General features: G+C 34.0%; 1 long non-coding RNA gene and 1 pseudogene across 2 annotated transcripts; one reads left to right on the top strand and one right to left on the bottom strand.

Moving 5' to 3' along the window:
* The first annotated feature begins 223 nt into the window (after nt 1-223).
* On the top strand, nt 224-571 carry LOC107520567 (annotated as a pseudogene).
* A 4540-nt stretch (nt 572-5111) lies between these two features.
* LOC107520568 lies at nt 5112-94971 on the bottom strand. 2 transcript variants are annotated; one of them, XR_001599349.2, is made up of 5 exons: nt 93133-94971; nt 91890-91943; nt 89555-89737; nt 84054-84148; nt 5112-5622 (listed from the first exon to the last, which is right to left on the bottom strand). It is a non-coding gene; the product is annotated as an uncharacterized LOC107520568 (long non-coding RNA). The 2 variants fall into 2 exon arrangements; XR_001599348.2 differs by lacking the exon at nt 91890-91943.
* Between the last annotated feature and the right edge of the window lie 9014 nt (nt 94972-103985).

Raw genomic sequence — 103985 nt, 5'->3', positions numbered from 1 at the left:
TCTATTACAATGTGAATAAAACAATATTGCTCCCTTTCACGATTTCTATTTAACATTATAGTGGAGTTCCAAATCAGCCAAAGAAGGCAAGAAAAAATATTGTTTTTTTTTAATTATAAGGGGCAAATTTTTTACATGCTATGTGAATGTAAAATGTATTTTTGCTTTTTGTCTGACACATTAGCAAGGCTGCAGTGGTAGCAGCTGCTCTTGGAGCTTCCCTATGCCACCCAAGGACAAAAAGAAAGATGCCGGAAAGTCGACCAAGAAAGACAAAGACTCAATGAACACACCTGGGGTAAGGCCAATAAGAATAAATGCTCCAAAGGCAAAGGAGAAGCTTAATAATCTAGTATTGGTTGACAAAGCAACATATGAAAAACTCTGTAAGAAAGTTCCCAACAATAAGCTTATAACCTCAGCAATTGTTTCTGAGAGACTGAAGATCTGAAGTTCTTTAGTCTGGGTAGCCCTTCAGGTGCTCCTTAGTAAAGGACTTATAAAAACTCAAGTAATTTACACCAGCAACACTAAGGGTGGGGATACTGCAGCTGCTGATGAAGATAAATGAATGACAGGTCCCACCAACTGTACATTTTGAAAAATAAAACTTTATTAAATCAAATAAATGTATTTTTGTGGATATTGTAATCAAGGGCATCTTAGAATGAAGGAAGGATGCTAAAATATGTTCCCCTTAGAAAGGAAGAAATAAATAAATTATAAATATTCATAAATATTTGAAAAAGTTTCTATTTAGAAAATGAAATGATTAATAGTAAGTTTTTAGTATTAATAGTTTAACAAGGTACTAGATACAAAGTCAATATTAAAAAGACAATTATATGTCTATATACCAGCATTAACTGCTCAGAAAAATCAAAATAAGCTTACATATTAATAGTATAAAATACAAGATACTTAGGAATAAACTTAAAAAGTTATGTGATACCTCTGTAGAGAAAATTTAAAAACTTTATTGAAAGATTTTTAAGAGTCCCAATAAATAAAAATTTATATCATATTCATGGAGTGAAAGCTCTTGTCAATATCAATTAGATGCTAATTCTCCCCCAAATTTAGCTATAGATTCAATGCAATTATTATTAAAGTTGTAACATTTGGGTATGTGTGTGGTGTGTGTGCAGTATGTGTTGAACTGTTCCATTGCTGTAGCTATGTGACAATCTACTCGAAAACTCAGTGGCTTAAAATGAAAGCAATATTTACTCTTAATTCTACAACTCAGAAGAAATTTCTAGTTTCTACTTAACTAAACATTCAAGAAGCTGGGACTGTTTGAAGCAGAGATTAGAATTATCTAAAGATTTGCTTTCTCATATGTTTGGCTCTTCTTGTTTCTTCAATTGGTAATCATAGGTAGGGATAAGTAAATGTTTTGTTTATATTTTGTTTGTTCACAAAGATTCTAAATTTGTAAGAACTTACTTTTATTTGGCAAGTATTATTGTCAAACAGCTCTAAATATCCAAGCTTTTCAAAGGTTGCATTAACTGAGTTTTTTGAAGAAAAGTTGCAGATATATATGTCAGTGTTTATTTACTCTTGGCATTGCTTGTCTTTTTATTCATTCTTTTACTCATTCATTCTCAATTCACTTTATATATGTCTAGCTCTAGTTCTATCTCTTACTTCTAAGTTGTTACCTAATATGTGGCATACCTCTTACTGACTGTGTTTTCATTAGTAAACAAAATGTCTGAAATGTCAAACATTTTAAAAGGATAAGCATGATGATGTATGCTTATCCCCTTGGTCCTAAAAAATGAATTGTGTTGTAGTAAAAAAGTAAATAATGCAGTTAGAAAGACTTAAATTCTTCTGTCTTACTTTCAAAATTTACTAGTCCCATATTCCTAGGCAAGCTTCTCGACTCTTCACTTTAATTTCCCCACGTGTAAAAAATTAGTGTGATAATCCATCTTCATAAAATTGGGATTATGATCAGTTTTTTATATTAAGTAGATGTATAATGTGTATGTTTTTTTATTTCTTTACTGTTCCTGAAAATATTTTCAAGATTAAAAAATGGGAAACAACAATAAATAAAGTTACAAGTGGAAAAAGTAAATAAAGTTATGTCACAGCCTTCCTAACTGTGATACAAGATAAAAAATAATGTTTTACCCAATTTTATAATGCATTCATTTAAATTACTGAATGCCTCCTGTCTGTCAGATACTGTTAGAGATTCTAGAAATTCAAAGAATAATTAAAATTTCTCCTTTCTTACATCATTTAAAATTTAGGAAAGTAAACTATGTCATTTGTAATATAATGTAATACCACAGAATAATACTATATCTAAAATATAAGTGGAGTGACCTACCTGAATTTGTCTGAGAGAGCTTGGGGAATATTTCAAAAAGGAGATAATAATTTGAGCTGTGATTTGAAGTATAACCATGAGTTCAGCAGACAGGCACACGGAAAAATACATTTCATAGGGAATAGCTAGAGCGATGGAACCAAAGCATAAGAAAGCATAACTTTTTTGATAGATCTCTAAGTAATTTTCTATAACAAGAGCAAATAGCAGAAAGTAAGTTCAAGAAATATGGAGAAGACTGCTAGGATCACACCCTAGGTACTAACTTTACTTTATGTGTAATGTAAGGAAATGACAAATTGAGTTTTGCAATGAAGTTCTACCACTCTGGTGACAATTTAGAAAAAATGATGAGCCTAAAAGGAAAGAGACAAGTTAGGAGGCTACTGTTAATTAGTACAAGTGAGAACTTACAAAGGACTGAACTAATATAGAGAAATAGTATTAACTGTAATCAAGGGATTAAAATAAGAGGTAGAATCAATGAGTCAAGACTAACTCTCTGGTTTCCGTATAAATTTTAGTTGATATTCATTTAGTTAAGACATACAAAGACATTCATTTAGATAAGATAGGACAAAGGACCAAGGATATAATCATGAGGGATACAAGTTAGTTAAGAGAGACAGAAGGAGACAAAGCGCCTGGGAAAGAGTCTGGGGGAAACTAGTATGAATCTTAAAAGAAATACCAATAAATAATGGTAGTATTAAGGCCAAAGTAAAATAAATATTTAAGAAAAAAAGAAAGTCAAAGTTAAATGCAAAGAGAGGCCACTAAAATACCAAAAGGTATCCACTGAATTTGCTAGTTAAAATGAGTATTAATGAGGTTTTAAGTGACAAATCCGTATCAGATAGGCTTAAGCAAAGCCAGTCTAATTCACCTGGCTGATACATCCAGAAGTAGTGCTGGAAACCTAAACAATTTAATTGGTATGGTGACTCTCACCATCTCTTGGCCCTGCTTTTTCTCTATGTTGATTTCATGCCTTTGCTTACTGAGGGAAAAAAAAAAAAAAAAGGTCTCTTTTCTCTTTCATCCCAGCATCTTCAAGCTTATATTCTCTCAATTCCAACTTCTGCAGAAATAAAATTTCTTTTTATTTCAGTGTCTCCAGACATCCTCTAATTGAGGCCTATCAGGTCTAATTGGCTTGACTTTTTTCATAAAGCCTATCACTGGAGCAACCACTTATCACTGAGAGACTACTGATTAACTGGGTTTTAGTGATATGCCCTCATTGTGCTGACTGTCCCACTTGAACATAAGCTCTATTAGGGGACAGAATCTAGAATAGAGATTCTAGAATGGTACCTGACAGATAATAGGTACTCAGTAAAATAATTATTGAGGTTCCAGCTTTGGCTATGGCAGATTATCTTGTATCAAAACAATTCTACTAATAATTAAACCTAGGAAAAAACGAGAAATTGAAAATAGCTTCTCTGTTGCGCGCGCGCGCGCGCTCTCTCTCTCTCTCTCTCTCTCTCTCTCTCTCTCTCTCTCTCTCTCACACACACACACACACACACACACACACACACACACACACACACCCCTAGAGAGTTTCCAAGATACTTCAATGGCAAAGATCCCACAGAGGAGAGAAGGGCAAAGATAGATGTAACATTTGGTAACATTTTTCTAGTTACTTGTCAATTCACAAATAGAAGCTAAGAGGTTGAGAAACTCAGGCAGCCTTTCAGAATGTTACAAAACTGAGAGACAAACATTAGACTTTAGAATATACAAAGGTAAAGAAATCCAGTAAACATGCCAGGCTTTCAGCTGATACCCCTGAATAGCTATACCTTAAAATAAGTGAAAAAATAGAAAAATTACCAGGAATTTAAAAGACTAGTCAATTTCATCTTGGAGAATGGGGTAAAGGGTTAAAGAAGTACAAATTAGTGGTTAATAGTTGGTCATGGGGATGAGGAGCACAGCAGAGGGAATGCAGTCAGCATTAATACGTTGGCTAGGTGGAGGGTCAGCAGCAGGAGGGAGCAATTGAGGGGGAATCGTTTTATGAACTATATAGATGTCTAACCAATGTGCTGTATACTTGAAACTAATTTAAATAAATAAAATTTAAAAAAATAAATAGATGAAAAAAAAAGCTTAGAAGTTGTCACTCCTGTCACTCGAGCTAATTGATATTTATAAAATACACTATTCAACAACAGCAGATTCATCTTAAACACCCAGAAAATGTGTACCATGATAGGCTATGTTCTAGATCATAAAACGAACCTCAATAAATTTAAAAGACTTGAAATTATACACAGTGTTTTCTCTAGCCACAAAGGAATTATATGAGAAATCAATGACAAAGATATAAAAAATCTCCAAACACCTAGTAACTCTAAATAATCCACGAGTTAAAATGATTAAAAGTGAAATACATTGTAACAACTTGTGAGACACAAGTAAAGCACTAAAGCCAGTTAATTATAATGCAATGGAGTGGGTAATTTATAGCCCTGAATGCTTATATTAGAAAAGAAAAAATGTATTAAATCAATAATCTAATGCTTCAATGGAGTGGATAATTTATAGCCCTAAATGCTTATATTAGAAAAAAGTATTGAATCAATAACGTAAGTTCCCATTTCAAGAACCTACAAAAAGAAGAGCAAAATAAACCTAAAGCAAGCAAAAAGAAAAAAATAATAAAATTAATAAAATCAATTAAACAAAAAGCTGGTTCTTTAAAAAGGTCAAAAAATTGAAAACCTTTTTGCATGACTGACTAAGTAAGGAAGAAAGATGTAAGTTAAACAAGGAAGATCAGTACTGATGCCATGGATATCAAAAGGAAATGGGGGAATACTATAAACAATTATAAATTTGATAACTTAGATAAAATAATTGGATCACTTCCTCAAAAAACACAAACCATTAAAATCCCATATGAAATAGATCATTCGAACAGTCTTATAACTATTAAGAAAAAACGAATTCATAATTTTAAAATTGAAAAAAAAGAAATCACCAGGCCCTAATGGTTTTATGAGAATTCCACCAAACATTTTTTAAAAATTAACCCTATTCTCTGCAATATACTTAACATGTAACGACAATACTAACCAGCAATTGTGCTTAGGCATGTATCCAAGAAAAAAAAAATGAAAATTTATCTCCACGAAAATACCTGTGCACAAAGGTTTGTAACAGTCTTACCTGTAAAAGCCCCAAACTAGAAACTGCCAGTTGTCTTCTGTAGGTGACTGGTTAAACAAACTTGGGTACATCCATGTCATGGAATGCTACACATAAATAAAAAGGAACAAGTATTGATTCACATAACAATCTGGATGATCTCCAGAGAACAACAGTAGAAAAAAAAAATTTTAAAGGTTTTATACTCTGTATTATCCTACTTATATAGCTATCTTGAAATGACAAAATTATAGATGTAGAGAACAAATTAGTTTTTGTCAGGAGTTAAGGAGGGAATGCGGCAGAAGAAAAGTAGATGTGACTATAAAGGGCAACCTGAGTGATCTTTGTGGTGATCGAAATATTTCGTATCTTAACTTTATCAGTGTCAAGATCCACATTGTGACACTGTACCATGGTTTTGCAATATGTTATCATTGGGAAAAACTGGGTAAAGTATTTATAGGATCTCTTTGTATTATTTCTTATTACTGCATGTAAATCTATAATTATCTCAAAATTTTTAAAATTATTTAAAATAAATAAAGTATAGCTGATGTAGTGGGTGTGGTAGAGCCCCTAAATCACATGGACTAAGAGTAAAGGAAAAATGATTTGCTGAAGAAATTAAAGTAGTATTACCAGAAGGATAGAAAATAAATGTTGTGTGCAAACACAACTATCAAACAGAGGGGAAAATCTTATTTACCCCTGTTATTAGAGGTTGTTGTTTAACATTTATAGTTTATCATCAAAGATTTGAAAAAATAAATATGATTTGTGTTTCCTCTATCAATGGCAATCCTGGAACTGCTCAAGTTCTGAAATGTATAGTCCTTAATTATACTTTAGAAAAATAGACAAATTCTACACTGAAGAATATAATATTTCTTAGAGATATTTCTTGGAGAATAGTTGCGATCAAGGGGAAGACATAATTTGTAAATCTTCCCTTTGTTCTCAATATTTTATAAATTAGAGAGATGAACAAAATATAAATCCAAATCTTTGTTATAAGTAACTAGCTTAATGAGCTCTTAGTAGTTATCTGTACAGTATTTAAGATTCTTTTTTAAAGATGCTCTACTTCCATATTCCCTATACTCAAACTGCAGAAGTCTGTCTTAGCTAAGCATGGGATGGAAACACAAGGAATGGGAAGGTGGCCAAGTTATCATTTACATCAACTGACATTCTCAATACCCTCACAGAGAGCCTGGCACTGGCCTATTGAGGAAGCAGAGCCTAAAGAATCAGATCTTCCTTGGGTTCTCTAAAGGCCTTTTAACTGTCTCTAAAAGTTAAAAATTCACTTACACAGACCATTGAGGAGAGTGTCCTTATTCTGAATGGTTCGCATTTTCAATTGGATATGCCACTTCACACTACAATGGCACCATGTTCAAGTAACCATTGCAAGGAGTATTACTACTCAACAACGTAGAATACGAATCTTGCTAGTGAGGCAAATATAGTGGTAGGTAACTGGCCAAGTGGCCTTTAATGTGCCTTCCTAATTTAAGATTCCACAGTTTCATCAATGGTACTAAATGTTGATCGTGAGAGCTCACATGGTTGAAAAAGCACTTTCACTTAAATGATTGTATTTTATTTGTACAATCAGCCCTATGAGGTAATTATTCTTTAATGATTCATTCAAAACTGAGATTTGAAGAGGTGAAGTGACTCTAAAAGGTTACACAGCCAGTGAGTGGTGGCAAATGGATTTGAAACCAAGTTCTCACTATATGCAAATCTCTGGCTCTCTGATGAGACCATATCCTAGTAACAATATGTCTGGTACCAGAGTCGCAATAAAGATCAAATAATTCTTTCAAAGAAAGAAAATTGGCTCTAAGTTTCCTTACCTACAATTCAATTACATTAAGAAAGTATTTTGATTATAAATCTAAGAAAGGAATGTGGTAATCAGAAGACCCCATTCAATCTCCAGGAATGGCATTACTTCTCTTTATTTTTTATTGATAATGCAGCATACTCTTTTACAGAACTCAAACATTAACACAGCACATTAATAAAAGACAGTGCCTGAACCAAGGATTACAGATTTGGCATGTAAAACAAAAGTAAACCGAGTAGATATGTACTCACAGAGATACGAACACACACACACACACACACACACACACACACACACACACACACACACACAATGCTGGCATCTGAATGAAAAGAAGCTAACTCCTGATGCTCAAAGCCAAATGTAATTGTTAGTAGATAAGATGCCTAGGAAGCATCTTCTAAAATGTACAAAATGGACTGCTTTTCCAAGGACATCAGGAGACCATTTTTCAAGGTTTACAACTTCTCCATATAAGGTTTTTTTAAAAAAACAAACAAACAAACAAACAAAAACAAAAAAAACCAAGAGTTATTATTAATAGCTTTAATTTTTTTTCTATAACAATTTTGTGTCTAGCACTGAAGTAGGGAAATTTACATATACTCATTACAAAAATACAACAAGATAGGTATTTTTACCCATATTTAACAGAAGTATAAACTAAGTTTCGAAAAGGTTGAAATTACATGCACTACCTGGTAACTGGGACTCCAGTCTACATATACTGGACTATGAAGTTAACTTCCTTTCTATTACATAATGTACCCAGATTCGATTTTATAGATGTGATAGCCCATCTTTTCCTATCTTGTCTACAGATATTTGCCAGGCATTAAATTAGGAATGGTGGAGACACCTTGCTATGTCCTTTTTCTGTCATTTGGTAGTAAGAAGAAGGGAAAGACCCTTGCTTTGGGGAGGTACTCATGCACAGAAAGTAAACAAAGCATCATCTGTACAATATAGTACCGGCACAGGAATAGACTTACAGGCCAATGGAATACAATGGAGAGTCTAGAAGTAAACCCACTTATGTATAGCCAATTGATTTTAACAGAGGTCCTAAGACCTTTGGGAAAATGACCGTCTCTTTGACAAATTATGCAGGGATAGCTGAATTACCACAAGCAAAATAATTTGGACACCAACTTCATACTACATTCAAAAATTAACTCAAAATGGATCGAAGAGTTAAATATAAAAGCTAAAACTATAAAACTATTATAAGAAAACAGAGATAAATCCTCATAACTTTGGATTCATCGATGGATTCTGAGATTTGACATCAAAGGTACAGACGACAAAAGAAAAAATAAATTGGACTTTTTAAAAATTAAATACTTAGGTGCATGAAAATACATTATCAAGAAAGTAAAAAGACAACCTATATATGGGAGAAAATACATATAAATTATATATCTATAATAGTCTAGTATCCAGAATACATGACAAACACTTGAACTGAACAACAAAAAGGCAAACAACCCAATTAAACAAACAATAGGCAAACTACTTGAGTAGATATTTCTCTGAAGAGATACACAAATGGCTAACAAGCATATGAAAGATGTTCAATATAATTGACCATTAAAGAAATTCAAATCAAAACCACAATAATAAACTACTTCATACCCATTATGATGGTTATAATAACAAAAAGAAAAAAAACAGAAAATAAGTTAATGAGAGTGTGGAGCAATCGGACCTTTCATATATTCCTAATGAAATGTAAAATGGAGTAGTTACTGTGGAAAAGTTTTGTTTCCTCAAGAGGTTAAACGGAATTACAATAAGACCTAGCAATTCCACTCCTAGGTATATATCCCAAAGAACTGAAACAAGTACTCAAACAAATATCTGTTCCTAAGTGTTCAGAGCTGCACTAATTACAATAGACAAAAGGTGGAAACAACCAAAATGTTCACTGACAGTTGAATGGAGAAGCAAATTGTGGTGTATATAAAACGGATTAGTACTCAGGCATAAAAAAGAATGAAATACTGACATACGCTACAACTTGAATGAGCCTTGGCAAAATTATGCTAAATTTAAAAAGCAAAGCACAAAAGATCATAGCTATGACTCCTTATGAAGAATATGAAAATCCATAAAGTAATTGGGAGTATCCAAGGATGGGCATAGGGTGAAACAGAGAGTGATTACTTACTGAATGTGAGGTAGAAATGTTCTGATGTGATAAAAAATAATTTAAAAATTAGAGAAAGGTGGCAGTTTCACAACGCTGTGAATGTACTAAATGACAATTGTATACTTTGAAAAGGTTAACTATGTTTTATGAATTTCACTCCCATAAAAACAAGTGAGAAGCTCAGTCATGAGCTCAAATATTTCTGCTATTTTATAACTGAGATAAACTTGGGTAGAAGATGATCTGTGTATGATCACATTCCGTATCTTAATTCCTAGCTTTCGAGTATTTCCTTTTCACCACTATTGCCAGATCTCATGGAGATCAAACACACCACTCCATTTTAGATCTGTATGTTTAAGTAATGACCAAAATATACGTTTACCTAATGAAATGTCTTTATATCTTCAGTCTTTTAATCTAGATATTTTTAAATTCTTAACTTTTCTCCACAGATATCATTAGGAAACCTTTAATATTCAAAACTCTTTTGATTTGTGCAGAACACCGAGAAAATGATCATCCTCCAAGAGAAAAACATTACAAAATTTATTTTGTTAGCATTCAAACTGCACCACAGAAAAAGTAAGAAAAGTTAATTTTTATTTAACCAAAACTTTTTGCAACTGTAAAATAAGAGGTACAATGTGGAAAATTGAAGCAATTTAGAAATATTAATCATGTCGACAAACTCTATTACACCATTATTTTCATCTTGACATTAACACACTGAGGATTATGATGTTCATGGACTGGCAAGTGTGTGGCAGAGCTAAATCTGGCCTTGAAATTTAAAACAAAACAAAACAAAACAAAACAAAAACACCTCTTTTAAATCCAGGCTATTTTACAGTTGTTTTTTTTTTTTTAAATCTTTGGAGAAGTTACTTAATGTGGTCATATATGGAAAAGTGTTTTGTATGAGAACACACACACACAAAGTAAAATATAAAATAACATTCTTTACATGCTCTCTGTAAAAACTGGTAATGAAAAAAATAAAATCTGCTAGATCATGTAATGAGATTTTACACAAATGTATTCAACAGTCGACATTTTTTGTTACATGGAAGGTAACAGTAAGCACTAGGAATGAGATAAATAAGCAAGTTTTAACTCAATTTTTTCTCAGTATGGTAAGTGCTAGAACTTTGATAAAGACAGGATACAGTCAGAAGGCAGATGGAAAATGATGAATACAAGGGTAGGACAAAGGGTGCTTCCTATGAGACATTATGTCAAAGTATCACCTTAGTCCTGAGAGATGGGTCGGGCAAATCGACAAAAACTGTAACTAAAACTAAATCTCTGGCTGAGAGTTAAACAGGCAAAGGCACAGAGTCAAGATAAATGATGTTGTATAGGAAACATGTAAGTATTTTAATAGAACAGAAAATAGGAAGGAAGAGTTATAAAAGTTCAAGCTAAAATTCTACATGGGGATCAAATTATGATCAAATCAGTAACCTTGATAAGGAATGTGTCTTTCATTCTGAAGACATTTAGGAAGAAGTAAACACTCTGAATATGTGAAAGACCTAATATTTGCAATTGAGTATGGATGACAGTATGACATATAGATTGGAGAGACTCTGTTTCTAGCAATATTGGAGAGTAGATGGTAGACTGGATTTGTAATACAAACTCTTCCAGTGCAAACAAACAAACAAACAAACAAAAAACATTGTTACATTTTTCCATCTGAGGCCCAAAATGTCAAAAGGGTATGTTTTCTAAATATAGGTGAGCTCTGTGGTCTTCGTTTTTCATCAGGTTGAGGGCATCTTCCAATCCTGAATACTCAGGAGTCTAGTATTAACAGGTCAGCCATTCAGAGCTATCAGGAATGACAGAAAAAGGCTTGCTGTCTAATCATTGTGGGAGGTCACACCAATAACCTTCAATGAAGCAAAAACCCCAAAAGAGTTTTTTTTTTTCATTTAGCACATTATCAAGTGGTAAACTAAAACAAACTAAACAAACAAACAAAACACACAAAGATAGAAAGTAAGAAAAATTTGGATAGGGGAGGGGGAACTCTTCCCTAAAATTCCTAACCAGCACTCATGAAGTTTTGTAGCTTGAACTGACACTATCTGTAAGCCATGCCTTCTCCCAAAAGGTCAATAGTATTGTTATGAAGAGCTGGTTAGTCTGCCACAAGTTCCAGGCAAAGGGAAATGAAAATGCCTTGTGTAAATAAAGGAATCCCCACAGGTGGAGTTCCAAGGAAATTTTCTAACAATAGATGAAAATCACACAACATCAAGGAAATAGACCATTCAGAATGAAACTTCTACAGAAAGGAAAAAAAAAAAAAAACTGAAGAATCAGAGCCACAAAAATCTGAAGATATTAGGAATATTAGATTCAAAGTACAAAATATGTTTCAAGAAATAAAAAAGACTAAAGAATAACAAAAGAAATAAAAGACCCTCAAATAGTACCAAGGAAGATTTGAAAAAAGGACTAAACAAACACCCTAGAAATAGCCAATATATTAACTGAAATTTAAAACTCCATAGACAGGCTAACCAGCTAAAGACAGAATTCATAAACTAATGGACCTTAAAAAATAAAGAATTCAACACAGAAAGTGAACAATATGGCATATAAAAAAGAGAAATTAAGATACATCAAAGAAAAACTGAAAAAGTCCCATGATATATAACCAGAGTTCCAGAAGGAAGAAATTGGAAAGGATCAGGGAAGAACTATAAGAAAAAAGGATATTGGCTAAGTCTTTTTGCATCTGTCTATAAGAAAAAAACTTTTATTAGACCAATATCTCTTACATCATTTATCTCTTGTCCATTTGGAGTTGACTCTTATGTAAACTAGATATAAATTTTGTTTAGCCGGTATTTTGCTCAAATGTCTATTCAATTTTACCAGAAGCAAATCAAATTTCCATATTCACTTTGGTTTCTTTCTGTACATCCTATTCTATTCCACTGACTTGTGTACCCGTTAATGTACCAGTAACACATGTCTAACAAAAGAGGCTAACGGTATACATTAATAACTGGCAGGGCTAATCCTCTCCTACAGTTTTTCTTTTTCACTGTTTTTCTAGTTATTCTTGTATCTTTATTTTTCAAATCGGCTTTATTATTAACGTGTCTAGCTCCACATAAAATTGATTTTTTTTACTTCAATATTTTTAAATTTTATTTTATTGTTAGTTTCAAGCACATGGTACATTGGTTAGACATTTATATAGTTTATGAAATGATCCCCCTAATTGCTCTTTCTCTCCTCTGGCTTCAATAACATGATACTATATAGAGAGAACCCTATACTATATAGAGATATTCCACCAAAAACAGTTAGAACTGATCAATGAATTCACTAAAGTAGCAGGATACAAAATTAATATTCAAAATTCAGTGGCATTCTTATCAACCAATGATGCTTTCAGAAAGAGAAATTAAGAAAATAATCTTATTTACAATTGCATCAAAAACAATAAAATACCTGGGAATCAGGTATTTATATCTGCATTATGATGACATCCTATTTGAAAATAAAAATTTTTTATTTGTTTAAGTCTACTTTTATATCTTTTGGGTTGTTATAAAGTTTTATATTTATATATGTGTGTGTATATATATATGTATATAAAGTTTGGCATATTCCTTTTTAAGTTTGCTTCTAATACTTTATCTTCTTTGTTATTATTATAAGTTACTATTATATCCCCTATCTAGTTATTGTTTTCTGTATGTTAATTCTATATCTGCTATCTTACTGAATTACTTCATCGTTTAGATTTTATCATTGTCCATCTAGTATTTCTCAGATACAGTATTATATAATCTGCAAATAAAGTTTTACTTCTTTTCCAATTTTTATTAACTCTGAACGGTTTTTCTTGTCCAATTGCATTTGCTAATACTACCAGCATAATGTTCATTATTAGTAAGTATTGTAGACATCCTGTTGTGATTACCATTAGGTGAATATGCCTCTACTATTTCCCCAATAAATATGATACTGATTTGGGATGAGAATATAAAATATACATCTGTAGTCTATTTTTCTCCTTAGAACTATCAATACAGTATATTGTAATGATAGATTTTCAAATATTAAAATAATGCATTTCTGGAATAAATCTTACTGGGTCAAGGGTGTTTTATTTTCTTATTGTGGTATTGGATTCTAACTGTTAATATTTTATTTAGTATTTTTGCATTGATTTTTAAATGTTACACTAGCCAGTAAGTTTATTTTTTATACTCTCCTTAACAGATTTAATATTGTATTTGCTTCATAAAAAGAATTGGATATTTCTCTTGATATCTGGTGTACTGAAGCAACTGTATAGCATTAGAGCTATCTAGACTTTAAACAGTTGATAAAATTCCCTTGTAAAGTTGCTTCTCAATAACTTTTGATATTTCTTCGATAAGAATTAGTCTGTTTAAACTTTCTGTCTCTGATGAGCTCAATTAAACAAGTAAACTTTGTCTCTCTAGGAAATCATCCATTTCGTCTAGATCTTCAAAGCATTTGCATAAAATTAGCTATGCAGTCTCTTTTGATTGTTTTAGAATTTCTTCTGTTTCCATGGCTACTTTCTCTTTTCATTTCTTATTTTACATATTTGTGATTTCTCCCATATTTTCTGTATTAACTAGTGTTTTCTCTATTTACTTAATTTTTCTCCAAAGCAAGAATTTATTACTTAGATAAACTGACTCTCAAATTTCTGCTTTTATCTTTGTAATTTCCTTCCCTAAGCTTTCATTTGTTTTTATTTTTTTAATTCTTTGCATAACTTTTTTTTGCATAACTTTTGAATTGACAATTTAACACATTTGTTTTCATTCTTTTATTTTTGTTTTCAATGCTGTAAGATTTTTCTTAGCTCATTCCTATCATGAAACACACAGATGCTGAAATGCAGTGTTTCACCACAGATTTTTAAATTTTTCATAATTTGTTTGCATTTTGTTTTTTGCCTAGGAGTTGCTGAAGAGAAGTAATTTTAAATATTAAAATAAAAAGATATGTTTATTTTGTTATTTTTAGTTTATTTCATTATAACCACAGTGTTATTTCCTCAATTTTCTGATACTGTCTTTTTGACCTAATATATAGTTGATTTTTGTGAATGTTCAACATACACTTGAAAAGTTGTATTCTATGGCATTAGTATTAGTAAATATATTTTCATAAACTCTACATTATTTATTATTTTGTTAGATCTTCTGTATCTTATTTTTTGTTATTTGACCCATCTTATACTGAGATTGGTGTCTTAAAGTCTTCTTTATTAGTGTGTTTCTAACTGTGTCTAATTACTCTTTCCATAAATGTTATATCTTTGATATGATTTATGGTTTTTAGAATTTTTAACTATTCTTTTCCATGTTCGATACTGTTTTTCCCTTGAATTTTGCCCTTTATTTGATATCATTATTAAAATGGTTTCTATTGCTCCCATTTGCCTGAATATCTTTGTCTCTTCCTATACACCATTTTTTATAAATCGTTTATTTTAGTTTTGACTCTTGTACAAAGCACATAGTCAGATCTACTTTGTAAGCCAAATTTAAAATCACTTCCTTTTTATTTGGTTAAACCCATTCACATTTCTTGATACAATTGATAATTTTAATGTTATAAATATTACATGTACTATGTTTATTTCCCATGTTTCTTTTCCTATGTTGTGTGTTTTTCTTATTTTTAATTTTCTTTTGGTATTTAGAAAGATTTATATCTTAGTTGCATTAGTTACTTTTGTACTTGTATAACTGTTAAATGCACAGACTCTTATTTTCTTATTAAAGCTTTTGCTATCTGTCAATCTTTAAAAGTAGCCTTTGACTCTCATATACTAAATATATAATAATCAACAGAATTATTCTACTTTCACATCATTTCTCCCTTCTCCTCTTTTAGCTGCATTATTTCTACTTTCTAAGAGCATATAATATTTGCATCATATTCTTCTACCCATCCTTACCTTTATTAATCTTAAATTTAAAATAAATAAATCCTTTTGCTAAAATTTCCTGTCATCTCTTGGTTGAATGAAGTTCAACCAAGGATATAATATTCCTTGAGTTATTACCTGTTCACAATTATTTTTATATATCCATGCCATTTAAAAGTCAACTTCACTGGATATAAAATCCTTGGTTCACATATTCTTTCTTTGAGTTTCTTGAAAATGCTGCTCCTTTGATGACCTGATTTTCTAGAGGCCCTGAGAATTCTCGCTTTATAACTACTAGTTTTACTTGAATATATATGAGCTGACAATTCTGGGACAATTTTCCCAGGTACTGGTTAAGTCCTTTTAATATTTTTTTTAAAAAAAACAACTTTTCTTCTACTGGAATTTTAAATATTAATCTTGTTTCAGTATTTAATATTTTTTCATCTTCAGGGATTTCAATTGTAAGTATATTAGACCTTCCTTGACTATTGATTTAAAAACTATAACTCTCTTTTTACTTTGTTTTCTAAATTTATTTAGAGTAACTTATTTAGTCCTTATTTAAGCCTATTCCTTCTGGGTATCTTGTAAGTTAGGTTTTGTTTCTGATGTGGTTTTGTCATTTACTTTTTTCCTAAATTCGATTCATTTTTATTTATTTCTTCCTGTTGTTTTATGTCCATTTTTTGTACTAAGTTTTTAAATATCTACTATAAGCTCTTTCATGCTTGTTTGATGATATATGCCTCATTATGGAATTATACATTACAGTTCTCTTCTGTTTCTTGGTTGATTATGGGTGGGAAGAGTAAGATTTCCTTCATCCAGAACATTTATATTCATGTGTTCTATATTTTTTACTATATTTTTTAGAACTATATATATATATATATAACTGCTTATACTCTTGCATTTCTGTGAACAAGCTGATGGTGTGGGGTAGTTTAAAGGATTTATAGCTCAAGATCATTTTTTTTCAGTGTTACAACATACAGTTTCTTTAATAGATAATTCTTTTCTGAGGAGTGGTGATGTGTTACATTCTTCAATTACTTTAAATTTTATCTTACAAAATCATAAATTTCCCTCTCTTGCTCTTTTTCTATCCACCATGCAGTCACCAAAATGTTCTTCTTTCCTTTTTACTCTCCATTTCCCAAATGTTGCCTTTCCAAGTTTGCATCCTTAGAAGTGTCCCTCACCTTTCTTTAACTTAGTGCTCAAAATTACCAGGACTCTTTTTTTCAGTATTTCCTTACATAGACTGAATTTCTCTTTCTGCTGTTAATTTTAGTTCTATTTCAGTCCCTTCATTTCCTTCTTCTCTGTTCCACAGTTTTTCTGGGCCCATCTTGCTTTCTGCAAAGTATTGTGGTGGAGATCTGAGAAAAAGCTCCACTGAAAATTGATGTTTATTTTTCTACTTATGGATATTTTGAAGTATGTAATTTCTGACTTATAATTATACTAAAAGTATGGGATTTGTGTGGTTATATTCTACTTCAGGAGCTGGCAAACTATGGCTCCCACAAAGTCATGCTTATTGGTTTATTCATTTTCATGGCTACTCTCACACTACAAAAACTGAATAAATTAGTTGTGACAGAGAATCTGCAGCCTACCATGCCAAAAATATTTACTATCTGTCCCTTTACAGAATAAGTTTGCTGACCCTGATCAATAAGTAAGGTCAAGTAGATCATACTTGATTATTATAGTTTGGGGGAATGTGTTAGAAGATTTAAACTTAGGTGCATGCCATTAACTTGACTATTCCAACATCATTCTAGAGAACTGAATTTTAAGACTTCGATTGTCGTAAAATTACATACCTTTAAGAGCCTTAAAACTATAATGCTGAAACAAAGCAATACTACACATAACCCTGTTTTTCCTGACATTAGAGGAAATGTAAGTAATACTTCTATGGGGCTACTGTGAAATAGGCAGTTGGAATTTTTTATGTATTATTATGTTCCATACAAAATCTCAAGGAAGTATTCATTATTTTCTTTCCCCATAGACAAGGGTGTCGGTGCTCAGAAAAACTGTTTACCTTGTTCAGAGTCTCTTTACTGATAAGTAGAAGAATTGGTATTCTAGCTCAGGCCTCTCTGGTTCCAATTCCTATATCCTACCAGATCTCTTCTATTAACTCTTGAATGTGAATTAGGCATATTATACATCTGGTTCAGGTAAGTCTCAAGAATGCTAGATGTCCTTCAAGAATATTATACTTTTCCTTTTCAACTTGTTCCTACCCCCAATTAATTTGATCCATTTAATTTTATACTACACACTCTCGGCCCCTTTCTTTATTCCTGTGCCTAACTTCCATGGGAGACAACTGTGCCTACATGAAGGAACACCAAGTCCTGCATTCTCATAATACATTGTCAACCAGGTCAGAAAAATTGCACCTTGGGGACCTACCCATCTTTCTCAGCAGAGGACTACCAAACTTAGTTTCTACTTTGGTCTAAGTGTAAGACCTGAAAGCCAGATGATTATATATTTGAGTCTTCATGTGTTACATATGGCCAAGCTGGCAAACTATGGCTCCAAAGCCAAATATGGCACACCACCTGTTTTTGAAATAACGTCATGCTTATTTGTTTATTCATTTTTTATTGCTGCTCTCACACTACAGTACCAGAATAAATTAGTTGTGTCAGAGACTCTGTAGCCTACAATGCCTAAACTATTTACTATCTGTCACAAATCAATAAAAATAAGAATGTTATACACACACATACACTATGTACAGACTTGCTAGAGCAAACTATGGTTGCCTTCTGTTTACAGGCTCCAGGAATTGAGACACTGGACTGCTTAGACTACACCCCCTTGGTAAAGTCACCTGAAGTAAAATGTGCAACTAGGGTGTCCTGATGATTTGTTTGGTGTTCTTTGGAATATTCGTTCCCTATCGCAAAACAATTAGTCTTTCTATCCCTCGCCCAATCTTAAGTATATGTTTTCCCAGGCTTTGCCTCTCATTATAACTAATAACTGCTGAGTCCATTCTTATTGCACAAAACAATTTCATATAGAAGAGTTTGGTATAAAAAAAAAATCTAGTTTTGACACCTGTTGTTTACTCACATTAAAGGATTTTTCTCCTAGCCAACGGGATTCTTCTAGTTGAAAACTGCTATTTGTAAAAGTTGTTTTGTGAGTTCGGGGAGTTTGCATAAGATCCTGTTTCCTTGATTCCTTCAAAATTAGTTTTCCTACAATAGTCATTTCATAGATACTGTTTTAGGCATTTTCTACTCAGAATATATTTTGTTTAAAGTAGAAAGCAGATAATAGGAAAGACAATAAACTGGATAATTTCTGTTTTTAAAAATTCTTTTTGATTCTGACTCACATTTCTCAAAGAGCTGAAGGAGAACTCTTCACATATATACATAGAAAGAGATTAAGTATTTGGGTAACATATTTCTGAATCTTTTCAACAAAGAAAATTACAGGCCCAATGAGTACATCATAATATTTTATAAATTTATAATTATGTTTACAATAATTCGAGGACTCATAATTACTTTTTTCCAAAAGACAACTCTGATGAGCTCAGAGAAATTTATTTGAGATTTAATGTGTGGCATCTCTATTCTTTTTATGCCCAGGAGGCACAAGCTTGAAACCATTCTTGGCAGGTAACATATGAGCAATAAGTAAAACAGAGACCACCGTTTAAAATTGTCACAGAGGTGGCTGATGAAAATTGTGGTATATCTGAATAGCATATCGAAGCTAACAGTCCCTTGTCCCTTTATGTAAGAAAGTCCCTGATTGAAAGGAAAGTCCTTTGAAAGCTGCTGAAGAAAACTCAGGTCTCTGCTACTGAGTGCAAAAAACAACTTGAAACAAAATATTAAGCTATCAGGTCTAAAAGAAATGTTGTAGCTCTCATAAAGGTATAACTTTCAATTAAATAATGGTTTATGTACTCTGAGACTACACTTGGATAAGAACGCTAAGTGGGAAGTACTGGTCAGAGGGATAATCTATAGGAGAAGTTGAGAGAAAGGCATCAAGTAAGCTATTAGAAATAGAAGACTTTATATAGTAAATTTAGGAAGAACTAGTTTAGACAAACTTTAGGGAAGAAAGAATTAAAACATAAAAAGAATACAGATGCACTGTCCAGTGGCTTATTTTTTGTTTGTTTGTTTGTATTTAATGGCAGGCATGAGGCTACCCAAGAGTATAATTCTTTTTATAAGTCGAATTACATAGATATAAAGGTATGGTCACAGCTTCGTTGAGCATATTCCTTTTTTGGATATCTGTGAAAGGGGAGCCCCCTTTATGATAATGCAAATAAAATAAGAAAAAAAAATACATGCAATTGAAATAAGAAGTAAAAAGCAGGAAGACTTCACATAATCAATTAGGCTCCAACCATGGGAAGGAATGGGAAAGAGTTTGTACTCCTAACAAAGAAGAATGGTGTAAAACAAATGAATACTATTCATGTAAGAAAAAAAAAAAAAAAGGATGAATTTTAATATGTTTGCTTGAAGTTTCCAGCACTGCTTACATTTGGTTTCCCCTGCTACTAGTCAGAGGCAGGGTTAATGATTAATCGCATAATTATATATCCGTGTTGTCTCACCTGACCTATTTCCACTTTGATGCTTAAAAGAAAACCCTAGAAATCAAAAATCCAGGGCCTGGGAGAAAAACAAACATATATTTAACTAAGGCTTTGAACAAGTTCAAGGCGGTATCTGTAGTCCTTTGTTGGGAGTGCTTTCATTCCTCCAGATGTTTGGGACAATCCAGAGAGGGAGCATTGAACAAAGGCAACAAAATATTAGTAAAATATTATACCTAGTTTACAAGAGAGACTATTATTCTTTTTATAAGTCAAACATGAATACAAGCCCTGATTCTACCATTTATTCACTCAGCCATCTTAATCAAATTACATTATATCTCTGAGCCTCAATTCACTGATCTATGTAATGGGGGTAATAATTAAACTCACCTTCCAAGTGGTTGTAGTAAAATGAAATAATGCATTTAAGGCTTCAAATTTTTGTTGTTATTACCAACTTAAGCACTTCCCGCATGTAGCACTCACTTCGTACTTAAGCATGTAAATTTTTAAAACTCCTTAGACACAGGGTACAGCATATTCTTCCTTGACAATGCATACAATTCTTAAGTCATTTCTGAAGCAATCATAGAGGGAAAAAAAGGTAAGTTGAAGAAGTTTTAATAGCCTCCATTTTTGTCGAAAGGAGTGACATGCTATCTCTTGAGCTTGAGAACAAGGAATTAACGAGAGAGGTACACGTTTACAATACTCAGTGATGCAATGGGACAGTGAGTGAACCAAGACAAGTACAGGGGTGGAAAGTGGTCCTAAAGACTCAGCTTGGGTTAGGGAACATAAATATGAATTCTTCTAAATCAGCTTGGGTGAGAAAGAAGGCAAAATGAATATGGTTATGCTTCACCAGATGAGAACAACAGTTAGATGGGTATAGAAAATTCAAGTGAACAAGGAACAGAGGTCTACAGGAGGCTCTTAGAATAGAGAAACTGGAGGCATTTCATGAAGTGTATGCTTTAGAATTGAAAGAAAAGACAGAAAAAGTTAGCTGGGGCACGAGGTCAGAGGCTATGCGCAGAGAATAAAAGGGCTACTGAAGTCTAAATTGCTGAGGAGGGGAAATTATAATGATGACAAATTCAGGAGGTATTGCTATAAGGAAAGACCTAAGTGAAAGTGAAGACAAAGGTGAAGAGAGTTAAAAAGATTTCAGCTCTGACATGTAAAGAGCTTAGAAGTTACTGCTCTCATCTTTACACCAAGAAAAATCTGGACAAATCAATGACTTTTCTTGGACCTATCAAAGAACAGTTTCAGAGCAGACTGCCACCCTGAAATCTGGAGAAACAAGCAAGCCCAGAGAGTTACAGACAAGATATCCTTGTCTGAAGCAAAAACCACTGCAGCTATAAACTAGAAGGAACACTGAAACAGTAATTCTAACAAATGTCTAGAGAATGACTACCGACTAATGTGAATGTGAGAAACTCCTGGGGGCCACGGTCATAGGCAGGCATCTAAATTTTTATAGGTTCTACCTCCAAGAAACTCAGGAGATTCTCCAGGTGAAGGTCCAAAAAAAAAGATCACCTTATGGTTTTAACAGGGGACAAGCAATCCTTGTGATAGATGCCCAGAATCTTCTCCATTACAAAAGCCTACTCTCCTTGGGGTTGTGGGGAGGTAGAGGGGAGGTCGGGGAGGGAAGGGAGCAGAATCACCATATATTTGTCCTAGAGCCAGAGGGAAGAGCATTCCTCTCATTCTAGTGTCTAGCCTTCCCATCCCAACTAATGAGGAAGAGATGTCCATACAATAAGAAACTTGGGAAAGACAAATGCCAGCGACATGGCCCATTAAAAGAATGAGATTTAAATAGATTATAGAACGTTCCTCTATCTCATATATCACCACCACACCAATAGGGCTCTCACATAACAGTGGCTTATAACTAAAAGAGCTACACGACACAGATTTTTTCTGGGGAGGTATTTAGGGAAGGTCCAAGCCAAAGAAAAAAAGTCAAAATAAAACAGTAGAAGAATTTGAAATTCTTGGCCTACCTACATCTTCAGGAAACACTAAATGAAGCCCAACTCCTAGCCAGATAATCGTATATTCTCAGACTAGAGATCTACTGAGCTCAGTTCCTGTGATAGGCAAAATAGTGTACCCATCTCCCCCAAAGATGTCCATATCTTAATTCAGAACTTATGATTATGTTAAGTTACATGGAAAAGAAAAATTATGGTAATGGAATTAACATTGCAAATCACCTGACCTTAAGATGGAGATATTATCCTTAATTTCCCAGACAAGCACAATGAAATCATAAGGTAAAACAGAGAAGCAGGATGACAGAACCAGAGAGACGGCAGCATGTACATTATTCAGCCAGATGGACTGAATGGGCCCACAAGCCAAGAAATGCAGGTGGCCACTGGAAGCTACCAAAATCTTCAGATTTCTTCCTAAAACCTCCAGAAAGAAATGCTAACACCTTGATTTTTAGACCAAGGAGACACATTTTGGGCTTATAATATCCAGAATTGTGAGATGATACATTTGTGTTTTTTTAAGCCACTAAGTGTGTGGTATTTAGTTATAGCAGCAATAGAAAACTAATATAGTTCTTATTATCAAATGAATTATGTTCAACTTTCAACAAAAAGGATAAAACTTTACACCTTGAAATAACAAAATAAGCATCAGAACCAGATTTTAAAATGTTGGAATTATCAGGCAGTGAAATTTAAAATAACTATTTACTTTGTTAAAGGCTCTTATGGAAAAAGTAGAAAACATTCAAATATAGATGGGTAATTCAATCAGAAAGAGAGAGGTTCTAAAAAAGAATAAAAGGAAATGCTAGTAATCAAACTCATTGTAACAGATATGAAGAAGGTCTTTGGTGTGATCACCAGTAGACTGGACACAAGAGCTGAGGAAAGAACCAATGATCTTGAAAGTATGTAAATGGTAATTTCCCAAAGTGAAGTGCATAGAGAAAAAAAAGAATGAAAAAAAAAAAAAAACAGTACATACAAGAAGTGTAAGATAATTTCAAAGATGTAACATATATGTAATTGGAAGAACAGAAGGAAAAGAAAGAAACAGAGCAAAAAAAAATTAGAAGTAATAATGGTCTAGAACTTTCCAAAATTAATGGTAGATACCAAACCACAGATCCAAGAAGCTCAGAGAACAATAAGCAAAACAAACAGAAGAGGGAAAAAAAAGGCAAGGAGAAAAAGTACTGAAAAGCCAGAGAGGGAAAAAAGAACCTTACTTGTAGAGAAACAAAGATAAGAATTACAGTGGACTTCACATCAGAAACCATGAGAGCAAGAAAACAGTGGAGACAAACATTTAAAGAATTGAAAAAAAGGAAAACCCTAACCTAGAATTTTAAATCCAGAAAAATTATTCTTCAAAAGTGAAGGAAGAATACCGCATCAAACAAACAAAAACTGAAGGAATTTTCTGCCAGCAACTGCAAGTAATAGTAAAAGAAATTCTTCAGGGAGAAGGAAATCATATGTTAGAAATTCAGATTTATACAAAAAAAGGAAGGGCATCAAAGAACAATAAATGAAGGTTAAAATAAAATATTTTATTTTTCTTATTCTTAATTTAGCTAAATGACAACTTTAAAATAATGACAATAGTAATGTATTGAGTGACTATAGAATATAAATAAATTTAATGAATGGCAGCAATGTCACAAAGAGCAGAAAAGAAGAATTGCGAGTACTTTGTTAAAAGGTACCTGTACTACATGTGAAGCAAAAATAGAGTTATTTAAGGAGGGTTTATATTTTTATGAAATGTGTATTGTAAACTCTAGGATTATGATTAACATTTTTAAAAAGGTATAATTGATATAGTAAGAGGAGATAAAATTGTATAACATAAAATGCTCAACTAAAATGAAAGGCAGAAAAAAAAGCCTCTGGCAATGAATTAAAATGGTTGATATTAATCTAAATATTTCTAAAATTCCTTTAAATGTGAATGGTCTCTATACACCCATTAAAATACAGAGATTTTCAGAATAGATTTAAAAAAAAAGACTCAACTATCGGTTGTCTTCGAGCATCACACTTTAAACGTAAAGACAGGTTAAAAGTAAAGAGATTGAGAAAGCTATCTCATGATAACACTAATCAAAAAAACGCTGGAGCAGCTATATTAATCTCAGACAAAGCTGGTATCAGAACACGGAATCATGGACAAATAGGATATTACATAATATTAAAAGCATCAATTCTACAAGAAGACATACCTATCCTAAATGTGTATATACCTAAAAACTGTTGAAATATATGACAAAGAATGCTAGAACTGCAAGGAGAAACAGACAAATTCACTCTTGAAGTTAGAGACTTGATAGATGTAAGTAACTGACAGATCAAGTAGGCATAAAATCAATAAGGATGTATTTGACTTGAACAGCACTATCATCAAATTGATCTAATTCATATTTATAAAATACTCCATCCAATGACAGCGGAATACACATTTTTCTGGAGCTCACATGGCATATTCACCAAGATAGATCACATTCTGGGCCCTAAAACACTCCTTAAAAAATGTAAAAGAATAGAAATCACACAAAGTGTACTCTCAGACCACGAAAGAATTGAACTAAAAGTTAATAAGAGTAAGATATCTGGACAATCTCCAAAACTTTGAATATTAAAGAACAAACTTCTAAATTATACATTGGTCAAGGAAAAAGTCTTAAGGGAAATAGTTTGAACTAAATGAAATGAAAATGCAACTTAAGATTTGTAGGAGTCAGTGAAAATAGTACTTAGAGAGAAATTCACAGGATTAAGTACATATTTTAGAAAAGAATAAAGATCTTAAATCAATAACCGAACCTCGAACAATAGAAAATTAGCAAAAGAATAGCTATTCAAGTCTACAGCAAGCAGAAGAAAAATAATAAAAATTAGAAAAGAAATCAATGAAAATGAAAATAGAAAAATAATGAAGAAAATCAAGAAACTCTAAAGCTGGTTTTTAAAAATATGAAGATAAAAGATGATAACCACTAGCCAGACTAATAAGAGATAGTAATAGAGACAGGAATAGAGAGAGACAGAGAGATGGAGAGAAAACAAGTTACCAATATCAGAAATAAAAGAGGAGTCATTACTACTGATTCAATGGAAATTAACAGGGAATCCTGTGAACACTATAAGGTGTCCCATCCTTGCCTTCACTCAGGCAACAGCTGAATTTCCTCCATAAGCAGTAAGTTGGATTGTTTTGCAAAAATGGAGCAAAACTGAACATTACCATTTAACTTTTTAATTTATAAAATATGTTCTTGAAACTCAGTATAGAATTTATCGTATTGAAAGCACAGACTAAGACAGTAAACTTCTATATAAAAAACAATATTTTAGTTTTTTTTAAAGTGCTAAAACCATGAAAAACATAAGACATAAGTGTACTAAAATCGACAGTGCTAGGAAAACTGCACGCTGCTGTAAAAGCATAGAAAAATTTAATTAACTGAAGAAAGTAGAAAGATATTTTTTATTAGTGGAGAATATATGGGAATGTAGACAGTGTTGTGAGTAGGAAAGGTTTTGGGATCCTGCCCCTCTGAAGATGATTCCCAGGATGAGGGATCTTAGAATCCTCAGAAAACCTCAAGAGAATCTTAGAACTCTGAGAGTTGGCATGCTTTACAGAGAAGTCTTGGCTCAGTATGTTGTCAGGTGTATTTGTTTTCTATAGCTACTGAAATAAACTACCACAGATTTAGTGGCTTAAAATAACACACATATATTGCCTTGGAGTTCTATAGGTTAGAAATCCAACATGGGTTTCACTGGGATAAAATCAAGGTGTTGGCAAGGCTCTGTTCCTCTCTGGAGGCTCTAGGAGAAAATTGATTTCCTTGCCTTCTCCAAAGTCGATGAGCCAGCTTTCATTCTTTGGCTCATGATTCATTCCCTCCATCTTCAAAACCAGCATTGTTACACCTCTGACAATTCTTTCACGGTTACATCTCCCTCTGACCTCAGCTGGGAAAGGTTTTTTTTGCTTTTAGGGACCTGTGTGATTACATTTGGTCCACCTGAATAATCTAATATAATCTTTCCATCTCAAGATCTTTAACTTCATCACACATACAAAGTTCTTTGTGCCATGTAAGGTAATTTATACTTTCTGGATATTAGGATGTGGACATGTTTAGGGATATTATCCTGACTGCCAGGCAATGCCTGAAGGAGATGTATAAGGAGATGGGCCTGAATGGAATCTTTAAGTACCCCACATATTAGTTAGTTAAAAAAGCATATATTTATTTTCTTCCCAGAGGGCATGAAAATGACTGAGAGTAGGCTGACTGAAACAGACTTAAGAATATAATGAAGAAGCAAGTCATTGTGTGTAGTATAGCACTTTCTGTTAATGACCATGGAAAGTCAATGGACATAAACAATAATATATCAAAGAAGGAGTCCATTGCCTCATGACCAGACTAAATAATTTATAACTCAATGGATAGCAGCAATAGACAGACGATAGCAAAAGACAAGATATCCCTCCACTGTGTCCAATAATGCACAACCCACTTAATTGACTTTAACGATATGTCCATGTGTAAATTCTTATTTCACTGAGTTCATCATGGAATAACTGAGTTTATATGGAAGTGACCAGATTAAACTACTTTCCATTGGGCAAACGCTAGGCAGCAAGTGTATCAAAAAAATCAACAAATAAACTACATGTTAGTTCACCTAAATGAGGTGACTATGAAATTTGTTTTCCCTTTGCAAACATTAGTTCTAAAGTCAGATAGACTATAAAAAAATCTCAGCTCCAACATATTCTAGCTGTGTGACATTGAGCATATAATGCAATACCTCGAAACCTTGGCATTTTCTTGTATAGCAAAAATGTAATACAAGAAAATGTAAGCTATTTAGTATAATATTGAAACTTCTGGGCCTGGGTTGTTATAACCAAAAATAGGTGAGCACTAGCTACATTGCCCTGTTGAAGTAAAAAATATAGAGAGAGAAAAATATAGGTAAAGAAATATTATGGCAGGAGGCTAGGGTCTAGCTTTAAGACTTTTAGAATCAGGAATAGCTAATATTGAATTTTAAATTGTGTTATGATGAAAATAATTCTATATTCTCGACATCATAAGTCTTATGTACACATAAATGCCTTTGTGTGAATAGTTTGTGTGATACTAATTTAATTAACTCAGTTAATGCAAGGTAGAGCAGAAATAAACAAAACAACAAAAATAATCCTTAAACTGAACTAATTCAGTGAAAGCAGTTGGAAGCCACAGAGCAGTATAAGAATATAAGCCCCTGGAAATATGCAAAGATCCCAGAAAGGGTTTAGATTTCTGTAGGGTATAGAACAAAGGGTTTATAAAACCATTGCTATAGCAATAACCACCCTCCATCTCTAACCTCTAATCATCTCTTCATTTTTCTTTATAGCAGTACTATATCCCTATGTGGTTTTATTTGTGTATTATTTATGAACACCCTGTCCCCAAAATGTACATATTATGAGAACAGTTCTTGTTCAATACTGTGGCCTTAGACTATAAGAGTGTCTGGAACATATCAAGAGTTAAAAAAACAAAAGTAATGAATGATTGTATACCCACCCATATCTCAGGTTGTAAGAAAACACTGGCTAACTGAGTGACACATGTACATAATTACAAGAGAAAAAGTAAATCAACACCAGCTGCTAACTTAGAAGAATATGGAATAGAGGATTATGAAAAGGAAGAAAAGAATGGAAGAGGTGCAACTTGGGGGAAAAAAAATTAAGGAGGGTGGATTATGAATTGACAGTGGGGTTGAGATTTTTCCATGGGAAAGAAAATTCTATTAGGGTAGTTTATCAGTCAGCTATAATCACAATAATGCTAGACAAAAATCCACCCCCAAATACAGCTGCATATAACAATAAGCATTTATTACTTGCCCTCACATCTGCAGGTTGGCTAATGCTCAACTGATCTAGACTGGACTCAGCTGAGCTTAAGTACTGACCTCAAGTTCAGTTAATGTGTTTCGTATTCTTCTGGGACCAGTGCAGCATCTGGTTCACATTTTTTTAAAGAGGAGAGATAAAAATCTCGAAGAATATTAATTAAAGTCACATAAAAGTTTTAAGGCCTAGACTTACAACCAGCACTCTTTTTATCTTTCAGCATTTCGATGGCCAGAGAAAATCATATGGCCGAGTCCAACATCAATGAGGCAAGAAAGCATGCTCTTCTTGGAGTTTCAAGAGAAGAGGAAAGGAAGTGAATATTTGTTGCACAATAATCTAATCTTCCACAATACACTAGCTGATAATAAACAACTCCCAAAATGTTAATAGCTTAACAAAGGTTTATTTCTTACTCATATTACATCTCAGTGTAGATCAGTGGTATATGGCACTTATCCACAGTCATTCAGTGACCCATCTAATAGCTATGCCACTGTCTCCATGTCATCTGCCAGAAATGTCCTATCCAATAGAAAAGGCACAAACATAAAATTCACATCACATCCAATAATATGTTGACACTTAGTACTTCTTAGTCTGGATTGAGAAGAGCTACAAGTATAAAATAAATACTGAATTTTGAAGATGTGGCATAAAAAAAATAAACTATCATTTTAATCATTTTATACACATATTTTGAAATGATATTATATTGGACATATTGTGTTTAACAAATATATCAGAAAATTTTTAAACATGGCTCCTGAAAAATTATAAATTATACACATACTCACTTTATACTTCTATTTAACACCACTGCTACAGGACCAGCCACCAGATCAGGGAAGTTAAAATAATAATGGAGGGGCTTCATCAGAAACTTCAGGGACCAGCCTAAAGATGTCATTCATCACTCTGTCTGTATTCCACTGGCCAGAACTATCACCTACTTGGTGTGAGGGGGCTAGGAAAGTAGAGAATCCAGAAAAAAAGAGTAGAATCAAATACTAGTGAGTACTTTGATTCCTCGTTTGCCGTCCTGCCTCCAGCATCTGAAAGTGAATTTATTTCTATAAATTGAGAAAAAGAAAAAAAAATCTTTGGATGAGGGACAAGATGTTACATTACAGAAGAGGAAAGAACTAGAATAGAGATCATAATGGAAAACACATTATAGCTGGGGAGAAACTAATCATTAAAGACAAAATAATGAAGGCACCCACCAAAACTGGATAATGACACAGGAACACAGGAAAACCAGACATTTAAACTCAGATCTCTAGCTTTGAAATTACTGTTCTTCTCTTTCTTAGATTTTTCTTTCAACCCTGATTGGTTAATTTGGTAGATACTTACTGAGAACAGAAATTTTGAGAAATATTTGCTACTTATATGCAACTTCCAGATTCAATTTTTTTATTATATAAATACACAAAATATGCCATGTATTTATTTCATATCTGTTTTAATTTTCCCAAAAATGCTGGTGAGAGAATGTACTGTGACCTATGACAGTTCTCTATAGCATCTATGTCAGGTAGTTAAGTAAGCAATGCAATAATCTGAGTTTGTGATTTGGTGGACCTATGGGAGAAAAATGCCTGACATCAGTGTTTATATAACCATTCAGAGACATGGTGTCAACAAATTCAAATATCTCTGCTCAGTCAGAAACTTTTTCTTCTTAACACAATTCCTATGAAGTTTTCTAACCTTCAAAGAAAAAATTCTACAATATTTATTTCAGCAGAGCATATACTGCAAAGAAACCTTGTGCTTGGCAAGTCTACAAATTTGTCTCTCCCTTTTCTGTGCTGTTGTCTTGCTGAGTTTTGGTGAATATTCTCAAGCCATTTTTAATGACTGAAGATGGCCATTAACAAAGCAAAGCTTAATCCTCAGTCTCTTCTCACCTATTCTTTCAGAGAAAGCAGCTTTTTTTTCTGTTTTAAAATATAGCTGTCTTAATACTAATGTGAGACTATGAAAGATTATATTAATTTTTTTTTATCTATCTGACTTTTTGGTTTATTTAGGAGACTTTCTCTTTAGCATTTGATAGTGGTCTATTCCAAAACAATTCTATTCTCTGAGCCTTTCCTATATGTTTTATGGAGCATGTTTCGGAAATGTCTCCCTTGCTTTAAACTACCTATTTTTCCTTTCTTGGACAATAGAACATTTCAAACGGAGAGAATTTAGCATTTGGCTAGTAAGATCCATCCCTTTTGTAATTGCTAGGAGATATGAATGGGTATATAAATACATATATACAAATATGTGTGCATGTGTGTGTGTGTGTGTGTATATATATATATGTATATATATATATGATAAACCTTATTACTTTCTAATAGTCCCACAAACACAAAGTTCATATCACACCCAATAATTTTTCCAAAAGACTACATATTAAATCCAATACATTAATTTCTCAAACAAATATTTAAGTGATCATAATGTGCCAAAAACTTTGACAAGGACTGAATATATAGCAAACAACAACAACAACAACAAATGTGTCATTGCCTTTATGGAGTTTACAGTCTATCAGGAAAAAAAAAATCAGAAAATTTAACAAGTAATTGAAATCAGGTTATGACAGGCTTAAGAAAAATTGTTTCTCAAGGAAGAAACATTTAACTAAGATACTTAAGAGTGAGGAAACGATATGTAAAGAGGCAGAAAATAATGCTCTAGATATGAAGTGACAAATAACTTATCCAAGTATATCTAACTAATATGTGAAAACTCCATGTCAGTTCTACTCCAAAGTCCATGCCCTAACCTCATAAACAGGCTTGGAGCTTATTGTAGGACAGCAGTGAAGCTTATAGAACAAAGAGAGTCCTGCAGTAGCTGGTCTGTATTATGACTTAATGACAGTCAAGCTCTGCTTAGATTCTTACCATTTACAATGCACTTTCCCTTTAATCCTCACAACACCAGCACTGAGACTTATATTGAATTGATATATAAGGAACTCATACAACTCAACAGTAAAAGAAATAAGTAACCCAATTAAAAAATGGGCAAAGAAATTGAGTAGACCTTTTTCTAAAGAAGACATATGAATGGCCAACAGGTATATGAAAAGGTGCTGGATGTCACTAATCATTAGGAAAATGCAAATGAAAACCAAAGTAAGATGTCACCTGATACTTGTTTGGATGGCTGTTATCATAAAGACAAAAGATAACAAGTGTTGTCGAGGATGTGGAAGAAAGGGAATCTCTGTGCACTCTTTGTAGGAATGTAAATCGGCACCATCATGAAAAACAGCATGGAGGTTCCTCAAAAAATTAAAAGTAGAACCATATGACCCAGCATTCCCACTTCTAGATATTTACCCAAAGAAAACTAAAGCAGTGTCTTGAGAAGATACCTGCACACTTACATTCATTGAAGCATTATTCACAATAGCCAAGATAATGAAACAAACTAAGCATTCATCATCTGATGGATAAAGAAGATGATGTCATATATATAACATACATATTATATATAACATATTCTACATATATTATACATTGAATGTGTGTGTGTGTGTGTGTGTGTGTGTATAATTCAGCCATGAGAAAGAAGGATATTCTGCCATTTGCAACAACACAGATGAAACAAGAGGACATTATGCTAAGTAAAACAAGTCAGACAAAGATGAATACTTTTTACATATATATTAATGTGATCTCATATGTGGAATATTAAAAAAAAAAAAAAAAAAGACTAACTGAAACAGAGTAAAATGGTAGTCACCAGGGGCTGCAGTGTGGGGGAGATGGGGAAATGCTGGTCAAAGGGTACCAGCCTTCAGTTATAAGATGTATTAGTTTGGGGGAATCTAATGTACAACATGGTGACTACTGTTAATAATGCATTGCATACTTGAAATTTGCTGAGTCGATCTTAAATATTCTCAACACACACACACACACACACACACACACACACACACGAAAGGCAAGGCAATGGATGTGTTAATCTGATTGTGGTAATCATTTCACAAAGTATACATATATTAAATCATCACATTTTACAATTTAAATATATGAAATTTTGTCTGTCAATTATACCTAAATAATGCTGAAAAAATTTTTAAGCTGTATCAAGTTTTACCAAAGAAGTCAAAGAATTATTAGTCATCCTTATAACCTTGCAAACAGAGAGCACTACAGCCTGTTACCTGCATTTATCTGCTGCTTATTTTTAGTATGTTCTAGTCAGCTGGTGTACAGTCAATAATTTTTAATGAACAGCTATGGTGAATCTACCACATTAGGAGCAGTAAGGGGATAAAATAACTAAAGTCATTGTCCTACACTAGAATTATTTATAATTTAGCGGAGAGATGATATATAAAGCCAATAGACAGAATCAATCATTAGAGCGGATATATTCAAATTACAGATTCGGCAGAGCCAGTGGAGTTAACTTGGAATGATATCACCATAAAACCCAAACTTAACTTGGTAACATTAATTCATTCATTTCTCATTTATAGGTTAATGAAAGGCAGATTTTTAGAGCTGGTCTCTAGAATTAAAGAGACCCAATATCTCTGCCACTCACTCACTCTTAGAAGTTGAACAAGTTACCCAAGCTTTCTATACCTCAGTTTTCTCTTTTGTAAAATTAAGAAAATAACAGTGTCTGCATCATCAGGTGAAGATTGAGATAATGCAAGTAAAACACTTAGCAAAATGTCTAATACAATATAAACCTTATTATTCTTCATCAAATATTTACTAGAGATTTAATAGTTACAAGACACATTATACTGAGAATACAAAGATGAATCAAAGAACTTTGGATTGCTAAATCACCTGCAAATAATTCTGTCAAGGTCATGTTTAAAGTAGATATGACTTCTATATTCAAGTTCCTATGACTTATAAGCTAGTCAGGAATTCTGCCAAATTCTCCATGTTTTGAGAATAAGAATGATTCAATGTTGAGAGGGCAAGTGAAAGAATAGGCTTAAACTAGACCTTTTGAAAGAGAAGAATTAACCTCATTGTTCGTATTAAAAATGTAAAGCAATCTCGTAGGCCACTCATACAGAAATCTCTCAAAACTGGCAGCTCCTAACACCTAGAAAATTATTGGTTTAGAGTTTAGACCGTTCAAGCAAGACCAATCCCTGTGAAGATATATTTGAGGATAAAACAGGAAACCATCTTGAACTAATAAAACTGCCCTAAGTGTTTACATGCTACACGGTTCTTCCTTATAGAAGCAATTTACAATAAGATATTCCCTCAGTGGAAAAAAAATATATGATATATGCTAAACTTATATTTATGTCTTTGTCTATACAAGGAATGTTCTTTGTTATTTTCATTTACATAGAACATCGAAAAAGTACATGTAAAACAAGAAAACTAACATAATCCATAATAAGTCTAAACGTACAATAAGAAATTTACAGCAGTATTTCAATGTAGGAAAACTGAGCTGAAAATTTTCTGACAGACGTTTTTTCTTTTCTACCCTCTCAGATCTATCTGCTAAAACTGCCAATCAAAAATTTTAGCAGCGGGGTCACTTTTTAAAAATACCCCCATATACCATTGTAAATAAATAAGCACAAACTATTATGGGATCACGATATTTATTGGATGAGTATAAAAATAATAAATTCTTATTATGTGGAAAACTCTTATTACCACATAATATCCAGAGTCACTTTGCTCTACTTTTTTGTGTATTAACTCACTAAATCCTTACAATCATCATATGAGCTGGGTTCTATTATCTATACTTTATAGATATGAAATGGGCACTGAAAGAATAGATACCTTGCCCAAGGTCGTACATAGTACGGACTTCAGTTTCCTCATTTGTAAGTAGAAATGATAACAAACATGCTAACAACAGTGCTTTACCATTTATATTTTGCTATATAATCCTCAAAACACCCTTAAAGATCAGTAATGGTGTTAGTAGCATGTCTGTTTCATAAATGAATGAAGTTATTTCAGAAGTACCACAACTAGAGCTCAAAGCCAGGTCTTCTGAGATTTTCTCATTTTCTTTTCACTCTGATTTCAAAAATTCCTTTCAATCTCAATATTCTATAACCCTATGAAATTTTGGAACTCTTTTAACATATAAATACAGCTTATATAGCACTTATTTCTATATCAAGCCCTTTTCTGAGTACATTACGTATGTTTTAACTCATTTAATACTCACAATTCCATGGATAGATACAATTACTATCCCTACTTTATAAATGAGGAAACTGATAAACTGAGAGGTATATCATTTGTTCAGCAAAGTATCTGCACAGCTAGAAAATGGTAGGGTTAGGATTCAAACCCAAGTAACCTGACACCAGAAACTATGCTCTTAACCATTACATTATATAGCTTCATGGGAAAAAGTCAATCCTAAAAGCTTCTTTTTAAAAAGAAATAAAAAGAAATAAACCATACATTTAAAATAGCAGTTCTGACTTGAAACACAATTTTGAAGGTGAGGTAAATAAATCATCACATATTTATTGAATGTTTGCTTTGGACAGGCATTATATTAAATAAGCACTGCTGAAAATATAAGCAAACATAAGCTATAGCCCTGCTCTCAAAATGAGTTTACAGTCTAGTTGGGGAGAATAGGTCTACATACACAAAGTAAACCTTCAACAAAATTGGGACAATCAATGTTTATTGATTCAGATACAATATAAATATCAAATGTGTAATATAGATAATAAATGTATAGAAAACTGCTAATACATAAACTATAAAACCTAAAAAAATAAACCATGAACAGGAACATCCTATTGCAGCTTAAACCAAACTGAAAATAAGGGTGGATATTTATGAAAACAGGATCCTTTTCAGAAAGAATACAAAAAGCATGATTTAATAATAATTTACCCTAAACCTCATCAACCTTATTTTTTCTTTTTTGAAATTATATTACTTTGTATTTTAGATCAATATTTGGAGCAACAGAGAAAGAATGAGAGGTGAAAAATGATATATTTTTCACAGACCTAAACCCTTTTAAATATCTGATTACTGGAGCTGTTTACAGCATTAAATAAAATACTTAGTTGCCAGATAACACAATATACTACAGTACTTCTCAAAAAAAGATCAGCACTTTACCTCTGCTGTACTGATGATAATATAAAGCACTCTGCAATGTCCAAATTAAAAAAAAAAAAAAAAACTGCAATCTTAGCCTATTCCTTCCCTTCTGGGTGAAGAATGTAGAAGTACCCGCTTCCTCTTCCAGTATCCTCCTCTTGATGGGGTTGACAGTATTTACATGATAAATACCAGGCTCATTAGAAACAAAAATTAAGGAGGGGTGCCAATTGCATCATTAAATATCATTAGTAAATGTTGTCCCTATTAGTCATTTTGATATTCATGTTACTTGGGCTACAGGTTATTTATTTGGATAATAAACAACAATGTACATAGAAAAAAAAGTTTAACCATACTGACAAAAAAACTTAAATGGCTCTTTTTTGGGCATGAAAATTTACTGTAAAAGGTAGAAGCTTATAGGAGAAACTTCTGTGGCAGGAGGCAAATAATCTGATAGTTTTTATTCCATGGGACTTTTTTTCACATTAGAAACATTTAAGAAACACTTACCATTATGCTAGGTGCTAGCTATAAAAATGTGGGGGGGGGGGGGAACATAGTCCTAGACATTAAGGTTCACATTCAATTGAGGAAAATCAAACACATAAAGAGATAATTACAATACACTGTGTTAAACATAACAATGGAGATTAGTCCATCCTATGGGAATGTGTGAGAATTTAGGAAAAAGCAACTAACTATGGAGAAATTAGGAAAGGCATAAATGAAGGATGAGTATATATGGCATATTAAAGCTTGAGTAAGAAATAACTACATGGGAAAGAAAAAGGTAGGAAAAATAAAACCCTGGAGTTACACCATTTTTCTACTATAAAGGAGAAAGTTTATTTCTAAGTGACCAAAATGGGTGAGATTTTTCCTCTTAATAAGAAAAATCTCTCGTGGAGAGCTGATTAATTATAGCTAATCTTAACTAAAACAGTATCTGCATTTGCAAAAATCTTAGGCCTATCTCTCAAGGATCTTCAGATCAGTCAAAAACTTAGTGTGGTAGGAAATGCAAAGGATGCCACCACTGCCACCAGCACCCTTCCTTGTAAAAATGCTCCATAGGTAAAATTCGCAAATGGACTGATAAGATAGAAATTTAACATTTAAAAGTACTGAATATCTGCAACAAGTATATTAAATGCTATTCTTTATTGTGATGCAAGTCACAATTCCACCCTTATTGTAAGAACTCCTGCGTTTGAACTGGTCAGAATCTCATTTTTTTTGATAAATGATAGGACCGATTTCCTAACAAGGGAAGGAAAGAGAGGTCTCTCTGAAACAGAGGGCTGCATACTTAATCAAAATGGCTCGCATTCTGCAAAAAAAAAAAAGAAGGAGGAGAAGGAGGAGGAGGAGGAGGAGGAGGAGGAGGCCTGGAAAGGTTCTCTTTGGCAGTGAACCTAGAAGGAAATCAATATTGAAGAACAGGACAAGAGTGTAATTCCCTGAGGACAGCACCTCAACTCCACAACATGCAAATTCCCTATGTGCATCATGAAATCTCTGGGCATCCCTCCATCAAATTCATATTAATGAGTCCTGTAAAGGTCCTGAAATTCTGAGCATTAGTCCCTTGAGAAAATATGGATAGGCAGCTGGTGTCACATAGGATATTTATTAAACCCAATTCTAACTGACCAGATGGTATTACTGTTGCCAAAAACAGATGACCTAGTGATTCATTAGAATATAAATTTTTTTTCTTCTCTTTCCTTCCAACTGCCCCCAGGTTCCTATTTTTGAGAGTAATATAAACAAAGTAATATAAACACTACTCTCTATGGTGTTAGAAACTACTCAAGAAAGTGGTCTAAGAAACACATGACAAGGTGAAAATCCACTACTGAAAAAATGAAGAAAAATTCCCAGGAAACTTCATTTTAACTTTAAAGCTTCACCAATGGCAAATGGCCTTCAGGAGTAATTTAGCTGAAGAATACGGATTGCTTGTTGAATTTCATCATTCTTAGTTTATTACAAGGCAAATCACAACCTCCTCTTAATTTGAGGATAGTGTTGCATTCAGACTGTCAGAAATTTATTTTAATAAGGATAAGGAAAGTCTCTTCTGAACTTATCCCAACTCTCCTTGTTACCAAACTCTCGGAATGATAGCAAGATAGAAAGGCTACTTGCCTTAAAGAGAGGTAATTCCTTGACCTCTTCCAAATCTATCCTCTTGCATATAATAAAAATTATCTGGTCTTTCATTTGAGCTTTGATTGTCATATTTTTAAAACATAAGGAAAAAAATGTCATTTTAAAAGCAGTAAGTAGTTTTTCTCATTCCCTAGATATCAGGATTTGATTCACCTTTAAAAGACTGGATCTTTGTTTTAGGATAACACAATTTAAGACATAGTTTAGCTTGGAAAAAATGGGCAAAGAACCCATAATGGCATGGAAAGATGAGATATTGAGGTGCTTAAGTACTCCTCATAAAATGTCAAAGGCTATGTACCCATTGCTGGTGATATGACAAATATCTAGAATGTGTTTCTTCTTTAGGATGTTTTTCCTTTCTGAGAGCCCTGAGAAGTTGAGCCTGAACTTCCAGTAAGAAGTGATTAGACCTCCTCAAGGCATTATAACCAAGAGGAAATAAACTATCTTTACAACATGGCAGAAACTCAAAAACTAAGACAACAAATGGCCAGTAGGGGTCTTCCTGTGGAGAACTTGGTATATGAGTCTGGGAACCACTATATACAGCAGAGTAGCTAGTTTTAATTTACTTTTTTTCATTGTTATTCCAGTTCCTATAACCACATAACACATTACCCCAACACTTAGTAGCAAGAAACAACCATTTATTTTGTTCATGGTTTTACAGATCAGGAATTTAAATAGAGCACAACAGAGATGACTTATCTATGCTGCTGTCTCAGGGATCAGAGGACTCAAAGACAGGAAACTCAAAGCTAATGACTGGTGTGCTTACATGTCAGGCATTTGATGTCTGCTATTGGCTATCAGCCTCTCCTCTCTAAATGGGCCTCTCCATGAAGTCTTTCTACATGGTAGCTTCAAGTTCACTAGACTTCTTTCACAGCAATTCATGACTCCAAGGATAGTGCCTTTGAGAGATAAAGATAAGGAGAGAGAGAGAAAGGCCGTATTGTCCTCTATAACTTAATTCCAGAATTCACAAAGCATCACTTCTATGCCATTCTAATGTAATAGAAGTAATTCACAAAAAAAGGACTCATAGTCAAAGGAAAGAAACATAATGGACTCCATCTCTAGATGAAAGAGGATGTCAACATCACTATAGTAGACATACTCTCAGGTGGCCCCAAAGAGATATGTATATGTATAATTCTCCCTTCCTTGAATGTGACCCTAAAATAGCACTCCTTTGATTAAATTATGTTACAGGGCAAAGGTGGTGTCACATCGCTCCACAGAAAGTATTGTTTAAATATATTATAGACAGAATGTTTGTGTTTCTCCAAAATTCATATACTGAAGCCCTGGCCCACAATGTGATGGTATTCGAAGGCAGGCATTTAGGAGGTAATTAGGTATTAGGGTGGAGCCCTCATGAAGAGATACCAAGGAGCTACTCTCTCTCTCTGCCATGTGAGGACACAGCAAGAAAATGGCTGTCTGCGAGCTAGGAAGAAAGTCCTTATCAGACTTACCAGACTGGCACCCTGATCTTAGACATCCAGATTCTAGAATTGTGAGAAAAACAATTTCTGGTGTCTAAGCTACCCAGCCTATGGTATTTTGTTATGGCAACTTGAGCAGACTAATACATTACGTTATATGACAAAGGTGATGGAATATCAATCCCAGGATTATATTATGCTCCCTACATAAGACTTCATATTAGCAAACAGGAAAGAGAGATTATCCTGCTGGTCTTAAGAAAGCAAGTTGATAGGATGTAAACTGCCTAAGGATAGGTTCACATGATGAGTAACTGCAGGCAGCTTGTAGGAATTGAAGGCCTCAGTACTATAGTTATAAGGTAGTTTGAAAACAACTAAGCAAACCTAAAAGTGTATCCTTTCCAGCCAAACCTCCACAAAAGAACAGAGCCCAGTCAACAACTAGATTGTACAGCCTGTTTTGACCTCAAGCAGAAACCCAGCTAAGCCATTCCTGGACATCTGATCAAGGGAAACTAAAATAATAATATTTAAACCACTAAATTTCTGGCAAATTATTACACAGGAATAGAAAACTAATACAATCACTTTGTAAGAAGAGCATGTGGGATGATATGGCCATTTGGGAGGACAGTGTGACATTTATAATATAAATATAAATAAATATTTAAAATATAATCTCCCTCAATTTTTTATTAAACCTTCAATAAACCTGAGTTAAACATAGCAGTTAAGGAGAGAGTAGTGGCATAGGAAGGACCATTCCCAAGATCCCAGTGAATAACTTACAGAAGATTGGTGTGCAGGTTCACAGTCAAGCAGTTGGACAAAATAGCAAACAACATACAGAGCAGCTTTGTGTAACTTGTGAGTGAGTTCCTTGAGGATTCCAGGAAATGACTAGGAGTAGGAATCTGGAAAACTGGCTGGACGTCCGATTTCAAGTGGGTCTGAGCATCAGACTATTGTTATTTGGGCATTCAAGGGAAATGTGATCTAGACTACGGCCAAGTCTATGGCTTATAGGTCACATAGGTATAACATAACTAGAATAAACACTGAAATGGACTATTCTTTTCATAAATCATGAATATCTTTCTAATTTCTTAAATTATCGTTAGTTTAATCTTTTAAGACTTACTGACCACCCAAAATTTGAATCTCTTTTTAGTCCAATATATCTTTATATTCATCAACAAATATTTAATAGACACCTATTATGTGTTAGACTAAAATTACATAGACAAAGCCAAATTCAAAGTAGAAATCAAATATGTTCATCAAACAAATTTTTTATGGATCTCACTTTACAAAGGTAATTCTTACTGTCTTAAAACACTTAAAACACTCCCTTCAAATATTCTCTTTTGGAAAATATAATGATGATGATAATAAAAATATCTAATATTATTGAATATAATTTATATGTCATTGTGCTAAATTTATATTCATGATTTCTTTTAATCCTCAACTCTTTGAGGAAGATACTATTATTATTCCAATTTACTGATGAGAAAATCGAGAATTAGAGAGACTACAAAAGTTGCCTAAGGTGACACACTAAGCGATAGGAATAGTATTGGAGTGACAGAGAATTAACAGAGATATGGCTAGAGCATGAATAGTTCCCTTCATACACAGAATCATGCAGACTAAGAGAGTTTAAAAGTCATTTAACTTCTGCCCTTCTAAAGATTCGTTTCCAAGTAATTTATTGAGGAAATGCACAACTAACACAGTAGATGATGTTTCAGCAATCTAGTCTCAACCCGACCCTTGAGGCCTCTAGTGCAAGTATTACACCATGGAATTTGTTTCACACAAAGGGTAGGGCACTGGGCTGTTACACTCCCACATCAGACAGTAACTGACTGTAAACTGAGGCCTGGCAGAGGAAGAAAGATGGAAAAGCATAACCTTCCTGGCATCTCCAGGCAGGTGGCTTCCATCAGATTAGGGAATCCCTCAGAAAAAGGATGTAGATATGTGATGTTAAAAGCCAACACCTCTAGTAGCCAGAAGATAAAATACAAAGCCTGTTAATCTGAACAGGGTTTCAATAGCATCTAATACATCTGCCATGTGTTTTGCCAATCCCTGCTTAGATACCTCCAGCAAGAAAAAGTCACTATTACAACCTGTTTGCCATCTAACAAGGCAGCCCATTACAATCTTTGGACAACTTGAAAAGTCTTCCTTTCATTGAATGAAGGGGAGTAAACAGAAGTGATTCCAGGACAACATATGCAGATAGTGCAGAGTACTAAAAGATCATAATGGTATTTGTTGTTGCCATAGCTAGTACTAAGATTTATTAGTACTAGCAGTTACAATTTAAGGTGTAGATGTGGAAAGAGAAAAAGATGAGTCTAGGAAGACGGGCATAGGCCAGATAAGCCAGATCATAAGAAATCTACTTTCCTCATTGAGGACTTATGATGCTGTTTTAAGATATCACTGAATGTATTTTAGCAGAAAAGAGAATCGATCATCTCTTGTAGAGAGCCCACTCTGGCAGAATGCAGAGAGCAGCCCTAGCTCATTATATTACTGCTATGGGCTCCCATATCTGTTTCTTCTGGACAGAAATCTTGCCTTACTTATCTTTATATTGTAAATGCCTACAAAAATACATTTTTATGGAACTGAAATGAAGTTAACTGATCATAAGAAAGAAAAGTCATTACAACAGCTCAGATGAGAGATGTTAAAAGTCTAAATCAGGAGTCAGCAAACCAAAAACAGCACACAGGCTTAATCCTGCCCGCTACCTCTTTTTGTAAATAAAGTTCTCTTTGGACACAGCAAGAACGATTTATTTACAATCGTCTATGATTGTATCTGTGCTACAACAACAGAGTTCAGTAACTGAAACAGAGACCTGTGGCCTACAAAACCTAACATATTTAGTGTTTGGCTCTTTACAAAAAAGGTTGGCTGACCCCTAGACTAAACAGAAGCAAAGACATATAAAGGAATAGGTGATAAGGATGCAAATGATATTTAGGAGGCAAAATCGATTGCAGCAGCCACTACTCATTGCTCCTTGATATTATGTATACATTAGGGGCCCAGATTATACATATAAATAAAAAGCTTGCAAGCGTTCCAAAGCATCTTTTGACAATTCTTACTTACTCTGTCAAATTTAAACTAAACTATCATTTCCATAGAGATCCTTACACTCTGAAAAACACACTGGAGTCCACTCAACACACAGGCCTACAGATCCAAAACAGAAGCAGTACCCCGTTTGGTCCACTTAAACTAAGCTTGTTCTAAAGCAATGGGACAGTATCATCCCTGGGGCTTCTTATATAAATCTAAAAAGCTCCCAACCTTTACATTATTACAATGTTCTTGTTTTCACTGCAGGTCTTTAGAGATGGCCTAAATGTTTTTCACCTCATTAAGCTGCTCTGAGCAAGAGTCCTCTAAAAACTTTTCATCTGAAAAGTCCCCATAAAGCCTGAAATTTCTTTTCCCTTCTCTGTGTGGTCAGAACATAAAAGATTGCAATTCAAAGAAAAAGTGAAGAACTGTCATGGTCCTTTTTGCTGGTGTTACTCTCTGAACAGTGGATTTAGGGTGACTTGTTTTTTTCAGTTCCTGGTTCTCAACTTACTGTTTGAATATACACTACAAAGTGTCGGTGAAACGTATTTATAGGACACAGTGGGCCTAGCCAGTTGCTGGGTCTTTTGTATCAGGATTTGAAAGATAATGGCAAGCTCCTTTCTTTACCAAAAAAAAAAAAAAGTCATCTGTAGCCATAGAAACATCTAATCTTAGTCATAGCAACAGCATGCTCAGATGAGCAAAAAGAGACATTTTAAAAGTTACCTATAAAAATTTTATTTTTAATCATAAAACCTGGATAACAAACCAATGAGGAAAACTTTCCTACCTTCCATGAAATAAATTTAAGGAAAATGAGATAATAAATAATTTATGGCTACTTTTATATTTGAAGATTATTTGCCTCAAATACTTGGTTGCTGTTTGCTGACATTATTTAAGAGAAAGTAAAGTTTAGCCCCGCCATACAACATACACCAAAATATTTTTCTAATTCATCAAAGATTTAAGTGTGAAGACAAACACGAAAATATAGAACAAAAAGAAAATGTCAGTAAATATCTTCCTGACTTTAGAGTGGAGAATTCTTTAAGAATAAGAGGGAAAGCAGAATCTGAAAGACAAAGTGATAGGTTTCAATACATAAAAACTTAAGATGTCTACATATCTTAAAACAGAATATTCAAAATTTAAAAACCAGTAACATAAATGAAAAAGGTTTAAATGGGTAAAACTAGAAGTTTCATCCTTTTTTCTGTAAGGAAAAAACATGAAAACATAACATTTCAAAATGAGCATAAACTATGAGGATATTTATAAAAAGAAATAAAAATAAATAATACACATATAAAAAATTCCCAGCCTTGTATGTAATCAAATAAATATAAACTAAAACAGCAATAAACTACTTTTTTGGCCTGTATAAGAACAAAGATATATATTTTTTAAATAATACACAGACATATTAGCTCAAATGTGTTTGGTAGCAAATAACAGAAAACCAATTCGAAATAACTTAAGCGGTAAAAAATTAGTGTACTCTCAAAATTTTTTTAAATCCAGAGGTAGGTTTTCTTTCAGGTATGGTTTAATCAGCGATCAAGTTCCAATTCTCTATAATTCTTTGGATCTGGTCTACTTATCAGCATTGCACTAAAGCTGGCTACCCTCATGGAAGCAAAATGGTACAGAAATTTCAGGAGTTGTCTCTACACTGCACCATTCAGAAAAATAAAGAGCATCTCTTCTATCAACCAACTAATTTCTGGCATTAATTTTGATTGGATAAATTGATGTCATGTGTCCAACTCCTTAACCAATCCCCATAGCCAGGGAAATGACACCTTCCAATTGAATTAGGCCTGTGTTAAATGCCCATGCCTAAAATAATCACTGTGGCAAGGGAGAGAATAGTTTAATAATTGACTTAAAACATTCAGAGCCCATCCTTGGTGTTCAAGATGAGATAAAGTCTCTTTAAGTCATGTAGCTGCTACATAATGGGTAAAGAGGGATAGATAAGCTGCATTGAAGTTGTACAGAGAAACAAACTTAGGCACAGTGGATGGAGCAATAAGTTATTTAAATACTTATCTAAAAAATGGACTATAAATATCAAAGTCTTAAATATTTATTTACCATATTTGTTCCAGAATATCAGATATTAAAATTTATCCTAATGGAACTAAACTCAATGATCTTGAAATTAAAGAGGATTTTATGAATTTGACCTCAAAAACAAGGGAAGTAAAAGCTAAAATAAATGGATGGAACTACATCAAACTTCTGCTCAGCAAAAGAAATCGTCAACAAGGTAAAGAGGCAACTATCCGAATGGCAAAATATATTTGCAAGCAAAACCTCCAATAAGAGCCTAATATCCAAAATATACCACGGACTCATATGACTCAATAACAACAAAAAAAGACAAACGGCCCAATCAAAAAAATGGGCAAAGGACCTAAACAGACACTTCTCCCTAAAGGACATACAAATGGCCAACAAATATGTGAAAAGGTGCTCAACATCACTAGCTATCAGGGAAATACAAATCGAAACCACAATGAGATATCATCTCACACCTGTTAGAATAGCTATAATCAACAGAACTAGTAATAACATATGTTGGAGAGGATGTGGAGAAAAAGGAACCCTCATAGCTGCTGGTAGGACTGCAAATTGGAACAGCCACTATGGAAAGTGGTACAGAGGGTCCTCAAAACACTAAGAATTGATCTACCATTTGATCCAGCAATCTCTCTACTGAGTATTTACTCCAAAGACTTGAAAATCCATATCCAAATAGATATTTGCACATCGATGTACATAGCAGCGCTATTCACAGTGGCCAGGACATGGAAGCAACCGAAGTATCCTATGATAGCTGATTGGCTAAAGAAGCTGTGGTACATATATACAATGGAATATTACTCAGCCATAAGAAGAGAGTAAAACTGCCATTTGCAATAACATGGATGGACCTCGAGATAATAATGCTAAGCAAAATAAGCCAGATAGAAAAAGTTGAAAATCACATGATCTCACTTATATGTGGGATATAAACCTAAACGGAACAATTGAACAGAACACACAAACAGAGACTCATGGGCATGGACAATGGACTAGTGTTTACTAGAGGATGGGGCTGGGGAGTAGTCATAGTTAAAGGGGGTCATATATAGGGGTTAGGGAGAGGGTGAATTGGGTAAAGGGGATCAAATATATGGTAACTGAAGGAAACTGAACTTTGGGTGGTAAACACACAATAAAATATACAGATGTCAAATTATAATGTACACCTGAAAATTATATAAATTGTATTAAAGAATCTTACCCCAATAAACTTAATTTAAAAAATTTATCCTAAAGGAATAATCATGGTTAAAAATAGACATATCTATTATGTTGCTTTAGAATAGCCAAAAATTAACATCCAACAATGGAAATTTAGTTAAATAAATTATGAGAACATGAATATAATGGTATATAATACAGCCTTTAAATATAATAGTGTAGTTGGATGTTTACTGACATGTAAAACTGCTCAAGATACATTGTTAAATGATTAAAACCAATAGAATAATCCATGTTGGTTATTTTTAAAGTTTGAATATTCTGTTTTAAGAGATCTAGAAGTCTTGAGCTTATCTTATTTTTGTAAAACGATATACATGTTATGTATTCATTGAAAAAGGCTCAAATATATCAAAATATAAATAATTATCTCTAAAGAAATTATAGATCACTTTATTTCTTTTTCATAACTTTCTGCATATTGTAAATTTTTTTCATGCTTACTAATTATTCCAGTAATGAAAAAAAATCTTGTTTAATTTAAAAGAAAAAATAAAACAAATCCACATTTTGAAAAGATTTAAAGGCAACTGTGATTTTAAGAATGTGTTAGTGGAGAATTCTAAGAATTCCCAGCTGAAGGTTTAAAGGAAACCTGCACAAAAGCAGAGCTCTAGGAATGAAATCTCTAAATAATCTGTGTTTTATCCCTGGAGGAGCACCAGCATACAGCCACCCTTTAGTTATACAGCATTAGCCCACCTGAGACCCAATATGCTGACTTTAGGCATAATGACTCTCCCACCTCTGGGGAAGTGCCTTAGGATAAACATAGAAATACCAGATCTCCCAAGAGTGCATTCCAAATCCCTGAGGAACAAACCTCTTTTGAGAAGAAACACAAATACTCATATTTATACTCTGTGCAGATGATGGCTAATGGCCCCAAATTGCACTATATGCAGCTCCAACTGCACTCTATAGCTTCAACTTTCATGTAATTAATTTAAAGAGCAAAAGTTGGTCTGGCCTACATGAAAATGTGTGTACACTGGGCTATAGAACAAATCATCTCAACTGAATTTACTAATAAAATAGTTAAAAATATAACTAAATTTATTGGTTCTACCAATAAATATATAATTTAAAGGAGAACTGCTACGTTGAAAAATGTAAAACCTTGTATAATGTGAGGGATTTCCACACATATGTATCTGCACATTGCTAATCTTAACCCCACTGCTCTAGAATTATTATTATTCAGTCATCATAGGCCAAAAATACTGCAGCAAGTGAAGAAAAGGAGAGAGGAGAACAGAAAGTATCAGGGGAAAAGTTCACTTGTCTGAGTTCTGATTTAAGAGAACAAAATTCAAGGCATTTATGTATTTAAGATCCAATTAATATTTGCACAGGATACATAAGTAAGTTAAATAAACAAAAATTCTTTTTTCATGGAGCGTACATTCTAATGAATAAGTAGGCATATATACAAAGTCTAAATAAGTTTCTTTTCCCTCCTGCCTTAATATTCAGGGGAAATTAAAAATGAAATTGGGCATCCAGAGAGAGGATGACAAGGATTGAATGGCAGATATCCTTGAATAAAAAGAAGGCTTAGAGAGCCTATGGTATCCTAGATCATGGAAGTGGAAAAAGATAAGGTAAGTCCATGCCAAAATCTGACCAGAAATTTGTCTTTTAATACTCTTTTCCACCTTAATATTGTGACCCTCACCTAATTACTTAGCTCTCTCTTTCCTGCTCCTCCGTATCAACCATTCTTTCACATGCCTCTAGTCAATAGCAGATGAGGAAAGAATAAGCAATGCCATATATATTTTCTCTATATAGATGCTGCTATGCCTATCAGTGTCTGATCCATACAGAGACTATAATAAGAAAGAGACGGATGGACAGATGGATTCTTACATGGATGCACAGCTTGATAAATTAAAGTGAATGAAAAGTGAAAAAAATAAATGAAGGTATGAAAAAAAAGAATAACTAGATAAAGGGGGGGGGGGACTTAAAGGTGCTTATTGGAAGCTTGTGAAGTCAGAAATGGTAAAAGTGGGAAAGAAAATCAAAAGTAATCACACCCAAAGACGTGACTGAGGTGACAGAATCTGGGAGGAAAATAAATGAAATTGTAAAACTAACCCCTTCTCAACCCTCCTCCCCCAAAATGGGGGAAAAAATCACAGCAACTCCTAAAGATGAGCAGAGGAGCCAAGGGGAAGTTAGATGGTCAGCAGTGACTACGATCTTGAATCTTGATACAGTGAGAACGTCTGTACTTCTGAAAACAGCATGCTCTGAGGGCTTCACTGAAAAGTGGTGTTAGGCATGCATGTGTAGAAGTACGCTGAGAATTATTACAAACTCTTGTTAAGGGCTTAAACACTGTATACTCCAAGTCGATATAAATTCTAGCTGTTTAACAAATAGCTTATAGTTTTTCGATAAAAATAAATACCTTAAAAACTGAAAAATTCAACTAAAAATTTTTTTAATTGTCCATATTTTAACAATCAGAAATATTTTTGAAAGTTTTCTACCAGTTTAATGTGTATATCTGCACACATGTTTATATGTGTTTAGCATAATATATTTAATTAATTAGCTTAATATATTTAATATATTTTGATATATATTACTTAAAACTTTCATATTATGTTTACGTATATTTTTTTCATTTAATTATTGTAAATATTTCCATGATAGGAAACTACCCTTGGCATTATATTTAATTGCCATGCTACTTTACTTTATGGATGTACCATAATTTAATTTTGTTTTCCTCGATGTTCTGTTGTTTAAAACAAAGTAATTTAGTTTTGTTTTTTAATATTGTATTATTATTTAAAACAGAGCTCCATTCCCTGATTATATTATTACTATAAAATCCTTCTGTTGGAATTGCTTGGTCAAAAAATTCAAAATGTTAAAGCATTTAACATGTGTATCAATTATGACGCCTTCGACTGCTAGTAACAACAACAACAACAACAACAACAAAAAACCCCAATCTACATTTAAGTTATTGTTAAAATGGCTTAAATGACACAGGCTTCATAATGGATCTCATAAATAGAGTTCAGAGATAGTGCGGGTCACAGAACCGCTTTGCTCCAGTAACTCCGCAATGCCATCAAAGAACCCTGCTTCTTGCTTCCTTTGCCTTCTGCTCTGCCCATTGCAAGGAGAGTCTATTTTCTCACAGATACAAATGTCTGCCAACAACTCCTGAAAATACATTTTTCCTGTTTTAGGTTCAGATAAAGAACACATCTTCCCCAAACCTCAAACAAAAGTCCTAAACTTCACTCTAGATCTATTTGGGTCATGTGCCCATTCTTCAGCCAACTGCTTTGGCAAAGGGAAAGTTAGATGTTATCAATTTATATTTACAAAAATAGCATGAGTTCAGGTTTCCTCCAGCCTTCACACATATTGAGAATTATTTTAACTGTCAAAAAAAAATCATAATGATATCAAAAGCTGCCAACTTGACAAGTAAAAACAATAGGCCACTATTCTTTTTTCTTTCTTCTTTTTTTTCTTTTCTGTATTATCAGTTTGGACTTATTAATTGTGAAAGCTCGAGCTCTAAAATTAGATGATCTGTATTTGTATTTTGTTTCCCTGCTAGGTAGAGTCGGTTCTCCTTAAGAGAGTTAGGAAAATTACCTGAAAAACAAGAATAATAGTAATAGAAACTCTCTCTTGAGCTTTTATGAAAATAAATTTTAAAACCTGGTAAATGTTAGGTTTTATTCATAACTATTATATAATTTTTATTACTAAACTGTTGGGAAGGAAGGAAAAATAATTTTCCTCCTACCTTCCTCAGTTCTTCTGGTTGAACTAGTAATAAAATTAACATGAACAGATTGAGAGAAGAAAATGACCAAATTTTATTATACAGGTACATGTGAGGTTTCCATAAGAACGTTAAACCTAAGTACAGATTGGGTGTTATGGCTAATAAGCCATCTTGAGCTAAGGAGAAAGGAGTAGAGGCTGTGGGACAGAGCAGGGCAGGAGGTGGACATCAAAAGAGAGGAAAGCTATTTACATGGAAATGGAAAAGCAAATGTTTGGTAAATAAATGTTTGCTAGGCCATATTTAACAATGGGACACAGAGAGGACTTTGATTAAATGGGCCTTGCTAGGTTCCTCCCTGTCTATCACACTTAGTTCATATTAAACTACAGTTATCTACCATGGTATCACCCTTCCTGGAGCAGGTTCTCTATCTAAATTCTTTTAGGCAGTTAGGGGGAAAGTGAAAGCTTTTCCTGAGTCTTTCATTCTTAAAAATAACCAACTTAAAATAATCAATATCTTAAAAAAGGCTTAGGGTGGCAAATTCTGCTCCCCCTCATTTCTGTGATTACCTATTCATTTCTTGTACTCATTCTTCTATTAGGAGTAGCCATTTTATTGTTGGAAATGGGTGCTTCCTCATTTAAGACATAGGTACCCACATTTCTTTTTCACTAGTTCAATGGCAAAACCCATAGACAGTGACCATGAATAGCTAAAAACTAAAAAAGCAGTCACTTTAGAAAGAGTGGAAAATTAATCACTGATGAGAGCGTGAGAAAATTTGGGTATGCCCTCTTCCACTTCCAAGACACCTTGCATACAAGATACTTGAGTTACAGTTCCTTGGAATCTACAGAACACTGGACTTTCTTCACTGTATGTAGCATTTCAGACAAAAATGCCAGCAATGATAGCTAATGACATCACTAATGCCAAAATGAGTCACCCTAAAGACAACTGGAATCATATATGATAAATGTTACTTGTCAGACTTTTTATAAATTCCACAAATAATTATGTCAGCCTCTTATTACAATAAATATCTTTAAAAATAAAGATAAGTTTGGGGGGATAAATACTAAATGAATTCTCTCATTCACAAGTTATAAATACTCCTGTCCTAATATAGGAACAGCTTAATTTACAAAAACCATATATGAAACTATTCCTCTAACTGGGAATAGAAATGACATTTTTAGTTTGTTCAGTGTGCCGTATGATTCCTGTCTGAGTGGTATTATTTCTGGCACCCCAATGAGCCACTGCTAAGATTGGTCAAAAACAATCTGGGCTCCCTTCTTCACTTTTGGATGTTTTCTCCTCTGAAATTGGTTAGAACAGAGAGCTTTTTTTCTACTACCTCAAAATGCAGCAGTTCTTTGATTCTTGAACAGATGAGTTCTTAAGGAAATCACTTATTTCAGCTGTGCCCTCAAAAGCTCCCTCCCTGTCCCATACAAGCAGCATGCCATAGCTGCATTACTAATGAGTGTTATTCAACCTTCACTGTTCTTTATCTCCCATTACATATAAATGGTGATTGTGGAGAGCTCTGTATCATGCAAATGGTCCTTATTATCTTAAGATAAAAAACACCTTTTAAGAAAGTGGGAAGGTATGCCCTGTTCTGCAATTTTTGGCAGTGTTCATTTTAACTGAATCACTTGTTAGGGCAAAATTACTGTAACCTATAATAAATGTTAAATTTGTCGGATGCATACTTGTACTGAATTAATATTTTATAGCTTCTCGGCCCTGTGTGGGCTGACTGTTCTACTGGAATGCTCTAGCACCATGGAAACGCTGGAAGATATTTTCTCTTAATTGTAAGAATGTTTGACAGATAACAGTACAGTACCACAGAATTAAATTCCGCTGCTAATGAATTCTGATCAGTTTATAACCTGTATAATTCTATTACTTGAGAGTTTTTTTGTTTGTTTTATTTTAAAGCATTGCAATATCTGTTCTTGTCCATAATCACTTCTTAAAAGCCTTAGTATTCTCTATCTAATTGTCTTTATAATTATCTATGACATTATCAGAGGAAAATATCCAAATTTTCATTAAAAATTTTTTCCATTTAAAAAAATCTAACCTGTGAAATGTAATTAAAATCTTTTTAAAAGAAATATGTAAAGAAGAACAATGTCTGCTAACATCTTTCTATTGCTAAATTGTAATCTGAATCACAATTGTATTAACCTTAAAGTCTAATGCTAAAAAGAATGGTATTTGGCTAGAAAAAATATTTGTAATGTTAAAAAATATATATAAATAATGCATATTATACATTTTTATGTCTAAGAGAAACATGCTATGCTCCCATCCTATCAGTCCAATGAGATGCAACAAGAAATATGTATTGTTTTTCTAAGCTTAAGACTCTGAACCAGCAAACTCAAGTTTCACCCTATAACACCCATTGCCCTTATGAATCAAGTTTATAACGGAAGGCCAGCTTCCAAATTTCTCTGTAGTTTCCCACAGACACAGAAACAGAATTGCTAATCACATTCCTTTTCGCTTATCTCCTTTTTCAAAATCATTTAAGAGGAGTCAGGTAGCTGTTTATAGCCAACACATTAAAAATGCTTTCTCTTCTCCTATTATAACACTGTGATGAACACTGGGAGGCTCTGGTTCTACTCTAGAAAAATGAAGTCTTTCACTCCAGCGTTTGGTCTCTACCACGTTGCCCCTCACTCAGGTCTCTCCTCAGGAGTATTCTGACGCATCACTAGCAGGCTGAATGAGAAACAGAACCCTGGGAAGAACAGCTCATCATCTGACTCAACTGTCTTCCCTTGTGAACCTGCCTATGTAGCTTTTTCCTTCTCTCTTCACAGGGTTGAGAAGTGAGGTACAAGAAAGCAAAACTCAAAATATCAGATTGATGGAGAAAAGCTGTGAACCCATTAAAAATATTTCTTCTATCGCAGGGAGTTTATTAAAGAAGAGATTATTACTTGTTGAAATTGAAAAGATTTTATGGCAGAAAGATACTTAAACATAATGTGCGCATGTGTTAGAGAGAGTAGCAACCCAAGGCAGATAGAAAGACAAAGTGAAGTGTGGTGGACAGAAAATGCCCCAATGGTATCCATACTTAATTCCCAGAAGGTAACTATGTTACCTTAGTATGGCAAAGGGGATTTGGCAGAGGTGATTAAACTGAGTTTTGAGATGGGGAGATTATCCCAGATTACCCAAATTGACCCTAAATGTCAAAAGTGTGCTTATAAGAGGGAGGCAGGAATGTGAGTCAGAGATGTGAGGACGGGAGCAAAGGTCAGAGTACACAGTCTCTAGAAGATGCAAGGCAAAGTAATAGATTCCCCAGAACATCCAGAAGGAATAGATCTCTGCAACACCTTTTTTTTTTCATAGCCTACTGAGACCCATTTCATACTTCAGCCCTCTAGAATTACAAAATAGTAAACTTGTGTTGTTTTAGGGTGCTGGTTTGTGATTATTTGTTACAGGAACAATAGGCAACTAATACGCAAAGGCAAGTGGGGAAATGTGTGCTATTTGTAAAGATCATTAAACACTTCAGAGTAGATGGTGCATAGGAACAGTCAGTGGAGGAAAAGATGGGAAGAATCATAGACAGGAATAATATTTTGCTTTTTGCTTAAAGTGTTTTCATATTCATTGTTTTAAAAATATGATTTTCATAGCAACATTTTAATCCAGGTATTACAGTACTCTCCAATTTAAAGATGAAGTAGTTATGGCTCACAGAAATTAATTGCCTTGCCCAAGTTCATGTTACAGCAGGGCAGAAGCCAAGGCCCACCAACTACACACCTCTTTCAGCGGCACCATATCCCTTGTTTATACCAGGGAACCTAATTTCACAGAGGTTTGAATGGCAGGCCAAAGGGTGTGAAATTTATTCTCCAGCAATAAATTAAATGTTTTAAGCATGGAATGGCGTAACCAATGAATATAACAGTGTAACATAAAGTAGATTGGAGAGAGAGGAAAAATATTCAGACTGGTTAGGTTAACAGAATAGTCCAGGAAATAATAAAGACTGAACTGAAGCCAGCAGTGAGAGAACAGAGAGTCGTATGCTTTATACAAGGGGGAAGGGGTAGGAGCAGGTGAAAATAGGAGCAGGAAATTCATTTCTCTGGTTTATTACCAAAGGAAAACTTACAGTTTTCCAACATGTATGTACCTCTTAAATAGTAAATTAGTGTATATTTAACTAGGCTTTATAGATAAAAATCATAATTTCCAAATAAAAATCCAAGTTTTTACACTCAACATCAGATCATTTAACTTTCTAAATTCCCATTACAAAAGATAAAGAAACATTTCCATAAAAAAAATAAATATCAATACTGTATTTCCTACAATAATACCTGAGTTCTTTTTGTCTCATTGAGGTCAACTATGTGGTCGCCAGAGAAAATTGAGAACAGAGAAGTGCTGCTCTGTTTGTCTCATAGTAATGGTAATGTACTCTTTAAACTGTCACCTTTCTGACAGGTTTTTCTCGACCCCATCCATCTCTCACTCTTTGCCTGCTTTCTATTCCCTTTGTATTGCTGCTCGTAAGCTACAAAAGTATCTTTGGGTGGTCATCCTTGTTATATATCTGAAACATCTGCTGCTGTATTATGACATGTTATTTATTGCTGTTATTCATCCATCAGTTCTCATCATGCCCATTTTTCAATCTTTGATTGCCTTTTGTGACCTTGATTCTTAGAACTTTTTACCAAGTTTTTTTTTTCTCTTTTACCACAGAGCTCAGAATTCTGATATTGGCCTTCATAGACTAGATAATGGCCCACAAAAGATGTCTATGCCCTAATGCTCAGAACTTGTGGATATGTTACTTTACATGGTAAATTGGCCTTGACAAATTTGATTAAAGATCTTGAGATGGGAAGATTATCTTAGATTATCCAGGTGGGCCAGACATAATCACAAGGGTCCTTATAAGGGAAAGAAAGAGGCATTAGAGAGAGATGTAGACAACAGAAGCAGAGATCAGAGAGGAGAGACTATGCTATGCTGCTGGGTTTGAAAATGAAGGAAAGGGCCCCAAGTCAAAGAATGTAGTCAGCTTCTAGAAGCTGGAAAAAGCAAGGAAGCAAATTCTCCCTAGAACTTCCAGGAGCAATACAGCCCCGTGGACCCATTTTAGACTTCTGACTATAAGATAATAAATCTGTGCTGTTTTAAGCCACTATATTTGTGATCATTTGTTATAGCACCAATAGGCAATAAACACTTTTTCTGAGAGAAAAAGAAATCCTGAAATCTCATTGTTTTTATATATTTAATATGACATAAGAAATTAGAGTACTTCAATTAAAGTGGTCTCTCATCACCATAATTATTATCCATTAATTCTTTTCCTTGGTTACTGAAAGAAAATGTTCCAGCTAATTGTTTCATCCTGCTGGATGTTTCAATGTCAATATAGAAAATCAAAGACTGTAACTCATCCCATAATCATCTGAGAAATAAGTTATTTAAAACCTACTCAGATCTTCATAGTTGGAGTCACCTGTCTTGTGTGACTAAAATCCATTCAGGTCTCATAATCCGTAAGACTCATATAGAAAATTTTTATGAATAAAGAACTGTGGTAAAACCAAATGTCATGTTTTTCAGTCAAATAATGCTATAATTGAAAAATAGTAAAATATTAAATACTGTAAAAGTAACATCTTTGGCAAACCATATTTCCTTCAGTGTTACTCACATGGAATCGTGTGTTCCCTCAACTGCAGCAGAATACAAGAAGATCTAAAGCTTACTTGAAATCCTCTTTGATCAAATTAGTAAAAGAAGTAAAGGAAAAGGGAGACAGATTAGAAAGCAAGAGGGAGGATTATACATGAATAGGAGAAGAGAGGTAAAAAGAGGCATAAGATCACATTCAGATTCTCAGAAATAACCTGATCTAAAATTAACATCCCCTTTTACTTACTCCTTTGCCCAACGAATGGGAGAGATGAGGTTGAGTAAATGTCTTCAGCACAGAACAATGTTATGATAGGAAAGACGAGGCAGATCTTCATGATACACAGCCCTACAGACATCACGTCTAGCATGGGCACCTGGGGAGTGGCAGGTAAGGGATGGGGAGGGTGACTTAACACTTTTCAAAAGCTAAAGAAAAAAATTTTTAGTAAGATATCCTCACTGTCATTTGACCCCCACCCTTCGCCAACTTCACAACCACCTCTCCCACCATAAGGGCAAAAAGAAAAAAGGAAGAAAAAAGAAATTAACATTTTTTTGAACAGGTATTAATGTCAGACAAAATACAAAGCTTTTTAATTTGTTATTATATTTCATATTCATAAAAGAGCAAAAACTTTTGAGCCTTTAATGTGGACCAAGCACTATACATCATACATTATCTAATTTATTTAATTTCATGCTAACAACAACTCTCTAAGGTGGGTAGTATTGGTATCCCCAATTAAATGAGAAACTAAGCCCTACAGAAGTTAAGTAATTTGCCCCAACTCAAGGAGCTGGCAAGTTATAATGCTAGGATTGAAATGTAGGTCTATCTCATGCTAGAGCCTTGTTCTTAACCATTGCTTTAAGAAGTAGATGATACCATTTTTCTTTCTTTATAGATGGAAAACACTTGAGTCAAAGGAATGTCAAGGAACTTATATTACCATCTCCAAATCAAAATTACCTAATTTTGACTTCAGAATATTAGTTACATACCTGATAATGGGCTTTAGATTTGGAAGGCAGAGTTTAGTTTTTCAGTAGCTTTATAAATTGTGATTTTGTAAAAATCACCCCCTCATCGCTTTACTAGACAACCATCCCTTTACTCATGCTCATTTGGTATCCATTGATGTTATCCCTTGGTATTAGTTGATGTTGGTGTAAATCCAGGCATTCAGAGATGCAAAGAAGGACCTACTGATTTACTCAAGGGCAGGATCACGGTTTGAAACAATGGTGTCAAAGTCTGAATTTGGAATAATTACATCTCCCAAGTACGGCTGAACTTTTAATTTTCAAACATGCTCTTCAGGGAAATTTTGTGTTACATAACTCCAAGAGTTTATTTCTCTTAGCTCCAACTGACTGCTAACAGAACTTCACACAAACCTCTAACCAGAGTCTCAGTATGATGGACCCATGCTTCATGGGGTGCCCCTCTGACCATCATGACTATACAACCCATATGATTCAAAAATAAAACATGACACATGCTGCTTCTTACTAAATCAATAAGTTTTAGATGACCAAGCCCAAATAACAAAAACAAGTGTTCTTTTGTATCTCTTTCTTTTGGTTCAAGCATATGTTCATGTATAAAAGCCTATTATGTTTTTGATTAAAGCTTCTAATTTTGGTAAGACAAGAGCTAAACTGGGCTACTGTAGAACTCATCCATTTTGTTTCTATCACTCTTTTAAAATGCGTGTTAATTTATCCAGTACTCCTGCCATAGTAAAAATAACTTTACATGTACCTGTAATATCTCATAGCTCAAGGAATATGAAAACAAAAAAGTTCATCAGAGTCACATGTGTTCTGGTGAGAATACAAAAGAACCTACTCATTAGGAAAAACAAAACTCCCGTCAATGGAGCAGCTGCAGTAATTTGCTGTGCCTTTCTGGCATTATGGAAAACTGCATGCATTAACACAGTCACTTTTCCTAGCATAGAGGGACTTCATTAGCTTATATTTCCCACCCACCCCCATAAATCCATCCACTTTAAGTTATAAAAAAGCCATTCGCAAACCTAAGGTTTAAATGCTAAATCTCAGAAAACAGTGTTTAAAAAGAGGCTTTTAACAGATTTTGGAAACAACTTTTTTGAATAAATTTCAATTAGAATCACAAAATGTTTAGTTGCAACGTTCCCTTTCTCTTGGTGAGAGTTCAGGAAAACTACTATCTTTCTTGCCGAAACATGGTAGGAATATAGTCTTGTTTGGCAATAAATAACACGAGAGGAGGAGCTGGGTACGAAAAAAGGAGAGAAGTAATGCTGCTAGACAAGAAGAACTAAAATGTTTATAATACACTTCTGAGAGAAACAGAGAAATCTAGCCAAAATTCAGCAGGACTTAGAACCACATTCCCTTGAGATAGCAGCGAGGATGGGTAGGGAGCTGAGGGTGCCAAATCCAACAGCGTGACTGAGTTCTGCCATGCTCGGGAATGAAGGACAGCATGACCTGAGCCCAAAATGGACAACTCTATATTCAGAAGACAGATGTAGACAAGCCCCACCTCAATCTGGACAAACAGATTTCCCTGTTCAAACACATCAAACTGAGAGTGCTGAAAAGCATGGAAATAATTCCGGTTTTAAAAGTCATTACGATATCAAGTGGAGAACCAACTCATTACTATATCCACCATACAGAGAACTGTGCTCCCTGTGTACCTGTAATTTTTCCATATAAAATGACATCTTTACTAAATTATAGAGTATCGCATACATCATTTTATTTATTTTTAGATTTAATTAATTATTTTTATGGTGACATTGTTTAACGAAATCCAATAAGTTTCAGCTGTACACTTTAAGTATATACATATGCACACACACACACACACACACACACACACACACACTGTGTGCTCACCTCCCATAGTTAGATTTCTTTCTGTCACCACATATTTGACCCACTTTACCTCATCTACCTCCCCTATCCCCTACCCTCTAGTAACCACTAGTCTATAGTCTATGTCCATGAGTCTGTTTGTTTATCCTGTTCATTTCTTGCTTTTAGGTTTATATTCCACATATAAGTGATATCATGTGATTTTCAACCTTTTCTGTCTGTCTTATTTTACTTAGCATGATTATCTTGAGGTCCATCCATGTTGTTGCAAATGGTAGTATTTCATCTCTTCTTACAGCTGAGTAATATTCCATCGTATATATGTACCACACCTTCTTTAGCCAATCATCTATCATAGGACGCTTCAGTTGCTTTCATGTCCTGGCCACTGTGAATAGTGCTGCTATGAATATCAGCATGCAAATATCTTTTCGGATATGGGTTTTCGAGTCTTTCGGGTAAATACCCAGTAGATGGATTTCTGGATCATACAGTAGATCAATTCTTAGTTTTTTGAAGAACCTCAATACTGTTCTCCACAGTGGCTGTAACAATTTGCAATCCCACCAGCAGTGTATGAGGGTTTCTATTTCTCCACATTCTATTCGACATTTGTTATTACTTGTCCTGTTGATTATAGCTATTCTAACAGGTGTAAGATGGTATCTCATTGTGGTATTGATTTGCATTTCCCTAATAGTTAGGGATGTTGAGCATCTTTTCATATATTTGTTGGCCAAATGTATGTCCTCTAGAGAGAAGTGTCTGGTCAGGTCCTCTGCCCACTTTTTGATTGGATCATTTGTTTTTTTTGTTGTTGTTATTGAGTAGTATGAGTTCTTTGTATATTTTGGATATTAGGCCTTTATCGGAGGCATTGCTTGCAAATATATTTTCCTATTCAATGGTTGTCTCTTTACCGTGCTGATGATTTCTTTTGCTGAGCAGAAGCTTTTTAGTTTGCTGTAGTCCCATTCATTTATTTTTGCTTTTACTTCCCTTGCCTTTGAGGTCAAATTCATAAGATCTTCTTTAAATTCCATGTCCTATGTTTTCTTTTATGCATTTTATTGATTCCAGTCTTATATTCACGTCTTTAATCCATTTTGAATTAATTTTGGTATGTGGTGATAGACAACAGTCTAGTTTCATTCTTTTACATGTGGCTTTCCAGTTTTCCCAGCACCATTTATTGAAGAGGCTTTCCTTTCTCCACTGTATGTTTTGGCTTTTTTGCTGAAAATTACTTGCCCATATAAATATGGTTTACTTCTGGACTCTTGATTCTGTTCTACTGGTCCCTGTGTCTGTTTTGCTGCCAATACCATGCCATTTTGATTACTGTTGCTTTATAGTATAATTTGAAGTTGGGCAGAGTGATGCCTCCAACCTCATTCTTTTTTCTCAGGATCGCTTTGGTAATTCGAGGTTTTTTGTGCTTCCATAAAAATCTGATGATTTTTTGCTCTATTTCTTTAAAAAATGCTGATAGGGTTTTGAGGGGGATTGTATTACATTTGTATAATGGTTTAGGTAATACGCTCATTTTAACTATGTTAATTCTTCCAATCCAAGAACATGGAATATCTTCCCATTTCTTTGTATTTTCTTCGATTTCTTTTAATAGGGTCTTGTAGCTTTCATTATATGCATCCTTCAAATGTTTCATTAAATTTATTCCTAGGTATTTTATTTTTTTGTTGCAATTGCAAAAGGAATTATTTTTTCCACTTCTTTTTCTGACGCTATGGATTTTTGAACGTTGATTTTGTATCCAAAGACTCTACTGTATTTGCTTATTGTTTCTAGTAGTGTTTTTGTGGAGTCTTTAGGGTTTTCTATATAGAGAATCATGTCATCTGCAAATAGTGACTTTTTTGTTTCTTATTTGGATGCTTTTATACTTTCTCTTGTCTAACTACACTCACTAGGATCTCCAATGTTATATTGAATAAGAGTAGCCATAGTGGACAGTCTTGCCTTGTTCCTAATCTTGGAAGGTTTTTAGCTTTTCATCATTAAGTATAATGTTGGCTGCGGATTTGTCATATATGGTCTATTATGTTAAGATATTTTCCTTCTATACTAATTTTATTAAGTGGCATACATAATTTTAAATGGTAATATATTACTTAAGAATGTGAGCTCAGGATTAAGTTTGGTCATCCCCCCTCCTACTTGAAGGTCATGTAGAAAGCAGGCCTGGCCAGTCCATCTTGCACAGCTGGCATGGAGAAAGTAAAGCATACCTTTCAACAAATAGTAAGCGCTCATTTATTGTGGCCCCCATATAATGAGGCTAGAAGCTGTCTATGGAATATGGTGTGGTGTGGGAAGCTGATTCCCAATGCTAACTCAAATAAGCATATCAAAAAGAGAGTCCAATTTAGTATCTGCGATGTGGCATGGAAGATATGCACATTGTTGTCTTGCTGCCACCCAAGACATGCCTATTATGTAAGTTGCCTTAATAAACTCATGATGTAAAAAAAAAAATAAAAAATAAAAAATAAAGTCCAATAAGAGCAACCTCAGGAGAACACCTGGAATTGAGATGAAAAGGAAGCACATTCACAAAAGCTGAGCTAAACAAATTTGGCAGACAGTTGTTAATGCCCACTAAAGTATTTTTAACTGTCTTAGCACATTCCCCATGAGTTTATCCGTACCATTTAAAGGAGTTGGAATGCGAGAATAAATCGCACTATTTTTAGAAAGCAATGGACTTAAATAAGCAGCTTATGGTATAGGGTAATCAGATGAGCCTATGTAGGTAACACCCGCCTTCCTTCATTCTCTTTGAAAAGATCAAAGAAACATAAAAATTAGGAAAACAACATCTACAACAATATGGGAATCAGGAGAAGTACCAAGGAATAAACCTTTTTCTTGTAAGACACTGAAATTTGGGGGGTTTGCTTGTTTTAGGAGCACATTGATATGTTACTTTTCAGTCATAAGATGAAGACAATAAAAATGTATACAAAGGTATATAAATGGATTGGAAGTTTATACATCACATTGATCACAGTGGAAAAGTAGAGGGATTGATGCTAAGGATGGTAGATAAAAGATATTATTTCTTCTATTAAAAAAGACTTGAAGCAAATATAACAACATGATAATAGCTACTAATTTGGGTTATGAGTACATGAGTATTTTTTATACTATCCTTTGTAATATGCTATATTTTTAATACTCTAAATTAAAATTAAAAAGAAATACAATTATATACGCTCACTAAAGATAACTGGGTATATATAAAAACATAAAAAAAAAAACTAAAACCACCCATAATGCTACCATCAAGAGATAAAATTGTACCAATTTTATATGTACTTTAAATATATATATATGATTCTCATAAGATAGTTTTATAAAAATGAGCCTCACTATATTATGTCCTGCTTTCCTTCACATAACTATTAAAAATTTTATATAATATTTTATAACATGATTATTTTCTTCAGAAAAATACACATAAAACAGAAGATCAAAGAGTTATTATTTCCATCCATAACCTAGTGTTATCGTTCCTCTATTTGTCAACTTGATGAGCAAAGAACACTCTATCTTTATTTTGCATTTCTTTGATTACCAGTTAGGCTGCATATTTATTCATGTCTATAGACTGTAACACTATACACCTATAGTAGCTACCTGCTCTATTTTTCTGGCCTGTATCTCCCTTCCTAAGGAGAAATTTCCTCTTTCCTTTCCTACATGGTTCCGATGGAAATGACACACGAAATTCCTTTGCCAACCCCTAACTGCAGAGATCAGCATGTAATAAAGTCATATCCAGATGAGGTCCTATTCCCTGATTATAGTGATTACTTCAAGGATTGGGCCCTCATCACAATCAACACCAATCATGGACACAGACAATACACTACTGGTTACCAGAGGATGGGGAGGAGTAGATTGGGTAAAAGAGGTCAAATATGGGGCGACATTAAAGAATTAAAAATAAATAAATGTTTTTAAATAAAACATCAGAGGCTCTCCTCGAGATTAAATTTGGGATGTTGGGAGGTGGCAGGGAGCAGGAAGCTACTGTTTTCTTCTTCAGAGTTCATGAAACACAATATAAAAAGATAAAATCTGTGGCATCAGAAACAAAGTATGTGTAAAGGAAGCAAACGGGTACAGTTTTGTATGCAAAGCAGGGAAGAAAAAGAAATAAGAAGCTTCCTGGAAGAAATATTACTCAATTGAAGCTTAAAAGACAGATAGAAATCTAGAGTGTGTGTGTATAGAGGGTGGAAGGTTTATGTGGTTAGAGGAAAATGTCGTAAGCATTTTGTACCATCACTGAGAGAAGCACTATAAAAATAATAATCCATTGTGTTCTTATCTCTTTGCAGGTTTACAAAGCACATTTTTGTTGACCACAATGACCAATAAAAATAGAAGAGGTAATAGGATCCCAAATCTACAATCAGCTACCTGCTGTGGTCTCAGTCACTCTAGCAAAGTTCTTGGAAACACAAATCATGCAGAAATACAGATCTTGGAAATATCGGTTGTACAGATTGTTATACCTGCCAAATGCATGGTATTTACTAAATGTCAAGGCTATAGCTCCAGATCAATCAGTATTTTCCTACCCTATAGAAATTAACTAAACCACAAAACATGCCTTTAGTGGAGATCAGTGATTTTCATACTACAGTGCACTGGAGCCCCAGAGTTCTCAAAAAGACCCATAGAATGGGACAGTGAGCAGGCTGATGTCCCAGCTCCCATCCCCTGATTGAACTACTCAATATTTTATTGGTTTTTGTATTTAAATTTTGTCCAAGATTTTTCTTGAAGAGGGTTCTGCTCTAAAAAGTTTAAAACCATTATCCCACTGCCCCATATATATATTGATTGACACTATTATTTAAGAATGGCATCTGGAATACCCTTATAACCTCTAATAAAATTTAGAAAGAATGATGCACTCTCTGGTTCTAAGGTCTTTATTGAGATTCTCTTCTTCCTTTGAGTATCCTCTTCCTCTATCCAACCACTCATGATCCCTACCTCCATATCTTTCCAATTCCTTATATTCTAATTTTCTCTCTCCTTCTCTCCTTCCCTCCCTCTCTCTGTCCTCTCTCTGCCGGCCCCCCACACACACATACACACACATCTTTGCCTCCCTCCCTCCCCTCTTTCTCTCTTCATTTTTCAGATCACCATTCTCCTCTACTGGCCTGTTCTGAGGCAAACTCTCTCCGTGTATCAATAGATGTGGTCCCTAGCATCTGTGATTTTAGTAGCAGTGGGACCTTTTTCCAATATTCATATCAGAAAAGGATACCAGTTGCCCTTATATCAGGCATATGTTCACTCATGAGCCAAATACAGTACCTGAGGAAAAGAAGAGTGTCAACTGGGCAGCCTAGATCTCCTGTACCCACCTCTAATTCCCTCTTTCAGCCCTGGACTCATCACAGAGAAGGTAAGGCCCATGTGATTACCAGACAACTAGCATCATATGGCCTGGTATTGAGGCAGTTCCCCTACAAAAAGCAAATAAAAATGAGAAACAGATATAAGAATTACGATTATTTGTGGCATTCGAGTGTAATCTTTCCCCTTTTTAATCCTCTCATAATTCCTTACTTTATTCCAAAATAAAAAATTTGTCTAAGCTAAGGCACTTCTACTCAGGGTTGCTAAACATTCTCCTTCCAAAGCTTAAGCAGTAGCTTTCATTCTCAAACCAAATTCTCAGGCTGAGTGTGTTTTCCTTTAGCCTGGAAGCAAACAGCTCTGATATCTAAAGTGTCCTAGGTAAAACCCCAAACCCTTTTTAATATTTCTTGCTTCATTGGCTTCACAATAAATCTGTAAACTTTTTTCTCCCTTCAGCCTTAGAATGCATATTTTATATAATTAATATAAACCCCTATATTTCTCTATTCCTTATTTCTGCTAAATTCTACCACTTCCTTATGATTAAACTTACATTCTAGTTTCCCTGACATACATAACCATAATCATTATTTTGTAGTCTATCTATCCTGGCATATAAATATGATGATTAATTTATTTATTCACTCATTGATTCAGTGATAGATGATGGATGGATGGTGATAAATGGTAGATGATAGATGGACAGACAGATGAACAGATGGACAAACAGATAAATAGGTAAAGAGAACCTAAGAGAACTGAAGCCATCCCACTCATACCAGTAGCTGGCAATTCCAATCCAAACCAGGGACCTGAGAGGCTCTGCCTTCTGCAGGGTGAACCTGACCTGGCTCTAAATCAGTCCATTCCCACTCCCTAGAAACACCCACCAAGACACTCTCTCAGTGCTGGACACTCTGCATCTAGCAAATGCTCTTTGAAGCTCCATGAGTAAAACTTTCCTGAATGGAGAAATAGAGAAACGATCCCCTATATCTATCAAGGCTAGATCCCTCCAAGTAAGTTGTGGTTCCCAGATGATCTTATTGCCTAAGGCTCTTGAAAGGGCCCCAGAAAATAATCCTATTTCCTATCAATGTCACTCCATTAGTTAGAGGCCCTAATCAAGATCATCTCCCAAATCAGGATTTTCTTTCTATCCAGACGGGATATCACCCACCAGAAACAGTTCTAAGTATTAACATCCCTAAATGAACTTGCCTCCCAAAATTCAGTTTCTGATACATATCCTAACTCCCATCTGATAAGCCATGCAACTGATAGTCATAACTCTGAGAAATGAGACCAGGCTCAGTCTCATTATATCCTCCCAAGGATATAGGAGGACGAGAGAGGAACACTTATTTTCGTCCATAAACTCTCTCCCTTAAACCATCCCTTAAATGTTACTATCTACTTGATTCAGAAGCCAAGAGACACAAATCAATATGAGATACCACGTGGGAATCACAGGGAAAAAAATCCAATAGAAATTCAAAAAGAAAGTAATTAAAATGAACACAGCACCCAGAAAAGGAACACTTCAAAAAACATACAGGGATATCTCAGGACAGATATTTTCCCCAATTATGAAAAGTTGTTTTCTTTCTTTCTTTTTTTTTTTTTTTTCAGAAAACCACTGAGCAATCTAGAGAACTTCCTCAGGCCACCTTTATTTTCCTGCACACACACATACAAAACCACTTTATTCAAGCCTCAGTACATAATAGTAATAAATATATTGCACAGACCTACAGTAATAAGGTAGAAAGTTTAAACATTTAATTTAAAAATGTATACTTTAAGCTCTTGGTTTAAAAAATATTTTTTTTGGCGGTAACATGGTCATTAGCATTCATGAAAAAGAGAATTTGGAGACGTAGCTCTCCATGTCCAAAATTGATTAATGCTCAAGAAACAGTAGAAAATGCAGATTAAGTGTGTACATTCAGTTAGATCCTGGTTCAAATCCCAACTTCAAGTGGTGAAATCTGGGTAAGTACTTAATCTCTGAGCCTCAAATTTCTTTCTGGTTAAATGTACATGTCAACATTGTCTCTTTTCCAGATTACAAAATTATAGCTAATTGATAATTATTTCTGAGTCACTCTAGCATTGTACTTTCTTAATATATTACCAATGGAACCAAAACCATGCTTGACCTTAAAACGTCCTTCTCTAGGAAAATAGAGTATATAGCTACTAAAAAATATATATGTTCCTGTAAAGCAAATTCTCTGATATTTTATAGTCTTTCATTTTCTACCTCTGAGTTAATAAAAAAAAATGAAAATAAAAGGAGACAATAATTCTACATTACATAGTGCTCATTCAAGATACCAAGAACATGCTCCAGAGTATGAAAAAAAAATCTGAATCGGAATCAAAATATCTACAATTCGATCCCACTTTTACCGCTCATCAGCTTCAGACACTTAAACTCTCTAAGTTTCAGTTTTCTCATCTGTACAATAAGAATAATAATATGTCCCTCACAAAGTAATGTGAAAATGAAATGTAAAATACAAACTCCAATGCTTTCATGAAGTAGGTCCTAAGGAAAAAAAAAAAAAGTTAATGCCTAAACACTCCTGCCGTTATCTCCCCTTCCCTAGTTTTAGAAAGGAAAATTAATTCAGTTAATCAGGGCATTATCTAGTAGAGCACTAGTTTTCCAGGAGTTTGGTATCAGAACTTTTCTTTATCCAAGCAAAACTGTAGAAGCATAAAACGTTATATGCTAAAATGTGGTCAGAAGCAGAGCTGCTTCTTTCAACCACCCACCACCCATCCATCCATTCACGCACTAAATACCATTGGTGTCAGGCATTGTGCTAAACACTGGAAATACAAAGAATAAGATAAAAATGCCTCCTACCCTCCATGAAATTAGCATATGATCATGTCTAATTTCTTCTGTATGACTCTTAGATGCTGGTTTATTCAAAGTGGAGGATCCTGGATGGATACACAGAAACTAAGGTTAGAAGGCAGGGTACATGGAATAGGCTGCTTGCTGCAGACTGAGGATAATATAACCCAAAGTCAAACTACTGAGTGAGGCTGCTGGGAAATAGGGAACACTCTGACACATCAAATGCACAAGGGCAGGTGGAGAACAAGAAATAGTTCCAACAGGAAGGCATAACATTTAAGCAAGACAAAGTAAGGATTCCAGAGGCAGACACTGGAGAGATCTTATGTGGTGATCGTTTGCTAAAGAGGGGTTATAATTCAAGGGGCATGGCTGCTTAAGGGTTGGGTAGGAGGAAGTAGTAAATGGCTTAGAGTCAGTTTGAAGAAGGAGCAGATTATGGAAGTGAAGGAAAACACATCCAATAAAGTAATAATATGTGAAATTTTAGAATTATAATATATAGTTCAGTAAGGTCCCACATCTTAAGCAAAACAATATGATATAGTGTATTTCAGATGAAGTAACTGCATAAGTAAAATGATCCAGATATGGTTTCACACTAGGAAAATGGGAATGGCTGCATTTAGTTAGACTGGAGAAGAGAAGGCTTAGGTGTGCCATGATGGATGATTTCAAATACCTAATGAAGAGAGAGAAAATACATTGTGAGTAGCTCTAGAATAGTCATTTCCAGGGCTTTCACTATAATATCTAGTCTCTTCTGAGATACAAACAAATACACACACACACACACACACACACACACACACACACACACAGTTAATCTAGGTTGTCCACTTGAACTTTGAACATGGTTGCCTAAAACTGTAATATTTCCCTCCAAAGCTCCTTCTCATCTTGCAATTCATATCATTTTTCATTGGCATCTCCATCTTAGCCACCAAGACAGAAATCTTGAAATCATTCAAGGTACTAACTCTATCTAGTACCTCCACATCAACTTATTTACAAAATGTTCTTCATTCTACATGTAAAGGGAGTTTTCTAAACGACAACTATAACCACAGGACTGTTCTCTACTGAAAACTCTTGTATGGCTCTCTGTTCCCAGAATAGACTTTCCCTACGCACATGGTTTCAAGCATAGTCCCATGGACAGGGAGTTGTGGGTAGGAGCATCTCAGGTATACAAGTTTGGGAAATAGTTTAATCAAAACCACTCTTAGTGATCACAATCAACATTAGCATACTAAAGTCTGCAAAATCTTTCAGTAAAAAATATTGTTTAAATTTATGCAGTTAGTGATTCTCAGCTGTCTTTTCTTTGACCACTTAATATCTCTTTTAATTTTCCACAGAGTTAGTGTTCAATAAACTATATTCCAGTGAACGTTGGACTATAAAATAATACGGTATGTAAAGTCATTCATAGCAGTCATTTATCTGCTACTGTATTTATCAATCAACAAATACAAAAAAATATTATTAAACAGCTGCAATGTTATATGTTAAGGATACACTGGTGAGTAACTAAACATGGTTGCTGTCCTCAGGTATCTACAGTTTCTAAAATTATGACACTTTTTATTTCTCCAAGCCTTGTACATGCCATGCCTGCTACCTGGAACACCCTTCTCCCGTCTTCTCCTGACAAACTCCTCATTCTTCAGCTGTTTGCACACTAAATCATGAGTTCCTTGACCATGGAGAGTATTTCATTTGCTTTTATTTTCTTATGCCTAGCACTGTACTTGACACATTATTCTACCCAATAAATGCATAGTAAGTTAATAAATGAATAAATGACAAGATATTAAAATTACTTATTTTAATATTTTAAGAAATCAAATTAAAATTCTAAATTGAAACATATTTTTGTAATAGTTATTTTAAGTACAAAATATTAATAACATATTACTTTAAGGGTATGCTTATAAGTATCTTTTTCTAAATTTTATCTAACTTCTTATCATAGTTGTTTCATGTAAATTACAGGTACACCTATCATGTACTTAATTGTACATGAAGTACTAATTTGCAAGAGTTTTAAAAATTTATGTTACATGGAAATTAAAGTAAAATAGCAATTAAAAGCTGAAGTTAAATTATAAACTATCTGATCCTAGAAAACAAATACACAGTAAAATTGCTTTATCTTATCATTACCATAAACTCTGTGTTACAAATGTTCACCTTTCGATATTTTATAGGTGTATGAGGCTAAATATAACCAACATGGTTTGTCAATAGGTTGAGAAGTAGGGGACTAAGTTATTTTTTTACACTAATTACAGTAAATATGCTAATTTTTATAGATTATATATGACTAAAATTTTACCTAATTCTATTATAGTCATTCTGGTGAATGGGATCTAAAAAATAAAAAATATTTATAGAAAGATATTTACATACCAGGGAAGATAAAGAAAAGGACATAGTATAAATGAGGGAAAATAAACCTGAAGACAAAGAAAGAGGCTAGAGATTGGCAAAAGACTGGCAACTATAGAAGCTAGATGAAGATTATGTGAGGGCCATTATACCATTCTCTCTACTTTTGTGTATAAATTTTTCCATAATAAAGGAGAAAGGAAGTGAGGGAATAAAGGAAGCAAAGAAGGTAGGTAGGTAGGTAAGCAGATAGGAAGGAAGGAAATCAAGGAAGAAAAAGCAAGCAGGTGAATCATAAAGGAAGAAAGGAAGAGATGAAAAAGAGAAACATTATAATAGAAAGAAAGAAAAAGAAAAGAGACAATAAGAAAATATCTTCTAAAAAAGCTGGACTATATCATGAAAACGTTTTGGTTGGCTCATGATTCAGTATGTTTGATCACTTGGGCACCTTTTAGAACATAACATAATTATGGCTATAAAGAAGTATTGAACACTTCTTATTTCTATGCTAGAAGTTTTACGTGTGTTATCACACTTAGTCCTTGCAAAAATCCCCATGAGATTACTATTACTATCCATGTTTACAGATGAGAAACTGAAACTTAGAAATGCCTTGCCCAAGTTCTCACGGCTGAATAAATGACAGTGCCAAATTTCAAGCCAAGAATGTCCGACTGCAGAGGCAGTTAGAGGCAGTTATCACATGCTGCTGTATGTTGTATATACAGCTCATCTGCACATCTTGCTTTGGCTTATATTCTGATTGAGGTTGATCTAAGGCTGTCATGGTACAATGTTACAGAATAATTGGTGTGTCTGCAGCCAGACCGTGAACTAAAATATACTTCATATGAGAAGTCATCTTTACTTTCAAATTAAAATCCATTAACATATCAATGGGATCAAGAGAATATTTTCAAATGGTATTACATTTAACAACTTATTGATGCTTGTTGCAGATATTCTAAGAAACAAGATTTTTTCCCTCCATTTCCAGGTCACAAAGCTTCTCCTGGTTCCTGTTTGCTCTCTCTCAGTGGCTTCCCTACCCTTTTCCAGAGTTTCCTCACTGCTCTGGAACAAAAAGAAACTCAAAGAGGTTGTCTAAAGTTTTCTGTTAAACCACCAGGCAGCTATTTCAAATATACTGCACACTCTATCTGCTAGATAATAGGCATTATGAGATTTTGTTAGCTCCTTGCACTGTACCCCCCAGAGATGAGGGCCCTCTTTTCTGCCTATTATACCAGTCCAATCTCCAGATCTCAGTTCAGGGTTTAGGCAAGTAGGGCACAAAGGCACTTCACAGAGACCACCAGCAACCCAGGAAAACTTCTCTAGTCTTCAGGCAGGAGAAATACTGATTCTAAATGATAACATATTCTTCCATATGTGCTGTTTTATCAACAGCCTGGATTATAGATAAGTGTTTTATTCTTTGTCAACTTTATTCTATTGTGTTTTCCCTTTTCAAAGTTGAGAAAGCAGAATTCCTTAGCTGTTTGGGTGGGGTAAAGGCCTGGGGAATTAAAATATACACACACTCATGCGCGCGCACACACACACACACACACACACACACACAGGGTGGGGGATCTTAATTAATATCTCAAAAATTGTATACCATATGAGAAAAAAAATGTGTTGCTTTGTATATAAAATTTATCACAAAGCTTAGAAGTGCACAATATTTTTAAATCTAATCCAGGTTCTTTCTCGGGATGATAGAAAAGATTGTAGCATAGAAAAAGTATAATTCAATAACACACTCTTAATGATGGAAGTAATATATAGTGGCATGATGTACCATTGTGCTGCTGTTCTTGTTGTCCTAGTCAGTCTTGCAAGGGTCCTCATTCCCTGGGCTGTAGACCAGTATTGTCTGTGGCTTGTTAGAAACCAGGCCATACAGCAGGACGTGAGCAGCAGGCGAGCAAGTGAAGCTTCATCTGTATTTGCAACTGTTCCCCAGCACTAGCATCACCACCTCAGGTCCACCTCAGATCATCAGGCATTAGATTCTCACAGGAGCACCAATCTCTGGTGCCAAAAAAGGTTGGGGACCGCTGAACCATAAAGATGCATATGCATACTTGTACATTACATGTATTAAGTATTTCAATTACTGATTTCGGATATGTGCCAAGTACTTTACAAGGCACTAGCAATATAAAAATAAATTATAAAGAGACTTCTAGCTTCTGTATTGTGATATAAAGAATCTGAAAATGTTTCCCCCATTATTATAATAGAAAATATTGGATTAACTTCAAATTTATGACTTTTTCCAATCCAACAGAGATAAAGTTTCAGAACAATCAACTGATACAAACTCTGTAAAGATATGGGAACCTGTAGGAAAAGAGGAAATATGAGCGGTAATTACCTAGGGTAAATGCAACTAGATATCGAAAAGAACAGTTTACTTAGAATAACTGGTAGGTAAGGGAAAGTTATGTGCAAAATTGGTGAACACTATGAGACTTGTAGAGACTACAGAAATTGAAGGAGTCTATACTCTCTTGCAGGCTCTTTCTCCCAAACCCCAGGGAACACTCACCAAGTCAATCAGAAAGATCCCTAAGAAAGTGTCTATTGTGGTTCAGGTGCAGAGAAGGGGAACAGCAGCCATGCTAAAGGGCAAGAAACCCCAAAAAGACCCCTCTCCCTAATCTCCCTTATGGAACAAAAACCTTAGTCTGCGAAAAGTAGGGCAGCAAACACTGCCACCCTTAGGACTGTGGTAAAAACCCACTGTAGTTAGAGGAAGAAACAGAGGAAAAAATATACACGCTATGAAAGAATGGATAGAACTGTGAAGTCCATAACTCCAAGAATCAGAGATCCAGTGACAGTCTATGAATAAGGCTTAATTCAAATAGAGAATATCCCCTGCTGCTAAGCTTTTGAGTAACTATAGCCGGTACTGCTGGGAGAGGGACAGGAGAGAAACAAGAGCAGTCAAAGAACTCTTTCTGAGGCACAAACTAAAGGGACAACCAGCAGCTTAAGGTCTAACAGACATGCTCTAGTAATCCACCTTAAACATAAAGGTGTCATTAGAGGATCTGAAGCCTGTGGTGCCATGCGAGCAGCCTCGGAAACAACTAACCTCAACCTAGATTATATTAACTCAAATTGGCAAACTAAAAGCCAGAGAGAAAAATGGCATGTCAACTTTCAAACAAAAACTATTTAATTCAATCAATCTTTATTATCCTACATGAGATCTTTAGCTTTTAATCAAAAGAGGGAGGGAGGGAGGGAAGAAGAGAAAGGCAAGAAAAAGCTCCTAAGATACAAAGCAATCATCAGTATCAGATTCAGATATGACACAGATATTGAAATTATCTAAGATTAATATGTTAAAGATTTTACTAGAAAAGGTTAAACACATGCAAGATCAAATGGGTAATTTCAGCAGAAAAATGAAGACTATAAGAAAGAATCAAAGGCGATACCTGAAATTAAAAAATAACAACAGATGAAGAATGTCTTTGATTAGTTTAACAGCAGATTCAACACAACTGAAGAAAAAATCAGTGAATTAGAAGTCCAGCATACAATGGAAGCAATCAAAGTGTCTTGTGATAGATGATTAGCTAAAGAAGCTATGGTACAATACAATGTAGTATACAATGGAATATTACTCAGTCCTAAGAAGAGATGAAATACTGTCATTTGCAACAACATGAAGGGACCTTGAGATAATCATACTATGCAAAATAAGCCAGACAGAAGTTGAAAATCACATGATATCACTCATATATGGGATGTAAACTCAAAAGTAACAAATGAACAGGACAAACAAACAGAGACTCGTGGACATGGAAACTGGACTAGTGGTTACCAGAGGGTGGGACAGGAGGAGAGGAGAAAAACTTTAAAAAATAAATGTTAAAATGCTATAAATAAATAAATGAATAAATAGATAGATAGATAATAAAGTCTCTACTGTTTTTAGACAGGTGCCCGAAAAAAAAAAGAAAGAAAGAAATTTGACCAACAGATGTTAACCATACTGAAATACAAAAAAAAAAAAAAGAAGGAGTGGGGTGGAATCCAGAACTGAAGATCCAAGAAATGTGGAACAATATCAAATAGTCTAATATACAAGTAATCAGTGTCCTTGAAGGAGAAGAGAGACAGGAGAGATAAAAAAAGGGCAGAAAAAATATTTGAAGATATAATGTCCAATAATTTTCTAAAATTAATGACAAATACCACCAAACCATAGATTTAAAAAACTCAGACTACCAAGCAGAATAAAAAAAAAAACTAATAATAATAATAATAACTGAAACTACTGAAAACTAAGACAAAGAGAAAAATCTCTGCTAGAGAGAAAAAAATTATATGCATTTTCTACAGTTAGGGATATACATTTCTGGGTAGTTTAATTTAAGGAAATTTCAACAAAGAGATTGTGTAGAGAAAAACAAGGTTAAGTATTATATAAAATTTCTCATCAGAAGTCAAACAAGCCAGAACACACACACACAAAAATGACATCTTTAAAGCTCTAAAAAGAAAAAAAAACTGTCAATCTACAATTCTATTCTTTTTAAAAATAAAAGAAAAAAATATTTCCTCCAACAAACCAAAACTGGGAAACTCATCCTCAGAACACTACAAGAAATGTTAAAGGAAGTTCTCCAGGCAAAATGATTATGATGTCACACTAAATATGGTATCTACACAAAGAAAAAAAACTAGAACACACGTAAAAAATAAAGGTAAAATATTTTTCTTATTTTTAATTGCTCTAAAAAATGTTATTGTCCAAAGCAAAAATAGTTGCAATATATTTTGTGTTTATAGCATATGTAAAAATAAAATGTATGACAACAAAGCACAAAAAATAAAAGGGATACATCAAGTGATGTAACATTATTTGAAAGGATGTTAAGAAAAAATGAAATGCAGACTGTTACAAATGAATCTAACTGTATGGCAGATGACTCTCATAACTACGAAAATAATAGGAAAAAAAAGGTGCTGAACTAAATATTTTGGGAAACGGCTTTTTGACAGGATACTGCAAAGCTAAAGGCAAAAGAAACTAACATCATCCTATAGTGATAAATTTGTTTTTCACAAGGGTATACGTTACCAATTCTCAAGGTTCTTTATTGTATACTATGGTTGAACAAATAAGCAAATATATTATATATAATGAGAGCCATGTTGAATAAAAGACATTAAAAATAAGGAATAATAGAGGGCTAAAATGAATGCTGTGGGGTATGATGGAAGTCAGAACTCTCAATAGGAAGTGACAGTTTTCAAAAACACGCACACATACAGAGAGATGTATAAACACAGAAACAAATGTAGATGCAAATCATGTATTATCTAGTATAAAGGAGCCAACTGAAGGAGCTTTCAAAGGCAAATTTTGACCAGAGGATAGGGGACAGGGAGAGGACAGAAGTAGATGGGGTAAAAGGGGTCAAATATGTGGTGACAGAAAGAAATCTAATTATGGTAGGTGAATACACAATACAAATACACACACACACACACGCACACACACACACACACACACACATATGCCTTACTGTTAAATTGCACACCTGAAACACTGTATTTTGTTAACAAATTTCACCATAAAAATAAATAAATAAACAAACAAAGACAAATTTTGGAAATATAAAAACAATAAAATATATAATGAATCTGCCGGATTATAAAAAATAATTTTTAAAAATCCATAAATCCACACTGCTGTAACCAAATAACTGAATGAATAAACAGCAGATTAAAAACTATTCCACATAAAATAATTTCAATTAAGAAATGTGTAATGAATAAAAGAAAGAGAAAATTATTATTAGAATGCCACAATACTTTATTTTCAAGAAAAATCCACTGATAGCAAAATTAAGAGAAACAGGGTATCTACAGTTTCAAAGTATCTCCATCACAATACTTGGAAATTATAAAGGGGAAAACAGTAATGTTTGGAGAATCCTGGCAGATAGCACTTAACTAAGGTTAACATTATTGCTGACACATTTCAACACTGTAAAACCCCTGTTATGATACACTGAGAACCATATATTTCCTATCTGGTCTCCTTCCCAACAGTGCATAACCCTATCCTATTCATGAGAAAACATTAGACAAACCCAAATTAAGAGACATTCTGCAACATAACTGGCTAGTGCTCCTCAAAAGTGACAGTCATAAAAGACAAAGACTGGAAAACTCAATTCTGAAATAATAAGGAAACATGAAAATTAAATACTGGATTGGATCTTGGGAGAGAAAAGGAACACCAGAGAAACAACTGATAAAGTTAAATGACTTATGCAGTTAAAAATTTACCAAGTTTAATTTCTTAGTTTTGGCACATGTTTTTGGTTATGTTAGATGTTAATATAAAGGGGAGCTAGAGAAGTTGTAACTTTTCTGTAAATCTAAATACATCTCAGAATTTTAAAAGTAAAAAAAAAACAATGGGTTATTAGTGAGTACTGATCTCAATGAATTCATAGTCTATTGGGAAAGAAAACGCACAAAACTATATTATAATTTACACTCTATAAGTGTAAATAGAGATACAGGGTGTTATAAAAGCCAAGGACGAACTAATGAGCAGATCAAAGTGTGTTTCAGGAGAAAGTATGTAACATTTGAGATTACATTACAAAAGGTTGCTGATAGGAGAAGAAAGCTCAAATTTCCAAAAAGAATTAAAAAACATGCATGAAAGGCTATGAAGTGTCCCAGAAACTACAAGTGGGTTGTAGTTTCTGGGACAAGGTAAAGTGATAAAACTAGAAATACAAGTAAACATTAGACCCTGAGGAATATTATCTTCTATTCTAGGTAATTATGAGTAGCAAAAAGGTTTTAAAAGGTTTCTATCAAGGACATGATAGAGACAGTTTTGTGTTTTACAAACATTTTGGTAGCATTGTTGCAAATAAAATGGAAGAGTGCAAGGGGTTTATTCTTCAATGTTTATTCTTCCAATTTAACTTTTTATTTAGCATGATCTATTAAAGCAACTTCTGATACCAATTTTATAGAATAATGGAAATATCTGAAGCTTTCAATCAAATGCCAATACATTAACCCTCACTCCTCAAATGAATAACCCAGAAATATCTACTCCTCACTACAGAAATTACATTTAAAATTAAAATATTATGTCAAATTGATACATTAAAAATATCTTTGTTCTTCTTTGGATAACATAAATAATAATATAGCTAACACTATTATGTGTGAAGGCAGTGAATATTTATTGATATCCACTGTATGTGAAGCACTATTATAAGTGTTAAAGATAAGATTTAAAAATGCTAACCAAAACCAAACAAATAAAGAAAGCATTCTTCATGGTGCTCATGTTCTAGGGATGGGTGGTATGATTTAAAAAACAGAAAAGATAATTAACTATTTTTTTAAAGTATTGAAAGTTGATAAGAGCTATGGAGAAAAATACAGCAGAATAAGGGTGATGGGGAATGCTAGAAAGGAAGAGGATGTGCAATTTTAAATAGGGTGATTGGTTAGTTCTTAGTTAAAAACTAATATTTGATCAATAACCCTTGCAAATACCTGAGGGAAGAGCTTTCCTAGTAATATAGGGAAAAGCTAGGACTAAAGCTCTGAAAAAGAGTGTGCCTGGAATAGTCAAGTAAAAACAAGCTCAGTGAGGTTAAAGCTGAGTGAGCAAAAGGGAAAGAAGTAGGATATAATTTTAAAGAGGTAGTAAGTGGGCAAGGTCTTATAGGACTTGGCTGACCACTTTAAGAAGTTTATCTGTTATTCTGAATGAAAGGACTATTGGAGGATTATGAACAGAGAAATAACATTATTTGGCTATGTTTTTAAAAGTATACCCTTGTTTCCATATTGCAAATAACCCAAATAGAAAAAGACAGCAAGGATAGAACCCAGAAAAAGCAAATAGGAAGTGATTAAAGTAATTCACAAAAGAGATTATTGATGATATGATGGAGAAAGTGGCCAGATTCTGGACATATTTTGAAGGGTTACCAGGATTTCCAAACAAATTGCACATGGAATATTAGAAAAACACAAAAGTAACTCCAAGATTTTGCCCTAAGCATCTGGAAAAATAGAAATGATGTTAACTAAGATGAAGACAGGTGTAGATGAATAAATTTAAAGATGAAGAAGTTTTGTTTTGCACATGTTAAATTCACACACGTTTACTACTTTCACTATTAGACATCCAAGTGTATATGTCTCATCAGTAATTAGATTTATAAGTCTGAGATTCTGAAGTGATGGTTGATCTGGAAACACACTGAAGAAATATTAGCATACAGTATCTGAACCATACATCTGAATGTATTCACAGAAGGAGAAAGGGTAAGTGTATATCATGAACACTGTTCCTCTAAAGTGCTAGATAGGAAATATCTTAGGTTTTGAAGGCCATTTGGTTTCTGTCACAATTACTTAACTCTATGCAGCTCAAAAGCAGCCACAGATAATATATAAACAAATGGGCATGGTTATGTTTAAGAAAAAAAAAAAAAACTTTATTAAAAGAGGTACAGATTGGATTTGGGTCATGGGCCTCAGTTTGCTAATTGCTGCTATAAATAAACAAGAAAGAAGGATCAAGGACTGAGCCCTGGAACACAACAACTTTCAGAGGTCAAGGAAGAAGAAAACAAAAATCTGGCACAGGAAATGGAAGAGTCATGGAGGTAATAGAAAAACCAGGAATAAGTGGTGATGTGAGCAAAGAGTAAAAAAAATATTTGAAGGAAGAGATATTAATGCGAGTCTATCGAATGCAGTTGATGGTTCAAGTAAAATGAAGATGGAATTTTTGGTAATTTGAGTGTCATTGGGATCTTGGCAAGAACAGTTTTAATAAACTAATGATAGGGACAAAAGCCTGACTGAAGTGGCTTCAAGAGAGACTGAGAGCAATGAATAAAAGGATATTAAACTTTTGCTAGAAGTTCTGCTACAAAAAGAAGAAAAGGTGAGGTCAATAGTTTCTTGTTAAAATAGGACAAAAACAGCATATTTTTATGTTGATAGGAATGACCTGACAAAGAGGAGAAAATTGTTAGTACAGGAGAAAGAGGAGAGAAATTCTGAGACCACGTTTTTGAGTAGGAAGAAATAATAGAATCTAGCTCACAAAAAGAGATATTGTCCTTAGATATAAGTGGTAGAATTCATCTATAATAACAAGTGGCAGGCAAAATATATGAGTAAAGAAATGATCATGATCATGAGAGATTTTAAAAACCATCTTCTGAAAGTCAACAGCTGAGAGTGAAGATCGCTGAAGAAGGCTTGGAGATTCGAGGGGGGAAAAAGGTATGAGATAGTTAACTAAGGAAGTGGTAAGTGAATCGATCAGAAATCATAGTGATTGACAGGCAACATTAAAGTTCAGCATCATGAATTTCGTGAAAGCAGTCAGTCAGCCATGCTCTTTGATTTTTTCCCTGCCCTGTTCATCTACATAGGAGCAAACAGCCCTATGTTAGATTTAGCCAGTATAAGACTTCCAAAAATGTCAGAGTAAGAAAAAGGCATGAGAACTTATAGTATGTGCAGGGGGGATGGCCATATGAATGAAAATAGAAATTAAGCTTCATAACAAGGAAAGTGACATCATGAAAGGATGAAGGACACTGGAAAAGGTGGTAGGATCAAAGGATCGTAGGTGCCAGTGGGTCTAAAATATTGTTAAATTAGGATAATTAGATGAAGTAACCCAGAAAGGAGGTACTGATCAGAGAGTAGGATGCATGAAATTGAGCCTAAGGGGGTCTACAATTACCAATAATCACAAAGTCCCAGACCTAATCCAGGTACTTAATATGTATTCACCCACTTAATGACATAGAAACAAGAATAATGTACTTAATATCCAAAGCATGATAAACCACCACAACACTAAGTAGTAATTATTGGCTTTTCCTTCTGTGGCAATCCATAGAGTTTTCTTCAGAGGCAGATTATCATGGTTTCTCCTCATTTAACCTTGGGTAAGCAAAGGACACCTTTCTGAGGGATTTCTGTGCATCTCTAAAGAAGATATTCATCACTTCACAGCATGTATAGAACTATCTGCTCTTTAAGTCTTCTGATGTTATCAAGGACGATATTTATCATTTATAAACAATAAAGGTAAATTCTACAGCAGCAGTATATTCACCACATGGTGATTCAATGAATTTTTTTCGATACAGAAGAAATAACTGTATTTTAAAACTTAGAAGAAAATACAAAATTCAATAAAATAACCAAAGAGGTTAATCATATATGTATAAAGTTTATAATTAATGAGCTGACTCTCTTAGAAAGCACTGAAGTCTTTCTCTAAATCTACCAAACTTCAGAATAAAGTTTACTTTTCAGGAGAATATCTGCTATTTAGTTGGGGTTCAATAAGTATTAGCTGAATGAACAGAAAGTGAGACTGTCCTCTCTTGGTTATCAGTGACCTCCATTCAACATTTAGTTTTTTCATTTTCCCTATAATATAAAATCTGTGAGTCAAGGTTTGTTTGTTTTTTTTCTCCTTTACCCAGGACTACACTTACTCAAGTAATTCTCTGACTCATATTAGGTAACAGCCTTGCTTCATAAATACAATGCTGACAGAATTGTACTATTTATAGTCCCTTGGCTTCAAAAGACATTTCCCCCCTCATTAATTCGATTCCTTTTGGTCCCAATCCTCACCCTTTATGGGGCAATATGTAACAGGGACAAATCTTCCCCTGATTTGCTCATGCTCAGGAGGAAACTGAGAGCCTGGAAAACTATACTTCATATACCAAGATGATGCCAGCCGAGCCCTAGCAAGAGAATGATTGAACATTCTCAGATTAATTTCATGGCTATTTGTTCCATCCCAGAATCACATCAAGCACAGGCCTCCAAGTTGAAATTGCATCACTCTGTCCTTGCTACCCAGGTAAGGGCAGTGAAAAATGAGCATATTCTCTACCGCCTAATGATAAATAATGACTTTTCCCTTCACTACTGAGATGTATTTTACAGCATCATCAGAGAAGTCTAATTACCAAACAAAATGATAAGATATATCAGGACACAAGGAGCTTAGATTAAACTCACAAGAAATAGGCATTTGCATCTTTGTCATCTTTCAGTGTCACTGCAGTAATAGAAAAGTGGCAACTAGAAGGTGCATAATGAATATTCCATTAAATATTCATTTGGATTGTAAATAACTTAAAATTTTAAACTACCCAGTAAAAGATTAAAAGAGAAGGGTGCAAACATGTCTGGCTGCTAAAGGAGAACTGACAAGCAGTGTTGGAGAGAATAATAGAGAGAACATTTGACATTAATTAGGTTAAAAAAAAAAGTAATGCGGGCCCACAAAGACAGGAAGGGAACATCCCATTTTAGGGATTTGACAGGGTAAATTTGGCTTTCACAAATTTTGATCTGTAATTACCCAGGTGGACTAATATTATGCTTTCTACAATGGGATCATTCTTGTAATCATATTTTTTTACAGTAATAGTCCCTTAACCATAAGCATGGTTCTTAACATTTAGAGGTTTTCCTGGTTGTTAGCTTATTTCTTTTTTCAGCCTTGAATGTCTCATTGAGCATTAGGTACTGAATAGAGACTTTGAGTACTCTAGATTCCTATTTACTGAATTTGGTCTGGTCATTCCAGTATCTATAAAAAAAAAAAAAAAAAGAAAAGAAAAAAAAAGAAACAGCAATAATAACTTGTTGGGAGTAGTAGCAAAAAAAAAAAAAATGAAAAAAATTGAAAAAAATGAAAAAGGAGGTTGAAAGCATGAAGAACAGAAAAAGAATTAACATTCATTGAATCACTAAGTACCTATCAAGAACCAGGTGCCATCTAAGTACTAAGCAGTTACACACATAATCTTAATTTATCCAACAATCCTGCCTGGTTGGTATTAGCACAACCTACTTTTAAATGAAGGAAATAAAGATGGGACAAGTTAAGAAACTGCTGAAAGTCACACAGTAGGAAAGAGGTAAGACCCAAATTTAAATACAAGTCTACATAAACCCATAGGCCTTATTATTTTGTTATCTCATATAGTCTTATTTGTCCCTGTGAACGCCATTATAGATTATAATAAAAAATGTAAAAGTTACAGGCCTTGTAAAATGCCTGGTACATAGTATTTACCCAATTATTACTTGTTTAAAAAGAAAGAAAGGGAGAGTGGAAAGGAGAGAGAGAAAAGAAGGAACAGAGGATGAGTACCAACCACCTTGCCTCTCAATATAGAACTATTTTTAGTAAAATCCTAAGTGTAACAGTTAAAGATAATTTTTAAGAGATACAGCATATAACTATAAAACAAACAAGTGCCAAAGATTTTATTCAACTCTTTAAATGAGGGAACCAATAAGATGTTACAAATGGTACAAAGGGACCTAAAAGAACATACATATGTAGACCCAAAGAAATGCTGAAATGATTTTGCTGAATAGCTGCAAAACTGGTTAATGCCCACAGAGCAATAATCAACTGCATTTTCAGGAGATGCAATTTGCATTTCTATGGACAAGAACATTTGCATTACTATTTGTATTATGCAACTTTATAGAGTTGTAAAATAGCTCAGTAAGATGAAAGGCAGAGATAACCTAAAAGGATACACTAAACAAAAGACCAAATAATCTTTTTTTTTTGCCCATTTCTGGTCCTTCACAATTTTTTTTATCATTACCTTAGAGCCTAAGATTTAGAACCATTGAATTCTTAAAGTTCACTGTCACTAGCTTACCAGTTGTTTTCATATAATTTTTTTGTGGATGGTGCATTAACCTCCCTGTTCATAGATATTTCCTTGTCCAACAGTGAATATTATGTTCTGTATATAGTACATTAGAATATTCAAAACTACTTAGCAATTTATTGTCCGAGAATGATTAACAAACATCAGAAAATATCTCCCCTAGGTTTAGGACATATTTGGTAGACAAGGAACCTGGTTAAGTATGAAATGGCATCCGCCTACTTAGCATAAATGTTCCTCCTATGGTGGGTCTAATCCTGCCTCCTACTTGAAATGCGGTAATTGTGTAGGTGGTGGAGAATCCCAGAATGATGGAAAGACCTTCTGTTCATCTGCAGCTTATTATGCAGTCTGGAAAGGGGCAAACCATGGCCAATACATGTCAGCGCAACACTAAAAGTTATGTATGAGTAGCAATTCAGAGGCTTTTATAGCAGCTGCTAGAGTGCTGCCCATCTAGGATTTTGCTATGCTGGTTTTGAAGAGACACTACCAAACTTTATGCCAGCAATCACATTAGGCTATTAGCAGCATGGAGATTTTTCTGTTGTCCTAGAAAATAATAGAAACAATAGAAAGATGCTCTTCTCCCTATTTCACCACAGTGGCCTCCTCAGTACAACAGAATACTCCAGCTTTGTTTGTTGAAGTATGTCCAGATTTTTGTGAGAAAGTTACTTCAACAGTGTTTTAATTATGCATGGAAACGATGGTACTTTGAATTGAAAACCTGGATGATAAGAAATAACAGTTACTGTAACGTTACTTTTATTACCATATAATTTATATCCAGGATGTGTCCAAAAAGAATTTAAGATGATACAAAATTCATTCAACTAGCATTGTGCTGAATATAAATATGATATGGTCTTCCTTTGAAGAATCTATTTGGGCGGGCAAGTCATAAACAAACTAGATGAAGTACCAAGGGAAGGCAGAGAAGAGAGAGATTAATTCTGCTCAGAGATAATCCTGCAAAGCTTCACACAATTGATCTGAACTTTGAAGGATGAATACAAAGACACAGAGGCTGGGACTCCAAGTGAAGTGTGTGTTGAGAGAGTACAAGTAGTTAAGAGTAGTTAGGCTATCTGACAGCAGAAGGAAGATCTGGGATGAAAAGGGGAGTATAATGCCCAAAATCCAAAGGGCAGTTGTTATGAAGGGCATTGAATGTCATGTTAAATATTTTATACCTAACCTATTGGTAATAGGGAGACACCAAGATTAGAAAACCAGCAGAGGTATCTAGAAGTCAGATAAAGATTTCAAGAAGGGAGTGGATAATGGTACCAAAGGCCACAGAGTGATCATTGGGGAAAGGTTTGTATTTTGCTACTCAACACCTAATGCACTTTTTATATTTGAGGGTAAAGTACAACCAGGGTTGACTGAGACATAACCCAGGTTCAGGCAATTGGACATTCCACCCAGTACTTTCAGTCTCACATGAGGATGGGAATGTAGAACGACAGCTCATAATTCATACTCAGTGACTGTGAAAGTATCCAGTGTTCCCAACATTTAAGTGAACTATGTCTTGGCCATGGGACCTGTTACTCAATTTCTTTTGCTTCTTGCCCATTTTCTAGTCCTGGTTCTACAGCATCCCTGTGGGTTCTGTGAACTACCTAAAATCCTTCTCATAAATTTCTTTTTGGTTTATGTTGGCAAGAGATAGTTTCTAATGCTTATGTTTACAAAGCCATACCAATAACCAAGACTGAAAGTAGACTTTGGTTGTGATAACTGAAAGAGCATTGGTTTCCTTACCGAAAGCAGCTTCAATAGAGTGGTGGGGTGGTAGCCAGACTCAACTGGAGTAAGGACTTAATATTAAATGAGGAAAATGAATATACAAATACAGACCACTTCTTCAAGTAAATTGGCACTGAATAGAGAAGGGTAAATAGGATAAGCCAAAGTTGAAGGACATCCTTTTTTTTCCCCCTCTTATTTTTTCCCCCAGTAAAAAGGCTTAAGCAGCTTCATAGGTTGAATGACACCCTGGTTAGAAAAATAATGATTTTAGAAGCAATATTTGATCACATAAAGAAAGAAGTGGAAAATGAATGGCTAGAAAACTCTTATGGAAAAGTTAGTCTAAAAAAGTAAGAAGAATAAATGAAGATAAAGAAAACTTAGTAGTGCTATAAAAGGGACTTTGAGAATTTTTATATATGATAGGATCTATGTTATCCATAAAGAAGTGAGATAAAAGAGGAAGTATATATATCTTAATTAAGGTAGATGGTAAAAAGATCAAACAATTTAAGACCAAGAAAAAATAATTACTTATGAAGAGTGTGAAGAAAATATTTGCTAAGCATTACTCATATTTAAAAACCAACATGTGATATCCATCAAAAACATTTTGTTAATAATGCAGCCATAATCTTCATACAGGTATTTCTTAGAAAAATCTATGACCATAATATTAAACCAATCCAGTGAAGGCATTTTTTTCAGGAAACTAAGATAGTACAGTCTAAGCATAGAAATTTCTAGTCATCTAACTTACTAAAAGATAGAACTTAAAATGAAAAGAATAAATGAATCATATGTAATTTACCTCATAACACTTTCTCAAAATGTCTTTGCATTAACCACCTAGAAAATTTCTATTCATTCTTTAAGAATTAGTACAAGTATGGCCTCTTCTCTCTAGAGCCTTTCTCTGACAACAAAAGACAATATTCATTATTCCTCTCTAGTATCTTTGTGGCACCGTGTTCAAGAAATAATTAGAATACTTGTCACATAATAGATCATTACTAAATCTATGTCCCAACATACAGTGCAAACTTCCTGGAGATAGGGATGACAAGAAACTCCAATAACTACTATAGCACCTAGCACATAATAGGAGCACAACAAATGACATTTGGGTGGGTAAATAATAGATAAAATTTTATTTAATATTATTTATGCTAGTGAGGTAATTGATAGGATTTCAGTAGTTCAGGGTCATGATAAAGATTTAGAGCACAGATACTCTGTAGCTCACCGAAGAAGGATCCATACTGGCTCAGTAAATTTGTTCTCTGAAGTTCTGAAAGGTCCAAGTATGTTCTGCTGGTTCATATTAAGGGTATTAAAATGCTGCAGTTAAAGCAAAGAATTTTAAAATCATGACTCTAACATCTTGGATAAATACTTTATATATCATACGGAAATAGCATATATTCTATTTTTGCTACAGTGACTCTGGCTTTATATCATAGACTTCCTTCCATACAGTAGCGGGTTCCGAATTTCTGAATGGGAGGATCTTTGTAGCGGCAGTTTGGTTGGGTGAGTTCATATGCATGTTGAGAAGAAGGTAGATTCTAAAAGATTTGCCTGAAGCTGTGCCAGCATCCCACACATACTGTTTTCATATAGACTGAATGTTTAATGTGAGGTGATTTGGGGGATACATTAAAAATTTGGGAGATATTGCTACATCCTCGTCCAAATGATTTTTAAAAATGTCATCTTTTGAGGACCATTACTTCCATAATGAAGACCTTAATTACACTGATTTGCTAATATATATAATGATTGTATCTCATCTTTATGAACAATTATCTATTTTATCTTAAATCTTTTACAACAAAAGGACAACAATGTAGAAGTGTAAAAACACATTGACTTAAACACGTTTTCACTGTATTATTGATAAATATAATAGAGAGCTATTAACATTTTCCTCTCTATCAGTAGCACCTTGTGTTTCTTTATAACCTACTTGATTAGAATCGCCTATTTACTTGTTAGCTTATCCAATTAGATTCTGAGCATCTTGAGATACAGACTATGTCTTATTTATCTTTGTCTCCTTCATGCCTAACACATTCCATTGCATTTAGTAAAGCATTAAATAATTTTTGAGTGAACAAATACAGTCCTTTACATTTAGTAAGCATTAAATAATTTTTGAGCAAACATATATATATGTATATAAATACATATGTATATAAATATACATATGGTAAATGTATATATATATAGTAAATGTTATATATATGTAAATATATATATATGGTAAACATCCTTCATCAAGTTAAAAAAGGTCAGCATTGATTTTTTTAAAGATGTATGTTATATGAATCTTTACTTGGCCTTCCATTTGAACATCAAATTGTTATTTAACTCCATTTTCTCATATTACTATTTCACTTTTTCACCCTTTGCATCTTATTTAACCAGAGTATCTCCCATGTCTAATCAAAACAGGAGGAAACTGAAATGTTTCTTCCTTCCTCCTCTTGATCAAAATGCCATGTAGTAACAAAGAAATATCATTACGAATGGCATGCATTTAAAAAACAAATGACTCATATTTAATTTCTAGATTTAGACACCCCAAAATTTATAGTCACAAAAGTGAATGCAGTTGTTATGCATAGGTTGCTCCAGGACCCAAATAAGAATTCAAGGTCAAGGTCAGAAACATCACCTCTGAAACTATAACCAACAAGAAGGAATATAAAATGAAAGTGATTAGCTATCTGCAGAAGTAGCATATCCCATAAGGTTCTGGTTCATCCACCTACCTGGCATAGTACCCTTTGGGGAGCTGTTATTATAAAACCCACTAAAATGGTATGACATAGGCAGTGACCACTGCAGATTATCTGCCAGATGAACTTCTCATGGGAAATGTAACAAAGGACTTGGGTTTATATTTTATTCTCTTCTGAGATCAGTTAGTGTGGTAGGTTCCCTCAGAGTATAATCAGCTCCTTGCTGAACTGATAAGAGGACATTTCTAAATCTACAAAGCTGAGGAATGCACCATGGACCCACAGTGACCCCAATGTAATTCAGACTCCTGTAAGATCAGCCTGAATCTTTCTACAAATCTCTCTCTTACCATTTTACCTTCAATTAATTACAGTCACTGAATTACTGGATGAGGAGAAAAGTCTTCCCTGAGAACATAAGAAAGACCCTGCTGAGACAGGTGTGCCTTCTCAACGTGCCACCATCCCATTTGACAAGGTAACAAAGGAATTTGTTTCCTCTGCTAAATCTGTTTATTGTAAAATTCAGTATTAATGAAAACTGCACTTCTGGGGACAGAGCAAGAGAAAATTCTAATTGTCTAAATATTTCAGTAAATCTGCAATGGTCATAAGGAAAATAAATAATTTCTGACATGTTAAACTCAGATCTCTCAGAGTACAAAATGTAGCTTGTTATATTTCTTCAATATTGTTTGATCCATGGGACAGATTGTGACTGAATACAGTATGCATCAAACTGCATTTCATAATTTTATCCTATGACTCATTCTCTCAACAAGATGGTTGCCTCCAGACAAATGAAATGGTTTTGAATTCAAGCAAATAGAAGCTTCACAGATTCCAAGCAACACCACATTATGTTGAGCATAATAGCAAACCAGTTCCTTTTTTAGGGGTCCTACAACGAATAGAGGCTGCTATGAAGGACATCCTTAGAGACGCTTGAAAAACTGCATGGCCATCTGTTCTGGATGATACAGAAGAAATTACTGCATGCAAATAGAGGGTAACACTAGATAAGTTCCAAGTTGGCTTCTAATTCTAAATCTGCTATAAAAGATTATGTATAATACAATCAATATAAGTGTCATTTAAAGTTTCTCTTCAAGATAAATATCTATATCAACTTAATAGGAAACAAATTATACTGGTCAACCCAACTAAAAGGGACAGGAGTTTAAAAGACAATATCTAAAATAAGATTCCCTTAAGAAGGGAGATGATGAGAATGTTCCTGACGTGCAAAGATATATTTCCTAAAGAAGAAATGGCAATTCTCCTCAGGAAACACTGGCATTGATGTTTCCTGCTCTTTAAAAATAACATAAATGTGTAGGAGTCTTTTTTCTTTATGAAACTAATATTTTATTGTTAGGTCTCCTTAGAGAAATATAATTTTTTACAATTTTAACTGGTATCTAAAATCTATTTTTATGGCTTAACAAGAGAAGCAACACTACCATCGTGTGGCAAAAGAGATTAAATTTATTTTTTTGAAAGTTCCAGTTAGAGATAAAATTTAAATCCACAAACAAAAGTCCCACCCAAATGCAAATTAATTCTTGTATCATTTGGATAACATTCCTGTCTCTCATTAAATAATTTGCAACTTGTTAAAAGATAAAATTTATATAAAAAAGAAAACTGTGATTAATTTTTCTCATTTAAGTTAGGCTGTTAATAGTGGCTTCCTGTTTCCTTGCACATTATCAGTAAAACAAAAGATAAAAGTGAAAGGCCAGAAAAGTATCACTGATTTTACTGCAACAGTGTATTCATAGATGTTTAAACAAACAAAAAGCATGCAAAGAACTCTAGAAAGATAATCAAGCAAAGAATAAAAGCTAATTTTTTAATATTATATAGTTTCCCATGAATTACCTTAACTAATTCTAACAACAACCCTCTGATATCATTATTAATATCCCCATTTTATTCATGGGGAAACTAGAATGCAAAGATAATAATTTACTACTTCTGGAACAACACCTGTAACAGGGTGATGCTGGCGCAAGAGAGGCCGCAGCACATCCTACAAAAAGTTCTGGAGCCAGGATGGCCCTTCAGTGCTATCCCACATTGAGATCTGAGACTCTGTGCCTCCACATCAACCACTAAACGTAGGCTGTCCCCAGGGAGGGACATAACCTTGGGCAAAACAATTCCCTTCTACAAAGAGTAATTTCTAGAGAGGGACTGACTGTGAACCATCATCAGACAACATTCACAACAGCTGGGAAAAAGAGAGATTTGGTCTAGTAGAGGGGATCTGGGCAGTGTACCTCTGCATCAGTACTGATCAGTTCTTTAGTTATAAGAACTAATTATACATGCAGAGAGACACAGTCACTGTTATTTGTACTCTGCTTAATGCTTGATGTATTGAACTCATATGCCCATTAACCAAATTTTGAAAACCAATTTGTCTCAAGAATTTAAATAGTTACTACATATTTTACACAATAAATTCATTTAAATTACTTATAAATGATTCAAAATCTGGTCATTGAGGTCATTGGTCATTCGATTGAAGCCCTTACTAATGTGAAGGTTTACTTGTTACAGCATAAAATTTTTAACTTTCTGTCCTTTGGTTTTAATTTTTGAAAGTTGGTATCGTTCCCAAAATAATGTGTTCTTTTCATTTTGCATAGCTGATAGTCCCTAACTCATTGTTCTTTTATTGTCATTATCAATACAAAATAACCTTGTATTTTTAATAACCGTATTTGCTATTAGTGTTTTATAATTACCAGAGACATTTAGAGGTTGCATTTTATAGGAAATAAGGAATTGAGTCTCTACAGTTAGCTCTCCTAGTCAGGACACTTGACTAACTTGTCATTTTGGAATATCATATTTAACTTTCTTTATAATATTGTTTTCAGTCCATAAATATGGTATGTCTTTTTATATATTTAGGTCTTATTTAATAATGTCTTTCAATAAGTTGTGTTTTTCTTCATAGTAATCTTAAGCTTTTTTATTATATCCGAGAATATTGTATTGCTATTACACATGATATATTAAATTACATTTTCTAGTTAGTTGCAATAGGATATAAAAATAAAATTGACTTAAATAACAATATTTTATATTACAGCTTTGAAAAACCCTCATCAATTTGAATGATTTCTCTGTAGATTCCTTTTGGTTTTTCAAATAGACAATTATATCAGTTCAAAATAATAATTTAGTTTTTTCAACATATTTCAAATGTTATTCTTTTAATTAACTTATTGAAAGGCTAGTAACTAGGAAAATGTTAAAGTGGTGATATCATGCATCTAAGTCTTATTTCTGAATTTTAAGAAAATTCTCTTTGGAGTGATGTTTGGTATGAATTTTTGTGAATATCTTTATCAGGCTAAGGAAATTATCTTCTATAATCTGCTTTCTAGAAGCATTTTTTTTAATTATTGAATTAGTGTTACATTTTTTAAATTATATCTTATATCTTGAAATAATTATATCATTCTTGTCATTTAAATTATTAGCGTGAAATACATTGATTTTATAATTGTGAACTAATGCTGACTTCGTAGGATAAATACAATTTCTAATGTTGCATTGACTTTTGATAAATTCTATTCACTAATATTTACTTATTTGTTTTATATGTTCCTATAAGTGAAAAAGGTCTATAATTTTTTTCTCATTTGGTTTGGTATCAAAAGATATTGCAAGTTTATAATTCTATATTTTATAGTGAAAAGAAATTTTTATCAAGGTAAACTATTTTTCCCTAGTAATGTTTTGTCTTAAATTTTATCTTGTCTGATATTTAAGTAGTAGGCAGTTCATATGAAGAAAGCTTTACATACAACAGATATAAAATTCCAAAGTCAAGGGCATAGTAAGACTAAATTTTTCAAATGATGTATCTGAGAAGTGGTTTCACATATTTAAAAGTCATTCGCTTGTGAGAAAGATCAAAACGTATCAAAAGTAACAAATAGGTAGGATTTAATTAAAATAATTTTGAAATTACACTTACTCATTATACTGCTAGGAGTCAATCCTTCCACTGTCACATAGGCAGAAAAATAATTTTAGAAGCAATTCTCAATGTATCTTTTCAATATTGTTCTTCAGTCAAGTATGAATAATTTGAATCTCCTTTGTTTCTCTTCCATGCCTATACATTTCTCTCCAATCCTGCATTATTTTCCTATAGACTCTGTAAAAAATTACCAAAAACTCAGTAGTATAAAACAATACACACTTGTTCTCTTACAGTTTTAGAGGTCAGAAGTCTGAAGTGGGTTTCACTGGGCCAAAACCAACATGAGTTTCTTCCTGGAAGTTCTAAAAGACCTTCTCCTTTTCTGTCTTTGTAGTCAAATCTCCCTCTGTCTCCTCTGTGTAAAGACACTTGTAGCACCACAAGGATAATCTCCCCATCTCAAGATGCTTAATCACATCTGCGAAGTCACCTTTGTCATATAGGTAACATTCATAGGTTCTAGGGATTAGAATCTGGATATCTTTGGGGCCATTATTCAATTTACTACAAATCCTTTTTAATGACCTATTCATTTCCAATTCATTTCGCTAGTGTCTCCCACTCTTACTGTATTTTCAACAGTTTCTATTCTCTTTTGTTATTATTCATCTGTGATCTTCATTTTAGATTTTTCTCATTGATATCTTAAGATCTGAGCTCATGGATTTTTTTAATTGTTATATATTTAAAACCAATATGATTATTTTTCAGTGTTTGAAAATTCTTTGATTCTCATTCCATCAAAAGTTGGGGCCTAATTTCCCTTCTTTTGAATGTGGGTTGGACTTGTTGACTAACTTCCAACAAGTAGAATAAGGCATAGAGATAACAAGAGTCTAAGTCATAAAAGAGCATTGCTGCTTTTGCCTTGAGTCTTTGAATCATCCACCATGGGAAGAGCAACCACCACGTTGCAAAGGCACTCAAACAGCCCAAGAGGAGGTTCACATAAAGTGAAATTAAGGCCTCCCTCTGAAAACCAGCACCAATTTCTACCCATTTGAGTAGGTTACCTCGAAAGCAGATTTTCCAGCCTCACTCAAGCCTTCAGATGACTGTAGCCCTGGCTGATATTTTCACTGCAACTTCATGAGAAACTTCAAGCTAACTAAATGGCTTATGAACTCTTGACTCAGAAATAGTGAGAATAATATTTTTTTAAATCATCAAGTTTGGGAATAATTTCTTATGCAGCAATAGATACCTAATTTTATATGTAACACATTATAAGTTAGGAAATAGAGCAATAAAGTGGACATCCATGAAGTAATCACCATCTTAAAACCAGAATATGGCCAATACCATTGCCCTAGAGGTGTTGACAATACTCTCTTTCACTCCACCTCATCTACTGTTTTCTTAAAAGACAGAACATCTATATGATTTCTCCTTCAGCTCTACCTCAAGAGATTCTTCTCTGTGCTAACCTGAATCCAGGAAATCTTCAATTAGCCCAAATGTCCCACTCCTCTTGTTTAAAAGAGATTGATACTTGCTTTCAGGTTATGTCACCAATTTTGGAAAACCATATCCTGCTGATTTTTTCTTTTTCTTTTTTTTTAATTTCCCTGCTCTTCAAAAGCCAAGTGTTCAGAGGGGTCATGTAAGAGACATGTGTTAAGGCATATGTTAGTTTCTCTTTTCTTAAATTTTCCTAAAATTTTATCCAGGTATGCGAGCAAAGCTTTATTAAAAGTAGCATTCCTGAACCATTACATTTCTGCACAGATCTGTGTTTTCTCATTATTTCATTGACTTTCACTGAAAGTCACTATAAAGAACAATAAGTGGAGAATCAACATTAAAGCTGCTCTCGATTTCATTTTCTCTTATGCTACTTATGCTCCATATTCCAAAAGATCTTTAATAATAAATTTATCCTAGGATTCAAGGCCAGGGAGGGGAAAAAAATGACTTTATGATGACCTAGTACATAATGTCTTAATAGTAAATGAGAATTATATAGTTCAAAGTTTATAACAATAGGATCCATGTGCATATATTTATTGTCAGATTTACATTAGTGCCATGTAGAACAGAAGGTTTAATGGCAGAGTTAATAGGAAAAAAAAAAATGATGAAAGAATTCAGTCTACACAGAAATTAGTAACAAATTCCTGTTAATTAAAATTGTTTTTCCAGAATAGTGTTACTCATAAGAATGCATAGCCCTTATGTCACTTAACATTTTTGTAATAAGAACAATATAAAACTTTAGTTCAAATCTATGTATCATACTTCTTGCTCTATCCTTTTGAAATTCTCAAAGAGGAATTAATGACAGTAGCCCTAATATTAGGCATCATCCACACAGAGAAAGACTTACTTAGGCACTCAGTGTCCTCTCACTCACTGTCTTCTTGTCTTTTCACCTCATGCCCTGTTTTGAAGGAGGGAGGATGCAAAGGGGGAAAAAAATAGGTCTGACAAGGATGTATACGTGCCAAATTCGAAAAAACCAAGGTCTTAGTGGTCAGTAGTATTTCCATGTTAAAAACAGCTACTTCATGTCAGTAAACTTCCAAATATACTTTTTTATTGTTTGAATTATATTTAATTTATACACTTATTTTTCTAGTTTTATATATTTTATAAGTTGTATAAACATAAGAAGTATATACTTTATAAATTTTATTTCAGGTCTATTTAAGTAACATTATAAGGCAGATAATTTAAATATACTTTATGGATCTATGAACATGTTTTTCCTTCCCTCCAAAATACTGGTATTGGTCATTGTTTATCGCTCTTTGCCCTGGCTGCTAAGAAATTTAGAGCTAAGTTTTGAGAGTAATTGCTACTCTATCACGAATAGTTCTCTGGACAGTTTTCTCATTCCTTCCTTGTTTATATCTCCATTTCTTTGTCTTTGATGTATTGTTTTGACCTCATATTTATTATTTATAAGATTTTTCAAATAAAATTTGCATATACACAAAGTAAAAATAATCAATAAAATATATAATAAACTCATATGCAAAAATGCTAGTCTATTTCTCTAACAGTACTGTCAAATAGAAGTTTCTGCAATGATGAAAATTTTCTGTATTTGCACTGTCCAATATGACAACCGCTAGCCACAAGTGGCTACTGAGCAGGTGAAATGTGGCTAGTGTGACTCAGGAACGGAATTCCTAAATGTATTTTATTTTAATAAATTTAAATAGCCATACATATCTAGTGGCTACAATATTAAACAGCACAGCTATAACTTATATTTATGTATTCCCGCCCCCCCCCCCCGAAGATGTAAACTTCTTGTGAAATTTTCCATAATGCCTCAAGCACATCAGGGCAAGTTCATGAAAGTTTAAATTAAAAAGTAATATAATAATGTATATTCTCTACAATGGACTGAATGTTTATGTCCTCCCAAAATTCACAGATTAAAATCCTAACCTCTAATGCGATAGTATTAAAAGATGGGGGCCTTTGAGGATAATAAGGTCAGGAGGATGGAGCCCTCATGAATAGGGAGAGTGACCTTATAAAAGAGACCCTTTGCCCCTTCTGCATTTAAGGACACAACAAAAAGACGGCTGTCTGTGAATGAGGAAGATGGCTCTTACCAGACATCGAAGCTGCCAGCCAGTGCCTTGATCTTGGATTTCCCACCCTCTGGAACTATGAGACACATTTCTTTATTGTTTCAGCCACATAGTTCATGGCATTCTGTTATAGCAGCCCAAGCTAAGACACTCTTGTTCTGTGAAAGATGATTAAACCACGAAACCCTTTTGAGTTATTTTTATACTTAATGCAAACCAATACAACACTATGAGTTCTTAATTTATAAAGTCCAGATATAATGTGACATCTTCTATATTTCACAAAAAAATTTTAAGAGTTGTACAATATTTTATTACTATGTTGGAGACTTACAAGAAAAAGTAATATTCAGATAGTAACATTATTACTCTGCTATGACCTCTCTTTTATGGTTTGGGTAATGAGTTATTTAATAACCATAACATTAAACAATTTAAACAAAACTTTTGGAGATGGCTAAATTAAATGGCTTGATGGTATAATGCTTAGAGTTAAGCAATTGAATAAAACTGTAGGGAGCATCTGTAATCAAGCTAGATTTAAGTAACATCTGATGCACATTTATGGAATAATAGCCTTGATGGTAAGCTAATCTGAGAAAAGTAGGTCCAGCTGTATATCCATTAGAAAGAAAGAAAATGCTCTCCCTAAAACATAAAGCAACACACAAGAAGCAATGTAATAAAATATTCATTAGCTTAAGGGTATGTATAAATCCAAAAGCAGTCTTAGCTCCATCATTAACTAAGCAAGTTCATTTCAGTTCTAGAGCCTTAGAAAAAGAGAGGGGAAAAATAGCCCCACATTTTTCTTACACATTTCATGAACACATGGTGATTATAAGTGCCCTGATATGGAAACAGGGAACAAGGTATATTGAACATTTTAGGCAATGCATTATTTCAATTTATTAGGATAAGAACTTTGGAACTTTTCAAACCATATGTATAGCAAAAGGCAACGTTATCATTAAAGATACTGTTATTTCTAAGCAGTTCAAACTTATTTGCACTTACTGACTTTAATAAGTACCTGTAAAAATTCTTTTAACACCTTAACAATTTCAGTATATACTTTAAGAATGCAGTTTTTTAAATGTTTACAAATCAGTGGAGAGGTATGCAGTACTCTTCACTCTATTCTGCAAAAGATCACAATGTGGTATATCATGAAGATGGGCTTTATGTACCACAGAACCTTGAGTTTGAACTCAACAAATAGTTTGTTACTTGGTAATGTCACCTCTTCATGTCTATTTTGTCATCTATAAAGTGGGAATTATAAAATCCACTAGTGTGATTTGGAGGATTCAGTGAAAAATATACTTATTTAGTATTTGGCATGACATAGATGTTTATAAATACCTTATTATTAATTCTGAAATCATTTATCAATTGGTTGACCCTTACTTCCTTTGCTCTGCATGTTTCATCTTTTATACCACAATCTGATCATATGATTTAATCATAAGAGATGATAGAAAATTCATGAGAGTTTGACAAGAGAAAATTCAATCACTTTCAGGTTCTTTTCAGGACTGTAATGATGGATCAAAAAAGCTCATGGGCCAACTCTGAAGCTTGTTTTTGCATTTCCCATGAGCTAAGAATAGGTTACAAAGAAAATGAAGAGAGAAGACAAAAAACAAAAGAAGTAAAAGAGGCAGAAAATAAGGTGTAAGGGGAAGGTGAGGAGAAGGAGGAGGACATGTGACAGACTACACGTAGTCCATAATGCCTATTTACTCTCTGGCCCTTAAATGAGAATATTTGCCAGCTTCTGGATGATATTTGCCAAATACCTGGATGATATTTGATTTTTTTTTAATCTAAAATGAGTTTTATTGCATATCATGCAGTTCGAAGTCCATCCAGCACAGGAGACTAGCACAATTTTGAATGCATTTAAAAAATAAAATAAAAAAATGGGGTAGGAAGTAAATGCACAAAGTTCTAGTCTCCTTGGGTCCCTGGGAGAGTAGAATTTGAGAATGAAACCATCCACTCTCCATGGTGAATGAGTTCATCTCTTAAATCAAAGAATGTCTCCATGGTCTCTGGATGCAAATATTATCTTTATGACCGAAAGTCTCCTTTTATTGTATGGCATTGGGATTTCAGCATAATTAGCTGTAAGGAAACAATAAATATAAAAACCTGGAATTGGAAATAACTGTTTATTAACAATAAAAAAAGAAGATTAAAGGTATTACAAATCTGTGATTATTGTTAGATACTAGTAAAAATTCTAAGTTACCTAGAATCTGAGTTCAAATTAAATTCATTCGAAATGTTGCTTAAATTACTGGAGGGCTTCCAGTTTTGCAACCAAAAAGATTCATTGCATGAGACATTATTTGAGAATATCATGGTAGTGAAAGTTAAAGATGCTTAATTAAAATGCCTGAACAGCAATATTAGTGGTTATTTATTGAGCTATTTCAGAGCTTTGGAAGAATGGCATTTTATATCTTAAGCAGGCAGTAAAAACTCCAGCATGAAAGTCAAACTTCCAGCTACCTCTTACTCCAGTAGAAATTTAACTTTCTTAAAAAACCTGTTTTATTTTCATATACTAAAGCATACAGATATGAGCACAGAACTTAAAGTACAAAAGAATCAAAATGTGGGCAAGAAATTTAATAAAAATTAGAAATATAATTTATAATATTAGTGGTCTTCAGTCTTATGAGTCCCAATGTCCCCCTTTTCTGGGAATTGACTTACCACACACAAGTGTGAGACCCTAATAGCTCTGCTTGTCCCATACAATCCTGTCAGCCTGGCTGTAACTCATCCAAACCAAGTCAATCAAATCTTTCTCCTAAAATTGTTTCAGATTAATCAATCTCTGTTAACTGAGCTCTTGTAGAGCTAAGAGCAGATCACTTTTCGGCCATATGTATAGAGAAGCAGGAAAAAAAAATCTTTACGTAAGGAAAAATTCAGATTTACAGACCGAACCCAGGACAGACCATGCCATCCTGTATCTAGAAAGCGTCTGCATCACTGCCTTCTCTCCTGATGGTTTTTGTTTGTTTCTCCTCCCTCACGAAGCCCAGATGACCATTGGTAGTGCATATAAATTTGTTCTACAGCACTACTCCATACAGTTTCTGATTAGCAGGCCTGAGAATTCATATTTATAAAATGTTTACAGGTGATTCTGATATGTGGCAAGGACCACACTTTGAGAATTACCACCCTTAGGTCATATATACAAGAGTCTTGGGTTAGAGTAATGAGGCCGGGTGGTTGAAGGAAGGGATGGGGTGTTTACATAGGTGATAAAATTAGAGAAAAGGGACTAGTCTTCAGTTCTAGATGTTATATGAATTGTCCCTGTGATATGAATTGTCTGATCATCCATGCACCCCTTTATAACGTTTATACTCCTTCTGTAATAACTTAGGACTCCAGGAATTTTTAATATAAGTGTCCCAAGCAATGATTTCTAGTGCCATAATCCACTCAACCTTCCAGAAAAATCATGACTTCTAAGAATTATGGGTATGGAAAGAATAAGATGCTGGTCTCTATTACTCCCAACAGCCTTCCATCATCTGTGACACCTAAGCTCAATGACTCCAACACTGTCTCTCCCAGGATGGACCACTGGAATTCTGCCCAGAATGAAACAATCAATTTCCATTAGCTTGATGAGCCTAGAATTTCAAAAACAAAGGTTCTGGTACATATCCTGTGAAGGCAAGAGACTAAGTTGCTGAAAGAGAAAGGAACACTCTGAACACAGAATGCAGGTAGTTTGGGGTAGGTACTAGATATATAATAAATCTGTACTGAGCACAGGCTTCACACAGGATCTGGTTCTCAGTCTTAAAAGAAAACCCACCCACATTTCCTTAAGGTCAGAACTTTAGTGTATCAAGTCACCCAGACATAAAAAATAATTGCTTAAGATGTTTTTTTATTTAAGAAATATTTGCTGGGCATACATATTTTAGTGGAGGAGCCAGGTTTTATGAAGTCTTAATCTCATACGATTTGGGAGAAAAGAAGCCATACACACACACACACACACATACATATTTGGTGTGTGGGTGAATGTGTGTGTGTGTGTGTGTGTGTGTGTGTGTGTGTGTATACCAAGTCATTTAGGCGAGTATTTTTATTAAATTTATTGGGGTGACACTGGTTAATAAAATTATATAGGTTTTGAGTGTACAATTCAATAATACATCGTATGTATATTGCATTGAGTGTTCACCACCCAAAATTAAATTTCTTTCTTTCATCATATATTTGATCCCTCTAAGAGAGTATTTAGAATTAGAAAGTAAATCACATAAATTATAAATTTTATTGTTACAATACCAAAAAACATAAAATTGAAAAATGGCATTTTTCTATTAACTTCCTTTACTAAATTAACTTTTAGTTTCACAATCTGTCATTGGTAACATCATGCAAAATTTTAGGATTGTGTCATATTTGGGAAAACCTCAGGAAGAGTTTTGACTAGATGTTGATGAACGTGTATTTCTCTACTCACATTTCATTTAAATTAGCTTCTGCCTCTGAACATTTTCAACTCTTTTCTCCTCTTCCTACCTATTTTACATACCAAAGCTATAGGATAAATTCATTTGATAAACAACTGTCTATGATGCATTTTTATATATCAACCCTGATAAGAGTCAACACAACAGGCTATAGTAATATTCCTAGAAAACATCTCTCTTCAGCATGGCTAACAGTAATTTAATAGTATGGAAGAGAGAATCAAACCACATAAATAAATTTCAGTAAATCGGTATAGTTCCAAATCAATCTCCTCTAAGCCAGATAGCAAAACTGCCCACAACTATTTGAATGCCAAGTCAATACAAGGGGAAGTAAGAGATGAAGATGCAGTGGAAAGACTGATTATAGATCAAAAAAATCTTCTTTTAAATATTTTTAAAAATATTGCAAAATTTTACAAAAATAAATAAAGATTGTTAATGACTCTCCCAAGACTTTGGAATTAGCCCATGCAAAGTGAGTGGTCCTGAAACTATGCTTTCTTTAATTCATGCTAAACTTACCTCTGCATCTTCTTACAAGCAAGTCCAGGAATTAGTTTTACTCTAGAAATATAGGTGGTATGTAAAGCACAAATGCTCTGGAATCAAGGAAACTAGGAACAACTTGCAAGTTCCGACTTAAATCTTGTTGACCATGGGCTATTCATTTAAGTTTCCTCACCTCTAAGATAAGGCTGAGAACAATAATGTCTCCCAAGAGACAAAATTTAAATGAGTGCAGGTTTTAAACCATACAATGCTTTGTAAATGTCTATAATTATTTTTATTAATAGTACTACTGTTAGCAACATTTTTAGCATAATAATCAACTTAAGATTATAAAATTGCTTTTGCCCTTCTGCATTCTTAGTATCCAGTTTCTACAATGTTTGCTCTTTTGTGGCTAACCTAGATGAAATGAAAGCATAGCAAGATTATAGCCTTGCTATGCATGGACTCTTAGTACACAATTTTCCTTTTCCAGTGAGGAAAAGGTTTCCCTGGTAACTTGCCTTAGTAACTCCACTCCCCACAGGTACCAGAAATAGCTGAGCAATTGGTTGAGAATACAATTTACTTCTTTAGCAATCCCTGTAAATTCCTAGCAACTTTTTTAACAGGACATCTTAAAAAGATTGTTTTTTCTTCTTCTTAAACTTCACTGAAATGCACTGGAACAGAACCTTATGATTATTCGTATGTGTGTTTTTAACAAAGACTGTGTAGCAATTAGTTCATATCAAGTGATCAGGCTAATGCAACTCAAGATGACTCATGGCTGGTCTCAGGTAAATTTACTTGGGAACCCAGTAATCATCCCAAAATTTCTAAGGAATTACAAAATATACCATTCAGTACTTTTCATCAAATTTTATTCATATTATCTGACAGACTGAATTCAGATTTAAATTTTCTTTTAAATACTTTGCTTGGAAATTAAGTTATCGAAAAAATTTTAAAAGCTAAAAAAAAATCTTCCATTTTAAAATGAGTATAAAACTCAAAAAATCACTTAAGTGCAATGAAAACTATTTGAATGTGATTTTGGAAAGAATGAACAAAAATAAAATATTTATTGGACTGTGCCTTTTACTAATCCTGACTAAATTTGAGATTTAGTCAAAACTCACTGCAGAAACAAAGTAAAGGTTTTAATTTAATCCCATAGTTCTCATAAAGTAATTATTTAATAAGTAGAAAGTGAAACCAAAGCATAAAAGTACAGAAATCCACACAATAGTATCAAAGGGACCAATTTAAGAACTTTAGGTGTTATTAAGATGATGATAGCAATTTCTCTGTGCGCCTATTTCCGGGATTGTGTTTCTTCTATCTATTGTGTGCCATAGTGTTTAGGATCAGCTCTTCTATGCATTACTTTTTGCTTTTCATTGATTCAACAAATATTCATTGAATACCTACCATGTTGCAGATACTATGTTAGACACTGGAAATATAAAATGAGCAGAGAAGAATAATGGTACTAGCTGTGTGGTACTGACAATTTTTAGTGGAGTGTAACAGAGGTCCATATGAGATATTGTCCTGTTTTCTAGGAATTGCTGCAGAGGCTCAAAGTTATACACAAAATATGCAAAGTTCTTGATTTTAAGCTCAAAGATTCATCAGCTGTTGCATGCCAAACACTTATCTTCAAGGCCTAATGAGAGGCAAAAATCCAAGAATCTTCTCCATTACACCCAATGTACATCACCTCTGACAGTCAAAACATAGAAAACTGGAGGTTAAGAGAGATTTTTCTGAACTACAGGTGTCCAAAAAGAAAGAGTTTTCTTTCTTTCCCAATACAAGTCCAAAATCTGCTAGAAACAAGAAGCTTCATGAAAATCGCTTATGTAATAGTGGAATTTCTACAGGAAAAAGAGAAAAACATTTTGTTCCTCAGTTACATACTTGTGTAACCAGCAGATTTACTAATCTGCCATCATAGGTCACCATGAGCTGGGAAAAGAGAAAGAAGATAGGGCTAAAAGCGTGGTAAGCAATGAAACTACACTTACACTGTTAAGGCTGAAATAGTAAACACCTCAGAAAGTAGCTGGATTTGAGCTACCTTGCAGGAGATTCTCCCAAGAGGAACCCCAGCAGCCAGCTGCTGTGGGACAAGCCACAAGCTAAGGGCACAGGAAGTCGAAAATACCAAGCCAGAACTGGATCTCCCATATCAAGAAATCAGTAGAAAATCTAAACAGGACTCTCCTGTGTCTCATGACAAAAATGACCAATGTGAGTGAGAGATCTCTCATCATTTAACAAGTGATTGCTTCCACTCACAGTTCGAGGAGAGGTTTGCATTTTTTCCTCTATTTCTTCTCCACTGGAATCTAAGATAGAAGCTAGCACCTAACAGATGGAGAAACTCTGCTTCAAGCTGCTGAAGACAGATAGTCCTAGCTATGCTTTGAAGACAAGAGGGTGCTTTGAATAGAATTAAAGACTCATGTCTTAAAATATACAAGACTGGATATTAAATGCTGAAATAGGACTATTCTAATAACTGAAAGTGCCTGGAATATTAGTCTATTCACTATTCTACTAGGCAAAGTGAATGGCCTTGCTCTCCCAAGAGGTTGGCTCAAGTAATGAGCAAAACTATCACCAATAGAAATAGAGTTAAGCAAATGGATCACTGAAAGCTAGATCTGGGGTTTATGTAGGCTGAGTCCAGAAAAGATATCTGAATTGAAGGTACATATTGGCAAGCTCTCAGCACTTTAAAATGATTGTATCAATAAATAATATTAACAAAAATATGTACTATTAACAATAATTATAATATTGACAATTAAAATATTTTGATCTCTTTCTATTTGTCAGGCACTCTACTGACAGCTTTATATGGGTTATGTAATTTAATCCTTAATGTACCTAAGAGTACTACTTTTGTGAATTTAGAGAATTTTAGGAACTTACCCTGGTTTCCAGCTGGCAAACAGAACAGGTATCTAAACTAAAGTAGTTTTGACTCCAATTGTCACTTGCTTAGTTTAACTACACTGTCTTCTGAACATTTTCAACAGTATGAAAGTAGACGTTATCATTTAGAGATATATAAAGAAAGAAGGAAGGAGAACTCTGAAAAACATAAAGCAGAGAAGCCAAAAAATGGATAAAAAGGTAAGAGAGGTCGATTTAGATATTTTGAACTAGAGGACAGTGAGATGATTACAGAAATGTAAAAGGTTTGTTTCCCTCCCTAACCAGTACTGGAAGCCAATTTAGGATGGAGAACATAAATTTGTAATAGCACCTACTTTACTGTTGATATGTCTTTACAGGTAAAATCCTTGTTTTCCTTAAGAAATAACACTTCGTCTCTCAGTTCTATTCTCTATTCTTTCATAACAGTAGCACAGAATAAAATACATAATTAATCACTTTATTTTATATATGTGTATATATATACACACCCACGCGCGCGCAAACACAAAAATATCTGTGGAAAAGGTACAATTAGTGAATGGGTACACAGACCTTTTTAAAAATAAAAGTATATTGTGTGGATCACATTCTTTTAACATGATTAATCTCATTGGTTACAGAACATTCTATATTTCCAGTAAGATGCAGGAAACTGAACTAGGACTGTTGAGGTCCATTTTGTAGCTAAATATCCAAAGCTATTGCATTCGCTATCCCTCTTATTTTATATAGCCATACTTCACTTAACTGTCACCATTCAGAAATGAGTTGTGCAACATAAATCAATTTTCCAGGTAGCTGAAGCATACCCGGTATAGTATCAAACTGATTCTATTTTACTGAATTTAACAGAAATCTGAAATATATTACATATTTCCAGTCCTTCTCACAGAAGGTACATTATATAAAATTTCCTTTTCTTGATGGTCTAGAATCATAAACATCAGTGTTTGTGCTGCACTATAATATAGCATTGCCCTAAGGAGCTATTCAGGCAGTTTTCCTTTTGACTAAGATCACTTCAAAGTTGGCATGATTATTTTGAATAAGACAAAGAGTGTGCCTCAGATCCAGCCATATACATGCATTAAAATCTTGACTCATCCATTGGAGAGTTGGATTACTATTTAGGTATGTTATTAACCACTTATAAGTCTTTGTTTTCCCACTAGCAAAATGGAAGTAAAATAAGAGCTAATATTGAGTATGTAGTAAGTGCTACCAGCCACAGCATTATGGTCTTGATTCCAGAATGAGTCCCAGTATAGCATAGGCATTAAAAACACGAACTCAAGCTGAACGATTTCCTGGCCCTGTGACATTAGGCAAACTATTTACCTTCTCCATACCTTAGTTTCCTCATAAGGAAAAATGAGATCATAAAAAATTTTCTTTATAGAGTTATTGTAGAATTAATATATTTCAAAAGAAAGGAGTGCCTAGATCTTAGTAAGCATTGAGGTAAGTGATGATGATGATAACTCATTTAATCCTCATAGCAATCCTGAGTTAATATTGATTCCTTATTTTGCAGATGAGGAAACTGAGGCTTAGAGACCTTAAATAGTCAAAATCTTACCACTAGTGCTAACCCCAGATGCAAGGATGTAACCAATAAACACGGTCACTATGTGCACACTCCAACATGTGCTGCTCACACTGTTGATGACCCAGGAGTTATGAAGGAAATGACCTGCACAGTTCTGTAGAACAGCCCTGCCACTAAGGCTGTCACCCTATTGCATGCAGCATTTCTGGAAAGTTGAGTGAAAGTATAGAGGCAGCCAATATAATTTCTTGCATAGTCTTTCAATAAATGTTAAGTGCTTTTCACCTCTCCCTAATTCAGTTTGTTTCAGTCCTTTTGGCTGCACCTAATCTAGCCCTGAACCTAATGAGAAATGAGATAACTTGTCAATTCAAAATAATTAATTCTCGGCCACTTTCTAGTCTGAGGGATTTATTCTTATCACCTACTAAGAAAAGTTCATGACTTTTTGACAGGTATTTTATTCTGAGTGTGGTAAGCAGTTTCTAACATGGTCCCCAATGATTCCCCACTTCCTGTTAGTTAAGCCTTTGGCTAATCTCTTCCCCTTGAGTAGGGGCTCCACCTTGCAACTTGCTTCTAATAAACAGAATAGGGTGAAAGTGATGGATGTCACTTCTGAGATAAAATCATAAAAGACTATGACTCCCATCTTGCTTGCATCCCTCTCTCTCGCCCTTTCACTTGCTCACTGTAATGAAGACAGCTGACATACTGTGTGGACTACCCTACGGAGAGGTCCACCCGGTGAGAAACTGAAGGGGTCCTCCAGGCAATAGCAGTAAAGAATTAAGGCCCTCGGCCCAACTCACAAGGAACTGAATCCTGCCAACAACTACAACAGTGTGCCTATACACAGATCCACCCCTGACAAACTTTGAGATAACTGTACAGCCCAATCTTGATCACAGCCTTGTAAGTGGCCCTGAGTCAGAGGACCCTGTAGGCGAGACTTAGGCTCTAGACCCCCAGAAATTTCCAGATAATAAATGTTGTTTTAAGCCATTAAGTTCTGAGATAATTTGTTACATAGCAATATAAAATATTACTTTTTCCTGTTTTTTTTTTTTCTATTTAGTCTCAAATCTCTGCTTGTGTGTCATATGATTGACCAAGACCACACTACTAAAAACAAACCATCTCGGAAATAACTGTTGCCGTACAGTACTGTCATTACCTGATTCCTTTTTTGCCTATCATACTACACTATGAGCTCCTTGAGAGCTAAAACTGTATCATTTGCCTTTATTTTACAAAAGCAGAAACCTCATTATTTAATAATCAAAATATTGGGAGTAAGGTCAGAAGCCAAAAATAAAGTACAAGCTCAGGAGAAGCAAAATGTTGGAAGGTAT

This window comes from Rousettus aegyptiacus, unplaced genomic scaffold (genome assembly GCF_014176215.1).
Source record: "Rousettus aegyptiacus isolate mRouAeg1 unplaced genomic scaffold, mRouAeg1.p scaffold_m13_p_1, whole genome shotgun sequence".
Lineage (NCBI taxonomy): Eukaryota > Metazoa > Chordata > Mammalia > Chiroptera > Pteropodidae > Rousettus > Rousettus aegyptiacus.
This window is presented reverse-complemented; position numbering and strand designations above follow the sequence as displayed.